Source organism: Salminus brasiliensis, chromosome 3 (genome assembly GCF_030463535.1).
Source record: "Salminus brasiliensis chromosome 3, fSalBra1.hap2, whole genome shotgun sequence".
Lineage (NCBI taxonomy): Eukaryota > Metazoa > Chordata > Actinopteri > Characiformes > Bryconidae > Salminus > Salminus brasiliensis.
In genome coordinates this window covers 49,665,623-49,809,801 of record NC_132880.1, presented here as the reverse complement: position 1 = coordinate 49,809,801, position 144,179 = coordinate 49,665,623, and the positions used below count along the sequence as shown (strand labels likewise).

At 42.4% G+C, this 144,179-nt stretch overlaps 3 protein-coding genes across 6 annotated transcripts in view; 1 reads left to right on the top strand and 2 right to left on the bottom strand.

Annotated features, from left to right (window-relative positions):
- Positions 1-2,812, bottom strand: part of dazl (deleted in azoospermia-like) — a 13,154-nt gene extending 10,342 nt beyond the window's left edge. The window contains exons 1-4 of the mRNA XM_072674476.1: positions 2,663-2,812; positions 1,202-1,293; positions 1,008-1,059; positions 781-847 (exon numbers count right to left, since the gene is read on the bottom strand). Of these exons, the coding sequence (XP_072530577.1) occupies positions 781-847; positions 1,008-1,059; positions 1,202-1,293; positions 2,663-2,812 (361 nt within the window). The remainder of the gene's footprint in view (positions 1-780; positions 848-1,007; positions 1,060-1,201; positions 1,294-2,662) is intronic.
- A 2,579-nt stretch (positions 2,813-5,391) lies between these two features.
- tbc1d5 (TBC1 domain family, member 5) lies at positions 5,392-39,733 on the bottom strand. Of its 4 annotated transcripts, none has more exons than XM_072676474.1 (24): positions 39,636-39,733; positions 34,353-34,435; positions 25,053-25,120; positions 24,772-24,871; positions 21,267-21,312; positions 20,279-20,387; positions 19,112-19,201; positions 18,947-19,021; positions 18,801-18,868; positions 18,290-18,392; positions 17,388-17,476; positions 16,612-16,662; positions 16,448-16,517; positions 15,229-15,401; positions 14,974-15,116; positions 13,774-13,880; positions 12,234-12,319; positions 11,871-12,136; positions 11,666-11,728; positions 9,923-10,134; positions 9,546-9,642; positions 9,374-9,453; positions 7,445-7,723; positions 5,392-6,617 (listed from the first exon to the last, which is right to left on the bottom strand). In XM_072676474.1, the coding sequence occupies exons 4-24, from the start codon at positions 24,866-24,868 to the stop codon at positions 6,372-6,374; spliced, it is 2,550 nt and encodes an 849-aa protein (XP_072532575.1). In that variant the 5' UTR covers positions 24,869-24,871; positions 25,053-25,120; positions 34,353-34,435; positions 39,636-39,733; the 3' UTR covers positions 5,392-6,371. The 4 variants fall into 4 exon arrangements, with proteins under 4 accessions (XP_072532575.1, XP_072532579.1, XP_072532577.1 ...); XM_072676478.1 differs by having other exon boundaries at positions 11,666-11,722; XM_072676476.1 differs by lacking the exon at positions 39,636-39,733 and adding an exon at positions 39,329-39,540.
- A 12,008-nt stretch (positions 39,734-51,741) lies between these two features.
- On the top strand, positions 51,742-137,004 carry kcnh8 (potassium voltage-gated channel, subfamily H (eag-related), member 8). Its single transcript, XM_072676481.1, has 16 exons — positions 51,742-51,998; positions 71,402-71,635; positions 74,360-74,491; positions 77,797-77,927; positions 80,530-80,764; positions 82,167-82,324; positions 90,499-90,724; positions 95,675-95,878; positions 98,500-98,699; positions 101,729-101,978; positions 106,090-106,304; positions 115,432-115,470; positions 118,249-118,469; positions 119,363-119,472; positions 120,253-120,332; positions 135,379-137,004. The coding sequence occupies exons 1-16, from the start codon at positions 51,923-51,925 to the stop codon at positions 135,895-135,897; spliced, it is 3,030 nt and encodes a 1,009-aa protein (XP_072532582.1). The 5' UTR covers positions 51,742-51,922; the 3' UTR covers positions 135,898-137,004.
- Positions 137,005-144,179: the final 7,175 nt, after the last annotated feature.

Here is a 144,179-nt window from a genome sequence, read left to right as displayed (position 1 = left end):
ACCCCTCTAATGCAGCATTCTGACAGTACTACATTACATTAAAGGCATATCGAGACACAGTAGATCACATGCTACATGACATTCACATAGAGAAAGGCAGCCAGTCTGTTGGTAAACAAAAACATCCTAGTGCTGTACAGCTCGTATCTTTCCAAAGCTCTCCAAAGGAAGAGTGGAGATTCATATAGGGGTCCAGTGTGAGGTTTCCCCAGTCTGTGATGGTCTGAGGTGTCAGGTCATCTGCTGGTGTTGGTCCACTGTGTTTACCAAGTTTTCCAGGATTTCACAGCACTTCCATGCTTCCATCTGTTGAAGAGCTTTATGGAGATTGGACTCAGCACCGGCCCACAGTACCAAAGCTCCTACCAAATGGCTTGTTGACCATGATTGGTGTTACTGCGCCTGATTCTATAGGGTACTGTCAAGAGGGAGATGAGAAACACCCGACCCAGCAATGCAGACGAGCTGAACCATCAAAGCAACCTGGGCTTCAGTAGCATCTCAGCAGCGGCACCAGCTGATTGCCTCCATGCCACGCCACACATACGCAGTAATTGGCGGAAATCGGTGGACTTGTCAGAGGTTGGACATTTTCTGTTTGATCTGATCAATTGTTTGACGATCAAAAGGCTTGACAGATGTAATTAATATAAAATATTGGACAGTTCACCTTTTAGAAATTTAATTATGAGCAAAAATTAACTTCAATATTCCACCTTTTTTGATGCACTAATACATAAAAATGTAAATAATAATAATAATAATGAAAACCTGACTCACGAGAACTCCGTTCCTTCATGATGGCAGGGCCCAGTTTCAGTTTCTTTCCTTTAAAAGTGATCTGTTGCTGTGACAGAGAGAGACATGCAGTCACACACAAGAGCTGCAAGGACAAGATAAGGCATACCTGACCCAAATATGTAACTGAATTATCACTGGTTTCACAGACTGCGATAAACCACCACTGTGAAGAAATGGTGTAAATATTTTTTAAAAAGTGACCTTACTTCAACGATAGTCTGGATGTCAACGTCCTCGCTGAAGTAAACAAATCCATACCTACAGAAATAAACGACAAAAAAAACAACCATGACAAACATTACAGCAGTAGGGGTCCTAAAACCATATTTATAAACATGTCAGACAATAGAGTGGATCTGCTTTGCCACAAAACAATGTTTCCAGAGCTGTCTGCACTCACCCTTTGCAGATGCCTCCACGGTAGGTGATGATTTTGACCTCCTTCACCGCACCGTATCTAGCAAAGAAGTCCCGGATCTCGTTTTCCTCCACCTAAACATGGGGAAACTCAGCACTCACTCACAGTATTTACTTTAACTCTCCTTATTTAAAGCAGCATTATGTGAAATTAAGTGTTTCTCGCTCCTGGGTTCTTCTGGGTTCTTCAGTGTTGTCCTGCCCACTTCACTGAAGTTATACCGCGTAGTTAGCAGCATTCTGAGTCCGGAATAGCAACAACAGAGACGCTATTAAATTTACATTTATGGTATTTTGCAGATGCTCTTATCCAGAGCGACTTACAAGGTTACTGGTATTACAGAGGTGAGCCAGTGTCTTGCCCAAGGTCTCTTATTGGTGTAGCGCAGCATAGTGACCTAGACTGGGAATTGAACCCCAGTGTCCCACATGGGAGCTACGCTATTCTGACCAATAATCAGTTAACGGGGCATCAACAGCATTTTAAAGAAAATTTGCTTTTATTTCTCAGTTTTATTAAGTTTTATTGTTTTACTGTTAAGGAAAACATTTTGCATTATTCTGTGACGACCTAAATAACTCAAGGTAATACTTTAAGTATTATCAAATAAAAATGGGGTGAATAAAATATGTGAATTCATGAGCCCCTGAAGTATCACAGTAGTAAAAATAAATAAATCTAGACTTACATTTTTCCCTTGTTTTAATCATTTTTTCCCTCCGTCAAATAAACAAATCCATCTTAATAAATGAATAATTTTCCCTTATTTTAATAAATGTATCCCTGGATTTAATAAATGTATCCCTGGATTTAATAAACTGTTACCTACATTTAATAAATCACTAATTTTCTTAATTCAATAAATTCCCAGTATCTTATAAAAGTGTTCCATCAATTTAATATTGTTAATTAAATTCGTTCCAAGATTGAATAAATTATTCAATCTGGGATTGAATTTAATTAACAATATTAAATTGATGGAATAAATTATTCAATCTCAGAATGAATTTAATTAACAATATTAAATTGATGGAACACTTTTATAAGATACTGAGATAATTTATTCAATCTTGGGATGAATAATTTTTTTTTAATTTACTAAAAAAACAAGACTGAATAAATTATTTTAGTAAACTAAAGTAGTAGTAAATCGTCCCCCCAATTTAGTAAACAAGTCCTTTATTTTAATAAACCATTCACAACCATTTTCCCCTCAATTTATGAAAAACTGTACCCTTTTTAAGTTTCATAAATGATTTCCTTCATTATTAAATAATTCCTTCAATGTATAGGGGACAATTTAATAAATTGGGGGAATGTTTTAAGTCTCTAATAATATTTTCTACCTCGATACTTTAGAGGTTTTGAGGAGGTGTGTTCAGCACCAGTTCATAAATTCACTGGTTTTGTATCTTCATTTAATTTCAGAAGGAAGAGGCTCACCTTCATGTCAATGCCCCCAACAAACAGTGTGTTGGGTGTCAGTTTGCCCTCCGGTAAGATGAACCCGTTGGACAGCTTCAGAGCTGACGGCTGAAATCCATGGCGCTGTTTCTGGATATCCTGTTCCGATAAATCCACGATCAATAACATATTTCATATCAACACTGATTTCATTTCTAACAGCAGACTTATCAACACCAGCTGCATTCAATTCCAGTCACTGGTGTGTTTACACTGGGGAGACTTCAGGACCATTACTTTGGGCCTTTTTGAAGGTTTCAGTTAAAAGCAATGTACATAGATGCAATATAATGACAAAAGTATTGGGACACCTGCTCATTCAACATTTCTTCTGAAATCAAGGCTATTAAAAGAGCTGATCCTGCTTCTGTTGGAGTAACTGTGTCTACTGTCCAGAGAAGGCAGCTTTCTGCTAGATTTTGGAGAAGCATTGCTGTGAGGATTTGATTGCATTAGCATAGGATGTTAGCTATCTAGCTAGCTAGCTACCCCTCTGGCCTATAGCTAGCTACTTCTCTACAGGGAATTGTGTAGCTAACTTACAATAACATCTCAATGCATTGATTAGAGAGGGTGTCCAGAAATATTTGGACATTTAGGGGGCTTAGCTAGATAGCTAGCTAGCTAGCTGACGCCCTCAGGAGCTGTTCGTTAGCCACACAGCTAGTAGCTAGCTAGCTAGCCCACCAGGAGTCAATTTCAGCAGATTTATTGGTTATTAAACGTTACTTTTACGTATAACGTTATCTTTTAATGCTGTTTTACAACCAGATTGACCCTCAGGCTGAGAGAGCAGTCGGCTAACCAACCGCTAACGAACCCTAAAACGTGGCACGGTGAAGATTCACACTAATCACTTGTTAATTTGGTCAAATTAAGACACTTATCCCATTTGAAATCGCCCAAAATAAAAACTAAGAATACTATGAACAATGTAGGTGAGAAATATATTAGTCGAATTGGTGAATAAGCTCAATATAAGCAAGTTGAGAGCTTCATGGGACCTGATGGAGGTAACGGTAAACAGGGGAGCTAGCGCTAGCTAACCAGCTAACCAGCTAGCTAACTTTCCTCTTTAGGGCGAATATACAGAGAAATAGGGTCACCCACGACCGTGGAGGTTTATTTTCTACGAATTAGGGTGTGCTTGGTTTCACTTACCATGTCTAAAACCTCTAAAATATCTGAATAAATTAATATCTGTCCGAATTCCCTTCCCGCTTCAGCGGAGACTCTCCATCCACCACGGTCCGGCGCTGCCACCACAGTCCGGCCCCGCCCCCACTCAGCGCTAATTGGGCAGGTAGAGCTGCAGGTAGAGGAGCAGGTAGAGGTGCAGGTAGAGGAGCAGGTAGAGGTGCAGGTAGAGCTGCAGGTAGAGCAGCAGGTAGAGGTGCAGGTAGAGGAGCAGGTAGAGGTGCAGGTAGAGCTGCAGGTAGAGGAGCAGGTAGAGCAGCAGGTAGAGGTGCAGGTAGAGCAGCAGGTAGAGCTGCAGGTAGAGCTGCAGGTAGAGGAGCAGGTAGACGAGCAGGTAGAGGAGCAGGTAGAGGAGCAGGTAGAGCTGCAGGTAGAGGAGCAGGGTAGAGGAGCAGGGTAAGGTGGTGTGCAGAAGTCTAGGCACCCCCAAAGTAAGTACACTACATGTCCAAATATTTATGGACACCCCTTCTAATGAATGCATTCAGCCACTTTTTCTGAACCATTTTAATAGCTTGTCTAGTCCCTGTAGAGAAGAAGTACTGCCAATAGAATAGGACCTATTGGCACCCTAGAGGGGTATAATAAAGCCCCCCATCTTTATTGAGCAGTGGAGGAACTGTGTTCATCGCTGAATGCAATCAAATCCTCACAGCAATGCTCCTTCTCCAAAATCCAGGTACTCCAACAGAAGCAGGATCGACTCTTTTTTTTTTTTTTTAAATACCATCGATGTCAGAAGAGATGTTGAATTTGCAGGTGTCCCAATACTTTTGTCCATATAGTGTGTGTGTGTGTGTGTGTGTGTGTGTGTGTGTGTGTGTGTGTGTGTGTGTATGAAAGCATGCTGGTCCACCAGTATGACAAGCAGGACCATCTTGACCAAGCTGGTCAACCAAGCCAGGCTGGTGACCTGACTTGAACCCCTAGAAGATCTTCGGTGGGAGAAGATCTGGAGAAGGTGGCTGCAGCAGCAGCAAACCCAAGAATATCAGTGAACTGGAGGACACTGCCCATGAGGACTGTTAGTTCTGTTAGTTGTGTTGAGATATTTAAATTAGTCTCGTTTGATTGGTTTACTGCAAACAGCTGAAAGTTTGTATATATATTTGATAATAAACCTTTCTCTACCTTCTCTATTGACCACAACCCAAGTCCAGTCACCAGCTTCCATCAAGCTATTTGTGAGAAGGTCGGAAATTCCAGGTGGTCCAGACCCAACATCCAAAAACAGTGTTAGAAAGACCTTAATTGTTCATTATTTGTCCTTTCTTATCTTAAAAATCACCTTTGTACTCAGATGCTTCCAGGAAATCCAGAACACGGACCTGCTCTCCTCAACTTAACTGAGCTCAGACGCTGTGGAAATCCCAAGCACTTGGACTTTTTCATATCAACAGTGACATTAACTCTTAATAAGAGTCTTTTTACCCTCGTAAAAATCCATAAACATCAGTTCCTCATGTCCAGCACCATACTGATAAAGAAGGTGTGCACAGTGCACTGACGGCTGGCTTTGGCAAGAGCAATAATGCCTTTTTATTCATCTGGAGTTATCATCATCATCATCATCATCATTATTATCATCATCATTCCAATATTAGAGCATCCCTCGTGTGCAGCGCCATTCACAGCTACCATGAGAACCAAGAGAAATCAGATAAAGGACACCAGGAACTGACCTAGTGGAATACAGAGTTCACATGTCACTGATTAAAAAAAAACAAACAAAAATTTGATTAATTGCTGTGAGTTAAAATCCTTTAGAAAAAAAAAAAATAAAAAAGATGAAGAACACAGGAACCTGGTGGAGATATAAGTGGGCACGTATTCAGGCACTGGATAATAAACAATCAATGCTGGAGAGAGAGAGAGAGAGAGAGAGAGAGAGGGGTTATTGGTGCAGCTGTCCACACTGAGGATTAAGGCCTCCCTCTTCGGTGGCAGTTTATGAGGTGTAGACCACTGCCCTCATCAGAGTAAGAGTCAGAGAGAGGAGGAGGATGAGGAAGGTCTGCAAACTGAGGAAGAATACAGCACTAATTAAGCCCACACTGAGTGCATGTGAGTCTTTACTATATTAGGATATAGGTGTGCAGTGTATAGGAGGAGGTGGTGGTGGTGGTAAGGGGGGTATTAAGGTCCATCAAGTAAGCTGTGGGGTCCAGATTTGATGGCCCAAGGTAAATTACAGTACAGTCATTAAAGAGCTAAGCCAAAGGCAAGCGAGAAGAAGATACAGCTGTACAGATAGACGAGTCCAGGTACGATCTGGAATATAGGTCTAATACAGGAGATATGGACACAGTCAAGGGGGCAGATTACGGAATAGGGTCTGGGGTAAAGGGGTCGTAAGGGGTCAATATAGGCTCTTAAGGCAGTTAGCCCAAGTTCATATGTGCAAAAGTCCAGCAGAGTGGCTTATCCCCCCCTCTAGAGGGGTCAAAGAAGGGTCAAAAGACAGGACAGAGTGACGGCGGAGCAGCAGGACTCAAATGTCAGCCGGGTTAACGATGGTAAAATCAGAGTCTTTGCTGTTAGTACTGCCATCGTCGGGACTGGACGAGCCGGAGGCGGTCCCCATGAGAGGATCCTGAAACTCTGCCTTGATGAAAGGCCGCCCAGGTTTGAAAGCAGGGGCGACGACAGGAGCTCCGTGCTCCTCACTCTCAGACGGCTGCAGTTCTCCATCCTGCGAGACCAGGATGTAGTCGTCCCAGTTCCTGCCTTCAACAGCCTAGAGTGAAAGAGAAACGGAAGAGAACAGGGCAGGTCTTAATAATAAGCCATAACATTAAAACAACCTGCCTAACATTGGGTCCTTCCTTGAAGCACTTTTGGTAGGTGCGGACCACTGTGTACCGGGTACACCCCACAAGACCTGCCTGATGATGTTCTGGAGCACGAAAGTCAAATTCATAATTTTCATAGTGGTCAATGAGTTAGACCACAATGCTCAATCTGCATATATTCAATATGCAGCACTGCAGGTCTGCAAGTGTATGGTTGACAATATGGGACTTTACAGTTTCTGCAAGCTCCATGACCCCAGATACCGAAATGATGTTTTGGTGTTTCGCTCTCCAAGGAGATTTAAGAAAACTCAGTATTTCAGTGTTGTTGTCTGGCTGAATCTCAAATACCTCCTTACTCCCTATATAGTGAACTACATAAGTCATAAACCTCCAGTGTCTGCATGCAGATAGCACTAGATTTCAGATTTCTACATATAAATTATTGTAAATTCTGTTATATATCTACATATATATATACTCATTTTTAAGGCTATTTATATTTACAATCTGTAATTTCACTGACCTGAAGTGTACACTAGATAGGGAGCAGTGTGTAATTTGGGATAAATTTAGGGCCTCTGTGTTTTGAGGTCTCTCTTTACGTTCTGACGCAAATATTTACAGAAATGGAGGAAGGGAAATGGATACCTATGGACAGGGCCTCAGTTACCCACATACGTTTACATGCATCGTATAGAGTAAAGAGTATTAAATAGGTCACTGGGATGTCCAGCGTGTATCGGTCATGTGTATGTAATTCCTCTCTAACCTGTGAATTGGTCGGAGGGTCTCTCTCCCTTGGTGTCGGCTTCTCCGTCTTGCTCTCCATGTCTCTCTCCTGCTCCGAGAGGAGGCTGGGGTCCAGCTGAGAACCAAATTGAGCATCATCAGTATCAGCATCAGCAGCAGGAGATGTGAAGCCTTCCTGCTCAGCTCTCTGCTGGGCTGTGGAACAGTAGTGGTCATCCGCTATGGTGATCTCCTCGTTCTCCTCGGCCTCCAGCTGGCTCTGGTTGAAGCGCAGAGCTCCCTTTAGAATGTCCTTGATCTGCGGAGAGACAACGGGGAGAGTGTGTTCAGGTCTACATGCGAAAGCTCCAGCAGAGAGGTCATCTCAATTAGTGCTGGTGTGATTTCACCAATAAATTGATATCGTCACTGTCATACAAAAACCTTGTATCTACAAAGATACAACATTGTCATTGAAGTTATGCAATGTGATGATATTTTATGAAAAATGTAAACTTTTCTGTATCAGAAAATAAGTTAAGAAATAAGTTAAATATAAACTGTTATTTCTCCAGGTTTAAAAAAAAAAAACTATATATATATATATATATATATATATATATATATATATATATATATATATATATATAAAATTAAAAAGTGGTCCAGTGAGGTGCTGCCACTATGATCTGAGGATCTCTGGATCGAATCCCAGGTCATGCTGCTTGCCATCAGCAGCCAGAGTCAGAGAGAGCACAACTGGACTTGCTCTCTCAGGGGTGGGCTGATGGCACTTCCTCCTAGTATTGGTCAGCACAAGCATCTGTTAGCTGTTGTATAATAATAATAATAATAATAATAATAATAATCTTCACAGCCTCACACTGGTCTCAGACTGTAAGAGGTCAGAAGGCAAGACTAATAATAATAATAATAATAATAATAATGATAAAAACAACTTATAAAAATACTAAATGTCATAAATGTAAATGACAATTAACTGATGGATAATTTAACAGGATTAAAATTATTAATTGGAGATTTTTCCTAAACTACTGTTGGAGTCTGCAGTAGGAAAATAACGGCTTTCAGATGTCACACCACAGTTCATAAGTTTAAAGATACAGTACCAGCCAATAGTTTGGACACACCTGGCTGAATGTGTGCTGATCATCATCTTAAGAATCATCTGATCCGAATGCTAGGATGACCATGTATTTTAGTTTTCAAAAAAAGAGGACACACAGGTATCCACCACAGATAGGATGTTATGGCTAGGGGGGAGGGTTAGAAAGGCCTAAGTTGTAGGACTGTGACAGTGTGTGTGTGTGTGTGTGTGTGTGTGAAGGTGCAAGTATCTCTCAAACCCTGCAGCTATAGTTAATGTTAATGTACACTGATCCACACACATTTACTCATTTAGCAAAACCAGTAAATAGCCTTAATAGCCTTTATGACCAAATCATCTCCTTTCAGTTCAGCCCACAACGTAGGCCTACTGAGACCCCCAGCCATGACATCCTAGCTACAGTGGATATCCTTGTGATTAATTTTTTTGCCCAATATGCACAGATTTAACTGTAAAATTAAAATGAGCTTTCTTCTTCTTTTTTTTTAATTTTATCCCATTTCCTCCCCAATTTGAAAGACTATTTATCAAATCCCCTGTTTGTATGAACTCCCCCCATCACTAGCAATGCCCCCAGAACTAGGAGGGTTAAGACTAGCACACGTTTTCTCCTTCACATGTAAAGCCAGCCACCGCCTCTTTTCCAACTCCCCAGCTCCAATACAACAGCTAACAGACGCCTGTGCTTACCCACATCACACTACATCACACTGATGTGGGGAGCAAGTGCCATCAAACCACCCCCCTGAGCGAGCAAAGCCAGCTGTGCTCTCTCTGATTCCGGCTGCTGATGGCAAGTAGCACAACCCAGGATTCATATACAGTGAATAAAGGTCACACCTGTTTGAGTCCAGCAAGTGACACCAGGACCTCATCCTCCTTTTCCAGATGTTCCTGCAGGATCACGTCCTGAATTTTACCTGTTGAACAAAGAGAAACTCATCACTCTCACTGAAGTGGTCTTGACTGCATCTGTGAATGAGCAGAGTTACTGACAGTCAGTCTGACTCACCGATGTGAACGTTCATCATCTTAGCACAGTATTTACTCATCGCCTCCAGATCATTGATCTGCCCCTGCAGGAATGAAACCTGGGCCTCCAACTCTTCCTGCATAGACACACACACACACACACACACACACACACACACACACACACACACACACAGTGTCAATCAACTAAAAAGCTTAATGGTGTTAATCAACAATAATCTGTATGACTACGCTGTTACATGACAGATACATCGCCTAGCTATTTTTTAAATGATATATTAGATATTATAATATCCTCTGCATAGTCCTAGCTCTGTTTACTGAAAATAAACTCCTGACCGACAGACTGAACACAGGGGAACCTGAGCATCCAATAAAGCCAACAGAGCTGCTCACCACGTCCTTCTTGCCCATGGATTTGCTGTGTGAGCGCGAGCGGCTGATGTTGAAGAAGGAGTCTTTTTTAGTGGCAGAGAGGGGCGGAGAGGATGTGCTGGACTCCCGCCCCCTGGACACAGGAAGAGGTGGAGATGACATGGTATGGTCCCGCCCACCAGACAGGCTCTCAGTACTGGGGGAGGAGCTTACAGTCCTGGAGGAGGTTTGGCCTAAAAAAAAATAAAAAAAAAGGAAGTGTGACACCATTACTGAGAAAAGGAGAGAGTCAGGAATCAGATCAGCACAGTCAGCGGTCTGATTTCACACACAGTAAACAGAGAAAACACAGAGCGCGGACAGGAGGACGCGAGGCTGAGCATGCAGACTCAAGCAGTGGGGACACTGAGGAGATACTGATGGAATTCACTCCTGACTCATTTTTGTCAGTGAAATTTCAAACATTTCAATAAGATTCACCACACTGTGATCAGAGGGTCGCTGGTTCGGATCCCGATCACGCTGCTAGCCATCGGCAGCCGGGGCCTCGAGAGAGCGCAGCTAGCCTTGCTCTCTCTAGGGTGGGTAGATGTCGTTTTCAGGGGAAGCTCGTTCCACCACTTCGGTGCAGGACAGAAAAAAGTCTGGACGCTTGTCTACCGTGGATCTTAAAGGATGGCGGGTCGAGCCGAGCCATACTTGAAGCTGGAAGGACTCTTGGTGCAGATCGGCTTTTGACCATCGCCATCAAGTACGGAGGCGCTGGCTGGTCCAGTCTTGGGTTTGTAGACCAGAGTCAGGGTCTGAATCTGATGCAAGAATCTTTTACACTGCCTTCCATTAAAAGTTGGAAAGTTTTTTTCGTCCTCCTGAAACATTTCCATTTTGGAGATTCAAGGTTTTTGCATAACAGTAACGATTTGCTCTTGGCCTCCAAATCCTTAATTTGGAGCTTTCCAAAGAGTGCAGCGACAATTCAGTCAGAAAGTCTTTAGCCGCAACTGTGTCTATGGCTAATTTGTATTTTGTGTTATTTTGTCCCTTTTAAATTTTGTTAAAAGATCTAAAACAGATAAATGTGGCAATTATGCAGAGACAGAAAGATCAGGAGGGCAGTAAATACACATTCAGTACTGTAGGCACACTCATACTGTAGCCTGGGGCTCGTTCCTTGCTAAAACTATAATAAACGATAATTAACTGATGATCTGAATATTATAGTCATAGTGTTGAGCAAGGAAATCTCCAGCCTGTGCCCAACAGGAACACACATAAGCAACCCAGCCTGTGTTATACACAGTAGAGATGCATCAAAGCAGTATTTAACTGCTTTAATCGATTAGTATTTAATTAATTAATTGATTAATTGCATTACTAGATTTGATACTGACTTTGTAAGCCTACAGATTTCAATCTAGGCATGCAGATGTAATAATTTGTCTATATGCTAAATACTAAATATATCAATACCCATATCAGTGCATCTCGAATTCACATTAGTCTCATCTGGGCAGATTGTGTGTGTGTGTGTGTGTGTGTTTTTACAATGACATGTGGTTCCTCAAGATCCCTGACACACAAAGAATCACTCACATTAACACACTGGCGATTGTGTACAGCTCCACATGCAAACACAGCACTAGCACACCGAAGACACATGCATTAGCACACCTAAGCACACTGGGAAACATGCACCCACAGACTACAGTACAGAAGAGCAGCTGCACACTCCAGGGCTGGTGCAGCTGTAAGGCGAGTCTTTACCTTGCATGTCAGAGAGTATCTGGGTGGGAAGAGAGATCTGAGATACTCCAGTAGAACCTACATCTAACAGACAGGAGAGTGAGGCTACTACACACACCCACAGAACACCAAGATACTCAACAGTTTACCAGCTACAGAGATGACCTAACACCAAATACTGAACCCTGTACTCAGAGCATGTGCACTGGGCTGGGTTTCTCCTCACCTTTACTCAGGTGCACCGGCATACTCTCAGACTTCAGCAGGCGGTGCTGCGTCTGTGGGTGCGTCTGAGAGGAGGCCGTACCAGACGGGTGGTCGGTCAGCGCGCGGGGCGGCAGAGGTTGTGGGAGCGGAGCCGACAGCACCTCGCTGTTAATAGGCGAGATACCGCTGGAGCCGCCCCCCATGGGAGCGATGAGCTTCCGGCCGAAGCTGAGCAGGGAGCTGGAGACTTTGTTGATGTTGAGTGGAGCTGCTTTAGTGCTAGCCCTGATCAAACGGAGAAACACACAGAGAACCGGTCGCAGATTAAAGACGCTGCATTTGTGATGCTGGCCAAGACTGGACCATTATAACCAGTGCGTACCGACTCCTGTTGACGAGGTCGGCTCCACGGGTTTTGTAGTAGTCGAGGTTCTGCTGGAACTGATAGTTAACCGGCCTTGGGTTGTTCTGAAAGTGAGCAACAGGACAACAGCAATGAATGCAGAGCACCATAATAAGGGCTACTTTACAGTATTCCAGTAAAACCAATGACAATATGAGATCAACGTACACAAAGAAAAGCTAACAGCACTCAAACATCACTGAAAGGGAGGAACATTTCCATAACTATAATTAAAAACATCATCTAAATCAGCAGCTTCAGGATCATGCTGATGCTCCACTGACTGGAACAGGGAGAACGGCGTCTCCGTCATTCCCACTCCGGGCCGGAGCGCTGCTGCTGCTACTGCACTATGGAGGTTTGGTGGTGGAGCTGCAGGAGGAGAACCTCTCTCCAGAACTGCTGTGTAACACTGCAGAACCCATAGAGTCATATTAGTGTAGAATCCTGTAGTATTACTCTACCACCTCAGCTCACATGCTGCTGCACCTTCAGATCGAGCTTCTGCAGCTCTCACACTGTCAATAAGTACAGTTGTCCATGAGGGGGCGCTCAAAGCCTGCTTTAGTATTTACAGCAGTGGAGTTAAAGTGAGTTATACATTAGAAATGAAGAGACGGCAACTGTCTGACATATGAATGGGTGCACCTGTGGCAGTCAACATGGCGTCAACAGTCCCGTCTTTCAGCAAAACGAGCCAATCAGTTTGCCGGTTATGCCGCATACTAATGGGGACCTCCACTTTTAATTTCTGTGATTTTTGGTCTCTCCTCATTCAAAGAGACTAGAAATACCTGCATGGAGACGCTGCAAGGATGGCCGCCGAGGGAACAGACTTTCCTATAAGGACTTTGATTATATTTCCAAACTGTCGGGGGAGCCCAAGAGCAATAAATACCAACTCTCACATAATGTTGCTTTAAATATTAGTTTAAAGTAGAGCTGGGCAATATGACGATATTTTATCATATATGGAGGATTCTGTTAGTGTTAATAAACATCTACTGATCAGCTGCAGGTTTCATTACTAACAGTGTAATTAGACTGGGTTCATTAGATGAAGAGCAGCAGATGTTGAGCATAAATCACTGTATTCAGTACAGGAGAGGATCTGAATAGTAGTTTATAAGAATCTGATACTGATGCTTTTAGTCTGTGATTACAGGTATCGTGATAAATATCGGGTACCGTAAATACCGTACCGTGATATAGTATTTTTACCATATCGCCCAGCCCTAGTTTAAAGTTACGAAGCAACAGGATTTAAATCATTCTAAATGTAATTAATTCTAAATCTTAATTAAATTAGGATTAATCTGTAAGTATGATTATTATGGTATGATATGATATTTTGTGGTTTAAATAAACAAAAAAAATAATAATAAAAAATCAATTTAAAACGTAGTCCTTGTTGGTGTCAATCTCACTCTTGTTTATGGAATTTAATGTGTTTTCTTCCCATCACACTTACACAGCACATACAGCACAGAGGAACCCAGTGAGAAGTGTATGTGGATACCTTTGGATCCCTCAGGAACAGAGCTTTGTGCAGAAGAGAGTGAATGTCTCCAACAGGGGGGTAGTGCATCAGGAGGCCCAGACAGGTCTGGAAGTTACTGGCGATCACTGAGATATAAACATATACCAAATAATACATGATTTAATGTTAACATAGGAAATAAACAATGCATTAGTGACTGTTTTACTTTGATTAAGAACATTTAAATGAAGATTTTTCTCTTTTAATGAACAGCTGATGAAGAATAGGATCACATGACCAGACTAAAACTGCTGCTGGACATAGACAGGACAGTTTATCTGCCTCTCGTTTGCACCCTGGTCTATTCTGGATCAGGCAATGACAATGAATCAAAGTAAAGGGAAGATAGACAGAATGACTTTTACGGTTTTAGAGTATTTTTTATGTATTATTTTCACCATGGACATTCAGATTTACCAAATACAAACATATTTTCAACCATAAAATATTAAAACATAACAGAAATCGCAATAAAAACTTTCCCACAGATTACAAACCAAAAAAGCCCTAAAAATAATTTAATTCTGCAGATTTTTGTAGTTTGTAGATTAACAGCAGTTTTACATGGCCAGTATAAATTGGGTTCTGTCACTTAAACTGAAATGCTCGTGTCAGATGCTGGTCCTGGCGGCTGAAACACTCCAGACTTTAGTGTTCCTCCTCATTCAACATCCCAGATTCCACTCCTCAGCTGAATAGCAAGGCCTTAGCTACTTAGAACTCAGGTGGAAAGCCAAGTTTGACAGCTGTGTGTTTCTTAATTCTTAACTGTGGAAAAGCAGCTTTGTGCGAATGCCCTTAGTCAGATAAACAATTAATCAATTAATCAATCAATCAATGCCTGCAGAACCGCATTACTACATTATAATGGCCACGTTCCCGGTACATAAATGTACTTTACTTAAGAAACAAGGGCTCGTTATACACTCTGTAGTCTTGATTATTCTAAAAATGATCTTAATTCTGGTAAAGGCACCACGTAAATAAAATATTCAGGTCATTCAGATGTCAGCTGAATAATTTACAGACAGCCGTGTCAGACAGCCGTGTAAGACAGAGAGACAGACAGAGAGACAGACAGAGAGAGAGACAGAGAGAGAGACAGAGAGAGAGACAGACAGAGAGACAGACAGAGAGACAGACAGAGAGACAGACAGAGAGACAGACAGAGAGACTTACATGCATCTCTGATGTAGAGCAGCATAGCCACAAACACATAGTCCACCAGGTCCAGAGTGATGCTGTCTGCAAACAGAGCGTCCCACACCACCAACAGATCCTGCAGAGGAAACTCCCTCCCGAACAACAGCCGCACCCAGCGACTGGGACACACACGCGCGCCAACATATTACACACACATTTAAAGACAACATGTACTAAAAGGTTACTCATAAACTCACACACAGTCTCACACACACAGTCTCACACACTCACATGCCGTATATCTGGGGAGCGATCTCCAGGCGGTTGAGGTGCATGTGCAGTTCAATATCATGCTTCTTCACCAGCTGGTCCTGGATGCGGTTTACTTTGGTTACTATGGCAACGGAAGGGCCAGCATCCTGCGGCCTGGCAAATGGCATGCTGGTCAGCATCTCCTCTTTACCCTAAACAGGAAGCGAAGTGATGAAGTCTATGTATCTCAGTCCAGACCATCCATTACCGAGGACAAGAATTCTCACAGGAAACAACTGAAAACCTGTTCAGTTCCGGCAACTCGCTCCGGCAACGCTCTGGCAACACCCCGGCAACACCCCGGCAACACCCCGGCAACACCAGCCAGTGGGAAGGTAGCAGAGAACCTCCAGCCTGACGTGTGTGTGTGTGTGTATTTTAAACCATTGGGTTTCCAATCCGCCACCATGCCCAACGCCATCCAGTAGATAGAGGGGTATAAAGCCCTGCAGCACTGGGCTGGCTGTTGAGCAGTGGAACCGACTCCTCTAGACTGCTGGAGCTCCAGACAACACCTGAGATAAGTCTGGACAATGGCAGGGTCGAGTGGTAGGGTAAGCATTCTGGTGGCTTTTCCACACCAACATGGTTTGGCCCAGAACCTGGGTTCTCTCAGCACAGTTAGTTAACCGTACTTTGGGCCAAAAAGCATTCGGTGTGAGTGTTTAGTGATGTAGGGATCCGCTGTTTGGCTGCATTAGTAAAATAATAGTCATATAATTTTAGTAATATTATTTTACTAATAAGTATTTATTTCTATTATATACATTTATTTATAAAATATTATTATTTTAATATATTTATTTTATATGAATATTATATATTGATGTGTTTTACTAATATCAATATTTGTATTATTTATTAGTATTAATATTATTAGTATATTATTATAGTAATATTATTTTACTTATTATTAAAATAATAATAAGTAAAAAAATAGCATTCCTTTCACTGGTTTCTGTATAAAAAGAGATGTGTAACAGGACTATAGCTTTCCTTTAGCATAGTGCTAACTGCATGCTGCTGAAGCGGCCAATGAGGGATATTTTTGATCGATGACCTCCCAGCAATGTTTTAAAATCAAGTGTAAGGCTTTTGCAGGACAGCAGAGGAGGAGCAGATGTCTACAGATTTTTGGACAGAGGGTGTATTATTCGCGGTGAAGGTTGATTCGAGATGGAGTGTTATTTGGACATACCTTCCGCACCTCCCTTTCATAGCTGGAGAACCAGGGTTCTGCAGTCTCCATGAGCTGGGAGAACATGACGCTGTGTAGAGAGATGCAGATGAGGTGGTGAGATCACACCTTAGCGTAGTAAACACAGTACAATGCAGGACCAGTGACATCACAGTTTGACTCACTATGCATCGTGTTCATGGAACCTCGGATCCAGAAGAACCTTCATCTCCTCACTGTAAGACACACACACACACACACACACACACACACACACACACACACACACACACACACACACACACACACACACACAATCTGCATTTAGACAAAAAGATCAGATCCGGGTTATACTTGTGGACAACCCTTCTAATTAATGCATTCAGCTACTTTAAGCTGCTTTCACAGCAGATGTGCACAGATGTGCAAATGCACACACACACACAGACACACAGACACACAGACACACAGACACACAGACACAGCTTGGGTAGTCCCTGTAAAGAAGTACAACAGAATGGGTACCTACTGGTACCACACTGCCTAATGCCAGCATTGAGCTGCTTGATTTCAGAAGGAACAATGAACAAGCAGGTGTCCCAATACTTTTGTCAAGATAGTGTACATCAAATATCTCCCAGCATGGATTTAGTATAACAATGGAGAGCACAGCTTTTAGCTCCCCTTGTGTCCGTTGCTATACCAGATCCATGCTTGGAGACAAAAGTATTGGGACAATATAGTGTACATCAAGTATCTCCAAGCATAGATCTAATATAACAATGGGCACAAGGGGAGCTAAAAGCTGTGCTTTACCCTGGCTGTGCTCAACAAAATTAAAGCTTTATTATTATACAAATTAAAATGTTTTAATGAAGAAAAAAAACAATCAGCTCTTAGATGTTAGACTGCAGTGAGAACTGGAGGGAGATGAAGCTGGAAAGTGGAGAACAGAATTAACCTGGGATTGGCTGTCTCACTGGCGTGCTGGAAGGCCTGATGATCACAGTGGAGGACAAACACTATCGGGGCCAACAGCTCATGCATACCCTAGAGAGAGAGAGAGAGAGAGAGAGGGCGTGAGAGAGAGAGAGTAATAAAGCTCAGCGCTATGGTTTCCATTTTTGTTGTCTTAGACAGAATTTCAACTTTCAACCGTAAACAACTTGATATTCTTGCGTTTGCATCTTTGTTGGGCAGCACAGTCGCTATTTTAACATGTAGAAAATATGCAGTTAGAGGGGAAGCCATCCATTTCTCCAGCATTCAGTCACCTCAGGAAACTAAGTTAAATATATTTAAATAAATCAATCAATAAAAAAATAAAAAGAGAGAGTTAGAGAGAGAGAGAGAGAATGGCAGGTGTTTACAGGGTAAAACTGGTATATAATATATTGATGTGAAAAGAAAAAAAAAGGACAACCCAGGAAAACCTTTTTGAACATTTGGACATTTGACTGTCATGTGATCGAGCACGATGGAGAAGGAGGTGATTCAACTAAACTCACACACCTAAAGAAACGGCTTTAATCATCATTAATAAATGGAATTCACAGGAGGGACGTCCCGATCATGGTTTATTACCCCTCGATTTAATCTGAGTCTCTTAATGCTGATTACTGTCCGATACCGATCCGATCTTTGTGGGTCTATAAATGAAAACATGATAAACGTCACACAGCTGAAAGACTTCTGCATGGAGGAGTGGGAAACACTTTCTCCTAGTTGATGGTAAATATTTTATAAATTATAAAATAATAAGGTTTTTATGGGGTGTCCTCATTTTTTCACACGACAGTAGTTTACAGTTATACACTCGTCTATATGAGCCATGTTGTGAAGCAGAGTGTATAACGAGGATACCTGTTTATAGAGCAGTCTCTCGTTTTCTCGAGCGTAACAGAAGAGAATATCAGTCAGTTTAGTCCGAACATCCTCCTCCTGAAAATAACGCATCTCTGGAAACCTACACACACGCACACACACACACACACACACACACACACACACACACACACACACACACACACACACACACACACAGTTACTGAGCAGCAGAAAGCAATCAGTTCACTTTTCCCACAACAATCACTCCATCCACCTAGAGAGAGGACAGTTATGCTCTCTGGGACTCCCAGACACTGATGGATGGCTGTGGCATCACTAGAGAGCGAGGAAGTAATTAAGTGAGTCAGCGACTGAATCAGTGAGTGAGTCAGTTTGAGAGTACATGACTGATCAAGTCAGTGAGTGAGTCAGTGACTGAATCAGTGAGTGAGTCAGTGACTGAATCAGTGAGTGAGTCAATAAATGAGTGAGTGAGTGAGTGAGTGAAGAGGGAGCGAGTGTGAGAGAAAGTAATTGGTGAACGTACGTTCTCATAACATCCTGCTTGATCATACCCCGCAGCTCCTTATCCTGGAAGAACTTGTTCCACAGACTCTAAAGGGAGGAGAGAACGCAGGTAAACGCAGGTACTTTACATTACACCACCGTAAAGCTCTTAATTAGGGCTCTCACCCCCTCATCCTGGGACAGGGGGTTGTTCACCACTAGGTCCTGCTGGCCGGCAGCTTTGCGTGGGTTTGTGATGTGCTAGAAGAGACGAAATCCATATGTACCTTTAGAAGCACACCTGAGAACACCTGCTCTCACACACACACTTTAAAAGGCACACACACTCACCGTCTCTTTAATCTGCTCGTACTGAGCTCGGAGCTCCCTGGTCTTATTGATCCACTGGCTCTTATCCTCAGGAAGGAGATCTAAATAGAGCTGTAAGCAGACAGATATTGATCAGTTCAGAACGAGCAGCTTTCAAACACACTTGATTACACTCGATTAGACCAATATCACCACTGCTAGCACTGGGGCTGTTAAAATGACCACTTTCATATAATAATATAATAATTATTTGTTCAATTCAATCACATTTAAATGTGAAGCATAGGGCTGGGCCATACGCTAAAATATTATAATATACACAATATTGATTGTAATTTTGTGACACACAGAGAACCTCCACAGGTAGCAGCAGATTTTATATACTGCTATGCAAATAATCTCTCATCCTTAGTCCAGTTATTTCTATTCAGAACCTGCTGCACTTCATCCAATTAAACAGCACTAATAACTGTCTGGAATGAAACATGCCAGATTCCCATTAGGTCAGAAAGTTAAATAAAATCCAGCGATGATATTCAAACATCAAACCAAAATAAAATATAGAAAAATTAAATTATTAATTAAATTAAAAAAATAAAATTAAAATTAATTACCCCCCTTCTATTAGAAAAGAAAAGCCCCAACTGTTTGGTACAGAAGTCCCTGCAGTTACTAAGTAATAGGGATGCACCGATCCGATATTAGGATCAAATATCAGTCCCGATATTAACAAAATTTGTTGGATCGGGTATCGGATAATTAGGCCGATCCATGGAACCGATCCTTTCACTTCAGTTTGTTGGTGCGAGACTGCACTAAATATGCAAATAAATAAATGACAATTTAGTACATCTATATTTGTCCTATATATGTCTATATTAAGTCAATCCTGATGCCTTAAGTCTCTCCCACATGGTGAGGTATACGGTTTATTAATTCAGCAATTTTATCGGACTGGTATCGGGTATCGACCGATACGCAAAGTTTATGTAACGTATCGGTATCAGAACTGAAAAAGCCGGATCGGTGCATCCCTACTGAGTAATACACCTTAGTGTGTAATAAGCCCTGGAGTGTAAAGAGTTCATCTCTGAGCCAAGCTGACAGCTCTGCTCAGCACAGTGCAGGAGTGATGCTGTGTGTATAGCGTGATTAAACAGCATCACTAATGCTAATCCCACTGCTTACCTTCCAGCACACACTGCGGAATCGGCTGCTCCGCAGACGGCCGTTAATGCCTGCCTGCCTGATCCGAGCCAGATAGTTACTGTTCTGGAACAGGTCATCCCACTCTTTGCTGCACGGAGAGTCCGACACGCAAACACACTCAGCATTACAACATGAACATGAACTGGGTCAAAGACTATGACTGTGTGTGTTCCTGTTACTGTCACAAATCACAACATGCACTATACGGACAAAAGTATTGGGACACCTACTCGTTCATTGTTTCTTCTGAAATCAAGGCTATTAAAAAGAGCTGATCCTGCTTTTGTTGGAGTAACTGTGTCTACTGTCCAGAGAGGAAGACTTTCTACTAGATTTTGGAGAAGCACTGCTGTGAGGATTTGATTGCATACAGCAACAAGAGCATTAGTGAGGTCAGGATGTTGGATGATGATCACTCAGTATTGGATGGAGCTCCTCCACCATCAATTCAGAGAACACAGTTCTTCCACTCCTCCACAGCTCAATGCGGGGGGGCTTTATACCCCTCTAGCCCACGCCTGGCGCCAGAAGGTTCATGTCATCTGCTCCTGAGAGTCCTATTTTATTGGCAGTGCTTCTCTACAGGGACTAGACAAGCTGTGTTTGTGTGTGCATTTGCACATCTGTATCAGCAATGGATGGAGGTTCTTCTGAAGGAGGATCAGCAGAGTTTGAGCTTCACAGCCTCTCCCGTTCATCTACTGACCTCTCACTATTCCACCATCACCAGATGAACACAGTTTAACACTCGGGCAGCTTTAAACTAAATAACTCACAGGTCTTTAGAGTAGACTGTGGAGCTGTCCTGAAGAGTCCCTTCCAAACTCTTCACAAACCTCAGGTGTGAATTTTAGATCTGACTGTCATCATTACGTTTGCTCAATCACCTCTCTCACTAAAGAGAGCACAAGCTGACCTCGGACTCGTTTATAAGAGGTTAATGATAATATCAGGAGTGTTGAAGGACCTGTATGACTGGAAGGTGGATTCAGCAGCACTGTCTGACAGTCCTCCTAGAGAGAGAGAGAGAGAGAGAGAGAGAGAGAGAGAGAGAGAGAGAGAGAGAGAGAGAGAGAGATTAGAGCTCAGAGACGATGAACTTCACCCGAACAATATGCTGAACTTCTCCAACATCTCCAACAGCATCTCTTCACCCTCATGCTGTCACCAACCAGACTGCATTCTAGATGAGAAAGAGAGAGTGAGCAAGACCTCTGAAGGTGTCCTGCTGTGGTCTCTGGCACCAAGACTAACGTAAGCAGCAGAGTCCTGAAGTCCTGTAAGTTCTGAGGTGGGGCCTCCATGACATCAGTGAGTTTTGGGCATCCATAGACTGCAGCCGTCCTTTTTTGGTAGGCACTGATCACTGCATACTGCAAACCCCCACCCAGACCTGACGACCAGTCGTCTAAAACAGCACAGTCTGATTCTTGCTAAGGTGTCTCAGATTCTTATGACAGCAGTGGCTCCCCTATAGACCTGTCCTTGTCCTGCTGCACTATTTAAAAGAGCGCTCACCGGCCTTCGGCATTCCTACTGCACTGTAATTTTAACAGCAGAACAGCAACTGACGCACTTTGTCTGCGTGTCCAAATATCGCAATAAATATTATGAATCATGAAAATATCTTTAAATGCTGCAATATGATATTTTACCATATGGCCCAGCCCTACTGCCTGGTTAAAAATAGAGTTTTCCAGCTGGACATGTTGAATATGTTTAAGCCTTTATAGCCTCCCATTCAAATTTGGAGAGAATAATTGTGATGGTTTAAAGCCTTATATCTCCGCTGTCCAATCACTGATTGTAAATCTGTTAAGCAACCCAGGCTAAAAGGTGATAATGTTGGTCAAGCGGTTTGTGTAGTGGCTTTTTTGCATAATTAATGAGAAGTCCCGCACACGAGAGCAGCAGGGGGGAGTGGACCACCATAACAACACACAGAGAGGAATCCTGTCAGCCGGATAAGTCAAGATCAATTTAAAACGGTTTATTATTCCCATCACTTCTACTCAGAAAACTTGGCTGTAATGGTAAATTTGTGATATTATTAGTGCTGAAGCTGAGGTGATTCTGAGAGACGTGTTCTAAGATTAGTCGGTCAGGTGCAGAGCTCTCCTCTCTTAACCCATTATAATGTTTATGTTCATCTAGAAGGGAATAAACACGTGTGGAGAGTTTATCAGATTCCTTTTGGGTCTCGTTTGTTCAGTAGTTTGTAAAGTTTGCAGTAGTTTTACACAAATAAGTGAATAGTAGTGAACTAAGCTAAGCTAAGATAGCTCTACGGGAGCAGCTCTGGGTTGGAACAAGCTGCTCAACAAACTGCAAAGTACTTATATATGTAAGATTATATACTTATATATAAAAGTAAGGTTATATACTTATATATAAGTAAGATTATATACATATACTTATATATAAAATAAGGCTATATACTTATATATAGAGTAAGATTATACTTACATATAAGTAAGATTAATGATTATATATATATATATATATATATATATATATATATATATATATATATATATATATATATACAAATACTTATATATAAAGTAAGTTTATATACTTATATGTAAAGTAAGATTATATGTATGTAATCTTGAAATCAGTTAAACAGTTAAACTGCTCCAGTGGGAACTCATCACTGGTCAGTGTGTTTGGGTGAATTATGGGTGTATTCAGGAAAGGGCAGCAGCCTCAGCCATCGATTACCGCATGACTGGAGGCTGTTTAAAGCTATATAAAACATAAAAAAAAAAACATTGTTATTTATAATATATATATATTTAAGAATGATATAAAATTCTTAAATATACATAATCAAACAAAACTGGAATCAGACAGCCTTAATAGGTTCCCCCCAAAAAATAAATAAATTGTCCAAGAATTATATATAATTTTATATATATATATATATGATTATATACTTTATATATATAAGTAAGATTATATACTTATATATAAAGTAAGGCTATATACTTATATATAGAGTAGGATTATATATACTTACATATAAGTAAGATTATATACTTATATTTAAAGTAAGATTATATGCAAGTAAGATCAGCCATTGATTACCGCATGACTGGAGGCTGTTTAAAGCTATATAAAACATAAAAAAGATGGTATATACAGAAAGTCTTTTACACACTTTAAATATCTGAGCTTCCTCCAAAAACATTGTTATTTATATTATATATATTTAAGAATGATATAAAATTCTTAAACATATATAATCAAACAAAACTGGAATCAGACAGCCTTAATAGGTTTCCCCCAAAAAATAAATAAATTGTCCAAGAAAACTGCATTTGGTGCATCTCTACCGGTAGCATATCACTACTTTAGTGTCCTGATTCCTCCAGCACTGTAAATAAGAAATGCAAGTCACCCAAGCAAGCTTTCTGACGTGTGTAGGAGCAACTCCCAGTGATCTGGCCTGGAGTCAGACACATGGTATCAAAGCACCCCAGAAAGAAGTGTCCTGGTTCCATCTAGAGCTGCATCAGACGCTCACCGACTGCTTATTTTGTTCCTCTCCCAGCAGCTGAAGCTGCAGTGACGGTACGCCTGCCCCCTGACGGGTAAACACTCGGGAAGACGGTTCTCTGTACTGTTTTAATCCATGATCTTACAAAACGGACCAATCTGGAGTGCTTTCACCTCGTTCTCTTCAGAAGAGCTCAGCTGTTTTGGTATCCAAGTTACCTGGCCAGTTCATAAACACACACTAATCAGCCATAACATTAAAACCATCTGTCTAGTACTGTGTAGGCCCCCCTCGAGCTCTGACCCGTTGAGATATGGACTCCACAAGACTTCTGAAGGAGTCCTGCTGTGGTATCGAGAACTTCCAAGACTACCATTAGCAGCAGATCCTTTAAATGCTGAAAGCCTCCATGAGCATCAGTGAGTCTTGGGTGCTCATGACCCTGTTTCCGGAGCACTTTTGGTAGGTACTGACCACTGCAGACTGGGGGACAAGATCTGCCTGGTGTTCTGGAGATGTTCTGATGTGACCCAGCCATTATCTAGAACATCACCGTTTGGTTTTGCAAAGTGTCTCAGATCCTTATGCTTGTCTGTTGTTCACCTGCTTGATTTACAAGGTTTCTGTTATTTCGGTCAGATGAGATAAATGTATGGAGAACTGAGGATGAGGCACTCAACCCCCAGAACACAACCACCTGTTAAGCATGGTGGTGGTAGCACAAGGTGGAAGGACTAATGAAGGTACTCTAGGCACATCATGGACTAAAAAACACGTTCACGCCAACAGGTCAGGTGTCTGTATGTCTGTTTAAAGGAGCGCCACCCACATCAGAACATGCTATATCAAGTAAACAATAAAAGGGTGGTGGCATGAATCTGGTATTGGTGGAGCTCCACTTCCCTCCATTCATCCCTTCATTTCACATGCCGGCCTCGGCTACAATGGACCGTCAAGGACTTTCACTTACGTGCTTTGTTTCGGTTGTAGTTGTGTAAAGGGTCATAACCGGTCTCCTGCTCCTCGGGCTGCAGCGGATGTCTCGTCTCGAAATTCGGGTGCTGCATGACCTGCCAGAACCACAGAAACGGAACTGTAGCACCCCAAGGACAGCACACCAAACAGACACCACTCTATGAGGCCATAGCGGAGCCAGGAAATGAAAGAAATGAACTACACACAGCAAAGGTCATGTAAATGTCACTGAGAGAGAGCATGTGATTATGGGACAATTACTACACCGGTACTCACTGTTAGTATACAGTGGTTGTCCTCATAGATCTGACCACAGTGGAGATCACAGTCCGGTGACCGTCAATCTGAAGACAAACAAGAAACAACACACTATTAATCTGAAGGAAAACCAGCTTTGAGAACATTCTGAAGATGATCTATACAGATACACTACATGTCCAAATATTTATGGACACCCCTTCTAATGAATGCATTCAGCTACGTTAATTTGCTCTCATTGCTGATATAGATGTGCAAATGCACACACAAACACACACACACACACACAGCTTGTCTAGTCCCTGTAGAGAAGTACTGCCAATAGAATAGGACTCTCTGATGAACTGATGAATCTATTGGCTCCATGCTGCCTAATGCCAGGCGTGGGCTAGAGGGGTATAAAGCCCCCAGCATTGAGGAGCTGTGGAGCAGTGGAAGAACTGTGTTGTCTGAATTGATGATGGACTTTACTGACTTTATTAATATTTATTTATTGTTCTTTATTGATCCCAGGAGGGAAAGTGCAGTTGTTACAGTTGCAACTGTTTGTGTAAGAATAAACACTCTGTAAGATAAAATATAAAACAAAGAGAGAAAATAAATAAATATGTATTCAGGGCAATTGTGAACAACAATTAAAGCTGGGCAATATGACGATATTTTATTGTATCGTGATAAATGTTGTTATGGTGATAACAGTAAGCATTTCGGATCAAATGGAGGAGACTGTTAGTGTTATAAACACTGATCAGCTGCAGGTTTCATTACTAACAGTGTAATTAGACTGAAGGGTTCATTAGATGAAGAGCAGCAGATGTTGAGTATAAATCACTGTATTCAGTACAGGAGAGGATCTGAACAGTAGTTTATAAGAATCTGATACTGATGTTTTAGTCTGTGATTACATGTATATATATGGATATACATGATAAATATTGTGTATCACAGAAAAAGTTTTCAAATATTGTGATACAGTATTTTTCCCATATCAGACAACAAACTAAAGAGTACCAAACCAGCGACCGCAGAAACCTCCTATAATATAAGTTAATCCTTTATTAGTCCCACTGTGGGGGATATTCACAGTGCCACAGCAGCAAAGGGATAGCAAGACACTCAGATGCAAAACTGTATATAAATTACAAATATATACACAATATAAACAATAATAAAGTAAAAAAAAAAAGAAAAGAGCAGTTTTATATAAAAACCCTGAAACATAAGGAAACCCTACAGGATCATGATCATCATCATCATCATCATCATCATCATCATCATCTACTGCAGTTTATACAGGACAAGAGCTCTGAACACGTCCGGGGGGTGGGGGGGCGATGATAGCAAATAGTGGCTGGCACTGCTGGAGGTGGTCACTCAACACAGTTCACCCAGAGCCAAACACAACTCAACAGTGCTTCCATTGTTCGCCTCACAAACAGAGCAGCAGCACTTTATACAGAGAGAAATCGGCCTTTCACTTTTCTCCAGAACGTGAATCTGCAGCTGTTCTTTATACTGAATCAGAATTCCATGATGAACAGACCAATAGAAATGCTCCAAAATGACTCAGAATAAAATCTTTCTACATCGCCTTCCATGGAAAGTTCAGAAGGTTTTTTCCTCCTCCTCTAAAGCTGCTGTGTGGAGATTCTGCAGGAAATCAGAGCCTCCTTCTACAGAAGAGCAGAGAAAAGAACGGACTGCTGCAATTTGCAGAAATCACTGGGTTCTGGAGTCATGCTCTGAAAACAGGTGGGAAAAAAACCAAAACAAGCCCACTGTAGTGGAGAGTTTAGTGATGTGCTAAGTCTGAATAAAAGGCGGAGCAACCTGGATGAACCTGAGCCTGAAAACAGGGTTCCCTCAGATATGAGGCTTTATCCTCTAAACAGGTGTGATCTGAGCCTCAGGTGTGATCCGGCTACACGTCACTGTCCACGGACCCGTGGCTGTTTAGTAACGTGGACTGATTGCGGTTGAGTCCGGCTGCCTTTAACTTGGGCAGATAATCGCTTGGTTCAGTCCTGAGTGTTTCGGGGGATGCTACTCCAGGCATGGCACGCTGCTAACAGCACTGGGAAACTCTGGAGAAGTGTGCAGGACAATGCTAATGATAATTGCGTAATGCCAGCCATGTTAGTGTAAAAGCTTCGATATCACTCTTGTGTTATCACATGCTTCTTTACTGGCTGCTACTGGATTGTTCAGCTTGTGTAAATCATGTCCTTCAGTGGTGGCCCAAAGGTGGATTTCTAACAATGTGGTGCCGTGACCCGGATGGCCTACTGAAACGGTCTTGATGAGTAAACGCCGAACTGCAGGAGGAGCTTAAGAGAACTCAGAGACTTAATTCTAGCACCAGCAGCACCAGCAGTTCTCAACTTGAATGGTGGGAGGAACAATTCTAAGGCCTTCATTTGAATAAATTAGAGTCATTTCTCAATAAAAATCCCCGACAATCACCGAATCCCACTGTGATTCTGAACTGAATGAGTGATCACGTGCTCACACTTGAGTTTTGCACTTAAACTCTCCAACAGGCACAAAGAGCTGCCTTCATTCACTCCCATCTGCACTGACATTATATGATTAGCTTCAGAAAGCCCAACCATCCCTATTTAGAGAGTTTACTTCAGAAAAGGTCCGTCAATCTTCCGTCAATTATACTGGAGCAGTCAAACAGAGCGGTGCAGTGCTGCAAATACTAAATATAATGTAATATAAATACAGTACATTTATAAAAAAAATGCAAGTTTGTAACGTCAGTAACTCTTACACTGTTGTTTTTGTATTAATATTACTTGAACGCTTCAGTTTTAATTAAATAAATAAGTAGAACAAGCTAGAGCAGTACAAGAGTTTCACAAACACATTCTGAAGAATGAAGAGCATCGTCTAATTATCGTTATCAATATCGCACACCCCTACCAGAGGCTGCTCTGCTGAAACACAGCGGTAAAAACAAAGGATCAGATGTGAATCAGGATTGTGTGAGAGCATAGTGAGTCATATATTAAATTATATTATATTAAAATTCTTCTTCTGACATGTCCCAGCTTAGAAAGCCATGGTCCGAGTGCAGGGTGAGCCATGCTACAGTGCCCCCTGGTGCAGAGGGTGTTAGAGGCTTTGCTCACAGGTTCAACAGTGGCAGCTTATTAGTCCTCTGTATTGAACCCACAACCTTAGGATCAATAACTCAGCACTTTAATCACAGAGTCATCACTGCCCACTTCAAATGCATTGAGGTGGTGCACCAGAGGCAAAATGAAAAAAAGAATGGGTCACTGTTTAAATATTTATGGAAATATGAAACTATGTTAATTAATAACCGCATTTAATTACATTTCTAAAGCATTGTTCCTCAGTTTCTAAATCATTTGTGGATGAATCAGTGTATCACACAGGCTCGGAGAGCTTTGGTAGCAGTCTCAGGTTGGTCAAAAGCTCCAGCCCAATGAGGAACTCCACTTAACCCAAGCCTTGGCCGTCCTGCATTACAGCAACCCTATAATTAGGTTGGCCGACTGCGGTCTGGATGATGAAACTCCCTAAAGTAAGGGTGTGAACTCTGCAGAATGGTGCCTACATACCAGCAAAACAAAGAGGAGCTCCTCATTAGCTTCTGGAGAATGATCTGAGAATGCTCAAACATGCTCATGCTTGCTGTCTTGCAGTCTAAATTTACAATGGTTTGCTTGGACAGTTTTCAAGGTCAGTTTTTGGGACACTTACAATATGCACTGTCCTTTAACAACGGAGGTGATGGGGTGAATAGTATGCTGAGGGTGTGTACCGAACCGGCACGGTACTGGGGTCAGGGTCTATCTACCCACCCTAGAGAGAGCAAGCCCCTGGCTGCCGATGGCTAGCAGCGTGATTGGGATACGAACTAGCGACCCTCTAATCACAGTGACAGCACCTTAAACACCCACAGCAGGTGAAAACAGCCCAGTCCAGACCAGTCCTGGAGCTTCACTCCCACCACGCTCAGCATCACACAAAAACACGCCTGAGGAAAGCTGGGAGCACCTTCACAGGCCCAGCACGTTCTACAGGAACTCTGCAGGAACCGGCTCACCCTCAAGTGGAAATGTGGGTCGAAGCTGTGGCAGGCACTGAGGGTCTACTGCAGTGACGAATCTCCAACACTGTGATGGGACACACCACAACCAGACATCAGCCAGAGACAGTAAATCAATAGGAAAGGGGTAAATGGGGAGGTGAGCCATATTTTAGAAAAGTTTACCATCTTATATCTGACCAATCAGCTCCCAGCTCCGTTACAACAACTATGCAGTTCTGAATGCGCCAGTTTTAAAACAAAGAAAGGTGTGCAGTTCTCCCGCCGGTAAAACAGGAGCATTCCCACCATAGTTTTAGCTTCCAATCGGCCTTAAAAAAATTTAAAAAGTGACAAATGCGAAACAGTAATTTTAGCTTTAGGTTTGAAAGGATTTTGTGTTACTGCTTCGTTTGTATTAGTGACTTTTCATTTGAAACGGTCTGTTTGTATTAGTGACTTTTCATTTGAAACGGTCTGTTTGTATTAGTGACTTTTCTTTTGAAACGGTCTGTTTGTATCAGTGACTTTTCTTTTGAAACGGTCTGTTTGTATCAGTGACTTTTCTTTTGAAACGGTCTGTTTGTATCAGTGACTTTTCTTTTGGAATTGTTTGTTTGTATTAGTGACTTTTCTTTTGAAATGGTCTATTTGTATTAGTGACTTTTCTTTTGGAATTGTTTGTTTGTATTAGTGACTTTTCTTTTGGAATTGTCTATTTGTATTAGTGACTTTTCTTTTGGAATTGTTTGTTTGTATTAGTGACTTTTCTTTTGGAATTGTTTGTTTGTATTAGTGACTTTTCTTTTGGAATTGTTTGTTTGTATTAGTGACTTTTCTTTTGAAATGGTCTGTTTGTATTAGTGACTTTTCTTTTGGAATGGTCTATTTGTATTAGTGACTTTTCTTTTGGAATTGTTTGTTTGTATTAGTGACTTTTCTTTTGAAATGGTCTGTTTGTATTAGTGACTTTTATTTTGGAATGATCCGTTTGTTCGTTGTATTAGTAACATATTTTAACGCGGCCTGTTTGTATTACTGACTGATTTTGCCACGGTCTGTATTAGTGACTTTTATACACAGTCTGCTTTTATCAGTGAATTATTTTGGTACGATCTGTTTGTCCGTTTGTAGTCGTGACTTTTTATTTTGGTTCTTTTAGTATATTTGGTCTGTTTGTATTACTACTTATTACTGGACTTGGTCTGTTTTTTAAAAAAATTTCTCTCATTTTGTCCTGGTATCGGATCGGCGCATCCCTAGTCCTTACCCAATCCAGTGGATCGGGATCGGGCCAACCCAGGTATATTTTAGTGGAACAGGTCTCGGCTACTTCTCAGAACATCAGTGCAGGAGCAGCAGCGTTCCGGCCCAGAGTAGGAATGACTGAGACGCCGGTTCCCCTGTTCTAGTCAGTGGAGCATCAGCCTGATCCTGGACCTGCTGGTTTAAGTTGGAGCTGATACAGGATGATGCCTCACAGCAGAAACTGTCTGATCCTCTCCAGCTTCCTCTCAGAGACACCTACATTCGGTCAGACTCTCCACAGCACTTCATAAACACCGACCGGACGAGGTGAGCAGCGTTTCACTTCTTCTCCAGCTCTCTTAACCTTCTCTTTCTCGTTCTACACATAAGGAGGAACTGAGAGAGCAACCAACAGAGAACACGCTGAAAGTAACCTGACCGGCTTCACTGCACAATATATTAGCAAATTCAACACAGTCCATATTTAACACGTCATTCCTATCTACATTACATGTCCCAATATATGTGGACACCCCATCTCATAAATGCATTATTATTAGAAGTTGCACCCACTGCTGACACAGATGTGCAAATTGAGTAGGTCTCCCCTCATGGCACCAATACAGCTCTGGTCACCTCTCTTGTTGCTGAATGCAATCAAATCCTCACAGCAGTACTCCTCCAAAATCTAGTAGAAAGTCTTCTTCTCTGGACAGTAGAGATTTACAGTTACTACAACAAAATCCGGAGAAACTCTTTTAATAACCTTAAATTACAAAGAAACAATGACCAGGCAGGTGTCCCAATACTTTTGTCCATATAGAGTGGTGGACCTACACCATATTAGGCAGGTGGTTTTAATATTATGGCTGATATTGATGAAACATACTTAGCACAAGTACACAAAATGGACAAAAGTATTGGGACACCTCATTCATTGTTTCTTCGTACTGTAAATCTCTACTGTCCAGAGAAGACGACTTTCTACTAGGTTTTGGAGGTGCATTGCTGTGAGGATTTGATTGTATTTAGCAACAAGAGCGTTAGTGAGGTCAGGATGTTGGATGGTGAGCACCACCCCACCTCATCATCCCCAATGATCAATGCTTGGGGGGGTGGGGGGGGGGCTTGCATTAGGCAGCATGGTGCCAATAGGTTCATGTTTATTGATCTGCTCCAGTGAGTCCTATTCTATTGGCAGTACTTCTCTACAGGGACTAGACCAGCTGTGTTTGTGTGCATTTGCACATCTGTCTCAGCAATAGGAGTAGCTTAAAATAGCTAAATGCATTCATTAGAAGGGGTGTCCACAAATATTTGGACGTACATTGTATACTCTTTGACCTGGAGACGTTTCCTGCAGTGATAAATGATATAATTCAAGTTGTAGGACGTTCAGCTGAACGGCTGGTCCTCCAAACCTTAAGCTGAGAACATGAGCACAACCCCCAGAGTTCACTCACAGCAACCCTCAGCGCGAAAGTGAGAGGAGCTCCGGCCTAAATCTTCTTAAATAAACTCACATGCCTTCACTTCATCAGCCAATTGGGCTCCTGCGCCAATCATATGACCCCTAGGAATTCTACAAACTGGTAGCAGCTCTCCGTGAGCCAATATTACGGTCATCCCACACAGACTGCAGAATGCGCAGCATGCTAATTAACACAACCTTGGAACGCATTAAGAGATGCCGTCCTGCTACGCTTCCTCTGCTTCCTGGAAGCGCTTACACTGTGCTCTCTGAATCCGATGACTAAACAATAACACTGCCTGAGCTGAAACCTTCAGCAGCTTTAATCCCAGCAGACGCCCAGCCAACCAAGCTTTGTGCTGAGAGCTCATTCAGAGACAGGCCTTCTGCCAAGCTTTGCCACTTCCTTCCAAATTTACAGGAGACCTGGCGGAAGAGAAGGTTTCGAGAAGTCCTGCAGGGTGAATTCATCAACGGTCCAAGAAATACGAATCTTCCAGAGAGATGTAGGTCAAATAATCTAAAAGAATTTATTCTTATTCTTTATTACTGCACTGACTTTAGTCTCTGGTTAGGTTCAAATACATACATATATTTATTTGATTCTATTTATTGGTATTATGGTATTGTATTACTGTGCTGTACAGACTGTTACATTTCCTCCAGGATCAATAAAGTATCTATTTATCTATCTAATAAGACAAACAAGCAGAAAAAGCCTAAACCATGTTAAACCACAGTGCAGAGGAAACTCCCTCAGAGCTGGAGGACGAAACCTTGGGAGGAACCAAAGCTCACAAGAGGGGGACCCACCCTCCTCTGGCCTAAACCACTTCTAAAAGACTAAAAAATGGTAGAGTCTCCTTAATACCACATAAGCCCATTGTTCTGCTTGAGGGTACTGATATCCATATATAACCACAGATATGCTGAGCAGCTGTATTAATATATAATAGGGTATATATATTAGTTAGAGCGCTGGGCTGTCGATAACAGGGTTGTGGGTTCGATTCCCGGGCTTGGCAAGCTGCCACTGTTGGGCCCTTGAGCAAGGCCCTTTACCCTCTCTGCTCCCCGGGTGCTGGAGTTGGCTGCCCTGCTCTGGGTGTGTGTGTACTCACTGCCCCCAGTTCACTAGTGTGTGTGTTCACTACCACAGATGAGTTAAATGCAGAGGACACATTTCACAAATATGTGCACCTAATAATAATAATAATAATAATAATTATTATTATTATATTATTATTATTATAAAACAGCAGCTTAATAGTTAGAGTCCATGTAAACTCCAGTGAAGTTGGTAAGGGAGGGTCTGAGGTAGGGCTGAATGATATGGTAAAAATACTGAATAAAAATAATATATACATTCAGTTGGACGATCACTTCCCTACATCATCATTCCCAACTCATCCCAAAAGTACTGGATGGAGCTCCTCCACCATCATTCCAGAGAACACAGTTCCTCCACTGCTCCACAGCTCCTCAATGCTGGGGGGTTTATACCCCTCCAGCCCACACCTGGCATTAGGCAGCATGGAGCCAATAGAGTCCTATTCTATTGTGTGCGCATTTGCACATCTGTGTCAGCAATGGGTGCAACTTAAAGTAGCTGAATGCACTCATTAGAAGGGGTGTCCATAAATATTTGGACATGTAGGCTCAGACACAGGATGAAATATTGCCATGTCTTACAACTGACAGGATATATTTATATGTGTGTCTGATCCTAGATGTGTATGTATATATATGTAAACATTGTTTTGCAGTATCAAAAACATAGTATTGATTATACAGGAGTTTAGATGTAAGGATTGGTGTCAGAATTTAATTTATTTAAAAACCTTGCTTATAGTATCACAGTATATCACAACACACTGCAATATCGTGGATCGTAACCACTGTATCCTGTCTGCATTGTATCACCAGCCAATACACAACCCTGATCACCAATTACATCGCCCTACTGGACAGGCCTATAGCGATCAGATACATAAGATCAAATACTGCAATTTCTTACAACCAACAATAAGTGATTTTTTAATTAACTATAAATTATTGCTGCCTCAAAGTATTAGTTCACAAACAAAACAGTGGATGGTTCATTCTGCCACAGCATAAGAACGAAGGGAAACAGCTGGATGTTGCCGAACTCTGGACTAGTGCCCTACAATAGAGACACCATCCATTCTGATCCTCTATGTGTGTGTGTGTGTGTGTGTGTGTGTGTGTGAGAGACTTGCAGGCCAGTCTTGTGACGGTGAACCTAAAAGCTAGTGTTGTTCTGCTGCTCTGACTCGGCACCCTGGGGTCAAAAATAAACGAGGAAAGGTTCACAGCGCCTCCCTCCACCATCACAGCAGCTCCTCCTGTAGCATTACAGATAAACACAGTGAACTACAGCAGCTCCATTACAGAGCCCTGCTCCAACACGGCGGCCTGTCTGTCACGCGCAGCAGCTGCAGGATCAGCCAGAAAACTGCCTGAACGACACAGAGGCAGCGCTAAAGATGGTCAACGCTGGTGTCGGTGGACCTACCTCATTTAAATGACTGCAGAATCCCCTCCGATCTCCTTCACATGCGGATCAGGACACAGTAGACTGTGGCTGGTGTCAGAACTCTATAAAGAAACATAAACAGCACAGTACATCAGGCCCGGTCAGGGTGTTTCCACTATACTGAGCTCCGAGAATACTGAAGGATGTGTACATGCATGTATAACATATAGAAATTAGCATCTTCATCTACATACAACAACATTCCAGAGGAATACACCAATATTTATTAGTGTAGGGTCACAAATACACACATTTAACACACCGTAGACCAGCGCCCACTACACATTCAGATCTTGAGAGTGTAATGAAGATGTATCATTATCTTGGCATGTGCTGTGCTGTGCTACATATCCCTCTACTGTGATCACACTTTTACTTTTCAGACCAGACCCCCCTTACTTTCATTATATACTGTAGGCTGATGATATTATTGCTGTTACTCTATTATTAGTAATCACTGAGAATTAAACTACCTCTATATCAATATCTACAGAATAACATACAAACATACTGCTCCACGTTTATATACAATATATACATATATACAATATACACTAGTTCACTAGTTCAGCTACTTTACGGATACAAGCATTTAGCGCGCAGCTTGTTTGATCTGTGTATCTATATGAAAGCAATTTGGGCACCTTCATCCTTTTATTACATATTAAGTATTACATAAAATATTGATTACATCTAAACTAGTGGTGCGTCAATAAACAAACTGAATTATGTATCAGAAATAATAAATAAATTAATTAATTAATTAATAAATAAGAAAAAATTATAACCCTAAACTGTAACGTAAAGACATGGTTTAAGGACATGGTCCAGCTGGGCAATATGACGATATTTTATCGTATCATGAAAAATTTTTGTTATCGTGATACAAGATACATTTTACGTCTAAATCATTGATAATAATAAAAGAAAACTGATCAGCTGCAGGTTTATTAAAAGAAAATATAGTATATTTATATATAAATATAGTATTTTTACCATATCGTCCAGCTCTAATTCCAACCTGCTTCAATCTAATTCTAGGCAAGCAGCAGTACTGACCCTTTCTAGCCATGTTCTATATAAGCAATAACTCCAGTAGCAGGCGTAAAGCAAATTTATGACCAAAACATGGTCTGATTTGTACAAATTTGCTCTAAATATATATATATTATTTAGGTCTAAATGTGAGATGTAAATATTAGGTAGCCTAAAACCTCCAGAAAAGAACATGGCACGTGTAATTTTGTAATTTTTAAGATAATAAACTTACATCAAACTGACAAAAGAAATAATGTAAAATTGGCCAAAAGTTAAGACAGGGGAAAATACGATAGCTGCTAACAACATTGGCAGATGCTCAAGGTTGTCGCTTCGGTATCTATTTATATCTCGTTATAAGAAACAGTGAGTGAACCTCCTGGAAGTACCCGGATTTCCTCATCATTTATTACTAATAACACGTAGTTTGATCGTTATCTAATCACAGTCATAGACAAACACAGTCTAACTAAACCTACACATATACAGCAGTACTGTTTACGTCTTGTATTGTGAGCATTAAGCTAACATCCACAGTGCAGGCTAGAAAAAGTAAGTGAATCCTTAAATCGAATAACCTGTAGATCCCATTTAGCAGCATCACCTCCATGAAATGATTCCTGTAGCTGCAAATAAGATTGCAACAACTCTAAGGAGGAATTATGGACCTATTCTCCCTTTAGTTTGATGTTTCTGGGAAGCTTCCGTCCATCCTTCCTTCAGGTCATTCCACAGCGTCTCAGTAGGGTTCAGGTCAGGACTTCTGCTTTATTTTCCACAATTACTTAGCTGATGTTTTTCTGTGCTTTGGATCATCGTCATGTTGCATTACCCAACATCTCTTCAGCTTAAGGTCATGAACCGCTGCACGTACGTTCTCCAGCGAAATGTTTTGATACACCTCAATGATCTGAAGGTGTCCAGTACCAGAAGCAGCAAGAGAGCTCCAAATCAGGATGTTCCCTCCACCATGCTTCACAGTTGGGATGAGATTCTGGTATGCAGAGTTCCTTCTCCTCCAAACTTGAACAAAACTCCAAAATGAAACTCCAAAACTGTTGTCACTGTTGTCTCATCTCCCCTTACGTTTCTCCAGAAGCTTTGTGGAACATCCAGGCGGTCCTGGGCCAACTTGAGAAGGCTGTAATGTTTTTTTGGGGTTCTTCCAAGAACACCATTCCTGTTCAGTGTTTTTTTTTTTCTTTCCTAAGAGTGGGCACATAAGCGAAGGTTCCTGCTGTCTTCTGTAGGTCTTTTTCTTGGGTTCTTTCCCATCTCTTTCAGGACAGTCCACTGGACTCTTGGAGTGATCTTCAGAGGATACACATACCTAGGAAAAGCAGCTGCAGTAGTCCTGAATTTTCTCAAGCAGTCTAACCATAGATTGATGTACACCCAGGTATTTAGGGTCTCTGCAGCCTTTTCCAGCTTTGTGCATCTCTCAAGCATCTTCTAAGGCCTTCTGAAAGTTGTTTGCATCAAGGCATGGTTTCAACCAACCTTAAGAAGAACATACGTCAGTAACTAGGCTTTATGTGCTTGGATTTAACGGGCAAAGCAGCTGTGAAACCCACACGTCCATCTCATCTCATTTCCTTAATTAAAAGACTCTCGCCAATTCGGAGACATCTAACACAGAGGTTCACTTACTTTTTCTAGCCTGCAATGTGGATATTTGTCTGATGCGCCTAATAATAATAATAATAATAATAATAATAAAAATAACAAAAAAGGCACAAGCAGTGCAACTGTATGTGTTATTAGCTTAGTTAGACTATATTTGAGTATAATTGTAAATTAGATAAGGATTAATAAAAGGGTTCACTTACTTTTTCTCCCCGCTCTGTAACTTTACTGGGGGGACACTGAGCTGCTCTGTGTGAGCTGTTCCTCCTAAACTCTTCCACTGTTCAATAATAACACCACTCACAGCTGATGGAGGAAGATCTAGGAGGGAAGGTCTAAATTTCACCAGCTGACTTGTTGTTGTTGGTGCAGCGGTGTCTCCTATTACATACAGAACCACGCTGGAGTTCAGTGAGCTCTTCAGAACCTCCCGTTCTTTCACTGATGTGTGGAAGAAAGGCAGACTGCAGGACTAGAGGCTGGATGGCAATGAGACTAAATCAAACCCCGAAATTAAACGACTTAAAGGTGTGTCCCAATACTTTTGTCCATAAATAGAAAGTTTAACTTTGCTCTGAACCCCTATAACACAAATGTCACAGCTGGGTGTTCTGTAAAGCAACTTCTGCCAGAGGAACACGACTATGAGCTCAGACAGGTGTAGCGGACCCAGACTGTATTTATATGGGATTGTATATTTGGCTCGACTCAAACGCTGTGATTTCTGTTCCAGTGCCTTTTCTCAGAAACACCACCAACACCCTGGAAAACACACCTTCTGTTCACTTCCGTAAGTCTGTATATTTATTAGGGACGTCCCGATCAAGGTTTTTTACCCCCATATCTGATCCGATCTTCTTAATGCTGACTGACTATCGGCCGATACCGATCCTGCTAGATCTTCCCAAATGGATCTAAAGGCATAAAATATCTGTGTCGTTGCAGAACTACAACAAACTGGGTGGTCTTCGGCAGAAGACGGACCACCTAACACATGCTTTACCTGCTGCTCGGCAGACTGGGATTTCTGCCACTGCTGGTAGACCAGCATGACCGTACACTTCCATACCCCTGCAGATTCAGCCACTTCCTTCACACTGCGGCCTTTGGCGCACCATAGGGTCATTGGCACCCTCATGGAGGTCCCACCTCAAAACTTACAGGACTTTTAGCAGGATCTGCTGCTAAGGTTGGTCTTGGTGCCAGAGACCAGAGCAAGACCCCTTCAGAGGACTTGTGGAGTCCATGCCTAGATGGAACAGTGGTAGCGAAACAAGGGAGAGTTACACCGCCTAAATTTGCATTTCTACGTGTCCAGCAGTCCTCTTATTCTGGACATTTCATCAAACAGAGCGGAGTTCTCTGAATTTACAGACTATGAACGGCATAAAGTCCCAACAGCAGTGTGAAAGACTACTGGAGAGCTGGCCGAGACATGAGAGCTGTGATTGGCTCGAGGTTATTATTTCTGCATAGTGATTTCTGACTGCTCTCAGAGTTCAGATATTAGCACTGTGTTTAAATCTGAATAATAACTTCTTTACATTATTATTATTATCATCGTTTCTCTGCATTATTTGAGTGGTTGTCATTTCTGCAAATAAATAAATAAATGCTCTAAGTATTAACATTTTTATTTGGAATTTGGGGGAAATGTTGTCCATGGTTTATGAATATTAATTTCCCTAAACACACTGCCTATAAATAATAAAACCAGACCAACTGCTCATCTCTTTTTTTTCCAGGACTGTGTGTGTAAATACATATATATGTGTGTGTGTGTGTATATATATATATATACACACACACACACACATATACATACACACACATATATATATACACACACACACATATATGTATATACACACACACACATATATATATATAAACATCTATATAAACATGTAGCTTGTATATATATATATATATATATAAATATATAAACAAGCTACATGGTGTCACTAGCCCACACCACAGCTAGATATGGACATTTTACATACTTTATCATATAATAATTACATTATAAAATATATGTATAATATAAGTAATTATAAGTATCTGTATGTTTGTCAAATTTATTAACACTATATTATTAATATTAATAAAGTGCACTTGGATTTTCTATCATAAATACAGAATGTATAGAGTATTTTACTGTGTCTATAACCATGACAACTGATTAGACGTGCCCAAAAAATAATAATAATCATATCCCGGAGCAGAAGTTCTGGTTCTGCCCGGTTCTGGGTTTAAGGATCCAGGGCGAACAGAGACCCCTCCGTACTCACGAGCCTGCAGCCAAAACCAGGACTGTCAGATCCGGACCTGGAGGCAGTGTAAGAACCGGGTCAGCTGGTCGGCTCGGCTCGGCTCGGCTCGGTCCAGTCCGGAGTGTTTTAGTGAGGCGGTTCTGAGGGGAGGAGCAGCCGGGAGGGCAGACTGCTGCTCCGGCTGCGGCTCTCACTGCAGGCCCGGCCCCGCGCCCCGGTCCTACCCAACACACAGCGCTCCCCACCACCCGGCCCCCGGGCTCCCGGCTCCGGCCTCTCCGCTGCTCCAGCAACGGTCAGCGGATCCGGACAGGTGTGTATTTACCTGTAAACAGGCTCACGCGCTGCTGTCCATTCTGCACCTGGCATGTAAACACTCGCGCGAGACCAGGCGGAAGTGCGCGCGGCAGCTGCTCCTCACGTGACGTGTGATTCGGGAGGCCGAAGAGAGCGACGACGGAGACAAAATAAAAGTCCCCCTGTAGCAACGCTAATGACACTGGTGTCAATTAATTCCATATAAATTTATATAAACTTCATAATCAAGGTATGTTCATCAGAAAACACATTTTAAATTATAAAGCAAAAAGATTAAAATAAAAAGAAAATAAAATAAAAAATATAATAAAAATTACACAAATATGCCACAATAAAAGCATAACTGCCAGGCTTTCAGACATACATTACATAATTACATACACAGATCAGTCATAACAATATATATATATATATATATATATATATATATATATATATATATAGATAGATAGATAGATAGATAGATATATTTATATATATAAAATCAATAAATCCTATAATAAAATTAATAACTCCTATAAGAAGGTGTGCTATGGTACCTCCATGGATCGCATGGACCCCGACGCCAATTACTGGTTGTCCTTTGTTGGAGCACTTTTGGTAGGTCAGTACTGACCACTGCATACCGGGAGAGAACACCCCACAAGACCTGCCTGCTGATGTTCTGGAGATGTTCTGACCCAGTCATTATCTAGAACATCACAGTCTGGTTCTTATCAAAGTGCCTCAGATTCCTTTTCCATTACTTGTCCATTTTCCTGGTTCATCACCTTCATCATCTTCAAGAACTGACTGTTCACTCGCTGCCTAATATGTAGATCCACCCCTCGACAGACAGGAGAAGGTGTAGATGAGGATAATCACTGTTTTTCCCTGATATTATTATTATTATTATGATTATTATTATTATTATAGTATTATATAGTGTTCAGGTGATTAAATAATTGAGTTATATGGGTGGTATTTATTTGTTTACTGAGTTTTTAGACACATGTACAGTACAATGAAACTCTTCTCATCACAAATCTCAGCTTAGAAAGCCGGGGTCAGAGATGCTACAGCCCCCTGAAAGGGAGAGGGATCCAGGCCTTGCTTAAGGGCCCAACAGTGGCAGCTTGGTGAAGGTCATCATGAAACAAACCAGCCACATCTCAGACATTTTAGGCAATTTTGAAATTCCAGTGTGAAAACCCTATTTTAGGCCCCAAAATGAGGACCCATCATCGGCCTACCTAAAAGGAGAAGCATGCATAGATCATAAACAGCCACGGCAACCCTAACTGTTAGGTGTAGGATCTCGTCATTTTCATGTATTATTATTTTTAGTGAAGTTTAGAGAGCTTTAGCCTCGAACACGACGGAGCTCGAACACAGAAGCTTTAATAGAGAAAAAGCTTCAGCAGCTTTTTAAGAGATCAGTGGATGCTCAGTGATTGGGCTGGATTAAGCTAAGAGCTAAGATAGAGAGTTAGTTATGAGATTTAATCCATATTCCAGCTCAATAAAGTGAGCTCTACACTCTGAGCTCAACAGTAGTGACTCTGTGTTTACACCGCTTAATAAAAGTGCTAATACGTCACCAGGCTCTGTAAAGAGAGAGAGACCTGCGGGAGGAAGCTGGGGCCAAACTTGATATGATAATTAATTTGCATAGAAAAAAGGTTAACAGGTTAAAGATGACAGCACTAATTATTGGACATCAAACAGTTAAATGTTAAACCACAAATCAGATCGTCATCGGGTCATAAACGCCACGGCAACATAGAGGGAGAAGTTAATGCAGCGAACTGAATGCAATCAGCTACTTTCAGTAGCACCCATTGCTGACACAGATGTGCAAATGCCAATAGAATAGGACTCAGTAAATTCAGGTGTTACTGTCTCAACAGCAGTGCTGCCAAAGCACGCAAACATTAAATCTGAATAATAAATAAAAATAAAATGAATGATGGAAATAATAATCATCAACTAATAATAATCAAATACAGTAAAATCAATAAAATAAGATCTTTATTATTCATTAAACACTATAAAACAACAACAACAATAATGCTAATAATAATAATAACGATATAACGATAATAATAGTAATGATAACACTAATAATAATTATAATAATAATAATGACAACCATAACACAACAACAATAATAATGCTAATAATAACAACAATAATAATAATACTAATGATAACACCAATAATAATAATAATAATGACAACCATAATAACAACAACAATAATAATGCTAATAATAATAATAATAATAATAATAATAATGACAACAACAACAACAACAACAACAACAACACAACAACAATAATAATGGTAATAATAACACTAATAATAATGACAACCATAATAACAACAACAACAACAACACAACAACTATAATAATAGTAATAATAACACTAATAATAATAATACTAATGATAATAATAATGACAACCATGACAACAACAACACAACAATAATAATAATAACAATAATAATAATAATAATAATAATAATAATAACAATGACGATAATATTAATAATAGCTGTAATGATAATAATAATAATAATAATAGTAGTAATAATAATAATAATAATAATAACAATAACAATGATGATAATATTAATAATAGTAGTAATGATAATGGTAATAATAATAATAATAATAAGAAGAAGAAGACCATTATGCATTAAACAGTATAAAACTAACAGCTAAAATATTTATTTCTATTTTTATTTGTAGTAGTTTTATAGAGGTGGGTGGGGTTTAGTATGGTGGGGTGGGGGTGGAGTACACAAGAGGTGTACTTTTTTATCTTTTTGAATTTTGGGTAGTAAAGGAGGAAATACAGCTCTGTCAGGACCTCACTGCTCTCACAGTGACCACACATGCTCTGAGGCCAGGCTGTGGTCACTAAGCCGGTACTTGGTCAGGATCAGTCTCTGCTGTGGACTCTCTGGAGCAGATGAAGATGACCCTATCAGCACCATGCTGCCTAATAATGCCAGGCGTGGGCTAGAGGGGTATAATAAAGCCCCCCAGCATTGAGGAGCTGTGGAGCAGTGGAGGAACTGTGTTCTCTGGAATGATGGTGGAGGAGCTCCATCCAGTACTTTTGATTGGGATCAGTTGGGGGGTTGGGGATGATGAGGTGAGGATCATCATCCAACATCCAGACCTCACTTACGCTGTTAATGCTGGATGCAATCAAATCCTCACAGCAATTCTCCTCCAAAATCTAGTAGAAAGCCTTCTTTTCTGAACAGTAGAGACAGTTACTCTAACTCATATTCCTAATTTTGGAAGAAACAATGAATGAGCAGGTGTCCCAATACTTTTGCCCATATGGTGTAAATGTAAACTGAGTGGTTCTGAGGGTGAATATTCTGTTCCAGAATAACTTTATAGTGTACTTTGCAGTATTAGTGTGTAGTACCCGATTGGGACACAGCCGGTGTTGTTCACAGTGGTGAACAGGGTGGGGAATAGTGCCAGACGCCTGCACCTCTGAAAGCTCCTCTGAGTGTCTCCTGAGGCTCCTGAGACCCTGGTGGCTGGTGCCCCTGGTTTTCGAGGTGTTATGCAGCAAAAGCAACAGCAGAGGGCAGTAAATGGTTATGGAAGGCAATGAAACCCATCTGTGGTTGGTCACCAAACCATCTAGAGATTACCTCCACACTCACACTCAGGCGTTCAGTAGTGTTCAGTACTCATCACTGTAGTACTGTCTTACTCCTCTGTGTGGCAGTACTGTAGTGTTACTGTAGTAAAATCCATAACACATCAGGGCTTCATTCAGTTTTAACACTCTCCATACAACGTGTGTTAGTTTAACTCAACACTACGAGTTAAAACAACACTATAGATGTAGATGAATAAAATACTGTACGTGTTAACAGAACCCTGAGGATGTAAATTAGTCGCTGTATATGTTAATGGAATACTTTAGGTGTTGGTAAAATTGTAGATGTTAGCTGAACACTGTAGATGTTAATTAAACACCGTAAGTGTTAAAAGAGCACTGATAGTATTAGGTGAACACAGCGTAGGTGTTAATTAAGCGCTACATATAACACTGATTTTGTAATAGTGTAGATGTTATATCTGGCAATTAAACACTGTGGAGGTAAACTGAACACTGGTGTTAATTAAACACTGTTGATGTTAATTAAACACTGGTGTGAGTTAAACACAGTAGTGTTAATTAAACACTGGTGTTAATTAAACACAGTGGATTTTAACTAAACACTGGTGTTAATTAAACACAGTAGTGTTAATTAAACACTGGTGTTAATTAAACACAGTGGATTTGAACTAAACACTGGTGTTAATTAAACACTGTTGATGTTAATTAAACACTGGTTTTAATTAAACACAGTGGATTTTAACTTAACACTGGTGTTAATTAAACACTGTTGATGTTAATTAAACACTGGTGTTGATTAAACATTGTTGATGTTAATTAAGCAATTGTGTTAATTAAACACTGTTGATGTTCATTAAACACTGGTATTAATTAAACACTGTTGATGTTAATTAAACACTGTGGATGTTAATTAAACACTGGTGTTAATTAAACACAGTGGTGTTAACTAAACACTGGTGTTAATTAAACACAGTAGTGTTAATTAAACACTGGTGTTAATTAAACACAGTGGATTTTAACTAAACACTGGTGTTAATTAAACACAGTGGATGTTAACTAAACACTGGTGTTAATTAAACACTGTTGATGTTAATTAATCACAGTGGATTTTAACTTAACACTGGTGTTAATTAAACACTGCTGATGTTAATTAAACACTGGTGTTGATTAAACATTGTTGATGTTAATTAAGCAATTGTGTTAATTAAACACTGTTGATGTTCATTAAACACTGGTATTAATTAAACACTGTTGATGTTAATTAAACACTGTGGATGTTAATTAAACACTGGTGTTAATTAAACACAGTGGTGTTAACTAAACATTGGTGTTAATTAAACACTGTTGATGTTAACTTAACACTGATGTTAATTAAACACAGTGGATGTTAATTAAACACTGGTGTTAATTAAACACTGTTGATGTTAATTAAACACAGTGGATTTTAATTAAACAGGGGTGTTAATTAAACACTGTTGATGTTAATTAAACACTGGTGTTAATTAAACACAGTGGATGTTAACTAAACACTGGTGTTAATTAAACACTGTTGATGTTAATTAAAGACTGGTGTTGATTAAACATTGTTGATGTTAATTAAGCAATTGTGTTAATTAAACACTGTTGAAGTTCATTAAACACTGGTATTAATTAAACACTGTTGATGTTAATTAAACACTGGTGATGATTAAACACTGTTGATGTTCATTAAACACTGGTGTTGATTAAACACTGTTGATGTTCATTAAACACTGGTGTTAATTAAACACTGTTGATGTTCATTAAACACTGGTGTTAATTAAACACTGTTGATGTTCATTAAACACTGGGGTTGATTAAACATTGTTGATATTAATTAAGCAATTGTGTTAATTAAACACTGTTGATGTTCATTAACCACTGGTGTTAATTAAACACTGTTGATGTTAATTAAACACTGGTGTTAATTAAACACTGTTGATGTTAATTAAACACTGGTGTTAATTAAACACTGTTGATGTTAACTAAATAAACACTGTTAATTATACACTATGAATGTTAACAATATATGTAAACAATAGTTAACACTGCTGATTCGCCGCTGTAAACTGGAGGCTGTCAGTGTTAATAACAGCTTTGGCGGTGTTGACACACTGGGAAAGGTCACTGAACACTGCAGATGTCAACACTGTGCTCCTTCAACACTGGGGATTTAGCTGCAGCCAGTATCCCACAGGCCCTCATCAGATTCCTCATCATGGTCTGAGTCCTCCCACAAATGGCCGTAAACGGGCAGAAGGTGGCTGGTGTGGAGATGAGAGCGTTCTGCCTGGGGGCGGGGGGAGGGTGGGCTTTACCGGCCTTATGGATGCGGCCCCCCCGCGGGGAGGAGTGCAGCACCAAATGGCCGTCACATGTGGAGGCCTGCTCTCATAACAGCCTACAGAGAACATAATGCAGTTCCTTATTACTGCAGTTCCACTTCTGCATGTGGGTGGATGTGGAGAACCCCCACAGCTCAGAGGGAAATGGGATATATGACCTTATATATATATGGTATGTAAATGCATATACAGTATATATATATATATATGTAGTGGATATCTAAGTTCATATTAATTCTAGTACATTTATGTACATATAAATTCCCTTATCTGCTCAGTAAAACACTGATATTAGAATAAACACTAATAATAACACTCCTACAGAAAGTGGAGGACATCTCCATTAGAACATCTCCAAAGTTCTCCTCATGGAGTCTAGTGTTATTTAGAGTTCTCCTCAGATCAACACCTGGTTTGATGGTAAATCAGGGCTTAATGATGGTGAATCAGGTGAGCTGCTGCTGCTGCTGCTGCTGATGATGATGATGGAGTTGAACACATCCTCCACGCTGTGCTGGCTGGACTGGGGGGCGTCCAGGAGAAACCTGGAGGAACTGAACTCTGTTCTTCAGACTAGCTCACCGACAAGATCTCACTACTTTCTTTCTTCACAATGAGAATAGTTAGTTGAGGTCAGCATGTTGGATGAGCATCATCCCACCTCATCCAAAAGTACTGGATGGAGCTCCACCACCATCCATCATTCCAGAGAACACAGTTCCTCCACTGCTCCACAGCTCCTCAATGCTGGGGGGCTTTATACCCCTCTAGCCCACGCCTGGCATTATTAGGCAGCATGGAGCCAATAGGGTCATGATGATGATCTGCTCCAGAGAGTCCTATTCTATTGGCAGTACTTTTCTACAGGGACTAGACCAGCTATGGGTGCAACTTAAAGTAGCTGAATGCATTCATTAGAAGGGGTGTCCACAAATATTTGGACATATGTATTAAACCTATATATGGCCCTGTATCAGATTTCTGTATGGGAACAGCACACAGCCTGTGTTAGCCTGCAGTAATCACAGGCAGGGAGGTGACTGTAAACAGAGGGTGGAGACTCTCTCACCACTACCTGAATGAAGCCATCGAGTGATTGATTACTGGTCCAAGATGAAGTGACAGGTTAGAAGAAGGTAAGCAGAGTGTGTATTAATTAAAGCCCTGCTGCATATGGAGTCATCAGTGTGTGGATTGGGCTGCATACCTGCTGGCCGAGGCTGATTTTTGTGAGAACAGTGGCATGAAGGTTCTAGCCATCCAGGTCTTTATTCTGCTTACCGAGCACCCTGGTTACACTTCCAGAACCCAATCATATTTCCCTCTGCAGAACGAGGAGCGCCATCTCCAGAAAAACTGAACAGAGAAACTCAACATTAACCCCCTTCACACAGGACGGGCCCTGCCTGCAGAACGTTGAGAACCCTCAATGGCAGAAAAGAGATGAGTGAGTGTAAAGAGGCTTTTTAAAGTCCGAAGAACCCACATGTAGACGGTTCTAGATTCCTTACATTTTTAAATTATTCACATTATAGATTGTAGATTCTTCAAAAATGGACAATAATGTTCTCGTTATTTTAAATGTAGAAGATTAAAAAGGATGTTTGTCTTTGACAATACTGGCAACCTTTTTGGTGCCTTATAGAACCTCATTTAGGTAGGTTCTGTAGTTAGAGAACCAGTTCTCAACCTAGTTCTCAACTAGCATTGAACCAACTGACTGTGAAAGCTCGTTGAAGAAACTGTGGGGAACATCAAGGTTGCCCAACATGCTGGACATCAAGATAGCTGGGCAGCAGGCGCTGTGGTGGGGGTCGCAAGGTGGTACACTCGTATACATACAGATGCCACTGAAGGTTCTTTGTGCAATGGCATAGAACCCATTTTACTTCCCTAAAACTACTAAAATTCGCAATCTCAATCCAGGTTGTACAGCGCCAGGGTCAGCCATTTATATCCTGTGTCAAAATAAACCATGGATCAATTTATTAGAAATTCCAGCAAACTGACCTAATGTAATGAACCTGACACTATCTAGAACCCACATGAATCAAGGTTCTGCCAAATAAGCAAAAATATATCATTACAATATAAGCCCTGGTAAGTTTTAATTTTAAGGAGCATAAATTCGGGGATTATTATGGGCTATTATTAAGGTATTAAAGGCTGAATTATCTTACTAAGCTTTATTCATCATGACCTTTATTAAGATATACCTGCTCTGTGATGTAAAAAACAAAACAAAATATGAGTAATTACATTATTAGTTGCAGTAATACACAATAAACAGTTTGTTACCACCCTGTTATGCAGATTAATCAGGGCTGTTTAGTCTGTAATTAGTGAGGAGTAGAACCTACAGCACATATTTTGCTGTCTCTCTCTCTCTCTCTCTGTCTTTCTCTCTCTCTCTCTCTCTGCGCTCTCTCTCTCTCTCTCTCTCTCTCTCTCTGCTCTCTCTCTCTCTCTCTCTCTCTCTCTCTCTCTCTGCTCTCTCTCTCTCTCTCTCTCTGCGCTCTCTCTCTCTCTCTCTCTCTCTCTCTCTCTGCTCTCTCTCTCTCTCTCTCTCTCTCTGTTCCTACTGTCCTGTCCTGGTGCTGCCAGACCTGGCTCTCCATTACCTTGTTGCCCGCTGTGATGCTGTCCTGCTCTGGATCTTCACATTGAAGATATTTTAATATTTTATGACTGCATGTTTAGCCACATTCTCTTATTTGAGTGTTGGTTCTTTTGATAATTTTTGTTCTTGTGTTATTATTTTGCTATCTGGTGTCGAACAGAGGAGTCTTGGTTCCTCTCGATCTGAGGGAGTTTGCTCAAAAGAGGCTCGGAATATATAGAAAATAGAAAATATAAATAAATTTGAATTGAACTGAATTCAATTGAATTATTAATGATTTTCACATTTTAACAGATCTCCACTAATATGTACCAATAATTGATGAATTCATATTGAATAAATCATGCACAGATTTGTAATTCAGGTTTTATTGGAAAAAAACAGACCAAAGCCCGCATTCATAATAATCCTTCAAATGAAGTGAGAAGTATCAAATTAGCTCGACATCACTCACTAAAATTCAAAAATATAGATTGTAGATTCTTCAAAAATGGACAATAATGTTCTCGTTATTTTGTCTTTGACAATACTGGCAACCTTTTTGGTTCCATGTAGAACCTCATTTAGGTAAGTTCTGTAGTTAGAGAACCATCTGCAAGGTTTTCCATCGTAGATTCGTAGACTATTTAACCAGCTAAAAAACATTTTAACCATCAACCAATTGAAATGGTTCTTTATAGAACTACTGCCTTTACTAAAGAACCCCTTGGACTGAACCCTTTAGAGAACGCCATGGATTCATAGATGCTGTTGGTGCCAAATTCAGACCTGACCCTCAGCAGTGATCCTCAGCAGAACTCCAGACCCATCAGGCCAGGCCACGTTTCTCCAGTCTGCAGCTGTCCAGTGTTGGTGAGCCTGTGCTGAGCCAGTGCAGCCTCAGCTTAAAACAATATTAATAATTATTTAAAATGTTATTATTAATAAATAGAATAATACATTACAGATTATTTGCAGATTATTAACAAATTATTTACAGATTATTTAAAGATTATCAACAGACTAAAATAATATTAATAATTATTTAAAATGTATTTATTCATAAACATAATAATAATTTACAGATTATTTGCAGATTATTAACAAATTATTTACAGATTATTTAAAGATTATCAACAGATTAAAAAAATATTAATAATTATTTAAAATGTCATTATTTAGCATTTTAAAAGATAATTTGCAGATTATGTACAAATAAAAAGTTATTACAGAGTATTGAAGGGCAGATGAAGGGTTCGACACACTGATAACAATCATATGACTAATCCTTCAGCTCTTCAGCAGGAAACAGGAAACCAGACAGCCGTCCACCGGCAGGGGAGGACAGGGTCCAGCCAACCTGGAACAGAGGGCAGGTTCAACCAATCAGGAGTGGCCAACATGCTGACAAGCATGAGAGGTGGTTGGAGCTTCACAGCAGTTCTGTTCTTTTCCAGTCCAACTCCACCCTCATACCAAGAGGTTTTAGTGAACCACGGGAACCATTGGAAGACTGCAATGAACTTTCTATAAGTGGCTGATTGTACACAGCACCAAAAGGAGGGTGGAACCCCAGTTTTAAATATTCAGCTCCTCTCATACAGAGAGGTTCCTCAAATGAAGATAGTGTGAAGAACCCTGATAACTCAATGTACCGCTTCCACAAGGTTGTCGGGTCCATTCCCAGGTTCCTAAGCTGCTACCACTGAGGCCTTTAGCAAGGCCTTTAACCCTCTCTGCTCCAGGGGGCGCTGTACGGCAGCCCTCTATCACTGTCCAAACTAAATTTGTTTACAGTACCATGGCAACACACCCACACACAGCCTTGAGAAAAAGAACTTTGAACAGACCTTTTCTAAGGTTCCGATATCTGGAACCGAGTTACCAGCCCAAATGTAGACACAAGCCCCATCATCCCTCCCGTCCCGTTAGAGTGGGTGGCAGTCAGTGGATCTCCCGGGTTATGGTGCTGTCGGGACGTCCCGTTTCTCCTGGGACCCGGCAGCTAAACTCTGCAGGGAGGTGACAGCCGCCAGACGTGACGGCAGTCGCTCGGCAGTCGCTCCCCCAGTCACGGCTCAAGCTTTAACTCTCCAGGTTGCTCCAAATCAAAAAGAAGGCGGAGCCATAGTAGCCTTGTGATTGGTCAGGGGTGTGCTGATGTGAACCCTTGAAGTTTTAGGACCACCCAGAGGAAAGCAATACTAGTGAAATACAGCAGACATTTATCAGACTTCATATAACTAATACTGTGTACTTTTACACTGGGGGCCCTCAGGAGCCAGACTCACTTCATTAAAAAGGCTCCCAGGGGCCTTCAGTTTAGCATATGTGCCTCTGTACATGTAGCTGCTGTGATCTGTTAGTCTGTTAGATTTTGTGCTTTAACCATTAAACACTGTTATAACTAATAGCGTGATCCTTTCCCAGCAGTAAGATACACTATACGGACAAAAGTATTTGGACACCTGCTCCTTCACTGTTTCTTCTGAAATCAAGGCTTTTATAAAGAGCTGATTCTGCTTCTGTTGGAGTAACTGTCTCTACTGTCCAGAGAAGAAGACATTCTACCAGATTTTGCAGGAGGAGCATTGCTGTGAGGATTTGATTGCAAATGCCACATGCTTTGTCATTATGGAGCGCTTGCCTTAATCAATGAATCAATGAATCAATCAGTCAATCAGTCTCAGCTGCGTGAGAAATACACTTTCTGCATGCTGTTAGGAGGGAACACACGAAGGGTTCTATACAGGAGGGTTATTTCACTATTAGTGATGGTGGAACCCTTTTGGGTGCTATGTAGAACCATTGTAAACAGGTTCTAGGTTATAGAACCATGTTATGGCTGTATATGGAGCCACTGTCTTTACAAAAGAACATTTGGAGAACCCAATGTTTTAAGAGTGTACCTATGCAATCTGTTATGTTGGAGCATAGCTGTGAGGATTTGATTGCTTTCAGCGATGAAAATGAGGTCAGGATGTTGGAGGTCAGGATGTCACCACCCCAGCTCATCCTCGGCTCTCCAGCACCTCATCCCAACAGTGCCATCCAACATTCCAGAGAACCCAGGTCCTCCACTGTTCCACAGCTCAATGCTGGGGGGCTTTATGCCCCTCTACTAGCCCACGCCTGGCATTAGGCAGCATGGTGCCCAGCATGGTGCCTATAGGTTAATCTGTGGGTCCTATTCTATTGGCAGTACTTCTTCTCTACAGGGTCTAGACAAGCTGTGTGTGTGTGTGTGTGTGTGTGTGTGTGTGTGTGCATTTGCACATCTGTGCATCAACATCTGGGTGTTGTTTCCGTGTGACATCACAGTTTTTCCTCCAGGGGTACTGTCAGTACACCATCATCATCATCATCATCATCAATAGTGTGTGTGTGTGTGTGTGTATAGGGTGGTCAGGCTGTGCTGTGTAAGGGTGTGTGTAGCAGAGTAAGGAAGGTGTGTAAAGCGCGGACCGTCACGAGACTGAGTGCTGAGTGAGCCCTCGCGCTCAGTCACAGAGCCGCCGCTCACCTGATGTGCACCCGCAGGCGCGCGCGCCTCTCATTCAGCTGCTGCTCGCTCGCGCGCTCGAGACGGACACAGCCCTGCCGGCGCCGCGCGCCTCTCCCCCGGACTACCTGCAGCCTGGGCTCCGCTGCGCCTCCGGAACTTTGATGGGGACTTCGACCACCGCGCGCGACAATGCCGGTGATGAAGGGACTGCTCGCGCCTCAGAACACGTTTCTGGACACCATAGCCACGCGCTTTGACGGCACACGTGAGTCATTACGGCGCGTTCTTCTTAATCAGTCAATCAATTAATCAATTAATGAATGTCCGCGTGAGGCAGAAACTTTCTGCATGCTGTTGGGAGTAGAGGAAATACACAAAGGGTTCTATATAGCACTGAAACAAGGGTTCTCTGACCCTCAACGATGGTGGAACCCTTTGGGGGCTATGTAGAACCATTATAAACAGGTTCTAGGTTATAGAACCAGCCGATTCACCAGGCAAAACACCAGTTAAGCATCCTGATGGTTTGTTGAGGTGTCATGGATGTATATGGAGCCATTGTCTTTACAGAGGAACCCTTGGAGAACCCAAGTGTATCTATGCTACCTATATAAACACGTGAAGCTGGATTTACAGCCTATTAGAGTGATCCAAAAACTGCTGGGCGTTTTGCAATTTCTTTCGTTTTTTGGACTGAAATAGATCACGTACAGAACCTCAGGCTGCTGAAGGTCCCGGCTTTTGGAAGCAGGTTCTGCTCAAGCTCAAGGCTTTGAAGATCTAGCTCTCAGAATAAAGCATAAAGAGAGGGAATTTTGCTTGGTCAGCACCACGGACAGCACCACTGCACAATGGGGTTTCCCTTCATGCTCTGTTCCGGACAGTTCAAGGGTGTCAAAGTCAGGTCCTAGAGGACCACAAGCCTGCGGAGATGAATGATGCTTCCAGTCCTCCAACAATACATAGAGCTCATGAGCTGGTGAGCTGAATCACGGGGTGCTCTGGGGTTGGGTTTGAGGCTGACTGTGCTGGTGTCAGAAGGTTAGGTTGGAGTTGGACTTAGTTTGGCTGCATAGTTCAAGAAATAATTGAATCTTGGTCTGTACGTATCAGGTTCTGTAAGGGACAAAAAAGGTTCTAGGAATGCTTTTTTGTCAAAGTCAGGTCCTGGAGAACCACAGCTCTGCAGAGCCCTCATCAACACACTGAGCTCATGGGTTGATGAGCTGAATCAGGATTATTATGACTGAGATGGTTAGAAACTAGTTCTGCTATCCTGTAGTTGGAGCAGAGGTTCAGGAGAGAGGGCACGGCACAATTGTGCTCTCTTGGATTCTGCCTGGTGATGGCAAAGCAGGATGGGAATCGGACTCGCGACCCCCCGGGTCATAGTATTCAGCTATTTTAATTTGCACCCATTGCTGACACAGATGTGCAAATTTACACACATAGCTTGTCTAGTCCTTGTAGCAAGGTACCGCCAATAGAATAGGACTCTCTAACATGAGCCTATTGGCACCATGCTGCCTAATGCCAGTCATGGGCTAGAGGGGTATAAAGGCCCCCCAGCATCAGTATTCTCTAGTGGGATGGTGATCATCCTAAAAGATCAACATCCTGACCTTACTATTCATCATTCTTGACGCTGAATGCAATCAAACCTTCACAGCAATATTCCAAATTCTAGCCTTCATTCCTGGACAATAGAGACAGTGACTCCAACTAAAGCAGGATCAACCTTTTTTTTAACACCTTTGATTTCAGAAGAAACAATCCATTAGCAGGTGTCCAAATACTTTTGTCAATTTAGTGTAGCTCTCAAAAAGGGGGTTCACTGACTCACAGATGTTCAGGAGCTACTCCTGAGGACCTTATTAACCCTATAGCATGGCAGTACGGTGGGTCAGAGTCACCATCCACACATAATTCAATGAAGAACCTGTAAATATTTAGAACCTTCACATATTCAGATTCTCACATCTCAATTACAAAAGCCTCCATCAGAGAACAAACCACTTAAATGCTCTTTAGGAAACCAGAGGAGGTTCCTTTGAAGTGTGCTGCACTTCAAAAGGGTTCTAATGACTATAGACAAAAGGTTTGTTGACTTGTAACAATAAGTGGAACCCTTATTGTCAAATTGAGGTTCTGGAGAACCAAAACCTTGCGGAGATGATTGCTTTCAGTCGTCAGGTGTGTCAGAATCAGGAGTGTTGAATAAGAAACAAAGCCAGGCTCTTCAGCGCTCTGGATGTGATTCCTGTAGTTGGAGCAGATGTTCAGGAGGTTCTCAGTGAAGACCTAAATATGAGTATAATCAGGGATATCACGTGTAAACTTTCCTCTCTGTACAGAGACCAACATCGATCACATTTAATTGGTTGGCTCAGAGTCAGGTGGGATTTCATCTCGAAGTGCATCTTCGGTCGCTTGTCAAATGAGCCCGCCTTGCTCAGCATCCCCTGGAGTGAAGAAGCTTAACTAATTACAGGCATGAAGCTGGTGGTCCTACTTTCAGCTGGAGCGGTTAGTGAGGCTTTGGGGTGAGTAGGGGGTTGAGACAATGCACTGAAACATTGTGAGACCACAATGAGAGAGAAAAAAGAGAAGAACTGGCCAAAAAACCCCAACAAAAACACCATCAATCAGTCGGGTTCTGCACCAGACTCCTCCCACCTCTCATTAAACATATCCGATTTTCCTCAGGATACAATTAGAACATTGAAGAATGAACCCAGTTTAGTGAATCATCTTGAATCAAGATCTGAGAGCCTGTTCACGTCTGGAATTACCAGGGTTTTGGTGATTGGATCTCAGTGGAAAGCTAATGAAAAGACGCATTGTCATCGGATTACGATCGGAATACTTAAACCACATTCGGAGGTAATCAGAGACGGATCTTGCCCAGATTTACCATTTCAAAGCCGATGTTTATCAGTCTTTATTTATCCAAATACAGAATCTACTACGAGTTACTTGGTATCAGCAGAGTGTTTTGTGGAGCCCCACAGGGTTCTATTCTAGGGTCTATGAAACTGATAATTGTAAAAGTAATGCACTCATGTAAGTGGGTCTAGATCAGTGTCAAAAAGGAATCCCTTATAGTTGTGAGTCAGTGAACCCCTTTTTGAGAGCTACACTAAATGGACAAAAGTATTTGGACACTTGCTCATGGATTGTTTCTTCAGAAATCAAAGGTTGATACTGCTTTTGTTGGAGTCACTGTCTCTACTGTCCAGGAACGAAGGCTAGAATGGTAGAATTTGAGAAATTTGAGAATTTGAACCCATGTGGGTTCTGCCAGTTAACTCTTATGCTATAGGAGGCTAAGGACTTAGAACATGTTTCCTCCAATACATGTGAAGCCAGCCACCGCCTATTTTCCAACTGCCACCAATGCGGCATTGCTGGGCAGCCGACCCACTCTGAGAAAGTGCCGGGTCCCCAGCTCCACCTCACTAGCTGGCCAGCATCACATCAGAGTCACATACCCACCCACAGAGAGGGCACGGCCAATTGTGCTCTCTTGGATTCCGCCTGGTGATGGAAAAGCAGTATGGGACTCGAACTTGCAACCCCCCAGGTCATAGTATTCAGCTATTTTAAGTTGCACCCATTGCTGACACAGATGTGCAAATGTACATGTACACACACACGGCTTGTCTAGTCCTTGTAGCAAGGTACTGCCAATAGAATAGGACTCTCTGGAGCAGATCACTAACATGAGCCTATTGGCACCATGCTGCCTAATGCCAGTCGTGGGCTAGAGGGGTATAAAGGCCCCCCAGCATCAGTGTTCTCTAGTGGGATGGCGATCATCCTAAAAGATCAACATCCTGACCTTACTATTCATCATTCTTGATGCTAAATACAATCAAACCTTCACAGCAATATTCCAAATTCTACCATTCTAGCCTTCGTTCCTGGACAATAGAGACAGTGACTCCAACAAAAGCAGGATCAACTTAAAAAAAAAAAAACTTTGATTTTGGAAGAAACAATGCTTAAGCAGGTGTCCAAATACTTTTGTCCATTTAGTGTAGCAAAGGGGTTCACTGACTCTGACGACTATAGTGGATCCCTTTTTGATACTGTATAGAGCTATTCTGAAAAGAACCAAGTAGCATTTCAACTGGCCCAACAGTAACTCCTCCTTTTGCAAGAAGGTTCCTCAATGGCCTCGGCCCAAAGAACCCAGAGAACCATAGCCATAGTGTAGCCTGCTGTGTATGAACACCAGCGCACTCCCTTCTAAAACCTTGGTTCAGTGTAAAACGCGCTGGTTTGAGCCACGGAGCTTCGTGAATCTAAATATAACACTAATGGAACACTCTCACCACAAGGGTTCTCCTGGAGAGCTGCAGCGTCCTGAGGGCTGTGAAGTTTGCACAGTACCCAGCTGGGGCAGCCTTCCTGTGGGACATCTATTTGTCCTTGGGGTTCTGAGGGTGAAATGGCAGAGAATGGTACCAGATTGTATCCGTCACGTGGCAGACAACATCAGCGCTTCTAAATATCAACCTTACGGGGATTGCAGAGAACTGGTCTCAGGGAACAAGGGCTATATGTGGAAAGGGTCCATATAGGTACCTGTGTGTCCCATTGGGAACTGGCCCAGATATGAAGGCTGAGAGGAAACCATTCCCGCGACGGTTACGAGGCATTACTACCGTTTACTGCTATCCAGTCACGACGCAGGAGCTCTGATCGTGCAGGTAGCTGTCAGTGGTGGCATATGGAGGTAATTACACTAGAGTGTTTGTCTGGAACAGGTAGAGAAAGAGAGAGAGAAATTAACCGTCGTTTTAGGAGAGCGGAGCTTAACAGGAAGATTTTCCGGTAATGGTTCATTTAGCGCAATTATAAGCAGAGCGGATGACACCTCGGGCAGGAAACGCTTGCATTTCAGACAGCTCGCTCTCGCGCTATCACAGAACCCCAAACCCACACTCCTACTTCAGATCTGGAGCTTTTCTTACGGCCTACAGCACCTTGTCTGTTGGTCTCCGAGGGTAGTTCAGTGGGCCACGCTGTTAACAGTATAAGATCCTTGAGGAACATTTGGAGGTTCTTGACTTGGAAACTCTGGAGGTGTACAGTACACTCTTAAGGTGCTTAGAAAAGGCTTAGGAAGGCTTGAAGGTTCCTCAAAGCATCTTAAGAGGTTCCTCCACAGTTTCAAACTGAAGAACGCCCCCTATGCTCCTACCAAGTCTCTAAATAGTACTTGAATTGGATGCATGGACCAAGGAAGAACCTCAAGAAACTCAAGGAACAATCTACTGAAACGTTCTTTAAGGAACCAGAGCTGGTTTCTTTGAATCGTAAACCTGGTCCAGTGAATCGGATCAGATGATTATATTCTGAGAGTATCGTTACACCCCTGGGTTGAGATCTACACTCTATACCAAAAAGGGTTCTATACAGAACAGCGTTTGACAGCGTAAAAATAGTGGAACTATTCTTTAGAAAAGGATTTCAAAAGATTATTTGATATATATATATATATATATATATATATATATTTATATATATATATATATATATATATATATATATATATATATATATATATATGTACACTGTATGTCCAAAAGTTTCTGGACATCCCTTCAAATTAATGCATTCACCTACTTTAAGTTGCACCCATTGCTGACACAGAGGTGCAAATGCACACACACAGCTTGTCTAGTCCCTGTAAATGACTCTCTGGAGCAAATATTGGCATCATACCTAACACCAGGCGTAGGCTAGAGGGCTATAAAGCCCCCCAGCATTGAGCTGTTGAGCTGTGGATGGTGGTGCTCAATCCAGTACTGCGATGTTCAGATGAGGGGGGGTGGTGATCATCCACCATCCTGACCTCACTAATGCACTTGTGGCTGAATGCAACCAAATCCTCACAACAAAGCTCCTCCAAAATCCCTGTAGAGACAGTAAAAGCCAGCAGTGACTCCAGCAAAAGCAGAATAAACTATTTTTTACTTTTGATTTCAAAAGATAAGAAGGTGTCCCAATACTTTTGTCCATTCATATATATAAAAGAATTGACTAGGAATTGCCTAAGGAGCCTTTACTAATGAACCTAGTAAAGGTTCTATACCTGTCCTAGAACCACATTTTAAAATAGCTTCAGATGAAGTAGATGTTCCGGCTGGTCTATCTGGTGGTCACCTCAGTGTACAGTTACGACGTTAAGGTGTGGATAAACAGCAGATCTGTGTTTGTAGGAACATCTGCTGTGTGTTCTCATCTGAAACTGCCGTGCAGAGACTTCAGCGTGCTGTTCTACCTGAGGAGGCCAAAACAGTGAACTTCTCACAGCTCTCAGACAGCTCATCAGTCACCATTAGAGAGAGAAAGAGAGAGAGAGGCTGTTTAATGGAGGTAAAATAAGGAGGGAGATGGGGAGAGAGAGAGAGATGGGGGAGGAGAACATGTGGAGTGGGGGAATGATAGGCTGGCTCCTCAGCTTCCACACTTCCATCCATTCAGTGCTGAAATTGTTTCAAATCAGCCACTTTTGATTCTTTATGGGCAAGGAACCTCAGTTCACTGGTCTGTGTAACACTGAGAACTGTATTTACATGCATCAAGACAGGACAAAAGTATTGGGACACCTGCTTATCCATTGTTTCTTCCGAAATCAAGGGTATTAAAAAGAGTTGACCCTGCTTTTGTTGGAGTTCCAGAGAAGACAGGAAGACTTTCTACTAGATTTTGGAGGTGCATTGCTGTGAGAATTTGATTGCATCCAAAAGTACTGGATGGAGCTCCACCATCCATCATTCCATAGAGCACAGTTCTTCCACTGCTTCACAGTTCAATGCTGCTGGGGGGCTTTATACCCCTCTATGTACCCCTCATGGTGCAAATAGGTTCATGTTTATTTATCTGCTCCAGAGAGTCCTATAAGTCCTATTCTTTTGCCAGTGCTTCTCGACAGGGACTGGTCAAGCCGTATGTGTATGCAATTCTACATCCGTGTCAATAATGGGTGAAGCTGAATGAATTCATTAGAAAGGGTGTCCACAAACCTTTGGACACATGGTACAAATCCATCTATGAAATCTTGCCTCAGAAGAACACAGTGTCTGTTCCTCTCCTGCTCTCTCAGAGTCTCCCGATGGCCACTGTGGGTTTTTTATTCAGCCCCAAGAGGGCTCCCTGTCTCCCCAGAGACAGAGCCGAATACAGATGGATCTCTCTCTCTCCCTCTCAGCCTCTCTCGGCCTCTCGCACTCACTGACAGGGATCCAGAAAAAGGAAAGACATTCAGAATTTCAGAGTCCACCATCTATACTGTATCCTGATTAACCCTTTAGTGCCCAGATGGTCCCATGTGTCACTCTTTGGGGCATGTGTGAATCTTCCATTGGGGCAAATTTAGATTGTGCTCTGTTTAACGGATGAGATCATTGAGGAGCTTCGGTTTGAAGGAGGTTCTTTGGTTTGAAACTGTGGGAGAACCTTTGACAAGACAAGACAACCATGTTCACCATTAGTGGTGAAGGGCCTTGCTCAGGGGCTCAACAGTGGCAGCTTGCCGAGCCCGGGTATCGAACCCACAACCCTGCCGTCAGTAGCCCTGGTGCTCTAACCTTCGAGGAAAATCTTCTTGAATGTTCCTCAGAGCACCTTAGGAATATAATACTATGATATAATAAATATGTTGCCCAGCCCTGACCCAAACAGGCTGACCGCTCAGTATGACTCTCAGCTGTACAGCAACTTCAGCTAGGCCTGCTAACCTTTTAAGGGGTTCTTTATGGCAGGCGAAGTTGTTGTAAAGTGGTGGAATAAATGATCCCGAATCTCCGCTCACACCAGACAACGATCCTGCCACCCCGCGATCTCAAGCCAGGCCGTGAGAACCAACCGAGGACGCTCCTAATGGCCCTATTTTAGCCGCCTCTAGTAATAGCTGAATTCTAAAGCGGCTGCTGATTGATAGCATCTGTATTGTAGAGGTCAACCGGCCGTCTCGGCACCGAGCACTCTCAGCTCGGAGAAGTCAACAACGTCGGCGGTCATTATGCAGCAGAGTGGCCATTTCAATAATTCAGCCTAATAGAATTCGGGTGTGGAGAGCGGCTAACGCAGCGAGAGTACACTTCACACTGTAACCCACATAGTCAGGGAAATGACCACAGAGACGAAGACAAGGTGCTAGGATAAGGTATGATCTTCTCCTTAAGAGTGCTTTACCCATTCGACCATATTACACATCGATACACACACACAGCATACACACAGACACACACACAGCATACACACAGACACACACACACTGCAGGCATGTCCCATTAGAATAGAAATCTCCCGAATCTTTTCTGGCCCCCTATCTGACACGCTTGTTTCCCCCCAGCCAGTTGTTCCCTCCCTATTCTACCCCGCTCCCTCACCCCCACCACCACCACCCGCTTCATCCCCTCTCTCCTTGTGCTCCTGCTCCCCTCACTAATCATACAGGCTCTTTAAATAGCTCTCAGGTGTTACAGTTTGGGACATGAGCAGGGTGTGTGTGTGTGTGTGTGTGTGTGTGTGTGTGTGTGTGTATCTGTGTGTAGGGACATGAAAACAATCTGGGACAGCAGTGTGCCCACCTCCCTTTCTCCTCTTTCTACTCCCCATTAGCTTCTCCCACAATGCCTCTGTTTTACACACTAGTCTATTTATTGTGATGGTTTATGCTAATTAATATTTTATTATGTAATATTTAGTTTTGACCATAAACAGTAAAACGAACGGATCATAAACTAATGCAGAGGCAAATTTATATAAACACAATTAATGCAATTATAACCCTGGAAAATGTCAGCATAATAAAATTGTAATTATGTGGCTTTCCAATAAATCTGCGAAAACCTTTCTTTTCAGAGTTTATATCGAGGGTAGAAACTACCCCCACCATGTCCATATTATTCAAATATCTCTCATGATGGTGTAATTTGAAGCAAAGCAACTCATATTGAGAGTTAAGCAGGCTAAGATATAGCCTCCAAACATGGTGGAGGTAGTTTCCCCAAAAAACTCAGAGTAAGAGCTAGCCAGGCTAAAGTACAGCCTTCAAACATAGTGGAGGTAGTTTCACCAATAACTTGCAGTGAAAGCTAGCCAGGATAATGTAAAGCTTCCAAACATGGTGAAGGTTGTTTTATCAACAGCCCACAGTGAGAGCTAGCCAGGCTAAAGTACAGCTTCCAAACATGGTGGAGGTAGTTTCATCAATAACTCGCAGTGAGATCTAGCCGGGATGAGGTAAAGTTTCCAAACATGGTGGAGGTAGTTTCCACAACAACTCACAGTGAGAGCTAGCCAGGCTAAAGTACAGCTTCCAAGCATGGTGGAGGTAGTTTCACCAATGACTCGCAGTGAGAGCTAGTCGAGATAAGGTAAAACTTCCAAACATGGTGGAGGTTGTTTTATCAACAGCCCACAGTGAGAGCTAGCCAGGCTAAAGTACAGCCTTTAAACATGGTGGAGGTAGTTTCCACAACAACTTACCGTGAGAGCTAGCCAGGCTAAAGTACAGCTTCCAAACATGGTGGAGGTAGTTTCATCAATAACTCGCAGTGAGATCTAGCCGGGATGAGGTAAAGTTTCCAAACATGGTGGAGGTAGTTTCCACAACAACTCACAGTGAGAGCTAGCCAGGCTAAAGAACAGCTTCCAAACATGGTGGAGGTAGTTTCACCAATGACTCGCAGTGAGAGCTAGTCGAGATAAGGTAAAACTTCCAAACATGGTGGAGGTTGTTTTATCAACAGCCCACAGTGAGAGCTAGCCAGGCTAAAGTACAGCCTTTAAACATGGTGGAGGTAGTTTCCACAACAACTTACTGTGAGAGCTAGCCAGGCTAAAGTACAGTCTTCAAACATGGTGGAGGTAGTTTCACCAATAACTCGCAGTGAGATCTAGCCGGGCTAAATTACAGCCTTTAAACATGGTGGAGGTAGTTTCCACAACAACTTACCGTGAGAGCTAGCCAGGCTAAAGTACAGTCTTCAAACATGGTGGAGGTAGTTTCACCAAAAAACTCACAGTGAGAGCTAGCCAGGCTAAAGTATAGCTTACAAACATGGTGGAGGTAGTTTTACTAGATTGTATTCACAGATTCATCAAAAAATATATATACTGTTAAGGTTTACTATATGGACAAAATTATTGGGACACCTACTCATTCATGTAAGGGTACTCAAAAAGAGTAACTGTCTATAGTATCCAGGCAAGGCTTTCTACTTTCTACTAATTCTTAAAAAATTGCTGTGAGGATTAGATTGCATTCAGTGACAAGGGCATTCGTGAGGTCAAGATGTTGGATGAGCACCACCCCACCTCACCACCCAACTCCCCAACTCATCCCAAAGGTACTGGATGAAGCACCATTCGTCATTCCAGAGAACACAGCTCTTCCACTGCTTTACAGCTCCTCAATGCTGGGGGGCTTTATACCCCTCTACTAGCCCACGCTAGGCTCATGTTGTTTATCTGCTCCAGAGAGTCCTATTCTATTGGCAGTACCTCTCTACAGGGACTAGACAAGCTGTGTGTGTATGTCTGTTTGCTGCTGCACATCTGAGTCAGCAATGGGTGCAACTGAAAGTAGCTAAATGCATTCATTAGAAGGGGTGTCCACAAACATTTGGACATGTAGCATATCTCCAAGTGTTGCTACGTTGAAGGTGTGGAGTGTAGCAGATGCTGGGAATTCCTCAGTTGTAAGCAGTGTTCGAGGGTCTCTGTGTAAAGCTGGTCTCTCCGGATAGACTGTAAGCCTGATTTCATTTCCCACTCCACCCCGTCACGGAGAGTACTCCAGCGATGTCTAACGTGTTCAGCTTGATGTTATTAGGTTACCCAACCAATTTCCTGCATTTCATCCCTGCTGCTGTGTTCAGTCAAAGTGTCAGGCAGTAGATTAATAACCTGAGCACTGTAATTGAGTACAGTGGCGCGGCCGTGTCGTACGTCTCGCGTGTCTCTCTGAGGACTGAGCTCGGCCCTGAATCTCCTCACAGATGGAGAAAACACGCTGAATCCGTGTAGCCTCATTTACAAAAGCCTCTCAGACCGAGAGGAGAATAGCGTTCACAGCTGAACTACTTTCCACAGCCCTGCTCTGCTCGGTTCTGCCCGGTTCTGCCCCGTCAGCAGAAGCGCGAGTTCAGAGTTTTCAGAGACGGGAGGAAGAGCGAGTGAAAGGAGCAGAATACTGAGAGAGTAAGAGGCAGGGGGAGAGAAAGGGCAAAAGAGAGGGAGATGGGGGCCTTGAGTGAGGAGGGAGAGCAAGTGTGTGTGTTTGTTTTCATACACTTTCAGGACTGAAATCTAGAAATGCTGTTGGCGAAAGTAATTTGTTCTCATTTAATTGAATTAATTTTAATGTAATTAAACCTTGACAACTCAAGTCAAGTCAAGTGGGCTTTTATTGTCATTTCAGCTACAAACAGAGAACACAGTGAAACGAAACAACGCTCCTCCAGGACCATGGTGCAACATAGACACAGTGCATACAGAACACAAGTGCAGACAGACAACACAACACAGTACAGACAGAGAATAATAAATAATTTAGGGGTAGTGTGCAAATTCTGCAATGTGTAATAAATATTGAGTCCAGTGAGGTAATAAAGTTACTAGTGCAAAATGCTTCCCATATTGTCTGGGTTCAGTTTCTGGAGTTCTGGAGTCTGATGGCTTGGGGGAAGAAGCTATTGCAGAGTCTAGTTGTGTTGGACCGGATGCTGTGGTACCTTCTTCCTGATGGCAGGGGGGAGAACGGTCTGTGTGAAGGGTGGGTGGAGTCATCCACAATGCTGGCTGCTTTGCGGATGTAGTGGGCAGTGTAAATGTCCATGACGGAGGGGAGAGAGACTGCGATGATCCTCTCAGTTGACCTCGGTATCATTATACAAATACAGTACATTGTGCATTACATGACCTTTTCATTTACCCTTTTTTTTAACCTTTTTAAGGCAGACCTGACCAAGACGGCACACCATTTACAGTTACAGGGGTCGTATAATCATGCATAACAAAAGGATATCAGACAATTGCCATATAATAACTGATTGCGTGCTTCTGTTGTAGAGTTCTTTAGCAGTAAAAAAGCTTTAAACTCAAATAAGGAGGCAAAATCATGAAGCTGTAATTTGCTCTGAAGGTTATTCCATGGATACAGTACAAAATAGGAGAATGATTTTCTACCCGATTCTAAATGAATCTTAGGTATTTTATAAAGAAGCCCTGTAGAAGAGCAGAAACCCTCAGCTCTGACTCTCTCAAAGATGTTGTAGTATATCCAGCCAGCCATCCATGCATCAATTAATGTTCTCAGAGTACATTGAGTGTGACCTTCATTTGCAATGTAGCCATATGTACACACAAAACATATATACATATAATAAATAATAAGATAATAATTATAATACAAATTTAGATTTGAGCAAACAAATCATTAAAATGAAAAAAAAAATAACACATGATAATTCAAATAGAGGACAAGTTATAAAAACACACAAATAATATATAAAGAAAATATAAAGAACGAATCAATCCAATAATATATATGCAGACGTGTCCAAAAGTTTGTGGACACCCCTTCTGAATGAATGCATTTGGCAGAATTGGCAGAATTTGACACAGCTTGTCTAGTCCCTGTAGAGAAGTACTGCCAATAGAATAGGACTCTCTGGAGCAGATCAATATCATGAACCTATTGGCAACATGCTGCCTAATAATGCCAGGCGTGGACGAGGGGTGGGCTTAAGGTCTCCACAGAACAGAATCCCAAAACTTCTGTGGCTTGTTTATCTGGTTCTGAGTGGTTCTGAGTGAGAGCTAGCCAGGCTAAAGCATAGCTTACAAACATGGTGGAGGTAGTTTCACATACTGTTACTGTAACTAAGTTCATTATTTGAAAGATTTTATCCACAGATTTATCAAAAAGGTTTAGGTTTACTATATAGACAAAAGAATTGGGACACCTACTTATTCATTCAAGGGTACTTAAAAAGAGTAACTGTCTATAGTATCCAGGCAAGGCTTTCTAGTAACCTTTAAAGAATTGCTGTGAGGATTAGATTGCATTCAATGACAAGGGCATTCATGAGGTCAGGATGTTGGATGAGCGCCACCCCACCTTACCACCCAACTCCCATCCCAAAGGTACTGGATGAAGCACCATCCATCATTCCAGAGAACACAGCTCTTCCACTGCTCCACAGCTCCTCAATGCTGGGGGGGCTTTATACCCCTCTAGCCCACGCCTGGCATTATTAGGCAGCATGGAGCCAATAGGGTCATGATGTTGATCTGCTCCAGAGAGTCCTATTCTATTGGCAGTACTTCTTCTCTACAGGGACTAGAAAGCTGTGTGTGTATGTCTATTTGCACATCTGTGGCTTGTTTTTATGGTTCTGAGCAGACTGGAGCCGACTGCTCTTGTGCTTTTGGGTCAGTAGAGATGTACAGGCATGGAGGCCTTCAGTGTTTAGTATGCTCCTTACTATGCAAAGTGAAACCTCAGCGCCGGCTGCCATCAAATCTTGCTACAGGCCTTTTGCAGTCACTTGAGGGCGGCAGCTGGTGAAAGCTTCCTTCAGGTAGTGTAGCCAGTGAACTCTTGTGACCTCTGCTTCCAGCTCGACCTCTGGGAACATTCAGGGCCGTTGACCTCGTTCTGGATGTCAGTGATTTTTTCTTCTCTGGACTTTCTGGACAGCGCTCTTGATTTAGTCATATTTCTTAATGAAACCCTTGGGTAGTATCTTGTGGCCACGGCCTATTAAAAACAACCCCCAAAGCTCCACAAAGGTTCCTTAAAAAATGAAGGGTCAGCAATTTTGCTTCTGTTTACCAAAGTGAAGGTAAGAGCTGGGTTCAGGTGTAAATAGCATTGCATTAGGTATCTACAGTTACTCAGTCACTGGAAATACTGTAACTTATAGAGACAGGAATGCAAATGTGTATGAATGTGAGTGTGTGTGTGTGTGTGTGTGTGTGTGTGTGTGTGTTTAGGGGTGGGGGTGGTAGTATTTTGGGCAAAGCTATTCCCTGTACGCTGGGATGCTGTCTGGCGATGGATGTAAAAGGCGAGAGCTGGACAGCCGGCCTCACGGGAGAACCCCATCTCTTCATCTTTCTCTCTTTATCCCTCCATCTATTCAGCCCGGGTCATAACCTCCTGTCCTACAGCCCTACAGCGGCCCACAACCAGCTTGATGTGGCAGATAGCACCGGTTATGTTTGTCCATGTGGGTGGGTGTGTGTTTTTAAAAGGGATTTAAAAATACTGTCAGTGCATCTACACCCAACACTGCCAAACATTCCTGCACCATTCCTGAATCAAGAAAGGTGATTGGGCAAATCATGCTCTGCCTAGAAATTCACCATATGGACAAAGATTTTCTGAAATCAAGGGTATTAAAAAGAATCCAGAGAAGGAGACTTTCTACTAAACTTTGGAGGAGCATTGCTGTGAGGATTTGATTGCATTCAGTGACAAAAGCATTAGTGAGGTCAGGATGTTGGAGGGATGATCACCACCACCACCACCACCATCATTCCAGAGAACACAGTTCTTCCACTGCTCCACAGCTCAATGATAGGGGGCTTATACCCCTCTAGCCCACACCTTTGGGCTATAGCTGATCATCCAGCATCCTGACCTCACTAACGCTCTTGTCACTGAATGCAATTAAATTCTCACAGCAATGCTCTTCCAAAATCTATTAGAAAGCCTTCTTGTTCTCTGGACGGTAGAGACAGGAGAAACTCTTATTAATATCGATTTCAGAAGAAACAAGGAATGAGAAGGTGTCCCAATACTTTTGCCCATGTAGTAAAATAAATTGCAGGCTTTTTTCCTGGAAATCATAAAAGCTTACATTCAGAAGATTTAACACTCAAGCTTGAATGGATCAATATTTTTATTTTAATAAAGTCAGAATTGCTGAAAGCTGATAAACAGCTTTTTCTCCAACAAGTCAAACAAAGATAAAACCAGCGGTGGACAAAGAGCAGAGAGACCCTTTGTGAAATCTTACTTAAAAAGTAATGAAGACTCAATATGAAAAAAGCAAAAGTACTCTGAGTTTTTGAAGTCATGAATCTTTATCAGACCACACCATCAGCAGGTAACTCAGAGAGGGAACTCTGAGAACTTATACAATAAAACCATGTGAAAAAGTGGCAGAGAGGCATCTGTTTTCCTTTCAACGTCCGGAGAATTCGACCCTTCCTCTCCAGAGAGTCATTATCCAGGTGCTCGTTTAGTCTCTCCTTACTTTAAGACTTGACCACTGCAACTCTCTTCTGGCTGGTCTCCCCTTGCGCACCATCAGGCCCCTGCAGCTTGTCCAGAATGCAGCGGCACAAGTCGTCTTCAACGTTTCTAAGTTCAGCCATGTTCAGCTTCTCCACTGCTGCGTTCTCTCTTCACTGGCTTCCTGTAGCTGCTGCCCAGGTCATCAGATTCAGACCCCTGACTCGAGCCGCCATCCTTTAAGATCCACGGAAGACTAGCATCCAGACTTTTTTCTGTCCTGCATCGAAGTGGTGGAACGAGCTTCCCCTGGGTGTCCGAACAGCAGAGTCCAACGGTCACTGTCCTCAAACCCAGACTGAAGACCCTCCTCTTCTGAGAGGACTCAGTGTGCAGAGTGTAGAATGTGTGGAGGACTGGGTCTCCAGACTGACTTCTGTATTTAGTAGAGTCTCAGATTAGAGGATCTTCTGGATTCTAGTCTATATAAACTAGATACGGGTATTTTCTGAGTAAACAGTGAAGAGCTTTAGTAAGTCTCTCTGGAGAAGAATGTCTGCTAAATGCCTTTAATGTAAATGATATGTAAATCTGTTCACAGCTGTAGTGATGATCTGGGCAGTAGACCAGGTTAGCAGCTCCAGGAGCCGTCCAACTCAAACCTGCAGAGTAAACCTGATAGTTGGGTCAGATAGCTCAGGTAAATAAATAAATAAATAAATAAATAAATAAATAAATTTGGGATATTTCAAAGTAACTGTGTGTTAATCCTGATGGAGTCCAGTGCTCAGGTTCTGGTTCAGGTTCAGGTTCCACCTCACGACCAATGCAACCCATGTGAAGCGTTTTCCTGCAACTTAAAGTTGCAGTAGACTGTAGAGTTCTCAGGAGCAGGTGTAGATGATTTAGCCCACGACATTATTAGTAATCTTTTGATCAGTGTGAAGTTGGAGGCCTACGTTCAGAACACTGTGATCTCTCAGCAGTGTAATAACACTGACAGGATAATTACTAAAGCCTACAGATCCCAGTCAAAGACCGAGGAGCTTCACCACATACCCTGGAGCTCATTTCAGGAGTTTCATTGCTAAAACCACCTTCCACACTGTCTAATCCACATTGGGCCTGGGCAATAGGGTGATGTAACTGGATGTCAGGGATGAGTGACAAATAACTTAAAGATGATGATAAAGAAGACTAATAGAGAATATTTCTTACAGTTTGATAACATGATATTTGATCCCCTTTTGCTGGTAAAACAGTGGGGTATTATGGAGCATTAATAAACCATTGATGATCTAAAGTGATGAGCTATTATCTATAGTTTAATTCCAGAGCTCATCCACCCTAACACTGATTTTGGTAATCTGTAAAGCATATGGCTTTGCAACTCTCTGCTCAGTACAGCAGTCTATTCTCCCTCCAGCACTTTTGGTTCCACAAAGAACCAATTTTGTAATAGAGATGTGACCTATACACTGATAAAGAACTTTTGCATCAAGAAGAGAGAGTTTGGGGGTCTTTTAAAGGTTCTTCACACTCACACATCTCTTTGGCAAACATGATTCTTTATGGAACCAAAAGAGGTTCTTCAGGTGTCACTCAAAGAACCTCGAAAAAACGTAAACCCACACCAGCAGGAGCTCAAACTGCACACACTTTCAAACTGAGAGGAGAAAATGTACAACCTAAATGGATTTCTTTAGGTGTGCATATACATTATACAGGCTTATGCAATAGTTTGGACACCCCTGGTCTGATTACTTGGGTTGTTGATGTGTTTCTGTCATGGTGGGTTAGGCCAGACACAGAGGGATGAACACTCGCAGAGATGGGTCCAATGCAAGTACTTTAATAACACAATAGAAAATCATACAAAGAGGAAACCAAAGCAAACAAAGCAGCAGCTAATGGGAATAAACAGGAAAACAACGTAAACTCAACAAACTAGAGGGCAAACACAAAGCACACCTGAGACGTGGAGTGTGGGGCTCTGGGAGCTGAGCTGGGTGAGCAGGGCAGGGAAACAGGGATAATACTAACAAAATCTACAGGCCGTCCCTGGGGAAACAAGGGGGGAACTAAGGACGCGCGAGAACTGCGCTGAGACTACTCAAAAAGAGGAGGAGAGAGCTGGGGAACCAGCCGCAGAACCAAAAACGGCTAGGCTGACCAAACCTGACAATGCAGCATGGAAGAGGGTCTCGGGCTACCTCGAGGTCCTAAACTAGCAATTCTCAGCCAGGAACAGCCAGCGTGTCAAAGCTCCTTAAGTACCCCCAGTCTCAGGTGAAACACATTAACAAAACTTAGCAAACAAGAAACACACGTGAAATCAAATGAGCTGAACCAAACACACGAACCTGAAACAAGAGACTGAACTGAGTCACTGAATTAAAACAAGAACGGAAACCCAACAAAAGTCCTTAAGTGAGCCTGTGGACGGCGGCTTGGAATTGCCCCGGGAGAGGGTGTGATACAAAGGGGCTGACAGTTTCTAATTACTTGATTGAACAGGTTATAAAAGCAATAAATGCAGCATGTGCAAAAAAGAAAATAAATGAAATATGATATTTAATAACCTATGTTTTATCCAGTAGGATAAATTCAGTAAATTAGTAGGAATAGTGTGTAAATGTGCAGAAGGTGTTTATACTGTATTTAAGCTTTTTTCTCATAGAGCAGGGGTAAGTGACAGAGGCTGGAGTCCAGCACAGTTTGCTGATAAAATGGCAATTAACAGGTGAGCTGAATCAGGTGTGCCCCAGCGGGAATCCAGCCCTCCAGGACCAGAACTGCCCACCCCTGGTGTAGAGCATTGGTTCACTTAACATCTTTTAACAAATACAACATATCACATATATGTCACTTAACATATATATGCTTGTTATAATGGATCATTATTAAACAGACATCTTATTTACATTGATAAAATCATCTTATTGAACATCATTGTGACATTATTGATCCTAACTAATCGGTTCAGTTTAGATATTTTGTGAGGAATGAACAGAAGAAAGGCCTGAGGATATTATCAGTGGATAAGTGGTGTGAGAGTTATGGGAGAGTAATGTTTGTGGAGTTTCTGGGGGCGGGGCACTGCCTCTCTTTTTGTGCCTTCTCTTTAGAAAATGAGAAAATTTCTCTCCCGCCGCCAAACTCTCAGGATATCCCATATCTGATTTACACGCCGTTACGGGAAATAGTCCAACTGTGAAAGCTCATCGAAGGTGCCCAGAAAACAACAGAACAGATGCTGGGTTTGAGAAACAAGCCAGCAAGAAAATTCTTTACTCGCCTCCCTCTGTTCACTACACATACCCAGTCTACACAGACACAAATCAGACACGCAGAAACCTCCCCGTCCACACAGAGACCCCACCTGCTTCTGACAGCTTTAGCATAATTGGACAGATTGAGCACCTCAGCAATATAAAGACTATTACTCATCAGTGTAATCAGATATACCTTTTGAACACTAAGGGCTTTTAATGATGAAATAACAGATGTTCTGTCTGGGCCTTTTCTGCCCATTCCACCCATTACTTCTTAAATCTGATATCATTTACATTTATATTTACATTGAAGGCGTTTAGTAGACGCTCTTCTCCAGAGCGAGTTACAGAAGAGCTTTACTGCTAGTTTGGATTAATTGGATTGACCGAAAGATCCCTCTATTCTTGGACTACAGACGTCAGTCTGGAGACATAATACTCTACACACTCTATGCACTAAGTACTCTTGGAAGAGGAGGGTCTTCAGTCTGGGTTTGAGGACAGCGAGCGTTGGACTCTGCTGTTCGGACACCCAGGGGAAGTTCGTTCCACCACTTCGGTGCAGGACAGAAAAAAGTCTGGACGCTCGTTTGACCATCGCCATCAAGTTTCATTGGCTATAGAAGATGTTACCTGTAAGGAATTTGTAGGGTAAAGGCTTCTAATAAGGTGCAAAATACCAGGGGTCCTGGTATTTCTTAGGACCCCCTGATAAAATCACAGAAAGTATTCTAGTAAATACATTTTAAGAATATAGTGTATTTATTTAATTATGTGTTAAATAAACTCTCACAGTGTAACTACAACTTTAGTACTGCTCTGCCACAGGGTGGCGCTGCAGTGAACTGATTCACCCAGTTAAATACTGTCTTTCCAGTCGTACGTTTTAAACCCACCCACAATCTGAAAGCTAAGTTAGCTAACTAGTCTAATAGCTAATGAAGCTAACAGCTAACAGAACATGTGGTTGTTATTGTAACTCACTGGATTTTGGGGGTGGAATAAAGCATAATGTGAGAATACAACCCAGGGGCCGCCCGAATGCCATAGGGGGGTTAGCACACCGGCTTCACGTGGCACGTTAGCTCGGCCATAAAATCTCTCTCTCTCTGTTTCTTCCTACAGATAGCAACTTCATCCTGGCCAATGCTCAGGTATCGAAGGGTTTTCCTATCGTCTACTGCTCTGATGGATTCTGCGAGCTCTCAGGTTTTGCTCGCACTGAGGTCATGCAGCAGAGCTGTGCCTGTAAGTTCCTGTACGGGCCCGAGACCAGTGAGCAGGTCATCCTGCATGTGGATGCCGCTCTGGAAGAGCGCAGCGAGCTCAAAGAGGAGATCATGTTCTACAAAAAGACTGGTGAGAAACACACATCACACCAGCACTCCAGGCTCATCCCTGGAACCTTCCCTCTGTTGTTCGTACTCATGTGTTTTCTCAGTCTTTCAGCAAAGAAAAAGTAAACTTGAGAAGTTAGTACTCTTTTTACATCTAAGACCTATTATACATATATAGACTACACTATAGACTGGTTGAGCTCCAGTACTTTAATTATGTAATGTAAACCAGTACTCATTATTTGATTAAAAGGTAATGGTTTACATCCCAACATCCACTGCTAGAAGTCATTACTCCTCTCGTCTCAGAAACACAAATTCTTCTGACCTCTAAGTTTGCCCATTTTACTTGCTACTATCTAGCTTATGTTTCCTTTGCCTTGAGTTCACATCTCTCTCTCTCTCTCTCTCTCTCTCCCCATCTCCCCCTGTTTTTGTGCTGGAACTGTCATTTTCAGTTCATGTCACTCCTAAAAGGAATATTTTCCCTCTTGAAACAGATTTAGTTAATTGAATGTAAATTTGTTTAGCTTACAGTCTCATCTATCTGAGATTATATCATATATGTTCACTCACTTTCACTTTTAGAATCATCAAACCATGCCTAGTCTATTATATCTTTCTGTCATCTACTGTGCCTGCCTGTAGTCTGTTGTGCCTTCCTATAGTCTACTGTACCTTCCTAAAGTCTACTGTACCTGCCTGTAGTCTGTTGTGCCTTCCTATAGTCTACTGTACCTTCCTAAAGTCTACTGTACCTGCCTGTAGTCTACTGTACCTTCCTAAAGTCTTCCGTACCTGTCTGTAGCCGATACTACCTTCCTATAGTCTGCTACACCTGCCTGTAGTCTACTGTACCTGCCTGTTCTCCATACTACCTCCTATAGTCTACTTTGCCATCCTATAGTCTACTGTACCTGCTTGTAGTCCAGGCTACCTTTCTGTACCTACTGTACCTTTCCACAGTCTATGATATCTTCCTATAATCTTCTGTACCTGCCTGTAATCTGCTGTACCTGCCTGTAGTCTACTGTACCTGCCTGTAGTCGATACTAACTTCCTAAAGTCTACTGTACCTTCCTATAGTCTACTGTACCTGCCTGTAATCTACTGTACCTTCCTATAGTCTACTGTACCTGCCTGTAGTCAATACTACCTTCCTGTAGTCTACTGTACCTGCCTGTAGTCTACTGTACCTGCCTGTAGTCGATACTACCTTCCTATAGTCTACTGTACCTGCCTGTAGTCTACTGTACCTTCCTATAGTCTACTGTACCTGCCTGAAGTCAATACCACCTTCCTATAGTCTACTGTACCTGCCTGTAGTCTACTGTACCTGCCTGTAGTCGATACTAACTTCCTATAGTCTGCTGTACCTTCCTTTAGTCTACTGTACCTTCCTATAGTCTACTGTACCTACCTGTAGTCTACTGTACCTGCCTATAGTCTACTGTACCTGCCTGTAGTCAATACTACCTTCCTATAGTCTACTGTACCTTCCTATAGTCTACTGTACCTGCCTGAAGTCAATACCACCTTCCTATAGTCTACTGTACCTTCCTATAGTCTACTGTACCTGCCTGAAGTCAATACCACCTTCCTATAGTCTACTGTACCTGCCTGTAGTCTACTGTACCTGCCTGTAGTCGATACTAACTTCCTATAGTCTACTGTACCTTCCTATAGTCTACTGTACCTGCCTGTAGTCTACTGTACCTGCCTATAGTCTACTGTACCTGCCTGTAGTCGATACTAACTTCCTATAGTCCACTGTACCTTCCTATAGTCTACTGTACCTGCCTGTAGTGTACTGTACCTTCCTATAGTCTACTGTACCTGCCTGTAGTCGATACTACCTTCCTATAGTCTACTGTACCTGCCTGTAGTCAATACCACCTTCCTATAGTCTACTGTACCTTCCTATAGTCTACTGTACCTGCCTGTAGTCAATACCACCTTCCTATAGTCTACTGTACCTACTTTACTCAAATCAGGATCAGGACACCAGCACTATCTGTAGGCTAACCCTTTGATGGCTGGGTTACATTTTCAAAATATCCCCAAAAAACACACCTGACAATTTTTACCAAGTCCAGTTTGGCGGGCCAACCACAAACCTGGCTTCTCCTCCAATTGGAGGAGCACAGTGGGATGCTGTCAGTGGAAGAGTGTTGCAGTGCAGTTGGATAATCTGTACAATGGAATCACCAAACAAGGAGCTGATAGAAGAAAGAGTGTATTGGAGACAGAACCCCCTAGTGGAATGGCGACAGAAGCGCTCTAGGACAAGGCTTGGAATAGCACTGTGCTGCATCTTTCATCATTTCCCACTCGTTTAGCAGAGGGTTGTTTTTCTTCACCCTTTTCTGTTCCTCGTATTGGTGAGGCTTTTCCTCACCCCAGAACAAGAGATCTGACAAAGACCTCACCAGCTGTGAGCAATCAGATGGAATTCCCCTCGAGGCTTCCAGTAACAGGCTATGGCTGCTATGACACACACACACACACACACACACACACACACACACACACACACACACACACACTCAACACACAGTGTAATGGTCTTGTTGTTCACAGAAGTTCCACAGTGATGGATCCTTCCATTCCCAGTTTTCTGTGCTTGCAGACGCCGGGGATATCCTGCACCCTGAGTTCCTCTTAAATCATCATCATCCTGTGCATGTGTGTGTGTGTGTGTGAGCTGCTATCATACTCTTTTTTGTCTCTCTCTTCTCTAATGCAGGTTGTGTGTTCTGGTGTCTGCTGGACATTGTGCCCATTAAGAATGAAAAAGGAGATGTTGTGCTCTTCCTCGCTTCCTTCAAAGACATCACAGACACCAAGGCCAAGGCCTTCCTCGAGGAGAAGAAGGAAGGTTGGTGTGTTTATATCTGTGTGTGTATGTGTGTGTGTGTGTGTGTGTTTACCTTCACGTCAGATGTCCTGGTTTTGGAGAGTTTTAATGCAGTTAACAACCAAATGGGTCAACTGAAGTCTCCCTGTGTAGGGTTGACTATTACCATGGCATACGGTATTACTGGGGATGGGGCTAGCAAAAGCTGCGCAAGTAGCAGTGTTTACATATCCTGTGCTATTTTATAAACTGAAAATTGATCAAATACAGTGTTCAGTTTGCTCAGACTAAATAAACACCATGTACAGTTTAATATCAAGCATTCAATAAATGTCAAACCACCAATCCAGAGCGATTTATGAGATTACTTGTATTACAGAGGCAGGCCAACATAAATAGTTAGGAGTCTTGCCCAAGGACTTATGGACTTATGGAGTCTACTGTACATGCTTGGAGTCCACGCTACCTTTCTATATTCTACTGTACCTTTCCACAGTCTATTGTATCTTCCTATAATCTGCTGTACCTGCCTGTAGTCTGCTGTAGTCTGCTGTAGGCTGAATAAGTGGCAGCTTAGTTTCTGTGAAGGTCATAAATGTGAATGTGGAAGGGGACAGTTTGAGGTCTTCTATGATACAGGCTCTTTAAGTCGTTTGTAGGTGACAGGGGGAGGTTCTGAAGGAGCTGTTAGAGGAGGGAAAACACCTGATTCCCATTTGACTAGTAACCTAGATCGTAGTTGGCCTCAGGCTCGAACGCAGAGGACGCCGGACAGGGAATCCCAGTCTTTCATCACCTTTATCTCGCCCACTTCGGTCATTTATCTCTCGTTATTCCCTCTGCCCTTCCTTCCCCAGTTTGTCTTTTTGTTGTGATTCTCCCTGTCTCTCTCTCTCTCTCTCTCTCTCTCTCTCTCTCTCTCTCTCTCTCTTTTCTCTCTCTCTCTCTCTGACCTGCTGTGTGGTAGTAGATTGGGGTTGGATTCATTAGGGTCTATTATAAGCACAGTGCTCCCAGACTCCCTGCTGACTGCACTCTTTTATGGATGTATCTCCATCGCTGGCCCCTGCGGCTTGATGTGATCTCCACCCCTTTGCTATTAGCCATCCCATCCCCCTCCTTAACCATCTCCCCATCCATCCCCTCTTTTTTTTTCTTCCCTTCTGGTCTTTTTCAATTTGTAGTCCAGCATGGCCTCTGGTTAGCGAGGTCAGCCGCTGGACTGTAGACTCAGCGCGATGCTTTGTCTCTGTATTACTGTGGTATTTTTATACGTGTCCTCATAAAGAACCTTTTACAACCCACATGCTAACAAGCTCATATTCATTCATATCAGTGTCGGCACGCAGCAGCGATTGCAAGCTTATAAAGGGGACCAGGTCCCTTTCAGAGGGTCATGGGAAATTCTGTAATAACGCAGTGTTGAAAACTCTCAGGCTCTTGTGCACTGGTGCTGAAATTGTCTTGATTGAAATTACAACACCAAACATTACTTGGCTGATTGACGGAATGGGGAGGAATGGGGTGTTTATGTGAATTTGATTGATTTGCCCAGTTGATTGAATTATTTGTGAGCTGTTTGTCATTTGTTGCACTTAGCTTAGTCTTAAGCAGGTCCAGTATAGAAAAGCCACATCGTGTTCCACAGTGTTGCACCAGTTTTGAGTAACAACAATATGGTGGTCCAATATAGGGGGCAATACAAGTGAAACCAGGCCATTGTAAATAAAAACAGGGTGAAGAATTACTCTTATTTGCTGTTTTTATTAAAATAACAGTAAACAGGTCTTTCCTTTTGCATCAAAATTACCTTCAGTAAAATGACCCTCAGAATTACCAGTGGATCACTATTGTTCAGGGTGAAACAGCACTGGTGCCAGCACAGAAAAGGGGAACGATGGTGGGGGACGTGACGTTAGATTTTATTCAGAGCGACTTACATAAATCTCCTTTTTAATGGAAAGTCCAATCTGCTTCTGAGATACACCACAACACCAGCCTCTCACCACACGTTTACATAAAACCTTCAGCCTTCAGAAGGAGCTCTTACTGATAAAACTGGTGTGATTTGAAGGGAAGGCTTTTGTGTTGGAGGTGCTTGAATGTGTAGCGGTGGGCCTGAGATTGTTTATGGCTTGGTTTATGCTCATGCACACAATGAACAAACCAAAATAAATAGAGATAAGTCGAAAATAAGACCTTACAGCCGCTGTCTGCTGATTTTAAATATATAAAAATTAATTAAATACTAAAAGCGCCACAGAATAAACATTTGCCGATGTTCTATTCACTACATATTCATATATATTTGTATAGTGATGCAGGTAAATGCTCTAAAAATGTAACATTGCAGCTCAGAATGTAAGGGCAGGTCAGACAGCCTCACATTTACGTGAACCTTTATTCAGAATAAGCGTTAAAACTGGGCGGGTCAGATTGCTGAATGATTGGCACTGGAATCAAAATGGCAACATAAATCTCTCCAATATCATTTTTTCTCAGAGTGAATTCACCACAACACTGTAGAAAACAGTTTGTGAAGAATCGTGAACATGTGTAGACAGGGGCCTTGAAGTGATGGCCTAGAGGAACCACTTCTAATGAGCTTTTAATAATAAAAAAAACATGGATTCACCAAAAACACACCAAAAGTCCATGGAAAGGTTCTTTTATGCTTCTGTGACTTACCAAAAGAACCCTTTTGGCAACTTTTTGAATAATAGAATGTAAATATTAGATTAACTTGAATTTATAGTCTAGTAAATAGTTATAGTTAAAGTTAGTGAAAGTTATATAGCTGAAATTAGTTGATTAAATTGCTTAAATTAGATTTTTACATTCCTACTAACAGCTTGTAACTCCCACTATGGGTGGGTATTGGGTTGTCAGATTCGCAACCATAGAGGATTGTTCAAACATGGGACACATTTTATTTAACTGCAGGCAACTGTGCCTTCACTGTTCACTGAAGCCGTGGCTTAAAGGTTAGGAAAATGGGTTGAGGTCTGAAGAACTCCAGTTTTATTTGCTGGACCGGCCAGTTGGGGTTGGGGTTAAGTTCAAGTTTCAAGTTTCAGGTTTATTTGTCATTTGCACAACATGTCAGAACATTTATGCATTAAAATGCTTGTGGTGAGGCTTGGGTTGATGCTCTACAGGAGGAAAAAACTATATACATACTAAACATATTAAAATAGTTATATAAAAATGATATTAAATAAATACAAAATATACACAAAATACAGAATAATATCTTATAGTTAATAATATCTTAGGTTATCTGGTGTTTTACTGGTTTAATGGTGACGTTCTTTGCCCCTTTTTAGGACGTCGGCGTGGGCAGGTTAAGGGCGGGTCCCCATTCTCCTCGACTCGCCTTCGCTCCAGCACTGTCCTCTACCACATCTCTGGACACCTTCACAACCGGCAGAACCAGAGCAAAATCAAACTCAACAAGGTGAGAGAGAAGACAAGAGTTCACACATTTCGCTGATTAAGACATTTCAGATGGGTTGTTATGATCCCACCACGTCTAGAGGATGTTGGAATAACAATATATTATATATGTTCTATTAAAACATATTTTAATTATATGAAATCAGGGGAAAGAGGGAGGAGCAGACAGTATTAGATTTGGCAGATGATTTTGGTTTAGTTTTAGTTTTAGTATTTTGACTATATGTATATGTATATTAGTTTCAGTCACATTTTATTTAGTTATTGTCAGTTTTAGTCTAGTTGTGGCCGATGAAAAATACTAATATTTTGGTCAAGATAAGATAAGATTAAATAATTAGTCCCACAGTGGGGAAATTCACAGTGTCACAGCAGCAAAGAGATTGCAAGATGCAAAAATGTAGATAATTTACCAATTTAAATTATAATAAATAACAGAATTCAATTTAATTCAATTTAATTTTAATTATGCAGTTTTAAGATAATATTTATTGCTAACTTTCTTAAAATGGCTAGAAATTGTTATATTTAATAGCAGGTTATTGTCTGAAATCCTGGAAGGAATATGTCCATTTAGCAGTTATTTAAGTTTAAAATGCTGACACTTTCACTGATTGATTTGATTGATTGATTGATTGATTGATTCACTTGTCTAATTTAGCAGATCCAGTATACATACAGTACCCAACAGTATGGTACAGTATGGTGTCGTTGTGACTGAGGGTCCAAAGACTCGGTTCCTATGTAGCCCCTTCAATGAGACAGCTATTAAAATCTATCCAATCACACTTACTAAATCTGCTGTGTTGTGTAGTTCCATCCTTGAGGAACCTTTGGAGGTACTTTGGGGAACCTTCGAGAAAAGGTTTGTAGAAGAAACAGGTTCCTTAGGAATCTTTAAAAGGGTTCTCCACAGTTTCAAACTGAAAAACCTCCCAAAGTTCCTCAAGCATCTGATACTTTTAACAGTGTAAGGGAATCAAACTGGACAGCACCAAAGAAAGGAAGCAAAACAAAGCAGAACCACACGTCCCATCTCTGGATCCAACTATAGGTAGCTACAAAATAAAGGAAAGACTACTCTAAACGCCCCTGGAAAATATCCAAAACACGGGTGGTGATGGCCTCTAACCTATGCAGCTAAACAGAGCAGGGTTCTACATGAGGTAGAATGTACAGGTGCACCTCTCTTACCTGTTTGAAACCCCAGGTGGCACAAACAATCAAACGCCCTAGAAAACCATCCTAAATTCCCAAATTCAGCCATGTCACTCCACTGATGCGATCAGGTTCAACCCCCTGACTCTGGTCTACAAAGCCTAGACTGGACCAGCCAGCCCCTCCGTACTTGATGGCAATGGTCAAAAACCGATCTGCACCAAGAGCCCTTCCAGCTTCAAGCACGGCTCGGCTCGACCCGCCATCCTTTAAGATCCACGGAAGACGAGCGACTTTTTACTGTCCTGCAACGAACTTCCCCTGGATGTCCGAACAGCAGAGTCCAACGCTCGCTGTCCTCAAACCCAGACTGAAGACCCTCCTTTTCTGAGAAGACTCAGGCGAAGAGAAGAGTACTATGACACAGAAGACACAGTGTAAAACACCCAGACTAAAGCAGTCCTAACATAAGAAATTAAAATCAACCAGTCTGACAGCAGTCATCTCTCTCGGGCAGCCATCTTGGTCTGTGTCTTTCACCCCTTAAACAGATGAATATCTGTAATAGCATCAATAATCAATAACAGGAATGATATCTAGAAATCTATCTTCTATATAGAAAGTGGTTACAGCCATTTCGATTAAAATATAGATACTGTAGATAACTACACTATGATATGAGCCTGCCTAGTCCCTGTAGAGAAGTACTGCCATTAGAATAGGACTCTCTGGAGCAGAACTACATCATAAACCTATTGGCACCATGCTGCCTAATGCCAGGGGTGGGCTAGAGGGGTATAAAGCCCCCCAGCATTGAGGAGCTGTGGAGCAGTGAAAGAACTGTGTTCTCCGGAATGATGGTGCTGGAGCTCCATCCAGTACTTTTAGGATGAGTTGGGGAGTTGAAGATGATGAGGTAGGGTGGTGGTAATCCAACGTCCTGGCCTCACTAACACTCTTGTTGCTGAATGCAATCAAATCCTCATAGCAGTGCTTCTCTCAAATCTAGTAGAAAGCCTTCTTTAGTGGACAGTAGAGACAGTTACTTTTTAATACCCTTGATTTTTAAATAAATCATGAAAGAGCCAGTGTCCCAATACTTTTGTCCATTTAGTGTATATAAATAAATCCTACAATGTGGCATTTTTCCAATATGTCAATGGTGTCAGATACCACGGGACACCTTCAGAGGTGGAGTTGATGCCTTAACAGGTCAGCACTGCTTTGGCGACAAGAGAGGGATCTCCTCAATTTTGGCAGGTGGCACTAATGTTATGGCTGATTAATGTTTATATACATTAACCGTAATTGCAATTACAAATCAGATGAGCTGCTGGTGGAACTAGACAAACACCCACAGCTGTGTGTATACCAGCAACACCAGCAAGCCCATGATCCCACAGCTTCTCCATCTGTAACCCTACCCTTGTTCCCTCTGCCAACAGAACGTGTTCGGCGACACGCCGGCGCTGCCAGAGTATAAAGTGGCAGATGCCAAGAAGTCGAAGTTCATCCTCCTCCACTTCAGCACGTTCAAGGCCGGCTGGGATTGGCTAATTCTGCTGGCCACCTTCTATGTAGCTGTGACTGTGCCGTACAATGTGTGTTTCATTGGTGATGATGACCTGACGCGCAGCACCACGGTCAGCGACATCGCTGTGGAGATCCTCTTCATCATCGGTAAGGGAGCTTACAGTCTCGACATCAGACCTCGTCTGTGTTCCTTCCTCCAGATTTCTCACACCATTTAGCCTCTCGTGTGACGGCGCTCATCTGGTGTAATTTCCTCCTCATCCAAAATGCAGTCAAGCAGCCTTGGAGGTTCCTCAGCTTTGCACTGGAGCTCCGGAAAGCTAATGTGGGTAGCAGATAGTGGACGCTGATACCCAGTGGACGTGGTACCCAGTAGTAGTGTAGTGGTGCAGGTGTACTGTAGCTCTGCACCTCTGAGGGGAACACTTCTGATTTAGTGTATCTGCATCTGTTGCATCTGTAATGTGGTGATGCCTCTCCGTCTGGGTATTTGGGGCTTAATTTTTTATAGACCATTACCACCGTGAGCAGTGTCCTCACATGTGTCAGACCCTGATGAGTGGTAGAACCTGCCCAGGCCTCTATGCAGTGGTTTCTAATCTAATTTCTGTCTGAGTGCTTGACACTCAATATAATATCATGCTGATAACATTACATTATACACCAATCGGCCATAACATTAGTACCTAACATAGGATAGGCCCCCCATCCGCGGCATGGACTCCACAAGACCTCTGAAGGTGTCCTACTGTGGTCTCTGGCCCCAAGACTAACCTTAGCAGCAGATCCTTTAAGTCCTGTAGGTTGTGTTAGGTGGGACCTCCATTAGTGTCCATGATCCTGTCATTGGCTCAGTGATGGTCCTTCCTTGGAGCGCTCTTTTTTTGGTAGGTGTTGACTTCACTTCATATCAGGAACACCCTTCAAGACCTGATGCCTGATCTGTTCTGGAGATGTTCTGACCCAGTCATTATCTAGAACATCACAGTTTGGGTTCTTTTTGTCAAAGTGTCTCAGATTCTCACGCTTGTCCATTTGTCCTGCTTCACCACCTTCTTCATCACTTTCAAGAACTGACAGTTCCATTGTGGCCTAATATGTAGATCCACCCCTCAACCTTAAAGGAGCCCCTGTAGATGAAGATAGATCCATGTTTCTATGTCACTTCACCTGTCTAGTACCCGGTACTAATGTTATGGCTGGTCGGTGTATTATAAAACAATGTAACGCTTGTAGTCTAACAAGCAACTAGCTCATGCACAGCAGTAGTGAATGAGGAAGGTCATCTTCTAGTCTGACCGACTGGTCTCTCCATTCTTATGATGATTTGTGAAGCTTTACCAGTTTCAGACTGGTATTAGAGACTGGGGGTCGGATTCATGAACCTCAGAAACGCAGTTCAATACTCTGATGTATTTTTTTTCCAGGTGAGCTCAGTAAAGCTAATGCTAATGCTAATGACCTCACACAGGGCTCTGCTTCACAGACTGTAGATGTTTGGAAGCTCTCTGTCTGAACCTGCTGACCTCCTGTTTCTGACTCATCACAGACATCGTGCTCAGCTTCCGCACCACATATGTGAGCAAGTCGGGCCAGGTGATCTTTGACGCCCGGCAGATCTGCATCCACTACCTGACCACCTGGTTCATCATAGACCTGGTGGCTGCGCTGCCCTTTGACCTCCTCTACACCTTCAAAGTCAGTGTGGTGAGTTTCTGCTGTCAGTCTGCAGCAGCTTTATTAACTAGAAAAGTGACTTTCCTGTGGTTCACACCTCCAGAGAGTTGCTAGGCTGTTGCCATGTGGTCACTAGGGTGAATTGCTAGCAGTTGCTGTGATGTCCTAGGTGGTTGCCATGGGGTTGCTAAAGTTTGGCTAGGTGCTGGCTGTGGTGGTCCCAAATGGTTGTGATGGCTTTGTCATACTGTTGCTATGATGTTGCTTGGCAGTTGCTGTGGTTATCTTAGGTGCATGCTATAGTATACCAGGTGGTTGATATGGTGTTGCTAAATGGTTTCTAAGTAATTGCTATAGTGTTGTGAGGTGTTTTCTACAGTTACTTAGTGGTTACTACGCAGTTCCAATTGTATACCAGATGGTTGTGACATGTTTGCCATGCTGTTGCTATGATGTTGATGTTGCTGTGGTATCCCAGGTGGTTGCATTAGTGTTGCTTGGTAGTTGCTGTGGTATCCCAGGTGGTTGCATTAGTGTTGCTAGGTAGTTGCTGTAGTGTTGCTAGGTAGTTGCTGTAGAGTTGCTTATTTGTTGGTAGGATGTTGTTATGTTTTAGCTAGGTGGTTGCTATGGTGTCCTAGGTGGTTGCTATAGGTTGATATACTTTTGTTATACTGTTGCTAATTTTATTAAAGCAACAATACTAACATTTTAAAATGAGGCAATGCAAGTTGTGACGTGGGGCCTCCATGACCTGCATGAACTTTTGGTAGGTACTGACCACTGCATACCAAAAACACCCCACAAGACCTGCCTGATGTTCTGGAGATGTTCTGACCCAGTCATTATCTAGAACATCACAGTTTGGTTCTTGTCAAAGTGTCTCAGATTCTTACGCTTGTCCATTTTTCCAACACCTTCATCATCTTTAAGAACTGACTGTTCACTGTGAATGAAGATAATCGATGTTCACCTAAGTGAAAACTGATGTTATGGTTTATCTGTGAAAAAGTAAATACCCCTAACCCTAATCATTGGTTGGGCTTCTTTTCCAAGCCAACACTTCCCACAACTGGAGATCAGTCTTTCTCATCGCTGTGGAGGAATTGTGGCCCACAGGATTGCTTCAGTCCAGTCACACAAAAGGGCTTTAGAACATTGACTGCCAGTAAAAGGCCCTGACACAGCATCTCAGTGGGCTCAGTAGGGTTTCAGACAGGGACAGGTCACGTTGGTTACCTTTTCCCTAAATATGGGAAAGGATTATTTATACACTGCCCCCTGCAGTAGGAACTTACAAACGTAACATTAGTGGCGTTTTCTCTGTATTCAAAAATCTATAACAGACAACTAGTTAGACATCATATAACCGCACTGCTTTTGTTATTAGTGCTGTAGACAGACTTCCACACTTTCTACTATACTACTAAATGTGCTGCTATTTTAAGCTCCCTTATAAACACCTTGCTTGTTTGAAGTGATAGTAACTTCAAGCTCCTGTAGATGGCGCTGCACAAAGATGACCAGGCTATGAATACATGTGGAGTGTGTGTCGGGAGTCATAGATTGAGAAGATGTGGTAAAGTGCAGTGAGGATCTCGTAGGATGTGTGGAAAGTGGGTCCCAAAGCAGATACAGTTATTGATTGGGCTAAAAGGAGTGACCGGAAGGGTCACTCCTTTTAGCCCATATGGAAGCTCACAGTCATACGGGTCTACCAGCTGTGTCAGAAATCCCAGCCTACCGGGAATTCTCTTTAGAATTGTGTCCGAAAGACAAAACCATTGGACAGGGACAGGGCTTGACTTGCTTCTAGAGGTCAGCGCAGGAGGTTCTTCACCACCAACTTCTGAAAGAACTCTCCACAGGGACCTGCAGACCATCAACATACAGAGCTGAGTGTCCCACAAGAGGCCTTCACTCACTTCTGCTCCAGAATGAGGAGAATCTCCTGTAGACTGTAGGGATTTCTGCCACTGCTGGTAGACCAGTATGACCATAAGCACTATTTAGTCAATCATTAATTGCCTCTGCTTTGCCCCCCCCTTTTCCACACATCCAACGAGACCCTCACTGCACTGCACCACCTCTTCTCAATCTATGAATCCCGTCACACACCCCACCGGTATTTATAGCCCCATCATCTTTGTGCAGCGCCATCTGCAGGAGCCTGGAGTTTCTACCACTTTAAACCATCAAGGAGGCTAAGTTGCTACTGTTACTGCTACTGTTGCATGTCAATGCCCTGCTCTAACGGAGACTTACTTGACCACCTTGTTAATTTTGATCTCCACAGTCCATATTCATACACTTACTACTTATTGCATGTCTAATGCTGTTGTGCGACGTTAGGACCCGGCCGGGACCTTTGTTCCTCATTTCGTTTCCATTCATCTACAGCAGTTCTGGACCGAAAGTAAATTCCAGATGAATTCAGTTATGGGAAATAGTGGCATCTTCAAATAGCAAAGCCGCTCAGAATGTTCAGGATATGTCCTATTTAGGAAGGGTCACTGCACCTGAGCTGACCCTTCACTCCCTTCTCCTCACGTCGAGTCTGCAGGACGTTTAATGTCTGTTCTGGTTTGGGTGGATCAGGAGAAGAGGCTGGCTGACCGGGATCACAGAGCTTTTGTTTCTAATTGAGAGGAAAGCCAGACAGGATTTCAGTTCGGATCAGGCTGGGGCGATCGATCAGCGCTGCTTGGGTGCACACACACATGCACACACACACACACATACACACACACACATATATAAATATATAATAGTAATAGTAATGAAGCCTCTGTGAGCTGATTTAAAGGAAATCAAACAGGACTTTAGTTCCACTGTGGCTTATTAAGAGAGAGAGAGAGAGAGAGAGAGAGAGACAGAGACAGAGAGAGACAGGGAGAGAGAGAGTGTGTGCACGAGAGAGAAATAAAAGGCCTCGTGATCCTGGTGCTTGTAAAATGAACTTCAGCAATCTCTGGGCTGTTCCTTCAAATCTGAACCAATTACAGATTTCACCTCCCTCCCCTGGTAACCCTCACACACACACACACACACACACACACACAGACTTGAGCAGACTGTATCTGAATGTCTGTGCTGATATCCTTTTTCTTTCTACTCCCTAATGCTCCTGATATTCCCCCAACTGTCCTTCTCTCTCCTTCTTCTACATAGAGAAACCTAATGCACTGAATAGACAGTGGTATGCAGGACACCCCTGGTCAACAACCCTGTTACTGTGAATCGTTAAGTGAGCAGAAGTTCAAATGAATCCAGGCGTATATTTAAATGGATCGGGCATTGTCTATTTTAATCCTAATCTAGTTCAGAGTCTTTGTTTTAAACACGGTGTTCAGAGCGCCATCTGGTGTCCTCAAGGCCCCATTAATGTACATTATAGCCCAGACGGCTGCAGCAGCAGTGCGGACGTTCTCAGAAGGTAAATAAAGAAGTTGAGGTTCTAATAACTGAACCTTTATAAACCATCAACATACGGAGCTGAGTGTCCCGCAAGAGGCCTTCACTCACTTCCGATCAAGAATGAGGAGAATTTCCTGTAGACTGGGATTTTTACCACTGCTGGTAGACCTCTATGACCGCTGCTTCCTTCACACTATGGCGTTTGGCATGACCAACTGCAGTCACTCCTTTTAGCCAATCATCAGCTGTATCTGCTTTGCATATAGTGTAACTGTATTCTGCTTGAGAACCACCACAGTTCTTCCACTGCTCCACAGCTCAAGGCTGGGGGGCTTTATACCCCTCTAGCCCATGCCTGGCATTAGGCAGCATGGTGCCAATAGGGTCATTTTTACCTGCTCCAGAGAGTCCCATTCTATTGGCATACTTCTCTACAAAGACTTTTGCACATCTGTATCAGCAGTGGGTACAGTGTAAAGTAGCCGAACGCGTTCATCAGAAAGGGATGTCCACAAACTTTTGGAAATTCGTATAGTGTATTGTGACCAGGTGTACCCAAACTTTTAAATAGTATATTGTCCAAAAAGGGGTTATTTAAAGTGTTTTTATACATAATCATCTACAAAAAGGGGAAACAGCCAGGCTGGAAAAAGATCCTGGAAGCAACGTGGTAGGGAATGTCGTCTGGAAGAATGGCGATCCACCCATCCAGTACACTTCCCAACATTTGGAGAAACTATCCCAGCCACACTAGAGCTGTTCTGGTGGCTTGGTGGAGACCCAACACCTTCCTGCGACACTTTCCGTTGACTAATGTCGTGGTCTGTGCTTCACTGAACCAGTAGGCCATTTCCAATCGTACTCTCTTAATAACAGTAATGTTCTCAAAGTGAAAACCCCAGAGAGCCATATCCTCCTCCGTCTTTCTTATTAATATTTGATTATTAGATGAAGGATGTCGCCTGTTATGCTGTGGATTATTATTTAATGCTGCAGGGGCAGGGGAACGCTGGCTCTCTGTGGAAGTGGACCAGGGATTAGTATAATAATGGACAATTTAATGGGTATTATTTACAGACTCCGCCTGAGGCTCCACGGTAACGAGCTGATGGATAGCGCATGTTTGTGCGCGAGTGTGTTTAGTGTTGAATGGTGTAATGTGGTGTAGGCGATCCGTGACAGTTTGCAGTGGATACGGTGTTAGTGTGTTGACTCCAGTCATAATTGGGTGTGCAGCATTACCCACAGCTAATGCCGGCTCACTTGCTGAATACACTGGAGTGGAAACTCTCCAGTTGCTGTGAAGGGCTTGAGTGACATTTGTGATTAGTGGGAAACGACAGGCCTCTTTCTAAGACTCACCACATTACGATGCACTGAGTTAGGCTATTGCAAATACACCAATCAGCCAAATCATTGTGCAGGTCCCAGTTATGCAGCCAAAACAGCTCTAAAGCTCTAATAACATTAGCAGCAGATCCTTTAAGTCCTGTAAGGTGAGGTGGGGCCTTCATGACCAACAATGAGCCTTGGGCGCCCATGACCTTGTGGCTGGTTGACCGGTTGTACCTCCTTGGAGGGCCTAGGGCCTCAAGTACCAGCCATTCTAAAGTATTTAAGAGTTTTCTGATGTGGGATTTGTTCAGTTTCGGAGAACAATGAGATCTGTCGTTATGAGATCAGAGCTGTGAACATTTTTTATATATAATTTTGTCCAATGTTCCCGCCTTTTTGTCTCACATTTGGTGCTTCCAATTAATCCACCCTTTCGTAGCTCCCCCCAGAGGAGGACTTAGCACGTCTCCTCTGATACATGCAAAGTAAGCCAATGCCTCTTTTCCAACTCACCAGCCAGCCATCACGCTTAACATTGCTTTTAGAGTAATGAGGGAAGGGAGCCTCGTCTACCCATCCCTAGAGAGAGCACAGGCAATTGTGCACTCTCAGGCTCCTGCTGATGATGGCAAAGCAGCATGGCTCGAGATTCAAACTTGTGACCTCCGGGCTGTAGGGGAAGCGTATTAGACCGCTGAGCCATTTAGAAATCAGAACAACGGACTTATGTGGTGTAAAAGGTACACCATCTATTAGTCATTAATAAATAGTTCTGAGCAGAAGAGGATGGGTCGGTCCACCTTGTAAGTCTTGGTTACTCCCAAGGTTTCTTCCTCCATCTCTGAGGAAGTTTCTCCGGCACTGTGGTCTTTGTCTTGCTCACTTAGGCTCTCATGTTTTAATTGTTTAGCTTATTTCTGGATTTCTGTAAAACTGCTTTCTGACATTGCATTATGAAAAGCACCATCAATAAATTGGACTTATTGACTTCTAGGGGCAGAAAGCGTCACGTTTGGCAATGCTCTCCAGGGGATAGAGTGTTGCAACAGGGCTCTGCGTACTTGATGTTGCCCTCCAGGTTACAGAACATTTCTGCAGGGCCATCTGTGGAGGCCGAGGCCAACGAGGCTGGCACTGGAGCGGGTGACCTGGCAGCTGATCAGGAGACTGGTCAGCCAGTGCTTAAGCTGGCCGGTTAGGAGACTCAGCAGCCACTGGCAGAGCACTTGGAGAAGTTAGGGTTGGATTTAATGGTTTGGGTTAAGGTTAAGATTAGGATTAGGTGCAGGGTTTAACAGACAATCATCCACATTCAGCTTAGAGTTCAGTTGCATTCAATACAGATTCAGTTGAATGTCAGGTGAACGTCTACAAGGCATCTACAGTGGACCGTCCACGTGAAGGGTTACCAAACATTGATAAAACTGCTGCACGATCAGACTGATAACTAAAATGTAATGAATGTGTCATCAGCCCTTAAGAACCCTTCCAGCTTCAAGTACGGCTCGGCTCGACCCGCCATCCTTTAAGATCCACGGAAGATGAGCGTCCAGACTTTTTACTGTCCTGCACCGAAGTGGTGAAACGAACTTCCCCTGGGTGTCCGAACAGCAGAGTCCAACGCTCACTGTCCTCAAACCCAGACTGAAGACCCTCCTCTTCTGAGAGTACTCAGGCGAAGAGAAGAGTATTATGGTCTCCATATTGACTTGTGTTTAGTAGAGTCTAAGATTAGAGGAGCTTTAAATTTTAGTCTATTTAAACTAGGTGAGGTTCTTCTTCAGTAAACAGTGAAGCACTTTTGTAAGTCTATGCCTTAAATGCTGTGAATGTAAAATGTAAATGTCATAAAATGTTTTCCAGACATAATAATTGGAGCATTTATTTGAACATATTATATTTTCTAAAATATGTATATTAATATGTATTGACATTATTTCCTAAATGACAAACTTCCATGACTTTTTCAAGCCTAATAAGTGTAAAATGCCAAATTCAATCATGAAAATAATCAAATAAACGTTAAAAAACCCACAAAACTTTCAATAAAATAAAACGTTCTAAGAAAGTCCAGAAAACGAGACAGCCTGAACGTTCTGAGAAGCAGAAATGTCTAGCTGACCACGATCTGCTGGGCCACAGCCAGCGCCATGGGTGGGGCTTTGTCCGATTTGTTCATTTTGTCATGTGACTCATTCACCTTATTACCCTGCATGGCTAAAAACCTTCTACTTCAAGAACTGCTACTCGTCTGCAGGTGTTCCTGCATGGCGAAATGCCACCCATGACTCCAGAAAGGGCTGATGTTCACTACTTGAGTGTTTGTATACATGGAAAATAAGGAAAAGCGTTAAACAGATGAACCTTGGTCCTACCATTTCTCTAAAAACGTGAGCAGCAAAGTGAGGTTTGGAATTGCGCAATCGATCCACGGTTCGAATGGAATTCTTCTGTGTGAAAGCAAACCGGCAATAATGAGCCTCTCTTCCGAACGAGCGCCGAATTGCTCCTGGGTGTGGACTTATGTATTCGGGACAAATGTGAAAATGCTCTTTTTTTCATTTATCTAGAACCCTCATGTGCTGCTGAGACATAACACATGGGCAATGGCGATGTCTGTCCTGCTGCCCAACCCATCCAAAAGAACAGCTGCAGCCAAAAGAATGAAAATGTGATTTCCTTTCATGCTGTCAGTCTCAGACACACACCTGACGGCTGTGGATCAGGATTATAACAGCTGTGTTTTAACACTTTTATAGAGACGTACACACACACACACACACACACACACACACACTGTTGGAGAAGCTCTATTGTTCTGAAGGCCCCTTATATAACTCTCTTTGAGGTCAGCCCTCTTTCACTCAAGCTGTTGTACAGGGTGTGTGTGTGTGTGTGTGCGGGAGTGTGAAGGTGCATGCACTGCGTCCTTCAGCTCCAGTTCATTTCTTAAGAGAATTTTGCCCCACTTCACCAATTGTGTGTGTGCATGTGTCCCGCTTTACTACATACTGCAACCCCCAAGGCCCCCCGACTCTTTAATGTCTCCCAGTAAAGCTTTTACCGTTCCAGTTTGCTTGTGTATAAATATGCACTATATGGACAAAAGTATTGGGACACCTTCTCTTTTTTCATTTGTTCTGAAATCAAGGCTATTAAAAAGAGTCTCTCCAGCTTTTGATGGAGTAACTCTCTCTACTGTCCAGAGAAATAGGCTTTTTGCTAGATTTTGGAGCTGCATTGCTATGAGGATTTGATTGCAAACATCTTAGATGACTTGACCCTATTGAGCACTTAGCAAAAGCCTACCAACTGCCTGGAAGTGTGTGTGTGCCTGTGTGTGTTTGTGTGTGCATCATTGTTTATGTGACATTACAGTGGTGTAAATGTCTATGTCTCACCCACTCATGTTGTTTAAATATGCCAGTAAAATGTTTGTGGGTTTCCGTCAGGTGTCCCACCGTCAGGTGTCCGTTGTGCACCTGCTGAAGACCATCCGGCTGCTCCGGCTGCTGCGTCTGCTGCAGAAGATGGACCGCTTCTCTCAGCACAGCACCGTGGTGCTGACTCTGCTCATGTCTATGTTTGCCCTGCTGGCTCACTGGATGGCCTGTATCTGGTACATCATCGGCAAGAAGGAGATGGACAGTAATGCCCACAAAAACAACTGGGATATAGGTGAGATCGCAGTACTTAAGTGTACAGTACAGTACAGTACCTGAACTCATTCACAGACTTAAGGGCATAATTATATAATCTGTGAATGAGTGCAGGGACTATATAATATAATTCATTTATTTATTATTTAGGTCAGTCTGCACTGGGGAATATATATATATATATATATATATATATATATATATATATATATATATATATATATATATATATAGTTTTTGTGAAGTGCAGACTGACCTAAATGTAATGACTGAATAATAGTGCAGACTGAAATAATAAAAAATAAAAAATAATTTAAAGAATTTATGAAATATATAAATAAAAAATAGAAATAAAATAGATATGTAAACAGATGTAATAAGATAAAATAGATCTAAAATAGATCTATTTATATATAAAATGTGCTAAACGTGCAACATAATGCTGTTTAATTAACAGGAGATAAATAATAATATATAATAATATATAGAATATAAATAATAATAATAATAATAATAATAATAATAATAATAATATTATAATATTATTAATATTAAATAATAATAACAATACTACTACTACTACTACTAATAATAATAATAATAATAATAATTTTAAATAGCATATAAACATGATTATACTAACTCTGATTATACCTCATTTTAAAGAATGGGTGAATTCACCAATAACATGCCCATGTGGGGCCTGTTTGGTCAGTGATGGGGCCAGGAATGGTTAAACATGGGCCCCATTTGAGATGTACACTGCACACAGGGCCTTGAGATTAGTGTGGGCTGTAGAGATGGGACCCATTTGGGAAGCCCAACTGAGTCCCAGCAACAACACATGTACAAACTCATTTAGAGCCCATGCCCACCTGGAACCCAGCTTGCCCCCGTTCCACCCATGTGAGCCCCACATGAGCATGTTGGCTGGGTTATGGGTTCTTTAGTGAAGAAAGTGATGCTTTACAGAACTGTGACACCTCAAAGAACCATGAACATGCTCTGGTTGAGGGACCTCTCTTTAGGGTGGAAAGCTTTATTCACTGGTAAAAGTAGAAGCACCTTGATTAACTTTTGGAGGTTTTTCAGTTTGAAACTAAAGGTGCTTTGAAGAACCGTCGAGGAACATTTTCTTGAAGGTTCCCCAAAGCGCCTTAAGAGGTTTCTCCACAGTGTCTTCCTCAAGGATCCTATTCTTTTATCAGTGTAGGATAATTAAACTGGACCGCACCAAAGAAAAGGGAACAGAACACCAAACTGGTTCCACTATTAACATAAGGAACCCTTGTCAATACTATCTAGAACTCTTTTTTTGTAAGTAAGCATGATAGTTTATTAGAGAAAATAATAGCCATCAACATAACCAGGACTTCACTTCCGTTAAATGGTCGAACGAGCATCACACTGAACACACTGTCTCTCTCTCTTTTTCTCTGTCAGTTACTGTAAGATGCTCGGGGAGGCTTTTGTGAAACTGGGGCCTTGAACAATTCTGAATACCTGCCCTTGTTAAGCATGAGCACTGAACAGGTTCATCAGGCGTGCTTAACCGAACCTCCCGTAGAGTCTTCAGTGTTCTGCTGGAAAACGACCAAAAGATGAGGAATGAAATAAAGAAGGACGCAGAGAGAGAGAGAGGTGGAGTGATGAAGGGCTTACAGGATGATGAAAGACTGCTCAGGTGCAGAGTCGGATAGTGAGGGATGGCAGGGTGATGTGGAGACGAGGAGAGGCGGGAAATGAAAATGACAAAGAGCAAACGGAGAGAGTGCATTTAAGCAGGAGAGCACAGCACTAGCCCTACTGCAGCACCCCCACCCTCCTTCACCAGCCAGTAATTAGGCCCAGTGAGCAATGCTGTGGTCAGCATCGACGGGCCACTGCTGGGATGTGGCCCCTGCGCTCTCTGATCAGAACTGATGGAGAACTCTTTCCATCCTCCATCCCCTCGCCAGTGACGTCGCTGACCCCCAGGCCTGCTTTAGAGGGCAGTTACTATAGCAACAACGATCTGGAAATTTATGGGAATGTAAGAGCAGGTAAAACTGCTTGGTGGCTGAGCTGACAATTAAGTGGAAGCTGTGTTCAAATGTAACTGCAGTGAAGCGATGGGAATGAGCACCAGGGAGCAGCTAGCAGCAACCGGCGAGCTCCAAACCGCCTGGATTACAGCAGTATTTCCCACCACTTCATCCTGTTGTGGGGCTGCTTTTGTCCTGATGGGACATTTCCCCTCAATCCTGGGTCCCTATCCAGTTTGTTTTTGCTTTCTGATCCAATCCAAATACTTTAATATGGAGTTCTGTCCAATGCCAATCTGACTATTCAGTTTAAAACATGCTAGCTGACAGCATAGCCATCTATATTTAGCATGTGCACAGCAAGCAGTGTGTTATTTAATAGCATGTTTATGATAGTGATCCAATTTATTTGACTTATTTGGCGGAATGATTTGACTACCAGGGTAAAATGCTTAGTTTTCGAAATAGGCATTAACTCATATTCACTGTATAGACAAAGGTATTGTCCATATGCTTTTGTCACCACTCCAGCTCATCCCACCCCACCTCCCTAGCTCATTCCATTCAAAAGTACTGGATGGAGCTCCACCATCATTCCAGAGAACAAAGTTCTTTCACTGCTCTACAGCCCAATGCTGGGGGGCTTTATAAATACCCCTCTAGTCTACGCCTTGCATTAGGCAGCATAGTGCCAATAGGTTCATGATGTTTCTCTGCTCCAGAGAGTCCTATTCTATTGGCAGCACTTCTCTACAGGGACTAAACAAGCTGTTTACTTAAACTAACATTAATTACAATGCATTCACTAGAAGGGGTGTCCACAAACATTTGGACATATTGTGTATTTAGTTTCTTTGGCAGGCTATTTATGAAATCACCATTTTATAGTGTTTCAGTACCATTTCAGATGGTAGGTAGCCAACGTGAGGTCACTTAACCCCCCGTGCCGGGGAATACACACATACACTAGCGATTAGGGGCGGTCGCCACACACCACAAGCACGTCAGGGCCCAGGGAGCAACTGGGGCCTTGCTCAAAGGCAGCCCAGCTGCAGAAATTACACACTGCCCTGCATGTAGTCATACTGAATGCAGTGTCGCGCTCCTCTGTGGTGCACCATGGTCTTGGAGGAGCGAGGTTTCGTCCCCCTGTGTTCTTGTACGCAGCTGAAATCATAATAAAAGCCTCTTGACTCACGTTGAGGGTGAACGAAGCACCATTCCTTCAACCCCTGGTCCCTACTTCCTTCTGGTCCAGGGATTGAATCGACAGCCTTCTGGTCACAAGCCCTGTTCTTCAACCTTTCACCCGTGGCTGCCCCAAGAAGCGTGCTTTCCTTCCCTGACCGGGAATTGAATCTAGATTGTGGCGGCAAGAGTGCCGAATCCTGGCCCCCACACACCAGGGACACATCACGGGGTCAAATTCACACTGGAATCGAATCTCCCAACGATAAAGTAATTGCACCACCATGTAGAAGCCTGGCCCCTCTATTTTAACCGGATCCAACCAATCAGCTTACCAGTTATTCCTGCCCTGTATGATGTGTCGAAAAGTAAAGGTGCAGTCGTTAGTGTGGGTGGAGATCAGTGGGATCACTCTGTGGCCCTCAATGAATCAAAGGGCCGTTCTGCTTCCAAGCCATATGTTTTCAAGTCACAGTTTTGGTCTGAAAGAAGAGATTAGCTGAAGTATTAAATAATAAATTATGAAAAAAAGTAATAGCTCGTTAAATATGTGTGTTTTATTGTTATTTTTATGTAACATCATAAAAAATATGCAGAAAATTAATAGAATAGAAGATTTATTAACTTATTTGCACTCAGTCTTATGCAAATCCACCATTGAAAATAAAATGTAAATATACATATAAACATTTTCTGCACATTCTGGACATGATTTCTTTTTATTTTTTTTTAATTTAACATATTAGACAAAGTGTCATGACGTGTTAGGCCAGATGTGAAGGGGTAAACACTCGCAGAGATTGAATCCAATGCATGAGGGTTAATTCAAGGGTGAACCGACCTGGGCCTGGGAGGAGTTGGGAGCTGAGCAGGCACTCCAGCGCTCAATACATAGACAAGGAGAGCTGGAGAACCAGCAGCTATACCAAACGGCAAGGCTGACCTAACCTGAAACGGCAGCGTGCTGCTGTGAGTATGGGTCGCCTTGCTGGGACGTGGGTAGCCAATGAATCCTGACAGTGAGTGAGCGAGCCTCACTGATAACGTGGTTAGCAGGGTGACCTGCTCCTGAACGCAGATACCGAGCCGAAGCTGACCGTAACACACCTCTAGTCGTACAGGGAAACTCTCGAGCGACCTCAAGGTTCCAAACAATACAATTCTCTGCAGTACCCCCAGTCCCAGGTGAAACACATGAACCAAACAAACTGAATCATGAACCGATACAAGTGAACCAAATGAGGCGGAAGTCCTTATTTGGGCCTGTGGTCGGCGGTTTGGAATCGCCCTGAGGGAGGGCGTGATACTGAGGGGCTGACACAAAGTAAAATGTATAAATGAATGTATATAAAGGTATTTAATTTGTCATTACTATTACACATGCTACATTTCATTTAATGTTTTTTTTTGTATATTAAATTCCATGAATAAACAGTAACTTTGCTTAAGAATGTGCAGAGGTGTGTTTATGATGTATAATTTAATAATTTAATATTTGTTAATTATACATTATTTTATTATCATGCAGATCCCTTTCCTCACTCACCAGGTATTGGTGGCTGTTGGGTGTAGAACTACAGGCAAATCCCACTTAAAGAAGCGTAGAAGTAATATATTACTTAATATTAAAAAGTCGAATTTTAAATTTTGAAATGTTGGACAACTCTTCAGTAAACACTCTAGCAGCAGCGGCAGCAGCAGTGGTAGCCTGTATTGTGCTGAATTGAGAGTCTCTGTCCCCTTCCTACCTCTCTCAGGCTGGCTGCACGAGCTGGGCAAGCGGCTAGAGTCGCCCTACAACGTGACCAATGGCTCATCTGGCAGTGGCCCGTCTCTCCGCAGCATCTACATTGCCTCACTCTACTTCACCCTCAGCAGCCTGACCAGCGTGGGCTTCGGCAACGTGTCCGCCAACACAGATGCCGAGAAGATCTTCTCCATCTGCACCATGCTCATCGGAGGTGGGGAGGAGTGTGTGTGTTTGTGTTTGTGTGTTGCTATTGTGTTTGTGACATGAGCATGTGGGGCCAGGTTGACCTAGTTTACTAAAGAACCATTTGGATGCTTAAATGTCCCTTTTGCAGAGCCCGTAAAGGGTTCTTCTCATCGGTGGAGAGGGTTCTATAATGCTGTCTCAATGGTGTCTCAGTCATTCGGGCTCTGCTGTATACCAGTCATTAGTACCCCTGACAGGTGAAGTTAAAAACAGTGATTAGGAAAAATGGACAAGTGTAAGAATCTAAAACACTTGGACAAGAACCAAACTGTGACGTTCTAGATAATGACTGGGTCAGAACATCTCCAGAACATCAGCAGGCAGGTCTTGTGGGATGTTCTCTCTCGGTATGTAGTGGTCAGTACTGACCTACCAAAAGTGCTCCAAGGAAGGTCAACAGGGTTCCCAAAGCTCATTGATGCTGACGGAGGCCCCGTCCACCTCACAGCCTTGTCTTGGTGCCACAGGATACCTTAAGAGGCCTTGTGGAGGCCATGCCTCGAATGGTCAGATCCCCCGTGGGACCTACTTAATATTAGGCAGGTGGTGTTAAAGTTATGGCTGATTGGTGCACGTTATTAAGGGTCAGCTGTGGGTTTTACACAGTGGTTGACCAGTAAAAGTCCTTGGGTGCCTTTTGAGTGGTAGACATCATTGGCAGTGGTTGCTGTGGCTGTTGGTATGCCCTGTATGTGTGTGTGTGTGGCCTTGTGTGTGTGTATTTGTTTTTATAGTGGTAAATGGGTTGAACTGAGGTCCCACCAGCTGTTGGTTCACATTAATAATTCATGGTCTTTATTTTGTGAAATGTCACCCCCAGCCTGAGGGCGATCACGTCCTTCTTCCTGTCCAACAATAATACATACATACACACAATCCAGACACACACACACACAACACACACATCCCTCTCTGACCACAGCATGTACACATGCAATCAGACAGCTCCAGTAGAGCAGGTTGGCCTTGAAAGCCAGAGCTCCTGAGATCTACAGAGTCTGGAGCTCAGACAGATGATATACTCTACAGTTCCAAGGTCTGAAATCTCACCATGTTTAGCGGTGATGCACCAAAATACCTTTTTTTAATGCACCGTTTTTATTTTTTACCCTAAATAACCTCACAGAGATTATTACAGGGTGCTGGACACAGGATGTGCCTCTGAATCCCACCGTTTTCCTCCCAGCTTTACCTCCCATACTGTTTATCTGCTCTACCAAGACTAGTTAAACATGTGATAGGAGGAGTCTCAGTGCACAGACAGCAATCAGAGAGGAGCTGATTGAGGGGTTGAGGGACACTAACAGAAATCCAGCAGTACATTTAGGTAATTCCAGCTGCAACACCTTCACTGCTGATGTAGAGTCATCTTCTCATACCTGAAGGTCCAGACCAAGGTCCGAACCAAGGCTGATATTTTTGTTATGGTGTGCACGACTGACCCGGTTTGTTTTCCAGTTTCACCACATTGCAGTTTAGAGAGCGCACTAAAGAACTTTGCGTGTAACTAAATGGACAAAAGTATTGGGACACCTACCTATTACACCTTCAGGAGCTTTCCTGACATCCCGGTCTAAACCCATAGGCATTATTAATATGGAGCTGGTCCTCCTTTGCTCTAAGCTCTACCAGGAGCAGCAGGTGGAAGATCTAGGAGGGAGGAAATTTCACCAGCTGACTTGTTGTTGTTGGTGCAGCGGTGTCTCCTATTACATACAGAACCACGCTGGAGTTCAGTGAGCTCTTTAGAACCTCCCGTTCTTTCACTGATGTGTGGAAAGACATTGATTGGGGCTATACACCTGTGACAATAGACTGAAGACCAATAGTGGCAGTGAGAAGGCGGGACTTCAGCAGTTTGAGCAGTGGTTAATGTAGATGGAGGTAGATGTAGACCAATAGCAGCAGTGAGAAGACGGGACTTCAGCAGTTTGACCAATGGTTGATGTGGATGGAGGTAGATGTAGACCAATAGTAGCAGTGAGAAGACGGGACTTCAGCAGTTTGACCAATGGCTGATATAGTTGCAAATAGATGTAGACCAATAGTAGCAGTGAGAAGGCAGGATTTTAGCAGTTTGACTAATGGCTGATGTAGATGGAGGTATATGTAGGCCAATAGTGGCAGTGAGAAGGCAGGACTTTAGCAGTTTGACCAATAGTTGAGGTAGATGCAAACAGATGTAGACCAGTAGTAGAAGTGAGGAGGTGGGACTTCAGCAGTTTGACAAATGGTTGATGTAGATGGAGGTAGCTGTAGACCAATAGTGGCAGTGAGAAGGTGACATTTTATCAGTTTGACCAATGGCTGTGGTAGATGGAGGTAGATGTAGACCGATAGTGTAAGTGAGAAGGGGGACTTCAGCAGTTTGAGTAATGGCTGATGTAGACGCAGGTACATGTAGACCAATAGTGGCAGTGAGAAGGTGGGATTTAAGCAGTTGGACCAGTCTGCTTAAATTGGACGCATTTTTCACATCCCAAAAAGAGGACATGTCCAGGAAGAGGACATAATAATAGAAGTGGTGGTCAGGGGTTTAAGGTAAGCCTGAATGCTGAGGGTGATTTCTGTGTGTCTGTGTTTCAGCTCTCATGCACGCACTGGTGTTCGGCAACGTGACGGCCATCATTCAGCGCATGTACTCGCGCTGGTCATCGTACCACACACGCACTAAAGACCTGAAGGACTTCATAAGAGTGCACCACCTGCCCCAGAGCCTCAAGCAGCGCATGCTGGAGTACTTCCAGACCACCTGGTCCGTCAACAACGGCATCGACTCCAATGAGGTAAACCCTGCAGGCTCAGCGCGGGCGACCGGCTGGAAGTAAACCCTTACAGAGGACCTAGAGCTAGACCTGTGGGTGTCTAGGGTCATGCACTGTGAACCAGAGCGACTTACAGGTGAATCATCCTACACAGGTAGGAGAATATACAGCTATAGTGGTCTTTCTCAGGGGCTGTTACTGGTGTAGAGTGTTGGGATTGCCAGGCCTGGTATGTTGTACTGGAAGGAGTGTTGGTTGTACTGGGAGGAGTTTATGTTGTACTGGGAGGAGTTTATGTTATACTGGGAGGAGTTTTAGTTGTACTGAGAGAAGTTCATGTTGTAGTGTGAGGAGTTTCAGTTGTATTAGGAGGATTTTTGGTTGTACTTGGAGGAGATTATGTTGTACTGGTAGGAGCGTTGGTTGTACTGGGAGTAGTTCATGTTATACTGGGAGGAGTGTTGGTTGCACTGGGAAGAGTTCATGTTATACTGGGAGGAGTGTTGGTTGTACTGGGATGTGTTTCAGTTGTACCGAGAGGAGTTCATGTTGTAGTGGGAGGAGTTTCAGTTGTATTGGGAGGATTTTTGGTTGTACTGGGAGGAGTTTATGTTGTACTGGGAGGAGTTCATGTTGAACTGGGAGGAGTTTAGTTTGTACTGGGAGGGGATTCAGTTGTACTGGGAGGAGTTCATGTTACTCTTTGATCTTCTCAGAGGCCATAGCAGGCCCTGGGGGTTAAATATTCCACTGTTATTCATTTTAATACGAAAGCAAAAGCAGAAATAAGCATTCATATGAACTGAAATTGTATCCCTCTTCAAATCGACCTCTTTCCTTTTCCATTATTTATTCCTCACTTTCAGCGCTGTATTAGATGTTCTGCTCCGAGAAATGACCCCACAGCCCTACTGCCCAACAGCCCCTGCAGCTACAACTACAAATCTAATGTCAGGGATATTTTCGGACTGACATTAACGACTTGTAACATCTGGTTACAGAGATTATTATAGACAGTGGAATGAGGGCTGAGTGATATGTTCAGAGAGAGAGAGAGAGAGAGAGCGAGAGAGAGAGAGAGAGAGAGAGAGTTTCTGCAGTCTGTCCTTGAGCTCAGACACTCTTCCAGAAGCGAGGGGAGAGCGGCGGGTGGAGAAAAAATGGAGAGGGAATATAAACACCCAGCTAAATCACAGAGTTATGAATAATAGATGGTGGAGCTGATGGGAGGGAAGTGAAAGAGAGAGAGACAGAGGGACGGGTGTGCTGCGAGCGGACGAGGCAGTGACAGATGTCACTCACTCAGGCTGAATGAAGGATGGAGGTATGAGTGGAAGGATGGAGGGAGCAGATGAAGGGCAGCAGGAGAGAGGAGGGTGAAGCAGTGGTGGAGCGCTCTGTGGCTCCGCTTCTGGAAAGTACAGCGACAGGACGGTCCTGCCGTTACATAACCTGGTGTAAAAGTGAGCTAACGCTGTGGGAGTAGGTTCGAGTACCTGCTGGAATCAGGAGATGTGAATCATGGAGACTTCTGAGGTTGTGTTCTGTGCTGCTGCTGTAATACACTGCCTCTTACACTGCGATTCAGCTTCACTCATTAATATTCATGAAGGTATAATTATTCTGATATGGTGGCTCAGACTGTACCATGGTATGTTCTCTCTCTCTCCCTTCTCAGTTATCAGTTTATTGCAGTTTCAGAGCATCAGCTGCTCGCCACATCGGTGGTTCCCATCCTTGGGCCTTGCACAAGGGCCCAACAATGGCAGCTTGCCGAGCCTGGGTATCGAACCCACAACCCACAAGTCTTCAAAAGCCCGGAGCTCTAACCGCTGAGACATTAATTGAGTGATGAAACTAAATACCTGTGACAGAGAAAAGTGACTGTGAAGAACCTTTTAGTTGGTGTGGCGCAATGGATAACACCACCACCTGCCACTGAGTTACCACACCATGTTGGAGACTCAGGTTCAATTCCCAGTCTGGGTGACTAGGCGCTGCGCTACACCAATAAGAGTCCTTGGGCAAGACTCCTAACACTACATTGGCCCACCTCTGTAATACCAGTTACCTTGTAGGTCGCTCTGGATAAGAGCTAATTATCAAGCCATTGCTTTATTGAAGGCAGTGTTTTCAGGCCCTAGCGGAAAATGAGAGTAGGCTTGCTCCCCAGACCTTCTGCCAGACCAAACACCGGATGCTAGATAGATGTTTAGATGTACCAGATGAACCAGTATGAATTTAATTACTGGAGAAACCAGTAGCAGAACCAGCTACATCTAAACTAAAGCTAAAGCTAAAGGCTAGCTGACACAGTGACAAAGTGAAAGTGCAGGGTCGGTCTGAGCAGGATGCTCTTCTAGGTCATCAAAGTGGAGGAGCCCTAAACGTCTCTCATTTTCTGCTATGGCCTAACCCTACACCAGGTCGTAGCACACCACCTTCAATTAAAGAAGGGCGTGATTATTAGCTGATTATGAAATTGCTAAATGTGCAGGATGGGGGGGAGAGGGGTTCTCCAGGACCATAGTCGGGAACCCCTGCTCAACATTTCATGACAAATGAACAAACAGCGAATTTGAAAGCAAATAAAAAGTATCAAAGCGCTCCTGTGTGGTACAGCTGCCTAAGCATTGACTCTGTCATCACGATGCCACAGCCATCCGTCAGTGACGGTAAGTCTCAGAGAGGATAACTTCCATCTCTCTCTCTCTCTCTCTCTCTAGGTGGGTAGGATGGTCCTCCCTCTCCCCCATTCCTCAGAATGGGCAATGCTAGCCAGAGCAGGTGTCTGTTAGCTGACGGTACAGAATTAGCAGTTAGCGTTCTCCTTCAAGCATGTTGAGCTCCAGTGGTGTTGGGTTAGCGCCAGTTCGATAAGATGTGGCGAAGCTTCACATGACTCTGACGCTAGCGTTCACCCTTCCAGGGCTGGTAGGGTGGGGTTCTAGGTAGTGAGGGGAGTAGAAATGACTAAACTAGGGGTTAGGGTTCATGCTGGTGGTTTTAGAGTGTAATCCTCAACCTCTGCTTGGTTTCTTCTGCCTCAGCTCTTGAAGGACTTCCCTGATGAGCTGCGCTCGGACATTGCCACGTACCTGAATAAGGAGATCCTGGAGCTGGCGGTGTTTTCGTCTCTGAGCCGTGGCTGCCTGCGCTCACTCTCTCTACACATAAAGATGTCCTTCTGCGCCCCGGGAGAGTACCTTCTGCGCCAGGGAGACGCCCTGCAGGCGCTCTTCTTCGTCTGCTCCGGCTCCATGGAGGTGCTCAAAGATGGCATGGTGCTCGCTATTCTCGGTTAGTGAGTCGCATGGGTTTTAATGCACACACACTGTCTCATATACGCTGAATAGCCATAACATTAGTACCAAATACTGAGCAGTCTCCCTTTGGCCTGCCACAAAAGATCTGACCATTCAGGGCATGGACTCCACAAGACCTCTGAAGGTGTCCTGCTGGGTTATCTGGCACCAAAACTAACATTAGCAGCAGGTTATTTATGTCCTGTAGGTAGTGAGGTGGGCGGGGCCTCCAGAACCATCAGTGAGCCTTATGCGCCCATGACCCTGTCGCCAGTTCACTGGTTGTACGTCCTTGGAGCACTTTTGGTCGGAGAGAATACCCCACAAGACCTGCCTGCTGATGTTCTGGAGATGTTCTGACCCAGTCATTGTCTAGAACATCACAGTTTGGTTCTGTGCGTCTCAGATTCTTGTGAATCTGACTGTTCACTTGCATCCTAATATATCCATGTTTTGACAGGAGACACTGTAGATGAAGATAATCAGTGTTTTTTTATTTCACCTGTCAGTGGTACTAATATTATGGATGATCGATGTACACACATACACAGTACACACACACTTTGAGGTTTACTCATTATTGCTGACCCCTGCAGCACACATCACTGTTTGCTGTATGAAAAGGTCAGCTGGTCATCTCTGGCTGTGCTTTCGGAATCACACTGGTCACTTTTTATGCTCTTCAAGCTCTTATTGGCCATACGTCACCTTACAGCACATCAACGCTCACAGATTATCAGACTACAGACCTAAAGCTGGTCTCTTTTAGGTCCTTTAGGGCTCCTGTTACTTTTTGAGCCCATTGGAGGAGCAGAGCCCACTGTAAAGTTCTCTGGAATGGTGGAGCTCCATCCAGTACATTTAAGGATACATTGGGGAGTTTGGGGTGAGGTGGGATGGTGATCGTCCAGCAGTTCTCCTCCAAAGATCTAGTAGAAAGTCCTCTTCCCTGGACAGTAGAGACAGTTACTCCAACAAAAGCAGAGTCAGCTCTTTTTAATATGCTTGATTTGAGAAGAAACAGTGAACGAACAGGTGTCCCAATACTTTTGTCAATATACACACTATGACATATAAGGCTTTCCTTAAACCTACTGATTATCATTTCTGAGGTGAAAAACAGCATACCTCAGTTAGTCCTGAATGCAAACACACACACACACACATACTGAACACACAATCACACACACCCATTAGCTGCAGTTGTTTACTCTCAGGTTCAAAAGGCAGTGTTGTTCTTTTCAGGGCTGGTTGGTGTTTTTCAATGCAGTGACTGATGAGCCCCTTCTACTGACGTCATTCGACCATTACTGACCGTTTACCAGCATGTTGGTATAAGTGCTCTTTTGTCAAACATAATCAGAGGTCTATGTGTCCAGCTGTCATCCACTGCAGGGCTTGTGCCGTCCATACGTTTAAAATGTAAAGAATCTCTTAAAAGCTGGTGAATATTGAAAATGAATGCAGTGGAAACATTAAAACTTTGATCTATCATCATTTATCATTTCAATTAAAAGATGTAAACAAAAAAAAAACTTTGACCCACTTCCTGTTCCAAGGTTTAAAGAACCATCACTTGATCCAATTTACTTTTCATTGGTTCACAGGCGCTTATGGAAACAGAGCTGCTCATTGGTTCATAGCCCTTTAATGGAAGCAGAGCTGCTCATTGGTTCATAGCCCTTTAATGGAAGCAGAGCTGCTCATTGGTTCATAGCCCTTTAATGGAAGCAGAGCTGCTCATTGGTTCATAGGTCCTTAATGGAAGCATAGCTGCTCATTGGTTCATAAGCTCTTAGTGGAAGCAGAGCTGCTCATTGGTTCATAGCCCTTTAACAGAAGCAGAGCTGCTCATTGGTTCATAGCCCTTTAACGGAAGCAGAGCTGCTCATTGGTTCATATGCTCTTAATGGAAGCTGGGCTGCTCATTGGTTCATAAGCTCTTAGTGGAAGCAGAGCTGCTCATTGGTTCATAGCCCTTTAACAGAAGCAGAGCTGCTCATTGGTTCATATGCTCTTAATGGAAGCTGAGCTGCTCATTGGTTCATAGCCCTTTAATGGAAGCAGAGCTGCTCATTGGTTCATATGCTCTTAATGGAAGCTGAGCTGCTCATTGGTTCATAGCCCTTTAATGGAAGCAGAGCTGCTCATTGGTTCATATGCTCTTAATGGAAGCTGAGCTGCTCATTGGTTCATAGGGTCTGCATGGAAGCAGAGCTGCTCATTGGTTCATAGCCCTTTAATGGAAGCAGAGCTGCTCATTGGTTCATAACCCTTTAACGGAAGCAGAGCTGCTCATTGGTTCATAGCTCTTTAATGGAAGCAGATCTGCTCATTGGTTCACTTTTTGAGCCTATTGGAGGAGCAGAGCCCACTGTGGAGCAGTGGAACTTCGTTCTCTGGAATGGTGGAGCTCCATCCAATACATTTAAGGATGCATTTGGGGAGTTTGGGATGGGGTGGGATAGTGATCATCCAGCAGTCCAAATCTAGTAGAAAGTCTTCTTCTCTGGACAGTAGAGACAGTTAGTCCAACAAAAGCAGGATCAACCTTTTAATATCCTTGATTTCAGAAGAAACAGTGAATGAGCAGGTGTCCCAATACTTTTGTCAATATAGTGATGTAGTAAAGTAACACACTATGACATATAATTTCCTTAAACCTACTGCTTATAATTTCGGAGGTGAAAAATAGCATACCTCAGTTAGTCCTGAATGTAAACACACACACTCACACACACACTCACAGGTTTATGGAGGTGTGTTTAAAGCTGTACACAGAATGTGAGGAGACTGTAAAAGCAGATCCCAATAAAATGACATATCTGGTTATTTAAGAGCTAGATCTTCTCAAACACAGACAGAACAGCTGTGACACATCTGTGGCACACCTGAGTCGTCCAGTGTGTTTACTGAACTGGTGTAATTCTGTGTTTACACACTGCAGACGTCTCAGTTGTGCAGCTTTCTCACAGAAGACGAAGCGTTTAAATGAACACAGAACTGAGCAGCTGATCCGTCCACTCTGATTGGTCACTCTCTCTGTGAGGCTTCACACGTTCCGCAGGAACCCGGGACAGAACCCTGGATGTGTGAAAAATCTAATCCCCATCATCCTGTCAGAGCCGTGTGTGTGTGTGTGTGTGTGTGTGTGTGTGTGTCTTTTGTGTGCTTTTCAAATGCTATGTTGTTTGACAGAAGAAAAACACACCTCACTGCCCCCCCCCCCTTCATCCTGCTGACACAGGAAGGTCTCTCTGACATTGAGTTACCATTAAACTTTACTCTCATCTGACACACACACACACAGCATCTTTTCACTACCTGTGATCACGACAGACAGATAAAAGTCATCAAACACACACACACACACACACACACACACACACACACACACACACACACACACACACGCACAGCTACAGCAGAATCCTTTGTTCACTATATGTGATGGATTAAGAGTGAGGAGATGCTGATCTTAAGGCTCTTAATGGACCAGAGCTGCTGATTGGTTCATAGGCTCTTAATGGACCAGTGCTGCTGATTGGTTCATAGGCTCTTAATGGACCAGAGCTGCTGATTGGTTCATAGGCTCTTAATGGACTAGAGCTGCTGATTGGTTCATAGGCTCTTAATGGACCAGTGCTGATGATTGGTTCATAGGCTATAAATAGACCAGAGCTGATGATTGGTTCATAGGCTCTTAATTGACCAGAGCTGATGATTGGTTCATAGGCTCTTAATGGACCAGAGCTGCTGATTGGTTCATAGGCTCTTAATGGACCAGAGCTGCTGATTGGTTCATAGGCTCTTAATGGACCAGTGCTGCTGATTGGTTCATAGGCTCTTAATGGACCAGTGCTGATGATTGGTTCATAGGCTATTAATGGACCAGAGCTGCTGATTGGTTCATAGGCTCTGATTGGTGCTGATGATTGGTTCATAGGCTCTTAATGATGACACTGACTGACGTGGTGGTGGTGTGTTGGTGTGTGTTGCGCCGCTGGTGCGTGCGGATCAGACTTATCGGACATGAGACACATTGAAATCAAGTGAAATCAGCTCACCTGCTCTGCATGTGTGTTTGTGTCTGTACGCACATACAGGTAAAGGGGACCTGATTGGGGCCAACCTGTCTGTGGAGAACCGGGTGATAAAGACGAACGCAGATGTGAAGGCCCTGACGTACTGCGATCTGCAGTGCATTAATCTGAGGGGACTCTATGAGGTGCTGGACCTTTACCCCGAGTACTCCCACCGCTTCGTCCAGGACATCACTCACGACCTCACCTACAACCTGAGAGAGGGACAGGAGCGCCACGTAAGACCCGAAACTAACCTACTTTACTAGAACTCTGTTCACTGCTGGAGTCCTTGTCCTTGTGATGCATTTTTTTTCCTAATGAACAATCCCAGAACTCACCAAGGGGCCCACACGTTTATTACACACTTCTATACAGTCAGCTTGTCTACACTGAGCTGCAGGGTGTGATACAGCTGGAATTTTAGAGGGTTAAGGGTAGAACGATGGTTAAGTGGTGTGACTATCTAAGCATTAGCCCTGTACAGCAAATCTGTCGGCGCTGAATCAACACTTTCAGTCTCAGACGTATTCGGGTCTTGTTTCATTTAGAGATCAACTTTGTCGCAGATGTTCCTCCCAACACTGCTGAGGAGAAACAGCGCTAGACAAAAATGAGGCATGAGATCTTATTCCTGTATCAATTTACTCAATTTTCTTCTCTTTCTGGACTCCATATTGTTCTGTTATAATGAGCAGAAATGCAAAAAGCAGTGATAAAGCTGGAGATCATTCAGAGGTTCGGGACTCAAGCTTTGTAACCCCAATTAAAGACATTCAGTTCCATTAACACAAACAACCGTCCAGTCAGCCTCACCTTTTATTCCTCAACCTTTTATTTCTTTATCAGAATTCAGTTTTTTTTCAGTAAAACAATCATCCAAACAGTGTTTGTCCAGAAGACCCCGTCCTCTATCTGTATCTGCAGCTTTATTAATAGCTTATTTATAATTCTTCTGTTTATATCCCTCCATCTTGCCTCTGCTGCTCGTCCTCTTCCTCGCTTACCATCAACTGTTCCAAGTAGAATTATTATTATTTATTATTGAACTGGTTCTTCTCATAATGCTTCCAAAATCATAGAGTCTCAGTTTGGTTCTCTGGGCGTCCGGTGAGAGATGATGGTTTATTTTTCATGATTGAGGATCGAGGATTCTGCAGATTCACTGGTTTACTCAAATGAAAGATGAATCCAGGTGTGCGTTGGATGTTCAGATATTCAGATGAATAAAACAGCCCAAATAAAACAGTAATTCACGGCATCAGATCTGAACCGGCTCTCGGCCCTGAATGAGAAATCTGAGCCCGTCTTTTCATAAAGCAGTGTTATTGTATTGGCAGATCTGTACTAAAACTGAGGATGGGACACTATGAGATTACTGAGGTCTTTATCTCACAGGAGACACATGTCGAGGAGATACTACAGAGGCATTGAGGGGATCTCACAATGTTCAGATCTAACACTCACAGGGTTGATTTACACTGGTGAATATGCTGTGTATGGTCAGAAAACTGCAATTTGCCATCAGAGCCCTACAGTCCTTTTGAATTAGCTTACATATCAAATCGCATCCAACAATAAAGGCAGCATTGAGCTTCTTTTAAACAGTGATAGTGGTTCCTCAAAGAAAGCTCCAGTTGTACATGCTGTTATGTTTTACTATGTTCCAGTAAGACCAGTTTATTGCTATGTGGTTGGGCACAAGCACACTGTTCCCCTGTTTTTTTTTTGTAGTTTAGTAACAGGCACTCTTATCTGAAGCAGAATGTTCAAACAGTGGAAACCAAAGAGATAGACCTACATAGTAATGCTATCCACCTTATTTCCCATTGAACAATAGGGAGGCCATCCATTGACATACATGTAGATTTCAACCCCAGTGATAATAAACATACAGTGAGTAGTGTAAGAGTGGCTTATATCCACCATATGACTTATATCCACCACCTCCCAAAGAAGACGACTTGCATCTGTGGTCCTAAAGTACCTAAATTTACAGCATCCACCGAACGTCCATAAGTCTGCTCTTACCATTTTGTGGAGGGGAAACCAACACCAGAACATCCTTATCCAGAATAGCACACATCAGAATCAGATTTATTGGCCAAGTATGTTCGCACACACATAGGGAATTTGTTTCTGGCTGTTAGTGTGTCTTTAGTATTGACAATATTCAGCTACTCTACATAGAATTTACAGACAATACACAATATGCAGAGAACAATAGTGTACACTATATATACTAGGACATATATATATCCTGGTAGACAATACCAGGACATTTCTTTACAGTGTTATTCACAGAATAGCAGTATAGTATGCAACACTATATAGATTAAATATTGTGTAAACAGAGCAGTGTACACTTGTGTGAAATGAATAATGGTGCAGTAATGCAGTAATTGTAGGATAGGATAAGAGTAATAATATTTATGGCCCATAACTGATCAGGTGTTTTTCAGGCTAACCTAGCTAGCTAAGAGCCTCACAAGGACCCAAAACATCTGCTTCACCAGAGCTTCATAACCTTCGACCAATGCTACTGAATAGCTTTAGTAAGGTGGTGATTTTCGGTATCACCTAAAGAGATGAGTCTTCAGACAAGAGCAGAAGGAACTGAGCCCAGGTTCTATTCTGGTAACTAAAAAGGAATGTTCGTGTACAGAACCAGAGGGTGTGGCATTTGACGTCCACACCGGCACAGTGCTGTATTGAGTCCAGTAGTTACATCAGCCTTCCTAAAATATTGAAGTGAAGTGGATAGAAGTAGAAGATCAGGAGCTCTCAAGTGGTGCAACCGTCTTAAGAGTTGGCTCATTGTCATCAGGAGGTCACTAGTTCAATCCCTGGTGATGCCACAGCCATCTGTGGCCGGGTGGCCCATAGAGCATAACTGGCCTCGCTCTCTCTGGGTGGGTATGACGGTAGGTCCACAGTGCGAGCCAGTGCCAAGCAACAGAAGTTCCCCAAGTGCGCTGCGCTGAGCTGAGCTGATCTGGTGGTGCTTCATGTGACTCAGAGAAAGCAAATGCTTGCTTTCACCTTTCTGTAATCTTAGCAACACATCATGCAGTCATGGCCAGAAACAGGCTACTTCTTTCTTTCAGAACTCCAGAAATGGGCTGAACAAAAGTATTGGCACCCTTATCTACCAGACGGGTTAAATGCGGAGGACACATTTCGCTGTACAGTCCACACTGTACAGTGACGAATACGTGCACCTTTATCCTTTATCCTTTTATCTTAATATTCAGTAGTACACCCATGAATGAATTTCTAAGACCTTTCCACTGGAATTCTGGACCACCTCCACTGGACCTGCTCCAGCTCTGTCAGATTTGAAGGGTGTCTTCTCCCAACTGCTGAATTTTCTAGTTTTTTTTTAGATATCTTCACATGTGCTCTAAAGGATTTAGACCTGGACTCGACGTTGGCCACTTCAGAACCTTTCAGCCTTTGTCTTTAACCATTTCTGGGTGCTTTTTGACGTTTGCTTTGGGTTTGACACATGGCATCTGACATAGACCCAGCTTTCTGACACTGGGCTCTACATTGCATTTCAAATTTGTTTGGATTTCATAATGCCATTCAGTGCCACAGACAAGGCATCCAGTGCCAGAGGCAGCAAAACAACCCCAGACCATCTTTGATCCTCCACCATGTTTGACTTTCGTTTGAAGGCCCCATTTTTTTATGTGATGGTAGAATTAATTGTAATGGTCACTTTAAGGCACTTTCCCACCAGAGTGTACAGATGGAGGGGTGACTGCATGGTGGTTAGCTCTGGGTTGTAGCCTGAATGTTCTACCCTGCTGCTGACATTTTGCCCAATAATTGGTCTCCACAACACCACATTGACCCTCTTCTGGCTGTGTACCTCTACAGAGAACAAGGCAAGTAGCTATCCATCGTTAACATCTCTCCCCATAAGAGTGTTTGCCCATTGCCCCATTCGTCATAATGTCCTTTACCAAAAAGCTCTAGTTTGGTCTCATTTGTCCACAGAATATTCCCCCACAAGCATTGTCAGGCTTTTAATAATAATGTCTCAGTGTCAACAGTGAGGCCTTCCTGGGTCTCCTACCATAGCATCCCATTTTATTTACAGTGTGCGAGCTGACATTGTCGTACCTTGTGTCTGCAACTCAGCTTGATTTTCTTTGGAAATTGATGGAGGTTCTTTAGCCACCATTCAAACAACCCTTCTCTTCCACCAGTGTTTCTCTTCCCTCCAGGGAGGTTGGCAATAGTGCCATGGGCTGTAAACTTCCTAATGCATTAAGATTCATGTGAAGCCAGCTAACATCGCTTTGTGATTAGGGGCATCTACCCACCTGGAAAGAGCACGGCCAATTGTGCTCTCTCCGATTGCAGCTGCTGATGGCAAAGTGGCATGGCTCTCACATTACACATTTAAGGTATCGCCGAAAACACTTCACATATCCCAGCTTGGAAATTCAAGTCAGAGGTGATATGCCACCCTTGGGTTAGTAGCCCCCCCCCCTTCCACTGATATACTTCAGGAAAAACTCCAGTTTGCATTGCTTTGCATGTAGTTAGTTGTTTAGTACAAGAAGACAAAAAACAAAAGACAGATTAAGAGAAGAATTTTAATTTAAAAAACAATAAATATATATTTATATATAAAATGACAAAGAGCAAAAACATAGATAATAAATAAATAAATAAACAAGGTGAAAAACAGAACAAGAAACAATAGTTAACCCATTATTTTAAATAATAATTGGGAAAAATGGTCAAAGAAAGTTAACCCCTTAACGCAGCAAGGCTTATCACACACTAGTTACCGGTTACTAATCCTCAGAGTGTAATTAATGCCAAGGGCCTACACAGTGGTCATTTGGTTGACTTGGGTATTGAACCCACAACTTTGTGATTGATAACGCAGTGCTCAATAACCACTGAGCCTCCACCGCTCTGCTCTACCTGCTCGAACGCTGGTAGGATGGGGGACCTACAGCTTAGAGAGACCAAAACCACCTGTGAATGTGATGTCAATTTCTGTGCCAATAGAAGAAAACCGATAAAGGCATTAAGCAGTTCTGCTCACGACTTGCTTTAAACCAATTAAAGTCCCCAGTAAAGTGCTCAGCTCACTCTGAGAGAGTGGGCTCCACTACTGTATTTAATGCCTGCTCTCTGGGCTGTTGGGCTCTCCTTGAAAAGCTTTTTTCATCAGCGAGAGATTGCACGCTGAGAGGCACGCTGGGAGATTTACACTATGATTGAATGCTCCTGGCCGCTCAGAGGAACAGAGGATAATAATTACTGCTACTGTCTACAGCACAGCACAGACCTACTTAAGACTCAGCATGAAGAATGGTGGAGGGAGTTCACTGCAGACGCAGAGGAGGGTACAGTAGCTGGAGCATGTTCATGTCTTGTCCTGGATGTAAAACTCCACTCAAAGCAGGGGTGGATATTTGTGACGGGATTTGCTGCTACTATCAGTGAAAAGAGATGTGTATGTGCTCATACTAGTGATGTGTGTGACGTAGGCCTCAGAGACATGTTTTATATGTATTTTTTATCACTTAATTATCAATAAGTGTAAAAATATGTTAAAAGAGCAACAGTGTCTAAAATGTACCACCTTAAAATAACATTCAGTTAGTGTGGAGGCCACGGTACTATATATATATATATATATATATATCTATCTTATAATTCACTTTATAATAAAAAATGTATCATAAATTATTAGAAGCTGAATTTGTTTTTAAAGGCAGGAATTGGCTTCCATAGGTTACTATTGAAGTACTTTCTGTTGGGATTTTATTGTAAAGTGAAACAGGTCATATGACAAAAGTTTAGGAAAAAGCATGACAATGGCATTGTGGGTCAGAACCTTCATTTCATTTCAGTTCAATTCAACCTTTATTCAAACTCGGAGGACATTGAGGGTGACCCTCATTTACGCTGTCATCGAGACATAAAATATAGATTGAAAATGAAAAGAAGAAATTTGTTTAGTACAAGAAGACAAAAAACAAAAGACAGATTATAATAGTTACTTCTAAAAGAAGAATTGTAATTAAAAAAACAATAAAAAAACAAATATAAAATATGGAAAAGAGTAAAACATAGTTAACCCATTATTAAAAATAATAATTAGTAAAACAAATAGTCAAAGAAAGTTAAAGGAGCTGAAGTTAAATTAACTACTTGGCTAATAAACTGGCTAGAGTTTAAGAGTTAAAAATGATTGAGTGACACCTGGTGTTCTGTAGCTAAAATCAGATTGTAGCTAAAAACCTACATTTGCAATCAAAATGATTCAACCCCCACATTTTAACCAATTTTGAATAATTTAGTTCATTTATTAGTAAAATGTACAAACTTTCAGCTGTTTGCAATAAACCAATCAAACAAGAGCAATTTAAATATTTAAACACAACTAATGGGACAAGAGTTTTCTCCATATTCAGCACAGAACACCACTTTTAATGACGACTGCAACCTCTGAATTACCCAACCCCCTGAACAGAATCCCTCATAAAGCACACATCCACAAACCAGGTGGCAAATCAAAGCAAGATTTGGTGGCAGCTGGCACTGAGGTTTCAGGTTGCACAGTAAGGAACATACTAGACACCAAAGACCTCCATGGGGGGTTGTTCCCCATACACCTCTACTGACCCAAAAGCACAAGAACAGTCGGCTCCAGTCTGCTCAGAACCAGATAAACAAGCCACAGAAGTTCAGGGATTCTGTTCTGTGGACCTTTTTGGGAATATGGATCAGCGGTATGTCTGGAGGAATCTGGACACTAGTCTGAGGACTGAGAAACCGTACAATGCATTCGGAAACTCTTCAGAACCGTTCTCTTTTTTCATACTGTGTTCTGTTGAGGCCCATCTTGAACTAAGTCTATGTTCTTTTGCACTTTCTCGCAGTGTTTGATGACGGAAGAGAGAAAGAGCATGGCCATTATTTTGTTAAACCCGTGTAGATACAACGCGTGTGATATTTTTATGCTGTTTAAACAGTTCTGGACCAGTACGACAGAACTGCTGAGACCAGCACTTTGTCCAGTTAATGGATGTCTAAAAATGGCCTGCTGTGGGTGTTTGTCTGGTGAAGTCTTGTCACATTTCGTCAGTGTGATATCACTGTAGGCCTACAAGTGGGCCTCCACCAAACATAATGGGGTTATAAAGCTTTCAGGGGTCCAGTCACTGTAGGGGGGCTCGAGAGACCAAGTGTTGTGCTCAGCAGAAAATAATAATGTCCTCGTCGTGGTTTGTTGACACTCCTCAAATAGAAAAGAAAACTGTCTGGATTGTCATCAAGGCATATTTCAGTGGGTAGGGAGTGCAAATGTACAGTTATACAGTTTACTGCAGTATTTTACTGCAAGTGCACTTATACCATCAGATCAGCAGGTCTGTGTAAGATTACAGCTTCCTTTGCAGATTCTGAAAGTCGCCACATGTTGATAATCTTCTGTTGAAGGTCTAAAAGTCTTGGTTTTGTCCACTAGTAAAAAAAGTAATAAGCCTGTTTAGCCAGGCTACGTTGCTTCACTATGTTAATTACACTCGTGACAAATAATGGTGCTACAAATACCCCAATGAAAGATCCCATGGAAGGACCACTTTTGTTTCCTTAAAGAACCATTTCTGTAATTGTGATGTGTGAGTGAAGAACCTTTAAATTGGTAAAGAGCATATATATATATATATATATATATATATATATATATATATATATATATATATATATATATATAAAACAGAAAGTTCTTTAACATGCAGAAATCTGATGTATGACCATATATGCACATGGACTGGATTTCAGTATTATATGTCAGTATGTTGTACATTATATTAGACACATGCACAATATGTAATATCTGTGTCATACATACATGTCATTATTCTATATTATACATTATATATGTTTTAATACATATATTTGTACATGTCTGGAAAAAATGAGGAGACCACTTATTTTGTTGATGGTTTTCTTTAAATCAAAATAATGTAATTTCATCTTTACATTATAATTATTATAATCATTTATCTGCTTTATTTGAACAGCTGTTTTTGAGCAGTTGTCTTTTCTGTAAATACATGCTCTAAAAAGCAAATATTTATATTTGGAATTTTGGGTAAATGTCCATCGTTTATGAAATACAACGCAAATGTTAATTTCCATAAACACACTGCCTATAAATAGTAAAACCAGAGAAACTGTTATTTTTTTCTGGAGCTGTGTATGTTTTACAATATATATATATATATATATATATATATATATATATAAACACACAAAATATATATACATATATTGTGAATATATGGCCATTTATCAGATTTCTTTATAGATTCACACTCACATATCTCTATTTTAAAAAGTGGTTCTTCTATGGCTCAAATAACCCTTTGTAGCACCTTTACCTGATTACAGAGCATTTTTGAGTTAAATCAACAAAGGTTTTCCTAACTCGTATTTTTACTTCTGCATCTCAGTTTGGTCAACAATACATACTGGGTTAATCCTCAAAAAGTATAGTAAATGAGCTGCAGCTGAAACTGTTTAAATACTGAGTAAGATGTGATATTTCGTCGGTGGCTCCGTCCCCTCAATCTGTCTATTGTTAATTCCCATCTGCAGCTTATAGCGCCCCATATTACATAATGTCCCCAGACTAGGAAGGAAGGGTTTCGACTGTGGAATGCTGAGGCCTTACTGGTGAACTAATGACCTCCTCACGCTGGATGAGCAGCAGTTAGACCGTAGGGCCGGTCTAGAGCTGTAAAATTCCCCTCCATAAAAACCCAGTTCTGAGTAAATTTATCTTCCCTTCTTTCTCAGCCTCAAAAATGTTTACATTTACATTCTCTGCATTTAGCTGACATTCTTATCCAGAGTGACTTACAAGGTTACTCATATTACAGAGGTGGGCCAACGTAGTGTTAGGAGTCTTGTCAAGGTGTAGCGCAGCATAGTCACCCAGACCGGGAATCAAACCACATGGTGTGGTAGCTCAGTGGCAGGTAGTGGTGTTGTCTGTTGCGCCACACCAACCACTGTTGAACCACACCAACCACAAATGTTCACAGCTCTAGAGTGGAGCGACTGTCTAACTGCCTGCTTCTCAGGAGGTTCAAATCCCATCAACACCACAACCCTCCATGATCAGGACTCTCTGAGAATAGGAAGGCCTCGACCCATGTGATAGGGGGCGTTCTAACCTGCAGATGGGAATAAACAATAAACATTTAAAGGGGGCGGAGCCTACCCACCCAGTGTAAGATGGGAACATTGTGTGTAATCCAGCTCTGTCCCAAACATTGAAAAAACATTGGAGAAGTAAAGTGTGTGTTCTTCTTTTCTCAGGTAATATCCAGGTTATCCAGCAAGTCCATCGACACACAGGTGCGTCTTCACATCCCCTGTCAATCATCCTCCACTTTTGGGCTAACAATGGTGTGTAGACCATAATAGCTCTGGGCTCATTTCCTTAATGATGATCCATCTCTCGCCTCATTTGCCTAACGAGGGGAGCCTAAGAGCACTAGAGCAACCAGAGTGGTGGAGAAAGGCAGAGAGAGAGAGAGAGGGAGAAAGAGAAGGAGAGTGATGCTGGTGATGATGACGATGATGGTGATGGCGACGAAGACCATCAGTGTTTCTTTTTAGCCGCCTGTGTCTCCATGCCTGAAGTCATAATGATGGAGGGAGGAGCGAGGGCGGAGGAGGAGGTTGGGTGTGGAGCGAGTGTGGAGAGAGAGAGATAATTGAAGTTGTGGTTGAGTGACTGCTGTGGGAAACTGCCACTCTGTCAATTACAGTGTGAGTGAGCCTCAATTATTCAACAGTAAAAAATGACCAAATTAGACCATGAGAACACTTTACAGTAATTAATCAGTTATAAATACAGATCAGGGAGGGGGGTTTGGGGGGGGGGCGGTCTGGTGGATGCTCCTCGTTCCCTTTTCCACATTGATCCTACACTGCTTTACTTAATGTGAGGTTCATTCCACTGTACGTACTTTAGTAGTCACATTTTGTATTGTTATAATTAGGGATTCAATTAACGATTATTTCCATAATTAATTAATCAGGAAACAAAAGCCACAGTGGTTTGGCACTCGGCTTACACAGAGAGACACACGGACGTGTCTTTATTTGCATTACCCCGTCAACAAACACCCAAGTGAACTTAAGAAAACCCACTACAAGCCAATAGGGGCTCTTACGGCCAATAAGCACAGGCCTCAGTAGTGTCCTTACAATCAAAGTAGTGTCCTTGGGCTCAGCTTCCTCTTTCTCTCCACATTCCTCCTCACATGGACCAACTGAGCCTCCTTCAAAAGCTCAGTGCTATGCTAATGTGATCGACTCCAGGTGGGGCTTGTCAATGAGAAGCTCAGTGGCCCATCAGTGACGACGCCTCACTGCCACGAGATATATATATGTATTGTGTTGGCTAGATTTAGCTTTTAGCCTAGCGCGGATCCCTGTTTGCTTCATGCCGAGTTTGAGCTGCCCTTCTAGGGACACTGGAACAGGAAAAGACATGGTCATGTGACCTGGTTCCTGTAGCAACTTGTATTGCTATAATCAGCAGAGTATGGAGATAATGAGTTGCTATCCAGTATCAACAACACTCTATTCTATTGAAGCATAAGGAGTCAAGACTGTGATGTAACAGTTGTGGGGTTTGGGACTTGGACTGTTTTACAGCTCTCATTTGGTTCTGCTGGAGGTTCTTCTGAAGGAGGAACAACAGTATTTGAGGTTCTTGGGAGGTTCTTCAATTTGTGGAGGAAAGGTGCTTAGAGGGAATTTTCTTTAAAGGGTTCTTTAAAGTTTCAATCTGAAGAACCTCCAAAGGTTTCTCAAGGATCTTATACTTTTAACCCTCTAGAGTATACGTAAATTTTGTAACTTGATAACCTCCATATTTACTCTGTGGCTCCACCCCTCAATCTGTTTGTTGTTTATTCTCATTTACAGCTTATAGCGCCCCCATCACATGATGTCCTCAGACTAGGAAGGAAGGGTTTTGACTGTTGAGAGCTGAGGCCTTGCTGGGATTTGAGCTGTTGACCTCCTCACACTTGATGAGTAACAGTTAGACCATAGGGCCGGTCTAGAGCTGTGAAATTCCCTTCCATAAAAACCCAGTTCTGAGTAAATTTACCTTCCCTTCTTTCTCAGCCTCAAAAATGTTCACAGCTCCAGAATGGAGCGTCTGTCTAACTGCGTCCTGCTTCTCAGAAGACTCAGGAGATCATGAGTTCAAATCCCATCATCACCACAACCCTCCATGAACAGGACTATAGTTCCTCCAGTTTCAGTCTGAAGAACCTCCAAAGGTTCCTCAAGGATCTTATACTTTTAACACTCTAGAGCAGCTTTAATATTTCGTAACTTGATTCTTCTGACAGCAGAGTGGAACCTAGGATACAACACTTGGAACTTGGAACCAGCTAAAAATGTGTGCACATGGTCAGTTTTGAGGAAATATTTATGACACCCAGAAAAGCTTACTGTGATGGAAGCCATAACATTACTACCACCTGTCTAATATTGAGTAGGTTCACCTTGTGCTGCCAAAACAGGTCTGACCCCGATCCATGGACTCCTCAAGACCTCTGAAAGTGTCCTGTGGTATCTAGCACCATAACTAATGTTAGCAGCAGGTCCTTTAAGTCCTGTAAGTTGTGAGGTGGGTGTGACCTCCATCAGTATCAGTGAGCCTTGGGTGCCCATGACCCTGCCACTGGTTGACTGGTTGTCCTTCCTTGGAGCACTTTTACCAAAAAGTATACCAGGAGAGAACACCCCACAAGACCTGCTTGCTGATGTTCTGGAGATGTTCTGACCCAGTCATTATCTAGAACATCATAGTCTGGTTCTTGTCAAAGTGTCTCAGATTCTTACACTTTTGTCAAATTTGTCCTGCTTCATCACCTTCACCACCTTTAAGAACTGACTGTTCACTCACTGACTAATATGTAGCCACTGTAGATAAAAATTATCACTTCACCTGGTCCTAATGTTATGGCTGGCAGTGTATATATTGGTCATATCCTCAGTCTATTGGGCAGATGAGAAAGCTACTTACTCTCTGTAAGCTCTGCTTGTGAAATTTTGTTTGAAAGGATTATAATAGAATAATTATGGGCTGTTTTTGCTTCTTCTGAGGTGTCGGCAAGGGGCAACGGAGGCGTGATCCAGTGCTATCCGCCCATAGAGGAGCAGCAGGAGGATGAAGATGAGGATCAGATCCTGTACCTGCGAGCGGTGGATGAGGGAAGTGAACACAAACACTCGCTCGTACGAGGTGGCACCCATCACAACGACAAGACGCTCCGCAATCAGCAGACTGCAGTCACCAAACCTGACCCTTCTAACCTCAGTCCCAGGTTAGATTCAACCTTATTGTCATCATTGCTTTATAGTCCAAATGTTTGTGGACACCCCTTCTAACACATTTATTCAGCATCTTTAAGTTGCACACATACAGCTTGTCTAGTCCCTGAAAAAAAGCACTGCCAATAGAATAGGACTCTCTGGAGCAGATAAACCAACATGAGCCTTTCAGCACCATGCTGCCTAATGCCAGGCGTGGGCTAGAGGGGTATAAAGCCCCCCAGCATTGAGCTGTGAAGCAGTGGAAGAACTGTTTTCTCTGGAATGATGGATGGTGGAGCTCCATCCAATACTTTTAGGATGAGTTGGGGAGTTGAGGATGTGGTTGGGTGGTGATCATCTATTCTAATCTTATTCTCCAAGCTCTTGTTGCAGAATGCAATCAAATCTTACAGACATGCTCTAAAATCTAGTGGGTGGCGTGTTAGTGTGTGTTTGCTGGCACGAGTGGATCAGACACAGCAGGTTCTACATAGTTGTATTGATGCTCATGGAGGTCCCACCTAACAACTTAGAGGACTTAAAGGATCTGCTGCTAATATCTTGCATGACCAGATGTCATGGGACACCTTCAGAGGTCTTGTGGAGTCCAGATCTTCGATTGGTCAGATCTGGCTAACCTACTCCATGTTAGGCAGGTGTAGCTAATGTTTTGGCTGATGGGTGTGTGTATAATGTATAATATGCTGTATTTGATGTCCGTACAGCAGGGTTAGTGTGCTATTGGTCTCCACAAGTAACGGATACCACAGGACACCTTCAGTTCCTCTACAATGGTAACCGTCTTCATAGGAGAAGGAATGTTAACGTCTGTTAGGACATCCATTAAGCATACAGCAGCTTATGGCACTGTTTTACTGAACAATGTGTGTGTTTGTGTGCTTAGAGTTGTAGATGGAACAGAAGCTAGCGAAGGTACCGAACGCTCCCCAGCATTCACATTCTCACCCGGTCACCAGAACACCTGTTCATCCAACTCAACCACCAGCAAAGCAGGTCAGTGTCTTCATGTGTGCAGCGATTTCATACTGTTTCTACCACTTTTCTCAATCTGTCCTAGTGCTGGGCGATATGATAAGGTCATCATGTATTTACATGAATAATGTTAATTGACTTGTGCTGTTGAGTTGAAATGAAAAAGAGGCTTTACTAAAAATATCATAGTCTAGATTCACAAAACAGGCCAGGACCCTTTCGGAAGGCAAAAGAGAATGAAAACAGAGGGAAGGAATACATGGTCACCAAATGGTCAAGGCAAATTCGTAGTCCCAAAAAGAGGCAGTGGGTTCGAAATCCAAGGCTAAACATACAGACCACATGGTCAAGACCAAAACTGGAAAATCACGCTCAGTGGTTCACCAAAATAGGGATACAATATTTCGAAACTAGCCTTGAGTAAAGCCTGGGCTTTACACAGGTGATAAAGGTCAGTACTCCCAGGTGACTAGGAACGTGAAGGGATGGTAGGAGTCATGTGATCACTCTGAAGACCAGACAGGGGCCAGGTTTGATGAAAGGAAACCTACTGTTGTGTATATATATATATATATATATATTCAACTCCATCAGCAGCAGTACCATCATTAAGCCCTGATTCACCACCAAACCAGGTGTTGATCTGAGGAGAACTCTAAATAATACTAGACTCCATGAGGAGACCTTTGGAGATGTTCTAATGATGAACATAGTGATAGAGAACCTCCACCACTTTCTGTAGGAGTGTTATTATTATTAGTGTTTATTCTAATATTGATAACTGCCCTTTATTCCCCACAGATACCCTGCAAATCACCACTGCAGAGCTAGCAGCTAAATCTGAAGAGACCAGAGGACAGCTGCGCCACCTAGACCAAGAGGTACAGTACAGCATGTTACTTACCTTTGCTGTGGTGTAGGTGTGCAGGTGCAGTGCAGGTGTGCAGGTGTGGGTATTGTGTATAGAAATTTTAGTTTTGGATTCTGTTCAGGGCAGAGCTCCCTATGTTGTGTCTGTGTGTGTCTTGCACTGCGTCAGTAATGAGTTAACTGCAAAGTTCAGGTGAGCTCCTGGTGCCCTGATACTCACAAACCATATGGCCAGCCCCAGTGAGGGAGCGGGTGAGTAAAAGAGGGAGGCAGAGGGTATTTTTCAAGTGCTAGAGGACGTGAAACTTGTTAGGAGTGGAAAGTGGAGCTGGCCCCATGTTGATGTCGGAGAACGTTCTACAGTGCCCTTGAACCTTCTGTTATGTTCCTCACTGTGGTTTTCCATCAGCACATACCATCCATCTCATGCCGTAATACCTGAGATATGGTCTAGAGAGCATATCTGCTGGAGTGTGTAAACACACACTTTTATTTTATCAGCATTGTTTTACCATCTAGTCCACACGTAGTGTCAAGATAGTCATATTAGATCGTTTTTTTTCTCTCTGTTTCCAGTAGAGTGTCTGAAAATGTCCCCTTCCTTCACATGACAAACAAAAATGACCCTAGATTGCTTGCATAATTGTCATGGTGGGTGAGGCCAGACACAGAGGGATGAACACTCGCAGAGACAGGTCCAATGCAATTAGTTTATCAACAAAACTCAAGATAATACAAGGGGGCAAAACAAGGCAAAAAAAGCAGCAGCTACAGGGCATAAAGGTGAACACAGCACAAACTTGACAAACCAGAGGGCGAAAGCAAAACACACCTGAGACTGGGGGACTGGGGACTGGGGAGACTGGGAGCTGAGCTAGTGAGAAGGGCAGGCAACGTGGGGAAAACTAACGAAAACCAGCAGGCAGAGCCTGGGGTAAACAGGAGTGAACTAAAGACGCACTAGACCGGCGCTAAGACTACTAATAACGTGGCGGGAGAGAGTTGGGGGACCAGCTGCAGAACCAAAAAGGGCTAGGCCGACCGAACATGGTACTACTGCGCGAGCATGGGTCGCCAAGCTGGAACGAGAGTCGTGGCTCTATCTTGGCTGAGAGCAAGCAAGCCTCGCTGAGTCCTTGAATGGCCAGGTGGCCTGCTCACGAACGAGGAAGTCGAGCAGTAGCTGGCCTAAACACACCGTGAGCAGTAACGGGAACCTCTCGGATTACCTCAAGGTTCCAAACCATGCAATTCTCAGCATCGAACTAAGCGTCAAGGCTCCTTAAGTACCCTCAGTCTCAGGTGAAACGCATGAACACATGTGAACCTGAATCATGAATCGAAACACATGAAAAGAACCAAACACTTAAACCAAACGATGCAGAAATCCTTATTTGGGCCTGTGGGCGGCGACTCTGAATCGCCCCGGGGGATGGCGCAACACAGAGGGGCTGACAGTAATCATGTAAAGCTTAGCAGCTTAGCAATTTAGTATGATCACAAAGCCGTAAAGAGCTAGCTAACCAGACCCCTGCTCCACTACCTGTTATAGATAAATATAACAGGTGTTCTTAAGGTAAGCTGAAAAGCTCAGGATGTCTTGTGATGTAAAGTATATTTCAAGAAATTTAACATAAACACGATGCGCACTGGTGTGGTAAACCCAAGGTTTTTGACATTGGTGGATTCCAGTGTCCGATTTTTACCCATTTTCTCCCCAATTTGGACCGCCATTATGTAATCTCCCCCTGAAACCAGTTTTCCGAACTGCCGCTGATGCAACATCACCAGGCAACTAACCAACACACCTGGAGGAAAGTGTACCCGCATACCTGGCTCCGACGCACCAGCCTGCAGACACCAGTGACACTGCCAGCACCGCGGCGAAGCCATGTGGGGGGAAAGCGCAAGGCTAATTGTGCTCACTCTGGGCCTCGGCTGCCGATGGCAACAATGCATTTCATGTCATCTAGAGCCTTTATTTATAGATATGGCTGCTGACACTCTTTTAAGAGGGTCGGGATGTTCCTTTTTATTCTCTTTTTTATTCTCTCAGGATGTTCCAGAGACAGAGTGTTAGCTTTCTGTGCTTCATGAGAGAACATCTAAACATGCAAACCTTCATAACTGGAGAAACAACGGCGCTGTTCAAGTGCTGAATTTTAGACCTTTAGTCTATACTGAATTCTGTCATCACTCGACCTTACCTGGGACCCTTACCTTTACCTCTCCACCTGCCTCTCCTCTATCTGAGCTACTTCATGGTCGGGTAGTTTCTGTCCTCTGCTGCCGTATAAACAGTGAGCAAAAACATGTATGGCTCTGTTGAGTATAATTATTATTATTACCATGATTTTTACAGTCCTGCGTCCTCCACAGATGTTTTTTTTCCTTTCTGTTGTCAGAGCATTGGCTTTATTGATTGCTTTTGGTAATGTGAAGAATAATTTGAGAAATTCAGCACAAAACGTGTCTAAAATAAATCACGACTCTTCCCACTCATCATTCCACACTGAAGATAAAACTGAATAACTCTGTGACTCCACGTCTACAGAGGAATCCGTCGCTCAGTGTCCTGAAGATGAAGAATCAGAAAGTTGCCATAGTGATGCTGAAAGTTATGCAACTATTGCATGTGCTGAGACGGTGGATGACCCACTGTTTGACTGTCAGATGGTGGCATTGACATTAGACTTTTCACAGGTGGCTCTGTAAGAGGGCATTTTCCTGTGGATACCCCTCTTGCTCTCTTACTCTCTCGCTCTCTTACTCTCTCACTCTCTCGCTCTCTCGTCCTGTATTCTTCACGTGTCATTTTTTTCTGCTGTCTGCTACACCCTGTGCACCCCACCCCCCTCTCTCTATCTCCATCCTTCTCTTTGTCACTGTCTCATTCCCTCTCACCCTCCCTGACAGACTGTCTCTCAGCAGGGTTTCAGTGTAATCCATGCTTGGTCCGGTCCACTCTGAGATGTAGGACACCCTTCCTGGTGGCCCTTCCTGTCTGATGCTGTGTTCGAATACCTTCTGCTGTCTCCGATGGCATTTACGGATCATTAACCAATTAGACTCATTATTTGTTATTAGTGCTTCTTGGCAGGACTCCCCGCGCCGCGGCCAAATCCGTGCTCACCTAAGTCGAGATCATCTGCCGTGTTTTCTGGATCGTCACGAGAGCCGTCTTTCTCACAGAGCGACCTGACTGTGGACAGAGGTCTGAGTCATAAGACCACATAATTAGAAACACTATAGGAAGTGTTTCAAATCCCCAGAGGTGGTGTACAGAGGCAAGATTACAAAACTGTCCAAATACTTATGCATCCACATATACAGGAAGGTCTTTTTACCCTGCATATCATGGTTTGCTACATGAATCCAGTATCCAGACATTCCTTTAATTAGTGAATTTAGGTGCACACATGCAGCTTGATCCAGATAACTAATGGTCCTGTTGGCTGAATACAATCAAATCCTATTTACAGCAAATGTTCCAACATTGTTTTAAGGGGTTTTATCTACTGAAATAGTCTTATTTTACTGGCAGATCATTTTGCTTTACTCAAGGAAGAACAGATGTTTAAAGCAACACTATGTAGAATTTCACCTTAAAAACCTTTCAGCTTTAAAATCATTGTGATGCTCCACTGACTGTAACTGGGAGAACAGCATCGCTGCCGTTGCTACACCAGGCTCGGCAGTATGTAACTTGGGTCAAGTGGACAGGATAACTCTATCTAGAACTGAATAACGTTGCAAAACCTGAGCCATATTCGTGTGAAATCCTGTAATATCACTCTACCGACCCTCAGTCCAGTTGCTTCTTTACCTTTCAGGGTCATTTCTGTATCTCTGCCCTTTAGTGCTGGCTCAAAGTGGAGGAGCAACAGTTCATAGCGTTGCTTTAAATAATGCATAAAAGACTTAAAGAATTAAGTTAACGATAAGTTTAAAAAACATACAATATTCCTAGAACAATGCAAAAATGAGACGTATCATGTTTAGACTAAATAGAGGGGTTCACTTGCTAAGATTTTTGCTTGTCTCAGCTCTTTTCAGATTATCTCCGACTTCCCTTTGTAGCATTGTCTTGTTTGCTTGTAATTGACAGAGGGCTAAACTGGACCCATTAAAACCAAGCACATCAGTCTCCACAGAATCCAAATAACCCTAATTTACCATTTGTTGCTTTGCCATAAATAAAAAACAGACCTGGTAATTAATTGGGTGGTGCGCTCGATACATTGTGTCCCTAAAACACTGGCAGATCATCGTATCATGGGACCCTGGGATGTGCAAATTATGACCACTAATAAAACAAATGAAGATTATGGCGAAGTTGGGCTGTCAATTATTTTTTTGAACTGTTCTTCTTCTGGGATAAAATGAGTGACGTCTATAATAGAAACTAACAAGAATCTGTCCCCCTAATTTGGAATAATGACCCATCAATTGGAATACCACCCACCCCCCGAATTGAAAGACTCCTGCCCCTCCCCTAAGTTGAAATGCTGCCCACCTTCTGATAGAAAATGACCCCCTTAAATGTAACGCTCCCACTCCTTAACTGGAACACTGCCCCCTCCTCAATTGATATAAGATAAGTTAATCCTTTATTAGTCCCTCAGTGGGGAAATTAACAGTGACACAGCAGCAAAGGGATAGCAAGACACTCAGATGCAAAACTGTAGATAAATTTCCAAAATATACACAATATAAATAATAGAAATCAAAAGCTCTGAGAAAAAACAATATTATTTACAGATTATTTACAGATAATTACTACCCCCCTCTACTTGGACACTGCCTCCCTCAATTAGAAGACCCCCCCCCTCAGCTGGAATACTACCTCTCTTAGCATACTCTCCAGTTTGCAGAACTTAATACACAATTATGCATGCAGGGTCAAAAATATTCCTACAGCACATCTAATATGTATTTAAATGTCCCATAGCAGGTTATACCCTGACAAGACACTTATGGTGGTCATCAACAATGCCATTGCAGAAGCTTGAGGTTAGCCTGCCTTATCCATTCAACACCTGATGTGTGTTTGGGGTCACTGTCCTGTTGGAACTCCCAACTGTGTCCAAGTTTTAACCGTCTGAAGTTCTGCTGAAGAATTATGAGGTAGTCCTCCTTCTTCATTATTCCATCCACTTTGTGCAATCTAACACTTCCACTGGCAGCAGAACAGCCCCAGACCATGATACTACCACCACCATGCTTAACGGCTGCTACAGTGTTCTTGGGGTGAATGGCTCCCTTTCACTCCTTCACACATGGCCATTAAACATTTCCCCAGAAGACTTTCTTTGTCTGTGTGGTTCAGCTGCAGACTTTAGCCAAGCCCAAAGATATTGATTTTGGAGCAGGGGCTTCTTTCTTGGACGGGAGCCTCTCGACCCATGCTGATGTAAAACCCATTTACAGGCATTTAATAATCAGATACTTTCTGCAGAGTTAGCCGAGTATTACAGTGGTCATGTAAACCACATACTCTGATTTCTTGGATTGGATTAAGGCCTAAAAATAAAAGATTTCTCCATCTTTGCAGCAGTATAGAGCTAAAACAATTGGAAAATATTAAAAAGTCCATATTTGTTGGTAAAGATGGTCCAAGTTTACAAAAAGCCATGGCAGGAAGTTTAAGATCATGTCATATTAGGGTTGCCACCATTCAGAAATGAAAATAAGGGATGCCCACCATGGCTCCTCTGGGCCATGACCACCATGGGCCAGACTATTTTTAATCTAGGAAATCTATATGTATTAAAGAATAAACTTATTTATTTATTTATTTATTAACTATTATTCCATTAGTATGATTTGTTCTTTAAATGTTCATATATAATATTTATATTGGCTAATACTACTGCATATTAAATAAAACAATCTTTCATTTGACTTTAAAAATCCAAACTAATCAATCAAACCACAACAGTCTACTAAAACAATCTTTGCCCATTTTACAATTTGCCTTGTAATCATCTACACTGGTGCTGTACGGCCAAGGATGTGCCTCTTCCCCTCACGCCTAATTTAAGTACCACATAAATGGCGATGTCATATGTTTTTGTGAGATTATTGGCTGGTTGCAAAGTAGAAATCCTATTAATACCTGACTCTTATAAACACAGAATTGTCCCATTCTCTGATAACCTATGTTCATGTAAATGTGTTGATCAGATTACGGACAAAATCTGATTTTCTGTTATTATCAACACTTAATGACACTGGTGTTCCAGCAGCTTCCAGTTCTTGGCAAATCTGTGCCTTGGAGGCTCTTGAGATGATCCTGACCATCTAAATCAATTTGCTCTCAGCTGAGGGTGACAGATTGGGTCTTCTTCCAGACCTTGGTAATATGGCCACACCCCCCATATACAAACTCATGATCTTGGAATCAGTAGCTGTATCACAGTAGCCAAAGTGGTATTACACCTAGTCTAAACCTCAGGTCAAGATGGTTCAGCGTGAAACCGACTGACTGAAACTGTGAGGAACATGTGTTCAGCTAATTATGAGGTTTTACCTGACAGATAAATCCAAAGCTGACATTCATATTTATTTATTTATTTGGAAATTAGTTATAAACAACACTTATAATCTGGCAGTGTGTCTGTTATCTTTTATGTGTTTCAGAGGCACATCTTCAGATCATATCTGGAGCTTCAAATTCAAAATATATTCATGGAAAATGCTGGCAAGCTACCAGCAGAAGAATCAAAAGCTTGACTGGAGTAATGGCAGATTTCAGCAGTGGCTAAGTAGCGATTTCAGGGCTAAGAAAATGAGGATGGGTTTGAAATTGGTCAATTATATATCAGCAAAAAGCACAGGCCATCATGCATTTCTAACACGAGAAGCAGAGGCGAGTCAAAGCACAAGGCCGCCTTGACACTACTGCTCTACAGGCATTACAGGCAGGAGATTCATCTACAGTACTGGGACAAGAGCACATCACCACTGCCACAACATAACTGATTATTCAGCTACACCCTCATCAGATTAAATACCTCATCCAAATATTGGCTCTTTCTGTTCCTGTATATCCTGTCTTCCCAGTTGTCTTCCCAGACGTCACAAACAAAAAAAGGAATTTGATACCATCTGGAGAAGATACAAGCTCACCAGTCTTGGATAAACAGTTACTTTTCAGACAGTTTTCACTGTCTGCATTTCATGTCCTGCACTTGAGTTTAAGCATAAGCTAAACATCATGAATCCAATGAAGAGAAACTCTCTATTCTCTCTATTCACTTTTTCATCTACATTTAATTTGAGAATGGTGGGATTCTCATGGAGTCCTCACCCAATCCAATCCAAAAACGTTGTGGTGTTGTTGTTTACAGCATTTATCTCTCTCAGAGTTTTTACATGTGAATCATGTTACACAGGTAGGAGAATGTAGAGTTAGGAGTCTTGCCCAATAAATCTTATTGGTGTAGAGGAGTTGGCCTGCCCAGCCAGGTTGGTGTGGCGCAACAGGTAACACCACTGCCTGCCAGTGAGCTCCTTTACCATGTGGGAGACCAGGGTTTGATTCCTGGTCTGGGTGACTAGGTGCTGCGCTACACCAATAAGAGTCCTTGGGCAAGACTCCTAACACTACATTGGCCCACCTCTGTAATATGAATAACCTTGTAAGTCACTCTGGAGAAGAGCGTCAGCTAAATGCCGTAAATGGAAATGGAAACTGAACCCTGGTCTGATACCAGAAGACGCAAACCTGAAATAAGGCAAATAACCACAGAAAACCGACTAGCTACTGGAACCTAAAGAAATCAAAGGCAGAAGTACATGAGACATACAGTACATCAGTGTTTATAATGCACTTTAACCCAGAAAACCTGACCAAAGAGATCACAGGAGAGCAGAAGTATAAACAAGAAACAATGAGGAGCAGGCGGAGCAAAGGGCAGAGTGAAGATAAAAACAGAAAACAGCAACGCAGTTGCTAGATGTGGTCAATTTGACATTGATAATGGCATCCTTTTGGACGAGGGCTTACTTATTGCCAAAAATCTGAAGTACACTTCAGACCCTCCCTTGGGAGGTACAGTTCTTACGGGTGTTTTGCCATTTTATAAGAGGTGAAGCTAATGCTAACCGCTGCAGTGCAAACCGTGAGAAGAAGATACAACCAGGTTTGTCTTCATTCTCCAGTTGTTCTTTAGCGAATCAGAAGACTTTTAATATCTTAAAAAAGGAGCTCTCGTACGGGCGCTCGGAGACGAAATACGGCTCGCATCAGTGTAAAATAATCTGACGATCACTGAGTTCAGTGAAAACAGTGGGTAATTCAGCTTGTAACGTTCTTAGAGGACAATGATCCCAATGGGAATACATTTACAGAGGATCCTGGTGAACAAGGGAGTTACCCCAGGACCCTATGTAAATCTAATACCGTCTCAATGTGGCTTAAAACATACAAAACAAGTCTTCAATATTTCCAGTTTTTCTAATAATGAAGATCTGCTGTTGTCTTGACACAATGCACTAAAACAGCTGCCAACCTTAGACTGTTGAGGTTTGTCTCAGAGCGTTAGGTATGCTGTGCTGTGCCGTCAGATATCAAGAACCTATGGAGTTCAATGTGTTAAATGTAAGATCTGAAGCTATAAAGAATAGGCTAGTTGGTTGGATGGGGATAGTCAATCTCCCTATAGTGATGTCTCTTGGTTGTAATGCTTCCCAACCAAATCCCAGCTGGCTGCTGCTTCACAGTGAGAGAAATTGTGAATTGTACTTCTTCACTTCGTTTTTATTTGTGGGTTATTTATCAGAAAAGCTCTTTTGATATGTTTGTAGACAAAAAAACTCATTATTTCATAAAATTCCAGGTGTTTGAAGAGGGTAGAAGCTTTCTTCTGGCAAAACTTCCAATGCATTTTTGGAATACAGGTGGTGTCATTTTATTTCTGCTGTCCTTGTGCTTACAATATGCAGTGCAACTAATAAGTCTACATCTTAGAAGCCACACTTTTCCATGGCAACAGCACAATCTGTTGAAGCCGTAAGAAAAACTGACTTATCTCTGCTCCATCTGTCTCTGTCTCAATAAACCAACTCAATTTGGTCTGTTTAGGTGAAAAACATTACTGTCCATTATTCGCAACAGAAGATCCATTTCTGTTGATAACTGTGGCCAAATGTATCCAGACATCTCTTCTAATTTGTGAATTCAGATCCTTTACCCCCTGCGGACAGGTATAAACTCCATAGGAAAGCATTTTGCAATTCAACGGGATGCTCGAGAGCAGCTGTACAAGAGGTCACCATGCCCAGTGCCAAGCGTGAGAGGGTATAAAGAAGGGTATTAAGACCCCCAGGATTGCGGATTCAGTACCTTTGGTGTTAGAGTGGCAGAACAAACCATCTAACATCAGTACCTAGTCTTGGAGCTCTTTATACAGCCTGAGAACGTTCTGTATGAGACTGCCCTTTACTAACCTAATGTTTTCCTGAGTTGGATTCATGTGAGCTGGTCAGGATTTGAGTCCAAAGCTTATATAAGAACCAAAGTTCTGTCCAAAACTGACCTTACACAACCATCATTGGCCAAAAGCAGGAACGCCCTGCAGAAATTGGACAGCTCAAGAGATCTGAGCTCCTATATTTTTGTATTAAGATATCGGACCTCAATTAACTTGTTTGGGTTATGGATTGATTTAGGAAAGATCAGGTGATGCAAATTTCAAAGCTTTATTGAAACTCTGACTCCTCTGATTCATCCCAACAATCAGCAGCCTCTAAACAGCTGCTGAGCACTCTGAACATTAACATAACTAATGCCCACAAAGCAAGGAACGACTATAAGAAGAGAGCAGAGTGTTTTCAGGAGCCATTTCCTTAGTTTCTAATGCTAACAGAAATGGTGGGGGCAAGTCAAGGTCTGGAAGACCGAGAACTTGCAAAACTTCATAGAATGACTGGAAAGACAAATCACAACTTCTGTTTGACTGGAAGTTTTAGCAGACTCTGGAGTGGTGGAGCACTGTTCTACTGTGCAGCGACACCTGCACTAAACCTGTTAAACATTGGGAGATGTATCCAAACTCACGCCCATACTCATCCTCCTCAGCCCTATATAAACCCTCCATTCTCACTTCACCTCTGACGAACAAGGGTGTACCCACCACCAACCCACCATCTCGTCCCTTTCTCTCCAATGCTTACTTCAGATATGGGAGGGGGGCTGATGGGGTGTTAATAACCTCAGCTTTACGCAGCCACCCAGAAGCCGCCCTGCACTCTAGCCCAAAAAACCTCCTGAGTTCACCTCTCCACTCCAGCTCCATGGGTGTGGTCCACACCAGCAAATATGACAAATATGAAAGTAAAGCTTTCCTGTTTACTCATAATAAAATGCAGTGGAGTCTTCAGAGAGAGATCTAAACAAGCCTGATGCATTCTGGAAACGATTCTGATGAAGTTAAAGCCAAACTTTTTGGCTGCAGTGAGCAAAGATATGCTTAGAGAAGAAAGGCCTGTGGCACGGGGAACACTTAACACTTCAGAATGGATTCAATTCTGTACCAGCAAATGGAATACCAGCAAATGGAAGCAACCATCAAACCATCTGTAGAAAAAAGCTAAAGATGAAAAGATGGTGGCTTTTACAGCAGAATGAAGATCTAAACCCTCACAGTCCCCCAGCTGTCATCATCTGTGGATACCCCTCAAAAAAGCAGAGCAACAAGACCACCCAAAAACCTCACAGATCTAGAAGCCTTTTACACAAAGAATTAACTTTAGAAAATCCCCCAAACAAGAATCGCAAGCTGGGATACTCACCAAAGAAGAATACCACATGCACTAAATGGACAAAAGTATTGGGATACCTGCTCATTCATTGTTTCTTTTGAAACAAGGGTATTAAAAAGAGCTGATTCTGCTTCTGTTGGAGTAACTGTCTCTACTGTCCAGAGAAGAAGACTTTCTACTAGATTTTGGAGTAGGAGCATTGCTGTGAGTATCTGACAAAAGCATTAGTGAGGACAGGATGTTGTATGATCACCACCCCACCTCATCATCCCCAAACTCCCCAACTCATCCCAAAAGTACTGGATGGAGCTCCTCCACCATCACCATCATTCCAGAGAACCCTCTAGCCCACGCCTGGCATTAGGCAGCATGGTGCCAATAGGGTCATGATGTTGATCTGCTCCAGAGTCCTTTTGTCCTATTGTCCTATTAGAAGGGGTGTCCACAAACATTTGGACATGGATAGTGTACATGCATGTAGAGCAATATTTAAAATGCACATATGTCATATGCGTTTCTATACGTGTGTGTGTGACGTTGAGTTTTCCTGGCTCTGGCTGTAGGCATGATGAAATTACCCCGTGAGTAAAAGTTATTGGCAGGACCAGCTGCTTAGCTGGCATTCTTCCACTCATGTGACTTTATAATGTTTAAGGTGCAGAAATGAACCAGGTTCAGTGTACTGTAGCTAATCCTTCTACACATTATAGCATGCGTGCCATCACTTCTGCAAAAGCAGGGAAGACACCATATGTCTAATCATTTTCTGTGACTTTGTTGACAGTCTACTCCTGATTCCTTTGACTGGTTTTCCTGTTTCATCTCTTTCAGCGTCTATCACTGTTCTGCCAAACTGAAAATGGCAACCTGTGACTGACAGCAGGGTGTTCATTGTTCTCTTGGCAGATTAGCTGTGTAGAGAGTCAGCCGTGGCTGCTGATATATGAAAGATTGTGTGTCTTTAATGTTGAAATGTTGAACCATTAGGTTACTTCAGCTGCTGAGTGGTAAACAACTACTGAAAAAAGACAGGATAGAATTTGGGTATGTCCAGTAAGTTCTAAAAAGGCAGGAATTTGATGATCTTATCTTACAAAATGTTCCTCTTTCTGAGAACGGTGGTCTTCAACTGCAATTAGACTTTCAGCCTTTAGGCATTTAGACCCATGTATACAGTAAGAGTCACACAAGCAAGTGCGTAAGCAGAGCTGCACAGATGACCAGCTTTTTCTTTCCATGAGGGCATTAAATTTCATCTGTGGTTAGATTCAAATACATAGTTTTATCATTGTTATTGTAGTATATTACTGTGCTGTATTGTATATATCTGTCTGTCTGTTTGTCTGTCTATCTGTCTGTCTGTCTGTCTGTTTGTCTGTCTATCTGTCTGTTTGTCTGTCTATCTATCTATCTATCTATCTATCTATCTATCTGTCTGTCTGTCTGTCTGTCTGTCTGTCTGTCTGCCTATCTATCCAAATGTCTATTTGTCTGTCTGTCTGTCTGTCTGTCTGTCTGTCTATCTGACTGTCTGTTTGTCTGTCTGTTTGTCTGTCTGTCTGTCTCACTGTATGTCTGTCTGACTGACTGTCTGTCTGTCTGTCTGTCTGTCTGTCTACAGGCATCTGCTACAGCAGTCTGAGTTACGTTGTATGAAAAGTTATCTTTATACACTCTTAAAAACGATTAGATTCATTAACTAATATTTTCCTTAAATGTTTCTTAACATAATTCTTACGGCAGCTCTGAGTGGCCCATCGGACCAAGGCTGCTACCAAGACCCGAGAATTGCTGGTTCAAATCCTTTATGCTGCCTGCCATCAGCCGCCATAGCATGAGAAAGCACTATTGGCCCTGTTCGGTCTGGGTGGGTGGATTAAAGGTCCTCCTCAGGTCGACGCTGGACAATAGCAATTACGAGCAAAACAGGAATAAAAACAACAATAAAACAAAACTGAATTAGGAGAAATGGCAGATGTAAATGGGAGTGAGATGATAACGTCCATGCAGATAAACAGTCACAAGCACAGCCATGCAGTGAGGTGAGGATAAATCAATGCAAGGCCATGGAGCAGGACAGCAGGCAGCAGGTTAGTGGAGAGCCAGGTCTGGCGGTACTGGGATGGAACAGTTGGAGCTGGGCACCTCAATACATGGAGCAGAGACAGAGAGGAGGGAAAAACATAAGAGATTAGGAGGAGCATAGCAACATATGGGGACAGGATCCAATGGGTAGGCAAGAGCAGCCAACCACAAATGGACTCGCATCAGCAGTAAGCAGACAGCAGGGGGCAGCGCAGCACATGGGGGAGAGAAAATAAAGGAGAAAAATGAAGATGTGTTTAGGAGTCTGAATAGACTGATGTACAGCCTGTAAAGGAAGTAGATTCTTAGAGAGACTGCAGTACTGATCTGGAACCTGTGGACAGAGAGCAGTACAGTCCAAACCTGTTAGTATTCATACAAGCTACATCAGCAAGGAGAACAGTACACTGGATTATCCGAAAGATTTAAACACTGAGTGTGTGTCTGAGTCCCGAACACCGATAGGGCGTCTATTCCAGAGTTGGGAGCTTTATAGGAGAAAGCTCTTCCTCCAGCATTGAGGAACTGACAGAAGGCCAGCGTCCTGCAAGCGAAGTGTACGTGGCGGGTTGTAAGGTTTACGAAGTTCCCCAAGATACTGTGGGGCCAAACCGTTTAGTGACAGTCAGAAGTCAGAAGGAGTATTTTATAATCAATGTGGAATCTAACAGGTGACCAGTGCAGGGACGAGAGAATGGGACTAATATTGACAACTTTTGTCAATAAATGCATTCTGTGGCACTTTTAAGACTTTAAATGTTTAATTCTTAAAACTGAGTTAGTAATTAGTATTGGTCACTTACATTGGAAAGTGTTACTAATCATACTTTGGATTTACTTTTAATTGTTCATTCATGCATAATTGTTTATATATCCACAAATAGAAACCTCTGTGGTGTCTCTGTGTTTGTCATGTTCATTAGAATTAGAATACATTTTTTAAAATGTCCAAATACTTTTTGGCATCACTGTAAGTTTTGTCCACATTCCTGAAGGTTTAACTCCTTAAATGGCAGTTTTCTTTCCTGTCCAGTCCAACACAATGTTCGAAAGAGCTAATAAGAGCTGTTAAATCCATACTTGCTGAACTGGTAACTCTTCACGTGGATGGTCCACTGTAGATGCCTCATAGGTGCTCACCTGACATTCATCTGAATCTGTATTAAATGAAACTGAATTCTAAGCTGAATCTAAACGATTATCTATTGAATGTAACCCAGCACCTAACCCTAACTTTTACCCTTACCTCTGTTTAGGGTTAGGTTTAGGGCTTGATTTAAGGGTTAGATTAAGGACAGGGTTAGATGTTGGTTTACATTGTGAGTCTTGGGCATTCATGACCCTGTCACCAGCACTTTTGTTAAGTACTGACCACTGCATACTGGGAGAGAACATCTCACAAGACCTACCTGATGTTTTGGAGATGTTCTGACCCAGTCATCTAGAACATCACATTTTGACTCTTATCAAATTCTCTTCATTAAACACCTCACCTTTAAGAACTGACTGTTCACTTCATTTGCTATATATGTGTGTGTGTGTGTGTGTGTGTGTGTGTGTGTGTGTGTGTGTGTTTGTGTGTACGTGTCTATATGTATATATACATATACTATATTACATATCTAGTGGTGATTTACAATGATCTGGAATTAAAGTATTAAAAAAAATAATTGACCTACCTGTGTGTGCGTATATATATATATATATATATATATATATATATATATATATATATATATATATATATATATATATATATACTACATTATATATCTAGTGTGGTGATTTACGTTGATCTGGAATTAAATGATTAAAAAGATTACGTTTTAATTATTTTATTTATTTATTTATTTATTTATTATACATTAATTACAAAAAATAATTGACTTACCTAAATGAGCGCTAGCCTTGTACCTACTTACCTACACCTATATCTCTGCATTGTGTATTGTTTGTATGTAGTCAGTATTTGTATATAGTTGTGTGTTGTGTGTTGTGTATCTCAGTGTCAGCTCAGTCTTTACTTTTACACTCATCTGCAGTTGCAGCAAAACACTTGTAATTTTTTGGGATAAGAGCGTCTCCTGAACACAGTCAATGTACCTGCTGTGCAACATTTTCATCATATGAATTTTCTCATATTTATCTAAAAATCGTTTTGTAAAAAATCACAGTTGCAGGCTGTTGGTTGTTTATGTGTTGTAGGTCACCACCCTCGGCCAGGAGGTAGCCGAGCTAGGCCGTGTTATGCGAAGCCTCGCCTTCCTCATGGAATCCATGATGACCTCATCCCAACCACCCAAGATCTGCAGCCCTCTCTGCACACCAGCACACTCCTCACCCTCCTCCAACCTTCCGGAAAGCCAGGCCATTCCCTGGATTATTCGCTCCCCTCCCTCGCAGATCCAAACTGGGATACACCCTGGAGGACTCGTGACCATCAGGGCACAAGAACCGGAGATAGTTGGCTCCTCCCCGGCTCGCTGCACCTCAGATACCGGACACACCATTGCCCTCACCACTTCACCGCTTACGGACCGCACCACTGGTGCTCTATTGCCCAGATCACCCCTCAGCGAACCTGGTACTCTAAGAAGCCGTTCCCAGAGCCTGGAAACTCCATCCATGCACCTCCACCTGCCCCAACATACCCCTGGAACTCTACCCCGAGCTGGCCAGACTTCACTGGGACAGGGGACAGGTCATAGGCCTCTGGGTTTGTAGCGACAAAACTTTCGTAAGCATTCTTCAGTGGAGAAACCATAGGGCATATGAACTCAGATTCCGACTGAGCATGGTAGACTTATGCACAACGTAAAAGCCATGCAGCGATGGCTGTGTGTTTTCTTAATTATTTAAAGGCACAATTGAATGGAAGACACTAAAGGGACTTATGTTACCAGTTTAGCAACACTCTCAAAAGTATTAGATGACCAAGACCTCATTCCATCCCTGATCAGGACACTTTTAGTCTTTATCTGATTTAGACTAAAGCCAAACCATAGGTCTTCCCAATGTAAACCTATTCACCAAGTTGCACATCTAACCCTTTAAACCTAAACCCTATGCACAAAGACAAGAAGATGTTTTGAAGAAAGGTAATAAGCTTCTGAGGGGGGTCTATTAGGACCACTTTTTTTTAAAGTTAAAATTTATTTGAAGGATAATTTCTTCAAAGAACCCCTTAAACACACCTTATCCCTACACAGAACCTCAGTAACTCAGGTGCTCTGATTTAGAGCTTCACCTTTACAGTTACTGAGACCAGCAAAGCTTAATTTTGTGACCCTTTATGATGACTCATAATTCAGTTATTTAATGTAAGACTTTCTCTGTATTCTGTATTCTTTTTTAATTATTAGGTAAAAGCTAATACACTAAAATGTAATTTATGTACATGATTAAAAATAAAGGTACTACAAAGAGTTCTTTGAGCGTTATCAAAGAAGAACCACTTTTGGCATCTGAAAGAACCATGTTTGTAATAGAGATGCTTGTAATGATAAATTATAAATATAAAGAGTCGTTTAAAGGTTTAAAAAAAACATTAATTGCAGTTCTTTACACTCATCTCTATTACAAACATGGCTCTTCTACTGCATCGCTCAAAGAACCCTGTGTAGCACCTTTATTTTTAGGAGTGTAGAGCTGCTCATTGGTTCATAGCGTCTTTATGGAACCACAAGTGGTTCTTCTATGGCATCGCTCAAAACACCTCTTGTAGCAACTTTATTTTCAAGGTTTAATTATGAGATAGGAAATATACAGTGAGCTCCAAAAAGTATTTGGACACTTTAACTGTTTCATCATTGCTAAACCAGCCAGTCAGAGCAGAGGTCAACAAATTATTCATGACCCCCCCCCTCCCCTTAGTATAACGAAGTAGTTCGGAAAAGAGGCGTGGCTGGCTGTGCACGTGTCGGAGGGGGCGTGTGTTGGTCTCGCCCTCACTAGTGTCGGGGGGGTTGTATGCGATGGGGGTGGGGAGGGAGAGAATACGTACAGGTTGGGTAATTGTCGATCTAAATTGGGGAGAAAAGGGGGAAACAAATCTGAAAAAATAAATAAATAAACAAATAAATAAATAAATAAATAAATAAATAGTCAATAAATGCATTCTGTGGCACTTTTAAGACTTTTAAATGCTTAATTCTTAAAACTGAGTTAGTAATTTATATTGGTCGCTTACATTGGAAAGTGTTACCAATCATACTTTGGATTTACTTTTAATTGTTCATTCATGCATAATTGTTTATATATCCACAAATAGAAAACTTGTCATGTTCATTAGAATTACATTTTTTGAAATGTCCAAATACTTTTTGGCATCACTGTAAGTATCGTCCACATTCCTGAAAGTTTAACTCCTTGAATTTGTATTAAAATTTTAATCATAATTAACATCAGTTTTATAGGCCCTAAAACAGAACCCTGTGGGACTCAAAATATGCTACATGGTTACCGAATACTTCACAGTAGTTTCTGCATTCGAATCTTTAACAAAACAATAAACCAAGGCTTTAAGGGTTTGTAGGGGTTCATTGAAGTGATTTGCGATCCAGGATAAGACCCCCCAAATTACACAGTCCGTCAGTTTACACAGTCCATCCCAAACTGGAGTCTTACGAGGAGAACTCGAGAACAACTGGCTGGAACATGTTCTAGATTATTAGCCAGTGATTTGTCCCCTCTGTGGACGGCTGCGGCCTGAAAGTCCCTTTAGTTTCTGCCTGTTTGTTTGTTTGTTTTTTAAAGCATGTGGAAAAGGGGTCGGAGTAGTGTAGCAGTAGGTCATTGAGACACTGTGTAGAGCTATTAGCCACAGTAGAAAAGCATGAAGGTCACCTTGACATTGTGTGTTTCTGTCTGTCTGTCTGTCTCTCTGTCTGTCTCTCTGTCTGTGCATTTTTCTCTGGATGCCCCTCAGGGCAGGAGAGAGGAACAGCAGGGACATGTCTTACACAATGTATGTGTGTGTGTGTGTGTGTGTGTGTGTGATGAGGTATTTAAGGAACAGACTCTTGAGGAAGAGCGATGTTGATGATGTATGAAGATGGTATGTGGTAGGTTGAGAGGAAGGGGTTGAAGATGGAGAGGCTGCAGGTTTCGGTGGTGTTGCAGGGGTGGTGGTGGTGTGTGTGGGGGGGTGCTTGCTCTTTAGCTCTGGTCCTGTGGGGCTGGTCGCCGATGGCAATGCAGGCCCTGCTGTCACTCGTCTCTTTCTGGCACAGGCATGGACCACCCGCTCGGCCTGCTTCAGTCTTTCTCCTGCTGCCTCTTATTCTCTCTCTTTTTATGTCTGTCTCTATCTCCCTCTACCATCCCCTCTCTAATATCACCTGCATGTTAACTTGTTAGCTTCAGAAATTCTATTTACCTGTTACTGAACTGTCTTAATAATGCTAACCAGCTCTAGAATGGTTGAAGAGTCCAGATAATGCAATACTCTGACAGCGTCTTGCGTTTGAACTGAAGTGCTTGCTGCAATAACGTTGCAATCCCACAGGTTCCAGCTCTCTTCTTTCCAGCTCTGTCCCTTCCCAGCTCTGTTATGGTTCGAAGACAACTCTCAGCATAGCTAAGTATTAATTAATCCCTTTATACGCAGTGAGAAAAGGGTTAAATCTGTGGTTTAATTTACTGTAATGCAAAATCAAGTTACTTTAAATAGTTTGTAAACAGAGCCTGAATCTTTCTACAAAACAGGTGCCGTTTTCATATTGCACTTTTAAAATTCTTCATCAAATACTTTGAGTGTAATCTTTAGAAATATGTAGTCTAAATATCTACTCAGTATCTATTTCTCATTTAGGGATTATTGTAAAATATGGTAAAATTAATGAACAAATTTATTTCTAATTTTACATTTGCATGTAAATTTTATCTTCTAAAAGTCAAGAAATAACACATAACGCTTGAAACACGCACAATCATCTGCCAGTTGATGAAATCTTACAAATCTTTTTAATTTAATAAAAAATATCAGACATTTAGACTAGATTTCACAGGATTTCACTTGCTAAGATATATTTTATTTTTACTGAGTGTTCTGTTTTTAATCCATTATTTTCATCCTTCAGAAACACTTCTTATCAATATTATCATATTTATTTATAAATGGGAGCCATATTGATGATTGATGATTTCATTGTAAAATAGCCACTGTTGTTTTTGTTAAGGTACACATGCCAATTCATTTAAAATATATATTTTTTACAATAATAGTGTCAATTCTATTGATTACAAAAAGTGTTTCCTATCTATTTTTCAGCAAACTAATCAATGTAAACGAACACCTGCCTGCCTGGTTTACATGACGTCCCTTCTTTTAAAGCAACAGTACATCATTTATAGATGTAACAAGGTAGTGTGACAGAGTGGTAAGTCAAACTTAGGTTACATTTTTATTTTGAATATGTCTTATGTTAACGGGGCGCACATGTAATCCTGAAAGTACTAAAGTTTAATAAGAACATCTATTCAAAGGTTATGTTTGTCAATACAGACGTGTGGAAATGGTGATTTACTAGTGTAAAATTATTAAAAATAGCATGTTGAGAACACAAATATCACATGTTTCATACAATGACTCGCCTATTTATAAATCAGAACCAAATGATCTAACAAAGCCAGAAATATTGAGACAATTACACACTCTAGGTGTGAAAAATGTCAAATACAGTATTAATGTATGCCTGTGCTTAAACATAAACAATACATCTAACAGCAGAAAGCTTAAGATTAAGCATGTTTGTAGTTCTACTAAACAACTGCCAGGTTCTAGTGCTGATGACTATGAATATGCATTTTAGTGAATGGAACTATTAAGGTGTGAAGATAAGGGACTATGCAAACTGACAACCTGGAGTGATTTACTGACCAGAATTCAAAGGGAAGGAATATTTATTATATTTTTCATGTGCAATCTATCTGCCAACACTAATACATAAACATGTATTAAACATATAGACTATCATAACCTGGATTAGAGTTCAAAATGCAATAATAAAAATAATAAATACAGTGAACATAGTTCAACCATACCTAAACGCTCTGCTCTTTCTGAAATCAGTCCAGTATAAACAACTATCCAATACTGATCTCATTTGAAGCAATAATCTGACAGTAATGCTCTGATTTATGATTTCTGTGCATCCCCAGAGGTGACATTGAAAGGGGCAGTGGAGAACTAGTCTTTTAATTTGCTAAACGTTTAAGTGGTTAAAACCAATCATACTGTTTAGAGGTAGAGTAGTATTTGGCTGGCGCTCTTTTCCAGAGCTCTTACATTTCATCAATGTCATGCAAAAACCTTGTATCTCCAAAGCAGTAGCTTTACAGAAGGTAGTTAAAAAACCTTCTTAACTTTCAATGGGAGTCAGTGTCATTCTGATACCATATAAAGAACAACTGCCAGAGAAAAGTGAAAAATGGCAAAAATGGAGATACAAGGGTGACTACAAAGGGTACTTTGAGTGATGTCCTACTAGGGGAATCACATTTGGTTCCATTCCAACATGGTTCTTCTATGGCATTGTTCAAAGAACCTTTTTTTTGGAGCCCATACATTTTAAGACTAGAGTTGAGAGTCGTATCCAGGAACTATGGAACTGGTGTAGAGTGGTGTGTTTGCCAGGCCAGTGATTTGAACCCAAGTCTGCAACAGGCTACTCTACACCAACCATGCTCAGACCCTCCGCCCGTTCGATTATACCATGAGCTCCTTAATGATTTTGTCTCTAAATGCATAAAATTGCATCATCCACCATAAAACCTCTTCACATCTGCCAGAGCGTGGTCTAATCAGGCAGAGACGTTCACTTAAGGTGAAGATACCAGCATCTACACGGCTAGGGGACCTGCGTAAAGGGGTTAATTAATTAAGTCTAGTACCAGCAGCGTTTTTAAGCCCTCTGTTCCTTTACTTTGCAGACTCGTCTCCATCTCTCGGCCAGTTATAATAATAGGAAGACATGCTGTTCTGCTGCCAGAGCAATGGGTGTTTTTATATTTATATGAATGTATCACAGCTAAAGATGTATTTTTATACCTCAGAGACCCAGGGACAGTCTGGAAATCCATTACTAACACAGTCTGCAGAGAGTGTGTGTGTGTGTGTGTGTGTGTGTTGTGGGGGTGATACTGGATGAAATCTGTGTGTAGTGTCTGGATAGAGAGAGTGCCATCCAGTATCTCAGTGCAACACTCTCACTCTGGATTGGGCTGTGAGGCTCTCTGTCTTGCTGGGAATGTAACTGAATGACTTTGATCTTCTTTGATATGGCATTATTAGAGCTAAAGCCTGTTACGCTAATAAATGACTATCACTGTTTAGTTGATTCTATGGGTTGGTGTGTCTCCTTATTTCCTCTCATGGCTCAAAAGAATCCCAGTCCCCTAACGACGGGCTTCCCCAATCTCGGCCACTTCTGCCTTTTACGCATTTCCACTCTAGATATGCAAGATTGCGATGTTAAATATTGTGACGTGATTTCTTACTAGAATAAAGTTAAAATGTCTCTTTTTCACCTAAGCAAATTTCCCCAAAGAGAGGGGGCTGCGGCTGATATTGGGGACAGCCGTTGTTAGGGGACTAACTGCTACCTCTCCGATGTGAGATGTTAACAGGGATGGAGCTTTGTAGCAAAAAAGGCAGATTTCAGAATCAAAGAAAGTTCTGTTTGATGTGCAAAGTACTGTTTTTTTGTGCAATTCCATCAAACAGAGCTGTCCAAAGGTTGCCCTGCAGGCCAAAGATGGCATGTTTGGCCCACCTGAAGGTCACATTGACCTCACCTCCTCACCCAACAACCACAGACGTATTTGTAGTATTTTAGCATCAGGTATTTTTAATCAGTTATTATTTTCCTATTAAAATTGTATTTTATTTATTTTTTTAGCTTAAAAAAGTACTGAAACAGAGCTCTCATTAACTTTTTGGAGCTACAAACAGACACTTTTCAAAAGGTAGCTTAAAGACCTTGCTGAAAAAAAAGCACCTGGCCAGCTCAAGCTGGTCAAGCTGGTTGAGATGGTCGACCAGCTCAACTCTTCATCAGCATAGGGTGTGTTTTCGTTTGAGCTGGATGGTTTAGCTGGTCTACCAGTGTGAACAACCTGTCCAAGCTGGTCAACCAGTTAGTCCAAGGTTGTTTGATAAGCATGACCAGCATTACCAAGGTGGTCGACCAGCCTCTGACCAAGACGGTGGACCAGCATGATCAGATCAGATCAGGATCGGATCACTCCAGCACATTCGGAGATGGTCAGATGGTCAGAGACGGATCTCATCCACTTTTAACAGAAGTGTAAACACAGTGTGTTTTCTGTGATCGGACACTTTCAGGAAGGTGGAAATACGTCTGTTGAAGGATTAACGTTAATGTGAGCTTCTTGCTCTATCCCCCTCGCTCTCTCTCTCTTTTGTGTGTGTGTGTTTGAGAGTGTGTGTTTGAGTGTGTGTGTGTGTGTGTGTGTGTGTGTGTATGCATCCATGCTAATTTACCAGAGGATGAAAGCAGTATTACAGAGTTTGTTCACTTGCTGTTTGAATAGACGTCGTATTTCCTGACAGATCCGTTACGGGAATGTAGAAGAACTGTGCTGTAGAAGAACCTCACTGTTCCTCTAACCTGCTCACAGTCTCCAGGAACAGGGAGGTTTAGATGACAAACCGTTATTTAGAGAAAGATAAAGGAAAATCATGGATGCGTTGGTGTGCTTTTATACCAGGAAATTAAAATCTGATCTCATCTGATCACACTGGAGCATTTTAATGACGAGTGGAACCAGAATCCGGTCCAAGAGATCCAGATACAGAGCACATGTAAGTGCCAGGTGTGATCAGAAGCTCTTCACTGTTACCTGATCTGCTGCTATTCTGTATGTCACTCTTACATGTGTGTGTGTGTGTGTGTGTGTTTACTGTCATGCAAGTCCTTGCCGTGTTGCCCCACTTCCAGTGCTGTGTGTTTGAGACAGGCGTGATGATTGGCCGTGACAGAGCATGACCACTCGGGCGCATGCCAGATGCCGAAGGTGTGTGTGTCTCTCTGTCGCTACGGCCACGGTCCGTCTGAGGAGAATAACAGGTGTTGACAAGTCTCCATGGTTACAACAGACATGAATGGAGGAGAGCTGAGCTGAGCAAAGGCAGAGGGTGAAACTGAGAGCGGCCTGGTAACAGAGTAGAGAGGAAAAACCTACATCTGTAGAAAGACCTTATACAGGTCGATAAACACACACACACACACACACACACACACACACACACACACACACTGCAGTTAAAGATGTCATATCCAATTTCCTGTTATAAATTAATTTAAAAAATCACACCTGTTTGCAGGTAGACATAAAATAATTGTAATACTCCAGTCCTGAGTCTCCTCACAGGTTTCATTCATTATAAGGAAACTGAATTGACCAGATTTTGATTCTGATTTTGATTTTGATTCTGAAGCTGTAAGAAATGCAGCATCCAAACCATAATTACTATAGAATATCTATGGCTGCTGTCCAATGAAAACCATGTATCTCCACTTTTGACATGGTTGAACCCTGTAGCTGTTCCGTACACTGTGTTAATAACTCAACTGGACCAATAGAAATGCTCCAAATTATCTGGAATACAATATTATTTTAAATTGACTTCCATTCAGAGTAACGGGCATATTTGCCTTCTCCTGTAAAGTCACCTTCATTTCGGACAATGACAATATATATATATATACAGTCATGCCCGAAAGTATTCATACCCCTGTCAAAGTTTGACTTAAATTTACTTTTATTTAACCAGTAATTATATTTTTGCCTGGAAATGACACAGGCATCTCCCAGGAGATAAGACGATGATGTACAAGAGGCATCATTGTGGGAAAAAATATTTCTCAGCTTTTATACACATTTGAACAAAAAGTGGCATGTCCAAAATTATTCATACCCTTCTCAATAATTAATAGAAAAGCCTTTATTAGCTATTACAGCAATCAAACGCTTCCTGTAAT

What these genes read in the sequence shown, in the direction of transcription:
- tbc1d5 (XM_072676474.1), bottom strand. Translation starts at nt 24,868, where the DNA reads ATGCAGCACCCGAATTTCGAGACGAGACATCCGCTGCAGCCCGAGGAG. An exon ending in ATGAAAGGGAGGTGCGGAAG is followed by an intron (nt 15,402 to 16,447) that starts GTATGTCCAAAT and finishes CTTCCTGTTTAG; the next exon opens with GGTAAAGAGGAGATGCTGAC. An exon ending in TGTTCCTGAGGGATCCAAAG is followed by an intron (nt 12,320 to 13,773) that starts GTATCCACATAC and finishes GCTCACTTTCAG; the next exon opens with AACAACCCAAGGCCGGTTAA.
- kcnh8 (XM_072676481.1), top strand. Translation starts at nt 51,923, where the DNA reads ATGCCGGTGATGAAGGGACTGCTCGCGCCTCAGAACACGTTTCTGGAC. An exon ending in CTGCACCATGCTCATCGGAG is followed by an intron (nt 95,879 to 98,499) that starts GTGGGGAGGAGT and finishes TCTGTGTTTCAG; the next exon opens with CTCTCATGCACGCACTGGTG. An exon ending in ACGGCATCGACTCCAATGAG is followed by an intron (nt 98,700 to 101,728) that starts GTAAACCCTGCA and finishes CTTCTGCCTCAG; the next exon opens with CTCTTGAAGGACTTCCCTGA.